The sequence below is a fragment of the Sorex fumeus genome, unplaced genomic scaffold (genome assembly GCF_029834395.1).
Source record: "Sorex fumeus unplaced genomic scaffold, SorFum_2.1 ptg000141l, whole genome shotgun sequence".
NCBI lineage: Eukaryota > Metazoa > Chordata > Mammalia > Eulipotyphla > Soricidae > Sorex > Sorex fumeus.
In genome coordinates, this window is record NW_026606198.1 from 1376691 (window position 1) to 1500228 (window position 123538).

At 46.7% G+C, this 123538-nt stretch overlaps 1 protein-coding gene and 1 pseudogene across 1 annotated transcript; both read right to left on the reverse strand.

Moving 5' to 3' along the window:
* Positions 1-58879: 58879 nt before the first annotated feature.
* Positions 58880-105686, reverse strand: LOC130015913 (leucine-rich repeat-containing protein 37B-like). The gene is made up of 10 exons (XM_056106654.1): positions 104752-105686; positions 102270-102341; positions 97520-97591; positions 80777-80848; positions 79776-79850; positions 74847-74962; positions 64865-66615; positions 63333-63440; positions 60944-60987; positions 58880-59373 (listed from the first exon to the last, which is right to left on the reverse strand). Exons 1-10 carry the CDS (start codon positions 105684-105686, stop codon positions 59034-59036), a joined length of 3585 nt encoding a protein of 1194 aa, XP_055962629.1. The 3' UTR covers positions 58880-59033.
* Positions 105687-106330: 644 nt separating this feature from the next.
* LOC130015914 (RAD52 motif-containing protein 1-like) lies at positions 106331-118675 on the reverse strand (annotated as a pseudogene).
* Between the last annotated feature and the right edge of the window lie 4863 nt (positions 118676-123538).

Sequence of the window (123538 nt, forward strand, 5' to 3'; positions counted from 1 at the left end):
GGGATCACTCTTGGCAGGGCGCGAGGCATCATATGTTGTGTGGGGGATTGAACCCGGGTCAGTTGGACACAAGGCAAGTGCAAGCGGCATTACTACTCATTATACTGTTGCTGCAGTCCTGTAACCTCAGTTTTTTCATGCCACTTCACACTCTGAGCTCACTCGTGCATGTGTCTTAAAGGGTCCACCTCTGATCTTTGGCGTGGGGGCCTCTGGCAAGCCCAGCATTGTCTGTTCAAGAGATCCTGAGCATTTGGGCCCTACATGTACAATGTGAGCTGTGGATGGCCAGACCTGGCCCCTTCCCTGCCATGACTATCTCTCCTGTTGCCAGTAACTCACTCACTGGCTGGGTTTGATCCCCAGCACCACACAAATCCAGAGAGGGATGGGGCAGGTGCCTCAGTTGGCGAGAAAGGGAAGTGAAGACACACATCATCAGAGGAGCCTCCGGAGAGCTCCTCCCACTACACACAGCTGCAGGAGAAAACCAGTCCTGGCACCTCAGGACTTCCTGGCATCTCTGAGGAGTCCAGTCTCAAGGAGGGCGATCCTGGAGGCACCTTAAGGAGGCTCAAAGGAATGAGACTCAAAGAAGCGGCACAGAGATGATGGGTTCTCCTTGGGGTCCATATCCACAGCTGTGAAATAACCAAATCTCTGCTGTCCGGTCAAGAGAATGTGGAGGGAATGTGCACCTACCACGCATGGGACAAGTGTGTGTGCTGCTCTGATGTCACAGTTCCTTGGGTCCAGGAGTGTCTCAAATGTTCAAAATTCAGTGATCGGGCACCCGCAGAAAGAAGAAACAAATTCGATGGCTCCTGTACCCACCCTGGCAGTAGCCTCCCCAGGACTCCTTATCCACTCCCCTAACTACAAGACTCATCGCCAAGTGCTCCCGAGTGGGTGGTTGTTGGGGCTGAGCAGGAAACAGTTCTAGCTGGGGGAGCACAGGGTGACAGGCCTTAACATGTGCCAGGAAAACTCACACAGCATTCTGCGACCACACGGTGGCACTCTCCACTTTCCCAGGCCAGCACCAGGAAGGAAGGGCTGGTTCCCGCCCCTGCAGTGGAGGGAGTGAGTGAGGCACCAGCACTCACCTTCAGGGACTTGGCTGATGCCTACCAGGCGGGTGGCCAGCCCAGGGAATCCAACCCCAGTGCCAGACACACAAACCCCAGGACCGCCCAGGGGAAGAGAAGGTGAGGAGAAACCCTGGCCACGCAGCAGGGGCGGCCCCTCACGCTAACTCACCACTGAAGCCCCCCCCGGAGGGGGGCAGTTCAGACACCCCCCTTAAGTGCCATGTCCCCCAAGCTACTGACCACCGATCGCCTAAAGTGCCGGGGTACGCGGCCGCGTCTACATTTGGCTGCTGGGGGCGGCGAGGGCGCTTGGCAGGGGACCACACGGGGAGCCTCCCATCCTCTCATTCCATCCATTCCTCCTGGACCACATCCCCAACTCTGGGAGGGATTCTAGTCATGCATTTCCTGCCAACAGCCTTAATTGGTTACGTGATCGATGAACTCTCGCGTTAATTTGAAAGCCCATCACTGCTCTTATGCATGTATGTATTTAACATACGAAAAAAGAAGAATTTTACAGCAACTGCCAAGAGGCTCTTCAGAAAATAAAATGTCCAGGTGGTATGAAGCGGGAGGTGTTCACTGTAGGGCCTCTAACACCACGGCTGCCTGTGATGACTCCTTTTGTTACTCATCCGTTTGAACTGAAATCTCCAGGGATGACGGGATCTCCTGGGATCTGAAGGACTGCTGTGCATCAGGGGACTGTGGAGCCCTGACGGACTGTCGTGCTGCGACGGGCTGTGAAGACCTGATGGAGTGTGGTGACTCTGCGTTCTGTGGTTCTAGGGAGCCATGTGGAGGCTCGCTGGTCTCTCGTGCCAGGGGGACAATTGGTGGTGGGGAGCGCTGTGGTGCCTGTGTCCCCTGTGCTCCCTGGGTCTTGGGAGTCTTGGCTGTCTTGGTCTCCTTGGCTGCTTTCTCCTCCGGAGTCCGTGCTGCTGTCTTCACGACTTTCCTGAGCTCCCTGGAACAAGAAGAATACAGTCAGCTCTTGAAAGGGACGTGCCCCGTCTGCATCACTTCCTGACTTCAGGAAGGTATTGGAGCTGTTCCCCTGGTTTACCCTGCGTCTTTATTGAAAATCTCATCCTCATCAGAGGAATCCTTGTCATGGAGCTTTTGTGCCATGTTTTTCTTACGTGTGGCCTTGAGTGGCTGATACATGTCTCTCAGCCACAGGGGCCGTCTTCGCCAGAAAAAGCCCTTCTGGAAAAGGCAAGGGGAGCGCGTAAGCCTGCACCCCGGCCCACTCTTGTCCTGCCTAAGTGCCGCCTCCCCCCAGTGGTTACCTGACTCTCGTGTTCCACTGAACTTCTATGCAGCAATAATCCAAAGAAGGTCCTTGGAGGAAAACACGGACGCACATGATTCGTAACCCACCCCATTTCCCATCCTTCCTAGGATAAAGGTCTCTGGTCTTGTTTGGAAACTATCTTGGTCTGGAGCCATGATGAGTCAAACCACTAGGACCTGACCCCTTGACAAAGTTTCCATGCATGCCTGTGGCGATTTTTAGAAATTTGTCGGGTCCATTCAAAGGGACCCCATAGTCTCTTGAGAGGCCTTTATAGGTAGCCTGGCTTGGAAAACAGGCAGGATATTTAGTTCTGGTTACCACCGTTGCCCCAGCAAATGCCCTGTGCAATGAACAAACTACCCACCACACCGAAAGCATTAGAGTCTGTCCAGAAGCTTTTCCACTGGTCGCCTCTGGATTTAGTCCCTCAGGCACCCTTTACCGGAAGTTGGGGCTGGGGGGATGATTCTATCGTCCTAGCTGCTTCATCCCAGATGCTGAACCAGAGTAAATGCCTGTGTGCAATTAGCCAAATCCTTTAGCTCACTAGTTTTCATGCTGCAGACAATCGCCCGTGAGCAAAGAAGCCACAGGTATCAGCATCAAAGGCAGGAACCGCACCGAGGCACGGAGATGAGTTTTGAGAATGAAGAGAGGAGAGAGCAGTCTTGCACTTTACGGGCAGTGTTATCATGTGTACAGAGCCCGTGGGTGCTGAGTGGAGGCAAGAAACGCAGCTCCCAAGTCAATGGAGAGGTCCCAAGGGACAGGGACCATGCTCTTTCCCAATCACCAGTAGTGTGTTCCTAAGGGCAAGGTAGTTTCCATTCTCCCTCTATTCCTTTTAATAAGAGACAGAGACAGAGGTTGGGGGATGTGGCTCAGTGGTAAAGTATTTGGTTTGCATGTGTGAGGCCCTGGGTTCAATTCCTGGCACCACACTGAGCACTGAGGCTGGAGTGGTCCTGAGCTACTGGACAGAGAGTTAAAAGGGCCTTTTGGACATGAGGCTCCAACTCTGGCCTCTGGCTCCGTATGTCCTCCCTGAGCACAGGTGGACTGGCATAGGTAACAGCCACCCTACAGGAGGGACTGAGCAACCCGGCCTTGCAGAGCCCTAAGACACTAACACTGAACTCAGGAGGCCCAGGTCACGGGCCAAGAAGCACACAGAAGGGCTCCAGGGTCCCCAAGAATCAGGGGGAGGACACTCCAGTGCAAGTGAAAGATTGTCAGACTAATATTTACCTGGACCTTCCATCTTTACACTGTCTTGCTCTATAAGAATAAATCTGTTTTGGAAAAAAAATATGATCATGATTATATTTATATTTTTCTCGGCTGAGAAGCCCTCGAGGCAGAGAAAGAGAAAGTGCTCGAAGAGGGCTGGGTGGTGCAGGAGGAGCTCCAGAGGGTGGGCGCCGAGAAGGATGTGCTGCAGGTCACCAAGGTGGGGCTGCAGGCCCTGGTGCAGGAGCTGCAGATGAGCAAGAGCAGCCTGGTGGCCGAGTGGAAGAAGGGCCTGGAGGAGAGGGGCCAGCTGGAGGAGCATGTCAAGAAGCTCGTTCTGGAGAACATATCCCTGGCCAAGGACAAGGACAACATCGTCCAGAAGCTGCAGTGCTCCTACGAGGAGCTGGCTCGGGATCAGAAGTCGCTGGTGCAAGAGATCGAGGAGCTCACGGCCCAGAAGAATTCGGCCCTGGAGAAGCAGTCGGGCCTCAACAGCCTGTGCGTGGCCCTGAAGCTGGAGCGTGACGGCCTGGCCCAGAGCAACAAGGAGCTGCAGCTGGAGAAGTACCTGCTGCTCCAGGAGCAGGAGAAGCTGGGCGCCAGCCTGGAGGCGGAGCTGCAGGTGAAGGAGCTGCTGGGCGCCAAAGCCAGTGCCTGCGCATGCAGCTGGACGAGGCCTCCAAGGCCGTGCACGAGGCCGAGCTGGAGGCGCTGCAGACGCAGGCGGCCAACGCCCACCTGGCCCGGCTGCTGGAGCAGATCAAGACCAGCAGGGAGATCTCCGACTCAGAGTACGTGCAACTCCTGCAAGAGAAGGAGATGCTGAGCCCGGCGAGCGGCGGCTGGCAGCCGAGAAGAAGGAGCTCCTCGGCGAGAAGGACCTCCTGGCCCAGAAGTCCGGCCGCTGCTCCGAGGAGGCAGCCGCGTGGAGTCGGCCCTGCGCGAGCAGCTGAACAGCCTGGGCTCCGAGAAGGAGCTGCTGTGCCAGAAGGCCACGAAGCTCCAGGGGCAGCTGGACTGGCTGCTGAATGACCAGGCGCTGCAGGAGGCCCGGACGGGGCCGCAGCCTGGAGGAGACACACGCCAGCGTGCTGCAGGCCAAGGAGGCGCTCGACGCTGAGCGGCAGGAGGAGTGCCGGCGGCTGGCGGAGGACGGGCTCGCGGCACAGCAGGCCCTGGCGCAGGAGCAGGAGGCTCGCGCCCAGGAGACCCAGGCGGCCGCCCACGAGGCCAGCCAGCTGCGAGGCCGCCTGGGGCTGCTGGAGCAGGAGGCCAGGAGCTGCGGTCGAGCGAGCAGGGGCTGCAGCCTGAGCGCCTGGGCTTGCTGCAGGAGAAGGCGCGGTCAGACCAGAAGGTGGCCGAGATCCTGCGGGAGGAGGAGCTGCTGAGCGCAGACGCCTCCCGGCTGGCCGCCACTTCGAGGCCCTCAAGGGCGACTTTGCGGCCCTGTCCAAGTCCAAGCTGGAGCTGCAGGGCCTGCACAGCTGCCTCGCCGAGATCCTGGCCGACCTGCAGCGCAAGCACGAGGCGGCCCTGTCCGAGCGGGCCCAGCCCGGGCAAGAGAATGAGAGCCTGCTGGCCGAGAAGAGGGAGCTGCAGCAAGAGAGGGCCGAGCTCCTGCAAGAGAAGGAGCAGCTGGCCGGCAGGTACTTCCTCCTCCAGAAGGAGGTCAGTCGGCTGGCCCAGACCAGCAGCCACGTCTCCACCAACCTCCTGGAGGCCCAGAAGGAGAACCGCGTGCTGAGGAAGGACAAGAGCAAGCTCGCCTTTGAGATCAGAGAGCTCGAGACGCTGCAGCCATTCATGGTAAAGTGGAGCAGGCCCGACCCCCGTTGGCCCGGGCCACCCCCTTTTAGCGGTTAAGAGGATTGCTCTTTGTCGGCACAAGGAGAGGTGCACCCCCACGGAACCCGTCGCACGTGTGTCACGAGCTGTTTGCTGCGGGCGCAAGGACAGCTCGTCACCACGTGCCTGGTGACCTCTAGGACAAGGCATAAGCTGTGAATAAAACCGAAAAAGCACAGTATGTTCATTTCCGGGGGGAGTTCTCATGCGCTGTGGCTCTTGAAGACGTAAGGGAAGGCATGAGAGAGGCACTAAGTTGTAAAATGGTGTCTTCCAGGGGGACTTTGAGCGGTTGCCCTGAGTCTGCTCACTTGGGACTCGGGGTGCCCTGCGACACCTGCAGGGTGCCCGGTGCAGGGCAGCCTGGACTCGGGGTGCCTGGTGCAGGGCAGGTGTTCTCTCTTCCCACCTCACTCACGGTTTACCTTTCTCCCACTCCCACACCTGTGCTCACGGCTCACATCTCTCCCTCCTCCCACCCCCAACGCTTTCCACCCAGGCCTGCTTATCTGTCCGCTCATGTCATTTTTATTCTGTGTGAGGAATGCAGGTTCTTGGGAGCACTGGGCTGTGTCGGGGCGTCAGTCTTGCTGCTGAGCGGCTCAGACGCCCGTCCCCGAGGGCTGAGCGGCGGCCAGCGGGGGCCGGAGCCGCTGTGGCAGGTGTGGGTGGTGTGTGGAGCATTCCGCGCTGTGCTGTGCCACTGCGACCAACCCCTCCCTGGCCCCCGGCGTGGCTCAACGAGGTTTCTCTCTCCAGGCTGTGCAGACTGCGGAAGATGCCAGGCAGTTCATGGAGCAAATGACCAAGGAGAAGACCGAGACCCTGGCCTCCCTGGAGGACACCAGGAACACCAATGCGAAGTCGCAGAGTGAGGTGGGTGATGGTGGTGACCAGGGCTGTGTAGGCCCGGCCTCAGCCCTGAGAGAAACCATATCCTGGGCCAGAGCGGTAGCACAGCGGGGAGGGCGTTTGAGTTAGACGCGGCACACCCAGGTTCAAGCCCCGGCATCACATATGGTCCCCTGAGCACCGCCAGGAGTAATTGGTCCCTGGTTCTCGCTTGGCACAGGAGGGGAAGTGTTGGGTAACATTGCTTTGTCCTTCTACAAGAAGCTTAGGTTTTATCTGGTTACACCCATCACAGTGCTCCAGAGGCACTTCCACTTCCATTGTGTTTACATGTAAACATGTAAACAGTCTTCCCTATGCTCTCCTTCCCACCCAGTTAATCAGCTTTCCCCTTAATCAGACTTTGTTAATTTGTAAGATCAGTTTCCCAGAAATCTATGATTTTCTATGTATGAGTGAAATATTGCCTTTCTCCTCTCCTTATGCCTTATGAACAGTTTACCTTAAAGTAATATCCTTTTTGTATAGATACAGAAAGACCGTTAACATTATGCTTTGTAACTTAGGATTTGATTTGCCTTGAATATTATTCACTTCTGGGCATCTGCTTTCTCGACTTAAGCCTCAGTTGCCCTTAGTTCCTAACACCCCCAAAGCAGGGTCCTGACAAGGGACTGAATGGACCCAGGGCAAGCGGTGAGCAACCCTGGCAGCAAAATGGGCCAGGCCAAAGTGTCACGATTCTTAACTATAAGTTAAGAGTTTGATCATAGACAAATGCTGTCATGATCCAAAGGTAACGACAAGACTAGGATCCTGCTAGGGGTGGGAAAGACTATCTGGCCTGAGCACCGTAGTCTGAGATCGAGATGGCCCTAGGAGAGCAATTCTATAAGTTTAAGATATTTCTTACTATATCCATACAAAATGATTTATATTATATTCTTATATGCTTGTCAGACAAGGAGAGGAGAGGCACGCCCATGGGGTTATGCTCTAGGGTGGGTCCTCCTGCTGAGGAAGGATCTGTCCTAGGAGCGGTCTTCCCTGAGGCCAAGATTTTTACCCCTGTTGATCTCCACCCCTATTGATTGTGACCGCACCTATGTGTAACTGTTTCCCCAATTCCTCATGGAGAGAGGATTTAACTAGACTGTAAGAGTGGGCTGGTGGTGGAGAGAGATGAGAACCCAGACTCCAGAGAAGGAGGATGAAGGGGAATGGAGAAGGAGAATGAAGTAGCTGGGGGAGGAAGAATGGGGAGCAGAGAGACAGAAGGAGAAGGGGGCAGAGACAGAAAGAGAGACGAGGAGAAACAGAGAGAGACGGGAGCAGAGAGAGAGAGGAGAGAGGGAGCAGAGACAGATGAGGAGAGAATCAGAATAAATCAGAATAATAAATACCAACCAGCCTGGCCCTCGTTCCTTCCTTCGTCTGACTATCGCCATCGACCTCTCCGGGGTGGGAGAAGGGCGAGACAACCGAACGCGGGCGGCGGGAGAGATAGAGCCACCGCCGCTGTGATTGCCGTGCGCCCCACTTTGTGTGAGTTTACACAGGGAAATGTACCCCTGCATGACTCCTGCATGACCCCTGGGGAGGTACTGCGCGGAGTGAGCACACAGGATACGGGGGACCTGGGGCAGCCTGGTGAGATCACTGAACAGCTGACCACTCCCAGACTGCTCGGAGGAGCAGGGAGCCTGGCAGGGACTGGACGCCCCACTTAGCTCGCCCAGAGCCTGGGCCAGGACAGGAAGAGAAGCCACATGTGTTGACATATGCAGCGTCTCAAGGCTCTTTGATGACCGTGAGGAGAGCCAGTGCCCTCTGACCTCACAGCCCCACTTTCCCAGGCTCGAGTGACTGCTGACGGCCTGGGCTGCTCCTCCCTCGCCAGGAGTGATCCCTGAGCACAGAGCCAGGGCTTAGTCCCCACCCACCAAACAAACCAAACTGACTACCCACAAAGATTATAGATAAGCATGTATACATACACAGACATGTACATATGTATATATGCGTGTATGCTTCAAAAGAGTCGGGGAATATCTACCATTTAAGATATCCGAGAATGGGGCCGGAGCTATAGCACAGCAGGTAGGGTGTTTGCCTTGTACACGGCCAACCCAGGTTCCATCCCCGGCATCCCATATGCTCCCTGAAGCACCGGCAGGAGTAATTCCTGAGTGTAGAGCCAGGAGTCACTCCTGAGCAAGGCCAGGTTGTGACCCAAAAAGCACCCCCGAAATTAATTGATTAAATAAAATAACAGAAGCCCAAAAGAAGGAAGCTGAGGAAGAAGGGGCTGTGCTCAAGGCGCGTGTGAGAACCAGGGGCCGGGCACACGCTGCCGGAACCCCACCCCCACATGCTCCCAGCACAAGAGGTGATGCTTAAGGAGTGAAAGGCCCATGGACAAGGACACATCCCTTCAGTCAAGGGGTCATGTCCTTGCCAGCGCCCAAGAAGCCAGGCCCCTCCACTGCCCTTACTCTTGCTGCTCTCCCAGAACCTGGGCTTCAGGCTCCCCTAAAATTGGCAAATCTTCACTTTGCCAGAGTCTAACACCACTTTGGAGGGCCTCCTTCCCATCAGGAAGGTTCAGTCGCGAACGGAAAGGCCCACCGGCATGTGGCTGTCCCGGTCTCATTGCACAAGCTCTAGGCGCAGAGCTGGGGGAGTCTGGTCCTCCAGGTCGCCTTCCTGCTTCGTGCTCCTGTCCAGGGAGACAGCTGGGTGGGGTCCTCTGGGGTTTGCACACTTGGCTGCAGACCCCAGGGCCCGCACCTACCACCACCAGGTTAGGATCTGGCCTGTGGCAGGAGTCAGCCTTGGGGCCTCCTTGATGTCTGTCCTTCCCAAACCCCCTTCCATACCACCCGGGCCTGCAGCACTTTATAGTTTGAGTCCTCTCCGAGGAAGGGGACCAGCTGGGTCCCAGTGCCCTGAGGAGTTCCTGCACACCCTCCCTTCCTGCACTTCTGTACTAAACAGCCGGTGGCCCTGGAGGGCACATGTGGGCTGAAGTGAACTTTGCATGTGGGCTGTGGAGGTGGACCTGCATGGGCTTGTTGGGAACTGAACATTTCCATGTTTTGTTTAGTTTTGTTTTTTTCAGCTGGAGGAAGAGAGATCTGTGTTTCTTGCCTCCAGTGTGGGAGGGCCTGGGCGCTCTCAGAGACTAGGCATCAGAACTTGCCCTGAGGGAGAAAAAGAATCAGTCTGTTTTTCTGGTTTTCTTTCTACTTTCTTTGGGGGCCACACCTGGTGATACTCCGGGCTTCCTCCTGGCTCTGCACTCAGGAATCACACCTGGCTGCTCTCCGGTGGCCCCTATGGGATGCCAGGGATCAATCCTTTGTTGGCTGCATGCGAGGCAAGCACCTTTCCCCCTGCTATCACTCAGACACAAACTGCCAGTTTTTAAGTGAAACATGAATGTTTGTGCCTACAGTCATGCTTGCTTTTGTAAAGGGGGATTTTTTTTCCGCCATCGATTTTAAAGAAGCGAGTCTGTCTTTGTAGGAGAGGGAAGGCCCCTCTTGACTCCCTGCTCTGAGAGGAACCGAGGGGGCCCAGCATCTCCTCCTGGGGTCTTCTCTGGGGCACCCGGGAGATTGCGCTCAGGAAGGGAAAGGGGAGCTCTGGCTGCCTCAAACCCTGGGGCGGGGACTGGAAGCGGGGCCCAGCCTCCTCTGTGGCGAGCTCAGATGGCTCCCGCAGATGGCTCACCGTCTCACGCTCTCCTTTAACACAGATTGATTTCCTGAATTCCGTGATTGTGGACCTCCAAAGAATCAGGACCTCAAGATGAAAGTGGAGATGATGTCCGAGGCGGCTCTCGACGGGAACGCGGACGACCTCAACAATTATGACAACAAGAATTTTGACCCGGCCACCCCATTCTCTGCACTGTGCAGAAATCTCCAGCAGTTGATGGATGAGATAAGAATCTACTTGTGAAACACCTAAAATAACCAATTTACTGTTTTTACCAGTTTTACTTTTTTTCACTGTGCTTTTAGATGAATGTATGATGAGAAATTCAACATTAATAATTTTGGATTTTCTTATCACAAAAAAATTAAATGAAGGACCTCAACCATCAGAAGTTTATCATCCAGTTTGAATCGATTTTTCTTCACTTAAATGTTTTCTAGTTCTTTAAAAAGTGATAAATAATGTACCACTCAGGCTACATGTATAATAAGAACTTCTATAATTGTATATATGCTTTTGATGTATTTTCCTCTGGAGATTATGAACTGTCTGACAAGTGAAAGATCTGTATCAATTGAAATTTTTAGTAATAACCATTATTGAAATTGTTTCACAAACTATGTAAAGCAATATTAAAATCTGAGCAAACAAGTGTTCTATATCTACTTTAATAAAATTATTTCTTTTTTGCCAGTGATAACTGATCATTCTCAGGTTTATTTAGAAAAGATTTTTGGCTAGCAGTCAAGAACTATAGAGTCAAATAAGTAAAGCACTTTCTGCAATGGAATTCTGATACACCAATTTCTTTTTGTTTCTTTATGTTTGTGCCACACCTGGTGATGTCTTAGGGCCTCTTCATGGCTCTGCACTCAGGAATCACTCCTGACAGTGCTTGGGCAGACTATATGGAATGTCAGGGATTGAAGCCAGATTGGCCACCTGCAAAGCAAATGCCCTACCAGCTGCACTATTGCTCTGGGCCTGTATACCATTTTCTTTCTTTTTTTTCTTAATTTATTTTTTATTTTTAGTGAAACACCATGAGGTACAGTTGTAGATTTACAATTTTTTGTGCTTGGGTTTCGACTATACAATGATCAAATACCCATCCCTCCACCAGTGCCCATTTTCCACCACCATGGATAATATTCCTCCCAGCCCCATCCCACCCATCTCACCCTGCCTCTGTGGCAGGGCAATCCCCTGTGTTCTCTCTCTCCTTTTGGGTGTTGTGGTCTGCAAAAGAGGCATTGAGTGGCAAACATGTTCAGTCCATAGTCTACTTTCAAAATGCATTTCCCCTCCTGGGAGGATCCTCCAAACACCCTTTATTTGGTGCTCCCTTCTCTAACTGAGCTGCCCTTTCCCCTAGAATGCCTGGGTGGCCTCTAAGCTATGGAGTAATCCTCCTGGTGCTGATCTCAGCTATTCTTGGGTATTAATCTCATATTTTGTTACTTTATATCCCCCAGATGAATGCAATCTTTCTATGTCTATCCCTCTCTTTCTGACTCATTTCGCTTAGCATGATACTTTCCATATTGTACCACTTGTATGTAAATTTCATGACTTCATCTTTTCTAACAGCTACATAGTACTCCATTGTGTAGATGTACCAAAGTTTCTTTAACCAGTCATCTGTTCTTGGGCACTCAGGTTTCTTCCAGTTTCTGGCTATTGTAAAGAGTGCTGCAATGAACAAACAAGTGCAGATGTCACTTCGACTGTACATTTTTGCCTCTCTGGGATATATTCCCAGGAGTGGTATTGCTGGGTCAAATGGGAGCTCAATTTCTAATTTTTCGAGAATCGTCCATACTGTTTTCCAGAAAGGCTGAACCAGTCGACATTCCCACCAACAGTGAAACAGTGTCCCTTTCTCGCCACATCCGTGGCAGCATCGGTTGCTTTTGTTCTTTTGGATGCGGGCCAGTCTCTGAGGTGTGAGATGGTTGTATACCATTTTCTTAAAAGCGTTTATCTTGGGCTAAAGAGATAGTACAGTGAGTAGGGTACTCGCATGTGGCTGATCTGGGTTTAATCTCAGGAATCCCATCCAGCCATCTGTGCTCGGGGCGGGGCAGGGGGAGAGAAACTCAACCCTCCCCTCTCCAAGGGGCCCAGGTGAGGAGAGCCTGCGCAGGAGCAGGAGACTCTGCTGAGACAAGAGCTGGATAATCAAGAGCAGGCCAGGGCCACCCTGCCAGCGAGAAGGGCTCCCTCCCGTGGCAGCTATAGAGAACTGCAAGTCAGACACCAGCTGGACAATTAAGAGCAGGCCAGCGCCACCCCCGCCAGCGAGAAGGCCGCCCTCCCGTGGCAGTTCGGCAGAACTGCAGCTCACACAAGAGCTGGATAACCAAGGTCTGGCCAGATCACCCCCGCCGGCGAGAAGCGCGCCCTCCTGTGGCATCGTGGGAGAACTGCAGCTCAGACACAGGCTAGAGAATCAACATCAGGCCAGGGCCACCCTGCCAGCGAGAACCGCGCCCTCCCGTGGCAGCTTTGGAAAACTGCAACTCAGACACCAGCTGGAAAATTAAGAGCAGGCCAGGGTCAACCCCGCCAGCGAGAAGGGCGCCCTCCCGTGGCAGTTCGGCAGAACTGCAGCTCAGACAAGAGCTGGATAACCAAGGTCTGGCCAGATCACCCCCGCCGGCGAGAAGCGCGCCCTCCCGTGGCAGCTTTGGAGAACTGCAAGTCAGACACCAGCTGGAAAATTAAGAGCAGGCCAGGGCCAACCCCGCCAGCGAGAAGGGCGCCCCCCCGTGGCAGTTCGGCAGAACTGCAGCTCAGACAAGAGCTGGATAACCAAGGTCTGGCCAGATCACCCCCGCCGGCGAGAAGCGCGCCCTCCCGTGGCAGCTTTGGAGAACTGCAAGTCAGACACCAGCTGGAAAATTAAGAGCAGGCCAGGGCCACCCCCGCCAGCGAGAAGGCCGCCCTCCCGTGGCAGTTCGGCAGAACTGCAGCTCACACAAGAGCTGGATAACCAAGGTCTGGCCAGATCACCCCCGCCGGCGAGAAGCGCGCCCTCCTGTGGCATCGTGGGAGAACTGCAGCTCAGACACAGGCTAGAGAATCAACGTCAGGCCAGGGCCACCCTGCCAGCGAGAAGCGCGCCCTCCCGTGGCAGCTTTGGAGAACTGCAAGTCAGACACCAGCTGGAAAATTAAGAGCAGGCCAGGGCCACCCCCGCCAGCGAGAAGGCCGCCCTCCCGTGGCAGTTCGGCAGAACTGCAGCTCAGACAAGAGCTGGATAACCAAGGTCTGGCCAGATCACCCCCGCCGGCGAGAAGTGCGCCCTCCTGTGGCATCGTGGGAGAACTGCAGCTCAGACACAGGCTAGAGAATCAACGTCAGGCCAGGGCCACCCTGCCAGCGAGAAGCGCGCCCTCCCGTGGCAGCTTTGGAGAACTGCAAGTCAGACACCAGCTGGAAAATTAAGAGCAGGCCAGGGCCAACCCCGCCAGCGAGAAGGGCGCCCCCCCGTGGCAGTTCGGCAGAACTGCAGCTCAGACAAGAGCTGGATAACCAAGATCTGGCCAGATCACCCCCGCCGGCGAGAAGCGCGCCCTCCTGTGGCATCGTGGGAGAACTGCAGCTCAGACACAGGCTAGAGAATCAACGTCAGGCCAGGGCCACCCTGCCAGCGAGAAGCGCGCCCTCCCGTGGCAGCTTTGGAGAACTGCAAGTCAGACACCAGCTGGAAAATTAAGAGCAGGCCAGGGCCAACCCCGCCAGCGAGAAGGGCGCCCCCCCGTGGCAGTTCGGCAGAACTGCAGCTCACACAAGAGCTGGATAACCAAGGTCTGGCCAGATCACCCCCGCCGGCGAGAAGCGCGCCCTCCTGTGGCAGCTTGGGAGAACTGCAGCTTAGTCAAAGGCTGGAGAGTCAAAATCTGGCCAGCCACCCCTGCCTTTGCCCCCACATGACCCTGTCTGCCTTGTTTCATTCAGCCCCCCGTGATCTCTTTCTCACTCCCTCATATTTCTCTAAATTTCTTTCAATAAAAACATTTTACCGAAGAATTTTATTGAAAATCTTTCTTCGATAAAAAGACATCAGAATCCTTGCATTAGATTGCCGACATTGCCAGTATCATGCCATGTTTACCATACGGCCACCAAATTGCATCAAATTTGCTACAATGTCGCCAAGCCCACCAAATTCGTGCCACAGCAAACCAACACGGGAGCACCCCCAAAAAAACAGTAGTGCAAACGTTACCAAATTCACCATAACAACACCAGAGTCACCATGTTTGTGCCACAGTGTACCAAATTCACCAGATCTGTGTCACAGCCGACCAAAATCGGAAATATAAAACAGCAGTGCCAAACCTCACCAAATTTTCCCACAGTGTGCGAAATTCACCAGATTTGTGCCACATTCAACCAAAACAGAAATAGCAAAATAGCGGTACCAAACATCACCAAAGCTTCCATAACATCACCAAACTTGCCAGATTTGTGCCACAGCCAATCAAAAAAGAAATAGCAAAAAATAGTGATGCCAAAATTCACTGAATGTACCAGATCACCAAATTAACCAGAATTGTGCCACAGCCAACCAAATCAAATACAAAAAACAGCAGAGACATACTTCACAAATTTGCCATAGCATTGCCAAATTCACCAAATTTGTGCCACAGTCAACCAAAACGGAAATACCCCATAATAGTCACGCCAAAAGTCACCAAACTTGCCAGATCGTCGCCAAATTCACCATATTGTCACCAAGATTCATCAAACTTGTGCATGACTTCATATCATGCCCAACATCCTGATTACCACCACCACCAAAATGACCATGACCAGCCTCAGACCATGACCACCATATCACCAGCATGATCTGATCGGCAGAGCGTCCCGCCAGCTCTGTCCGCATCACCATGTCACCATCATCACCACAACTACATTCCCAACAATGCTGCCATTTTCACCACCAAAGCATCATCACCACAGCACCATGCAACAGCAATTCCTACCACCATCACCACCGCCACAATCGTTGGCATTGCCATTACTGCCTTAATAACTGTGCTCAGCCTATCCCAGTGCTCCCCATGCGTGTGACTGATGTGCTGGGGGGTGCCTCCCTCCATGACGAGTGCCGCTGTGCCGAGACGGGTGCCTGTGTGTCTGGGATGTCCCTGCCCCCTGCCAGGCGTGGACACTCTGAGCTGAAGGGTGCAGGCGAAGGTCCTGAGTAGGGACCAGTCTGGCAATAATGCTTGGAAATGGTTGGAAATCACTTTGGACAGGAACTGGGTGTTGAAAGTAGGTAAAGATATATGCATAATAACCTTTCAATGTCTGTACTGTAAACCAAAAGTCGCGTGTCAGAGAGAGGGGGAGAGAGAAAAGAGGGAGAGAGGGGTCGAGAGAGAGCACTGCAGAAAGGAGGAGGGAGTGAGAGGTGCCTTGCCTGCCTGGGGGAGTAGGGAGACTGGGAACATTGGTGGTGAGCAATGTACACTGGTGAAGGGACAGGTGTTGGAACATGATATGACTGAAATCCAATCATGATCAACTCTGTGTATTTCACTAGGATTGAAAAAATTCACAAAGAAAATAACATTTCTAAAAAGACAAAACAAATTTAAGTCGATCTTGAAATTTTGAGCGAGCAGCAGTGCAGTGGGCTGGTGAGCGGTGCTAGCAGAGCCTCATCTGGCAGCTGTGGTGAGAGTCAGCTCCCTCGCTCCAGAAGCTTCCGAAGCTTGGCGCCCTCTCCCTGGCCCAAACTGAGCCTTACTCATCAGTGTTCTTTGGGGGGCTGCAGGGGCTGAAGCATATGAAGCATATCCCTCCTGCAAGGCAAATACCTTAATCCCTGGGCTATTGTAAGGCCAGAGATAGGAATGTAAGGGCCGCCCGGGCTAATAGTCATGAAAGAGTTAAGTGGTAGGAAAGAGTTCACCAGAAAATTGGAAAAGCCGCGAAAGTTGGAGCTGCAAAAGCTGGCTCAAAAGAGTCATCATGTAGCTCCCACCTACACCCTGCTATGACCGTGTGGTTGGGCCTGATATGGGGACACGTGCTCAGATGTTCCGAAGAAGTTCATCTTGTGCAAGAGTCGTGCTGTTCTTGGTAAAGCTGCAGATTGCTGTACTGTCAGATTCCTTTTTTACTCTTGGTTATAAAAACCCACTGTACTTTGGCTCGGGGCTCGCTGCCTCTGTCCTGTTTTCGGGACATGTAGTGAGCCCCAGCATGCTTGGACAATAAACCCTGTGCGTGTTGCATGAGAACGTCTCTTGGAGTCTCCTTCACGCGCAGCGAGCATCTCAACCCTAACATTTGGAGGTCCCACCGAGATCTGCTCTGCTGCCCCAGTCGTCTCCAACGGGCTCTTCTCGGGGTAAGTAAGGTGCCCAAAAACTGGGGATCGCAAACGCATAAGGTCAGCTCCTGACTGGCATTGTGACTGTCCGTGCGAGGCGTGAGCCTTCTGGGACTGGGGCTGACAGACGTGTCCGGGTGCCAGATGTCACGCCCCCGGGGGACACCCTGGTAGTGTAGTAAAGGAACTTGGGAAGCCTGGATGTCTCCTAGGAGGCGGGTTCTGCGACTTTGTTGCCAGCAAAGTCAGGGAGGCTGCTAATGGTTTAGTTAAACATGAGTTTCTAGAGTTATAAAATGGGTTCATCTCAGATGTCAGCTTGCTGTAATAGTTTCTGAGAATGGAGAATTTCATGGAAAATGTGGGAAATTTTACTAAATATATTGTGAGTCAGGCTGTCCAGTGCATGAAAGTACATGCTACTATTTTGATAACTTTATTTCATGCAAAGCCTTGTCACCAGCCCTGATCTCCAGAGAGCTTTGTACACGAGTGTGAAATCCTTAATGTTGCATGATAATCGATGAGTGTTTTAATCTTTTTCCTGGAAATCAGAATTTTAAGACGTCTTCTGGTTAACTTCCAATGTGAAGTGATCTTTTGCCCAGTGAATATACCTTGTAAGAGCTTTAATTGTGAGCATTTTTAAGACTTTTTGAATAGCTATAGAACTGATCTAATGCTTTTGAAATAGCACTGCAGAGTACAGTTTTGTTATGTTAAGTGAGATTCTTGGTAGCTGTGTCCCAACTTGGGAGATGATGTTGTACTAAGATCAGTAAAATAAGAGTTCATACTTGTGGGATGACAGGAATATAGATGTATGTCTTAAGTCTGAAAGATAATGGATGGCGTTATCGTCAGTGGGAAAAAGGAAAGGGATCCTGTTAAAGTGAAGATGGTTTTTTACAGGACAGAATGAATGTTAAGGAATGTGCAGAAGGTTAGAGGTTGTGTTTGAAGAAAAGGAACTGATCAAACTGTATTGTTATAAGAAACTTTAAATTACACCTGCAGAATTGTTCTAGTGCTTTTTTGGTAAGCGCTATGGAAAAGATATTGGACAGATTGTCCAGACTCCTGGTACAGTGCTCTTAGAAAATGGAAGTCAAGGTTTAACCATGATGTTAAATTGTATCCTTTATCGCTACAGATTTAAGCTTCTTTTGACTAGGACCCACAGCAAATGGGTGTATTGCACCTCACCGTGAGTAAGGTGAAATGCTTACTCTTGTCTTCTTTTATGCCTTCAGTATGTTTTTTAATGCTCCATGGCACTATGTTGGTTTGTATAAATCTAGGTAAGTCTTTCCTCTCTGTAATAGGGTCTACCCCTCATGCAGATAGGAAAAACCAGCTATGGGACCCCAAAGCCCTCTTCCAGGGAAACAGTCAGGGGATCTGTCTAAATGACAGGAGCAGGGACTTAACAGGTACTGTTGCAAGTACCCTACAAACCTCAGGGCAACCCTAGAGGCACGTCGGCTCAAGGAAAGACTGGAAATCATCATTGCCATGGAGGAGTCTAGGTGAACTCAGTCTGGGCCTGCTCTCCGCGTCAAGGAAATAACGTGGAAACCAGGATTTCTCCCAGCCCTGAAGAAGGCCCGATGTCCTCTAGCACTTGTGGCTTGCACGGTAGAAGTCAGAACTGAGAAGAGACCACAGGAATTTGCCGTAAGGACTGGTCAGCAGGAGCAGCTGCCGGGGTCTGTTTGGCCGTGTCCGTGTAGGCGTCGCAACACATCCCCTGTCATGGACAGCCTGACGGGGGATTGTGCAATGTTCCAGGCTTGTGTCAGGAACACGTCAAGAAAGCTGCCCTCTCCTCCTGCCTCAGAGCTCATGGCTCAGGCAAGTTGGATAGTCCTGACCAAAGAATGGGGCTCTGGGACTGGAGCGACATTCCAGCATGGAGAGCATTTGCCTTGCACACCGGCAACTTGGGTTCAATCCTCGGCATCACATATGGTCCCCCTGAGCACTTCAGGAGTAATTCCTGAGTGCAGAATCAGGAGGAACCCCTGAGATCTCCCCGTATAACCCCTCCCCAAAATCAGAATCTGCTCATCCTCCTTAAACCCCTTCACTTTGAATAAACATTCAAAATCAGGTTTTCTAAGTGTGTGTTAGATTTAGAGCAGGAACTCTTAAGGAACTCTTAAAATAATCTTATGGTGGCATCAGTTACCAAATAAGTTTGTTTTGCTTTGCTTTGGGGACGCAGTGCTCTGCAGTCATTCCTGCCTCCAGAGACCAGGCAGTGGTGGGGACCAGCCCAGCTCTCCTGTCTGTGAAGTGTAGACCCCAGGCCAGCCCCCAAACACATGCCATAGGAAAGTCAAGATTCCTGACCCACGGGGTCGTATCAGAGATTTCCTTTCCACTAAAACCCTCTTATTTCCACCTAAAGAGGATCCTATTTCCTAGCGAGGTGTTACTCATGCAATAACTTAACTGCACAGAAGTCCACCCTTTCTGGTGTACGTCCAGCCCTTGGGTGTTGATGGGCAGAGTGAAGGGGGATCCCTGTGGAAATTTCCTTCTAGTCAGCCTTGGCTAGCCCTGGATGACGCCATACCCCATTCAGGCCATCGCCTTTCTTTCTTTGCTATGTCCCAGGAAAATAAGATCCTCCTGGAGACTGTTCTGCTCCAGGAGGCCGTGGAGAACTACAACCTGCAGCCCCACGAGCAGTTTCTCACCTGGTTCGAGGACCTGGAGCTGATCACAGAGGAGGAAAGGTGGGAGGGACAGGCCTGATCGGGGGAGGGTCCAGGCTCCAGTTCTGGGATAGTCTGCGTCGTGTCCATGGACGTGATTTGCTGCCTGGACCCTTCTGGTCTCCTGAGCCTGGCAGAGACCGTGTTAGTGTGGCTTTGGTCGCCAAGCACTGCCTCTCTGTCCCCAGCCGCGTCCTGTCCTTCGAGCGGGAGCCCCCGACTCAGCCATCCAACCTACGGCACCGCCGGGAACGAGCTTCAGACGAAGCCAACGTCTACAGTGGACTTGACATCCCCTTCACTTCTTTTTGTTCTTAAAGAGCCTCAACCCTGATATTTCCTATTAACACTAACTTAGTTTAGAATTAAAACAATTGATAGAAAGAATGTGTCCTATTGCAATTTCTTAGTGTCACAATTTTTCTCCCTGGCCTTCCTCACACACTCGGCACCCACACCAGCAGCAGCTGTTTATGGTCCTGCGGCCTGGGGTGTGGAGATTCTTATCCAGTCCTTCTGGATTCGTTTGGGGTTGAACCATAGCACAGTGGATAGGGCGTTTGCCTTGCATGTGGCCGACCCAGGTTCGATATGTGTGTCCCTCTTGCAAAGCCCAGCAAGCTACCGAGAGTATCTCGCCCGCACTGCAGAGCCTGGCAAGCTCCCCCTGGCGTATTCAATATGCCCAAACCAGTAAGAACAAGTTTTCAAAGGAGACATTACTGGCACGTGCTGGAGCAAATCGAAGAACAATGGGAGGACAATGCTACAGTGCTCTCCATAATAAACTCCTTGCTTTTCTGAAACTTTCTTTCGACACAGGAATCTTAGGTGGACCCCACTGTCGGGAAAGGCTCTGCTTCTTCTGTGTGTGTCCCCTGCACACCAGGGCTTGTCTCATTGTTGGGGAAGCTCTTGCACTTTTTGGGAATATCTGCGGGATACCTTCTGGTAGATCCTCGAGCAGGGAAGATGCAATCTCTGCAGCCTCGTCCTCTCGTGGAGTTTTTTAGCAGGAAATATCTGGCTTCCCTGGCCAGGAGTGATGAAAAACACATACAAAAAAAAAAACATAAAAAGTAAAGAAATAAAATTGTTTTGTGCCACACCCAGCACTATTCAAGGCTTATCCCACTGTTCTGACGAGTCACTCCTGGCAGAGCATGGGGCATGAAAGGTGTCGGGGCCAAACAGTGGTCAGTCTGTCGCGTGCATGTGATGTGTCGGAGTGAAACTGTGGTCAGTCATATGCAAGACAAGAGCCTTGACTCTGGTCCTGGCTCTCAAATCCCAGAAGCCCAATTTTAAGCAACATTGTGTGGAGTGAATTGTTCCAAGGCAGCTGGTTTCATGCTCTGAAGAGAACTAATTGTTAGGGATTGTTCGGACCCGAAGCCCTTCTAGCAAATTGAGGAGAGAGGCCTGTGTGCTCTAGGGAGTGTGTGTGTGTATGTGTGTGTGTGTGTGAGTGAGTGTGGGTCTAGGAGGTGCTCTAGGGAATGTGTGTGTGTGTGTGAAGGAGGTGCTCTACGGAGTGTGTGTGTGTGTGTGTGTGAAGTATGTGCTATAAGGAGTGTGCGTATGTGTGAAAGAAGTGCTCTAGGTGGTATATGTGTGTGTGAGAGAAGGTGCTCTGAGGAGTGTGTATTATGAAGGAGGTGCTCAAGGGAGTGTGTGCATGTGAATATGTGTATAGGGGGTTCTCTAGGGAGGAGTGTGTGTAGGAAGTGTGTGTATGTAGAAGGTTCTCTAACGAGTGTGTTAAGGTGCTCTAAGTAGCGTGTGTGTGTGAGTGTGTAGAAGGTGCTCTAGGGAGTGAGTGTGTGTAGGAGGTACTCTAGGAAGTGTGTGTGTGTGTGTGTGTGTGTGTGTAGGAGATTCTCTAAAGAGTGTGTGTGAAGGTGCTCTAAGGTGCATTTGTGCGTGTGTGAAGGAGATGAAGGAGTGTGTGTGAGGTGTTCTATGAAGAGTGTGTGTGTCTGTGTGAAGGAGGTGCTCTAAGGTGTGTGTGTGTGTGTCTGTGTGTGTGAAGATGCTCTAGGGAGATGCGTGTATGTGAAGGTGGTGTTATAAGGAGTGTGTGTGAGAGAGTGTGTGTAGGAGGTACTCTAAGGAGTGTGTGTGTGTGTAGGAGGTGCTCAAGGAGCGTGTGTCTGTGTGTGAAGGAGGTGCTCTGAGGAGTGTGTGTGTGTCGGTGTGTGAAGGAGGTGCTCTGAGGAGTGTGTGTGTCTGTGTGTGAAGGAGATGCTCTAGGGTGTGTGTGTGTAAAGGAGGTGCTGTAAGGAGTGTGTGTGTCTGTGTGTGAAGGAGGCACTCTAAGGAGTGTGTATGTGAAGGAGGGCCTCTAGGTAGTGTATATGTGTGTGTCGAGGTGCTCTGAGGAGTGTGCGTGTGTCTGTGTGCGAAGGGGATGCTCTAGGGACTGTGTGTGTGCATGTGTGAAGGAGGTGCTCTACGAAGTGTGTGTGTGTGTGTGTGTGCGAAGGAGGTGCTCTAGGAGTGTGTGTGTGAGGTGTTCTATGGAGTGTGTATGTCTGTGTGAAGGAGGTGCTTTAAGGAGTGTGTGTCTGTGTGTGAAGAAATTACTCTAGGAAATGTGAGTGCAAGTTTTGGTGGTGTTATAAGGAGTGTGTGTGTGTGAGTGAGAGTTGGAGGTACTCCAAGAAGTGTGTAGGAGGTGCTCTAAGGAGTGTGCATATGTGTGTGAAGAGATTCTCTAAGGAGTGTATGTGTGTGAAGGAGATGCTCTAGGGAGTGTGTTTGTGTGTTTGTGTGAAGGAGGTACTCTAAGGAGTGTGTGTCTGTGTGTGAAGGAGATGCTCTAGGGAGTGTGTGTTTGTGTGAAAGAGGTGCTCTAGTGAGTGTGTCTATGTGTGAAGGAGGCACTCTAAGGAGTGTGTGTGTGTGAAGGAGGTACTCTAGGTATTGTATGTGTGTGTGTATGTGAGGAAGTGTCTGGGGAGAGTGTGTATGAAGGAGGTGCTCTAGGGAGTGTGTGTGTAGGAGGTGCTGTAGGGAGTTTTTTGTGTGTGTGAGTGTGTGTAGGAGTTTCTGTAAGGAGTGTGTGTGTCTTTGTGTGTAGGAGGTGCTCTAACAAGTGTGTGTGAGTGTATGTGTATGTAGGAGGTGCTCTAGGGAATTTGTGTGTGTGAGAGTATGTCAGTGGTGCTCTAGGGAGTGTGTGTGAGTGTGTCTGTGTGGGTAGGAGGTGCTCTATGGAGTGAGTGTGTGTATAGCAAGTGCTCTAGGGAGTGTGTGTGTGTATAGGAGGTGCTCTAAAGAGTGTGTGTGAAGGAGCATGTGTGTGTCTGTTTGTGAAGGAGATTCTCTAGGGATTGTGTGTGTGTGCGTGTGTGAAGGAGGTGCTCTAGGGAGTGTGTGTACATGTATGAAGGATGTGCTCTAAGGAGTGTATGTGTGTGAAGGAGATTCTCTAGGGAATGTGTGTGAAGGTGTGTGTGTGTGTGTGTGTGAAGGAGATGCTCAAGGAAGTGTGTGTGTGTGTGAGTGCGTGTGTGAAGGAGGTGCTCTAAGGAATGTGTGTGTGTGAAGGAGGCACTCTAAGGAGTGTGTGTGTGCATGTGTGTGTGTGTGTGTGTGTGTGTGAAAGAGGTGCTCTAGGTATCGTATGTGTGTGTATGTGAGGAAGTGCTCTGGGGAAAGTGTGTGTATGAAGGAGGTGCTCTAAGGAGTGTGTGTAGGAGGTGTTGTAGGGAGTTTTTTGTGTGTGTGAGTGTGTGTAGGAGTTTCTGTAAGGAGTGTGTGTCTCTTTGTGTGTAGGAGGTGCTCTAACAAGTGTGTGTGAGTGTATGTGTATGTGTATGTAGGAGGTGCTCTAGGGAATTTGTGTGTGAGAGAGTGTGTGTCAGTGGTGCTCTAGGGAGTGTGTGTGAGTGTGTCTGTGTGGGTAGGAGGTGCTCTATGGAGTGAGTGTGTGTATAGCAAGTGCTCTAGGGGGTGTGTGTGTGTAGGAGGTGCTCTAAAGAGTGTGTGTGAAGGAGCATGTGTGTGTCTGCTTGTGAAGGAGATTCTCTAGGGATTGTGTGTGTGTGCGTGTGTGAAGGACGTGCTCTAAGGAGTGTATGTGTGTGAAGGAGATTCTCTAGGGAATGTGTGTGAAGGTGTGTGTGTGTGTGTGTGTGTGTGTGTGAAGGAGATGCTCAAGGGAGTGTGTGGTGTGAGTGCGCGTGTGAAGGAGGTGCTCTAGGGAATGTGTGTGTATGTGTCTGTGTGAAGGAGGTACTCTTAGGAGTGTGGGGGCAGGGCAGAGAGGGGGCTCAGGGAGAGAGCTTGTGTCAGGGAATGGACTATCACTTCCAGGCTCTCCTCTCTTCCCCGTCACTCTTCAGGGCTTCACCAGGACTGTGGGAATAATGGCCACGGCTGCTCCCAACCTGGTCTCAGACCTCAGGCCCAAGGACGCTGCTGGTTGAAGCTGGGATCCATCTCTGAGGGCTCCTTGAAGACCACGGAGGGAGAGACCATCCCTGAGGGTGCAGCCCCTGGAATTCAGCATCCGGGCTGCCCGTCTTTTCCGTGGGAACCCCAAGGTCTTTGTGCATCTGGGTCACACGCCTGTCACCCAGCTCCTTCGGAGAGACCTAATTGAGTTCACCTCTCTCTCCTTCCTCCCAGAACGCCCAGTTCCTGTCTCAGCCCTCTGACCAGCCGGTGTCCTGGCCACCAGGATCCGTGGTGGTCATCTTTGTTTCCTCTTCCAAATATCCTTATTTCAGACCATCTAAAACGGTCCTACTGGCTATTTCCAAAAATGACATACACTTAAAAAGTGGAGTGGAGATATAGGAGATAGATAGGAGAAATAATTCCATCCTATATGGGGCATAACAGACTATGAGTGTTGATACATTAGTCGTTTTATTCTCTTAAATAAATGAAAATCAGGTGGGCATGTTCATTTTTATTTTAACTTTTTTGGTTTGTAGGCCACACCCTGCAATCCGCAGGGCTTTCTCTGGGCTCTGTGCTCAGAAATCACTCCTTGCAGTGCATGGGGGACCCTATGTGGTGCCAGGTATCGAACTGAGGTTGGTCAAGTGCAAGGCAAGTGCCTTAAACATTGGACTATCTCTGCATCCCACTCATCCATTTTAAGAGCTAAGGATAGGAACAAATAATTCATTTCTTAATAAATAACAAAAAATTCATATGAGCATGTGTGCAAAATGGCCCAGAACCCAAGATATTTGAAATGTAGTGAGACCTCAGGCCCTACCCCTTCTTCAGAGATGAAAATCTATGTTTATCATATTCCATGCTGGGAAAGTCTGGGAGGAAAAGGGAATTTTCATGACTAGTTGAAAGGACATGATGAATAGCCTTTATCTGGAGGGCAGCGTGATGGTGAATGAAAAGGCAGAAAATGGAAAAGGTGAAAGGCCTGGCAGGCTCCCCTGGGGCCCTTTCTCATGCATTGGCTGATTGCTTCCAGGGGAGGAGGTCAATGAGGAGGAATTCGCAAAGGTGAGCACCTGGGAATCCAGGGAAACAGAGGAGTGGACCCGACTTCCTGTCCCATGGTGCCCTGTCAGATCCTCCGTGTCTCTGTCCCTCCAGCCTGACACTCCTAGTAGTAGGAGAATGAAACAATGGAAGACACACGTGTGGGTGGGTGGCAGCATCCCTCAAGGAGAACTTCCTGGTGGAGGGGGTTATCTGACCTCAGGAAAGTGGAGATGCTGATGGGCAGAGTGAAGGGGGATCCCTGTGGAAATTTCCTTCTAGTCTGCCTTTGGGCAGCCCTGGACAGCGCCGCATCCCACTCAGGCCTTTCCCTTCCTTCCTTCGCCATGTCCCAGGAAAAGAAGATCCTGCAGGAGAGTGCTTTGCTCCAGGAGGCCGCGGAGAACTACCGCCTGCAGCCCCAGGAGCAGTTTCTCACCTGGTTCAAGGCCCTGGAGCTGGTCACAGAGGAGAAGAGGTGGGAGGGAGAGGCCTGATCTGAGGAGGGCCCTGGCTCCACTTCCTGGGACAGCCTGGAATGTCATGCACTCTTTTGTCAGGATGACTTGGGTTCTAGGCTGGAGGACCTTCACACTGACCACCACAGGGCAGGCCATGCCTGAGATTCTGGTAAAATTAAGGTGGGAAACGTACACGCAGAGCCCACTATGGCTGTGTTTCAGCTTCAGGAGCGAGGGCATCTCTGCAACTCAGCTGCGGTAAAGTGAGGAGAGTTCGATTCCACCCTTGAGTGCATTCTGTGACTGTGTTATGGGTGTTGGTGTCATTGATGTTACAAAAATTGACCCAGGGGTCCTGCCATCAAGGAGCAAATGAAAGGTCAGATACATTCCTGAATCCAGCACAGAAGAAGGCCACCTGCGCTCCCAGAAACCAAATGAGGGCAAGCAGGGGGTCTGTTACCCTTGGTTCGGGGGGGAGAAAAAGGGTCCTGGGCTCTCAGGAGCTGGGTCTCTAAGGGTGACCTAGGAGTAGGCAGCATTCGGGAGCCACTTGTCTAGGAGAGGGGCTTTGAGTGCAGGCCTGAGGTGAGAAAGGGCTTCAGGGTGGCGGTGGGGAGCCGGGAGGAGAGAGGAGGGGCAGGGAGGCCGGGCAGTGTGCAGAGATGGCGCCTGCTGCAGAGGGACATGCCCCAGCCTCTGCATGGACGAGCTCCCACGCGTGTGCTTGTGAATCCTGCACACACGGACCAAACCTCGGGTCAGGGTGAGCATCAGACGGGGCTTGTGGCCTCAGCCTCAGTCACGGCAATTCTCTGCCCCAAGCTCCCCAGAGGACCAGGCCTCAGTTTCTTCTGTTTGTACTTCTGGACTCTGCCTTTGTTTCCCATGTGACTTACAAGCCATGGCACTAGATACATTATCCCTCATCTCAGGCCTCCCTGAGAGAGCTAGACACCCGCAGACAAACAGAAATGGAATCCTAAAAAAATAGGGGAAAAACCAACCAAACAAACCAGCAAGCTTTGGGATGGGGATGCAAAAGGAGATTAGAGGTTTTCCAGAAAAACCTGCCCCAGCCCCGTGACTCTTGGTCATATCCCAGTCACAGCCACTCAGTGAAAACTGAGATGTGTCTGCCCTTATGGGGTCCCTGGGATCAGTTTGGAAGCTGCTTCTCTAGTGCCAACATGATGCCTTGGGAGATGTACCATTTGATGATGGAGTGAATGGCAGATATAATTGCTTCCCAGGATGGCAGAGTCTGAATCGTCATGAATTTCAAAGCCCTCCTGGCCTTGATGGACCTGAGGTTCGAGTATTAGGGACTGTGCTGCTGTCTTCTCAGAAGCCAACTCTGCTTACTGGGACCTTCTTCTCTTTCTCCTGTGACTCAGCCTGTGTCTCAGATGCACGTTACTTGCCCATCTGTCTTACCTGAACCATCCCTGTGAGCAGATGGGGAGCATAAGTCCCGGGGTCTAGCCTCACGGCCACTGGACAGGGCAGAGAACGGGGCCCCTGAGAGTCACAGTAAGTGATTTAGGACACAAACCAGTGAGAAAATAGAGATCTAATACATGCTTTCCTTAGAGCTACTTCTGAGATAACAGTTCCAGTGAGCTTGGTGAGGGCCCTGTTGGCTTATTTGAATCTTAAATGACCAATACAACAGGGAAGGCTAAGAGTCCAATAATGAAAAGGGGGTGGGCTTAGAGATAGCACACTGACCTTGCACAAAGTCCAACCATATTTAATTCTCGGCACCTCATATGAGCACCATCAAGGAGTTATCCCTGAGCAAGTGTGGGTGTCACCCAAAGCGCGCGTGCGCACACACACACACACACACACACACACACACATACACACACACACACACATCCCGAAGAATCCTCTGGCTACTTCAGTTCCCAGGTGACAGAAACCAACAGACATCAGACTCTGATGACCAGGCACTCTCAATCTCAAGAAGGAGACCATGAAGGTCGCTGGAAGAGATGTTCAGAGAAGGTGGTTTCCTGTTGGGTTCTCCTGTTCAGAGGCTCTGGGCTGAGGAGACCCCTGAGGCTGGAATCTCATCCTGCTGCTATGTCTGGTTGTGTGAGTGTAGGGACACTTGTGTCTCTGAATCTCGAAGGGGCCCTTCTGTCCTCACCGCCTCCTGTCCCCACCGATAGAATGGATACACGGGGCTATGTTGAGGGGCCAGATGAAATTGGAAGCTCACACATCATTTCTCTGAATTCAGGGCCCCCATTACAGGGTCACTGAATCACAGAGAGCTGGGGAGGGTTCAGAGAGTCCAGGAACCAGAGTAGGCTGGGAGGGGGCAGCCCCTGTCTGACCCAAACTTCCCTGCCTGCCTCTCCCTCGACCAGCCCCTGTCCAACCCTCCGGAGAGCACCTTCTGGCTCTAGAGCACAGCTGCTGGCAGCTGCCCCCAATGCCCCCAGCCCAGGGAGTCAGGTCGGGAGATCGGCATGAGCAGTAAAGCCCCAACTTCCAGGTCTGTCGCTCTCATGACCTAGAGCCCAGAGCAGAAGGGTCTTGGAGCATTGGGGGCGGGGCGCCAGCAGCTGCAGAGGTGGGAGGCGCATGGAGGCGGGAGGGAGAAGAACAGTCCAGCGCTGACTGTTTCCAGGGAACCCCTGGGGTCCTGCCCGCACTTGCTGGCTGAGTGCCGCAGGTGGGATCCTGGCCGTGACAGCTCTGTCCCTCGTCCAACCACACACTGGCCTCTGGGTCGAGCTTCACGCCAGCCAGCACCATGCTATGTCAGGAGCACTGGGCAGAGCAGCCGCTTCCTTGTGAAGGCAGGGAGGTGGGAGGCCTGCGGGGAGAGGCTGAAAGGGAGGGGTCCGGGCACTGGGGTCTCACGGAGTTTCTGGGGGACTCTCCTGTCTTCTCAGCACGTGCAAGGCAGATAAGTGGGGAGGGTCACAAGAGGGGAGGCAGTGCCATCAGGCCCCGGAGAGGCATTGGGAGGGTGCTTTCAGGGAGTGGGGGCGGCCTGGCTGCTGTTCCCTAGATTTGAGGTGGGAAGATCAATGGGAGGGGAGATTGTGGGTTCAGGATGGTCTGCGAGGACGATGAGCTCCAGAGACCACCAGGAAGGCCGGGAGGACGGGAGTGGTGCAGGCACACTGAGGGGGGTCCTGTCTGGTCCGACTCTCTCACAGGAAGTGAGCAGGCTGGAACAGAGCTGGCCTCGGGGTGCGTGTGAAGAGGGAGCCCCATGGGAACCCTGAGAGTAGCCCCTGGGCAGGATGCAGCTGTGTTGGGGGGAGGGTGAGCGTGAGAGGCACTGAGCGGGTTCTGCTCCTCCTGGAATCCTGGGGAGTCAGGGGCCTGGGGGGTAGGGTTCCTGGAGTGCCCTGGGGTCCCTGACAGTCAGTCACCATCCTTATATGCCCCACAGACCAAAGGGCTGGTCCCATCTGAGCCCTGATCCTCACAGAGCGAGAGACTACACTCGGAAATGGAGGATTCGTGGCCTCTGACCTGGGGACTGGGCAGCTGAGCAAGGGGAGGCCGGGCGCCTGGAGCCTCACACTCAAGCCTGCATCTCAGTGAGAGGTCATCGCCAATCTGAAAGGATTCATGCGATGCCCCCAAGTCCTGTGGTTCATGCACACCTGAGAGAGAAGCAACAGAGAGTGCCCAGGTCCCAGGAAACAGCAGAGTCCCCGATGCAGAAATGCTCTGGAGGACCCCTCAGGCTCTCTCTCACTCAGAGCCCTGGAGGCAGAGGGTCTCCAGGATCCACCTCAGAGACACATGCAATGACACCCCAGTCCACAGGGCGATGGGCTTGAGTCTCTTACACCCCATGACCCTATACCTGGAGCTCAGATCCTGGCCCAGCGTCCCCCTGCTCTCTGTGTGGCGCCCCCTGTGGCTGCGGGCGGTAGTGCAGTCAGGCAGGGCTGGGCAGTGGAGCTGTGAGGCCCAGGGACCCTTTCTCAAGCACTCAGTTGTTTGCTTCCATGGAAAGGAGATAAAGCAGGAGAAGGAGGCAAAGGGGAGCAGCTATGACTCTCTGCCAGGGAGGGAGTAGAAGGTGCCCTGACCAGTGAGAATGGACAGAGGATTGGGATTGCTCCATGGGACATGGAGCAGGAGGTACATGAAGAACGTTCTGGTGGAGCGGCTGCTGGACCGTGTCAGAACGGGGGAGGCTGCGTGAGCCTGATGGAAGAAGGGTCCTCTGTATGCAAACTCCTAGCCCCTTCCCTAATCTTGCACCCCCAGAGTGCTGACACCTGTCCCCGCAGGGCCTTTCTGCAGCCCTTCTGAATGTGACCAGGGAAATGTACTTCTTCTTCTTCTTCTTTTTTAATTTTATTGGATCACCGTGAGATAGTTACAAGCTTTCATGTTTGTGTTCCAATCACACGATGATCAAACACCCATCCATCCACCAGTGCACAGTGCACCAGAGCACCACCAATATCCCTGGTATAGCCCCCCCCTTTTTCCACCCTCCCCCTGCCTGGCAGACATGATTCTCCATAATCTCTCTCTATTTTGGGGCATTATGGTTTTCAATACAGACCCTGAGAGGTTATCATGCCTGGTCCTTTATCTGCTTTCTGCATACATCTCCCATCCCTAACGATTTCTCCAGCCCTCTTTTTCTTAGTGATCCCTTCTCTATTTCAGCTGCCTTCTCCCCTTTGCTCATGAGGCCGGCTTCCAGTTCTGGAGCAATCTATCTGTCCCATGTATCTACTATCCTTAGGTGTCAGCCTCTTGTTTGTTGTTTTATATTCCACAAATAAGTGCAGTCCTTCTCTGTCTGTCTCTTTCTTTCTGACTCATTTCACTTAGCATGATACTCTCCATGTCTATCCATTTATAAATAAAGTTCATGCCTTCATCTCTCCTAACAGCTGCATAGTATTCCATTGTGTAGATGTATCGAAGTTTCTTTAACCAGTCATCTGTTCTAGGGCACTCTGGTTGTTTCCAGATATTGGCTATGGTGAACAATGCTGTGATGAATGTATAGATACAGATGTCATTTCGACTGTGCTTTTTTGCATCCTAGGGATATATTCCCATAAGTGATATTGCCGGGTCATATGGAAGCTGAATTTCTAGTTTTTGAAGGACTGTCCATATTGTTTTCCAGAAAGGCGGGACTAGTGGGCATTCCCACCAACAGTGAAGAGCGTCCCTTAACCCCCACATCCACACCAGCACTGGTTGCTTTTGTTTTTTGCAATGTGTGCCAGTGCCTCTGGTGTGAGATGATATCTCATTGTTGTCTTGATTTGCATCTCCCTGATGGCTAGCAATGTGAGCATTTTTTCACGAGCCCTTTGGCCATTTGGAGGAAATTTCTGTTCATTACTTCTCCCCATTCTTTGATGGGGTTGGAGGTTTTTTTCTTGTACAATTCTACTAGTGTCTTGTATATTCTGGATACTAATCCCTTATCAGATGGCAATACTGCCCAAAGCACTATACAAATTCAATGTGGTCCCTATCAGGATACCCATGACATTTTTCAAAGAAATAGACAAAACACTTCTGAAATGCATATGGAACAATAAACCCCCACGAACAGCTAAAGCAATCCTTGGGGAAAAGTAGATGGGTGGCATCACCCTCCCCAACTTCAAAATGTACTACAAAGCAGTAGTAATTAAGACAGCATGGTACTGACTAGAAACATATTTGCAGACCAATGGAACAGAGCTGAATATTCTGTCACAGACCCCCAAATATATGACCACTTAATCTTTGACAAAGGAGCAAGAAATGTGAAGTGGAACAAGGAAAGCCTGTTTAACAAGTGGTGTTGGGAACACTGAATAGCTACCTGCAGAAAAATCAACTCTGACCTCTGTGTAATGCCTGGCACAAAAGTCAGATCAAAGCGGATTAAAGGAAATGTACTTCTGAGTTGGATCAAATTGCCTCCAGGGCCACAGAGAGTCACACCCCAGAGGAAGAGCAATGTGTAGCCTGCTTTGCAGACCTGGAGGGTCTTTCTGTGGGCCAAGGTGAGGAACTTGGAGTGAACTAGGCCAGGCCATGGGTCCTGTTCTTGAAAGAGGTAGTGACATGTCATGGTGCCTGGACAGCTAAGATTTCTCAACCTGACAATTCCCGCACACCTGGGCTATCTGCCAGGCTGACCCCGGGACATCATTAGTGTCGCTGCTGGGCCCCAACCACTGCCCCTCTGCCCCACAGCTATGTCCTGCTCTGCCATAGAACCCAGGGTCCAGGCAGTCAGTTCAACTGTCACTAACAGAAAGACCCCTCATGAGAATCCAGTGTCCACACTGACAGTGTCACCTCCTCTGCTGTTTGTCCACTACTCCTCGCCCTGGTTCTTCCATGATGTCGGGGCTTTACCCTAGTTATACATACAGATACACATGTAAAATATAAACCATGAAGCACCTTTACAATATAATATTTGCACTTGGCCTGTTCCCCCGGTGGCCTTGTGGCCACCATCCTCCAGAGGCCACTGGACAGTCAGGATTGGGCCTGCAGTGACGAACATGCAGGGCCTCACTAGATGGGGTGGAGCCGGTCCTGTCCTCCCCAACCCAACGAGACCCCAAGTCATCACCCATGAAGGCCTCTCTGGCTCCTGATCAAGCTGCTTAACGGCCATGATCCCAGAGACTCAGGAACAAATCTCGGAACCCAGCAGGTTTTAGCAGAAATACCTCCAGATTTAAGTGTTAAAATTTCGGAATTTCAAAATTCCGTGGCCACGACTGCAGCCACGCAACATCATATGTTATTCATAACCAGCAATAGAACACAAATTGTCTACTGTTGCCTTTTCAGCAGATCTGAGTGTTGGGGTAAAGTATCAAATAATAATGGTGGGTCTGGTGTCGAAATATTGAATATGATCAAAGTAGAGAGAGAGTAATGTGAAAATCATCTGTCCCACAGGTAGGGGGAGGGTGTGAGATGGGATTACACTGGGGCTGTTGGGGTGGAGAATGGGCACTGGTGAAGGTATGGATGTTTCATTGTATGACCAAGATTTAGACCCGAAAGCTTTGTAACTGCTCTCACGGTGATTCAATAAATAAAATTATAAAAAATGAAAAAAAGAAAGGTGGAGTTCATGCACAATTCAATCAGCTAATTAGTGGCTGCATAAATAGCAGTACTCCTGCATAAAAAAATAAAGAGTAAGATCAAAATGAATTAAAGACCACAACATCAGACCGGAATCCATAAGGTACATTGAATACAAAGTTGGCAAAACTCTCCATGACATTGAAGCTAATGGTATCTTCAAAGATGTCACACCACTGGCCAAGCAAGTGAAAACAGAGATAGACAAATGGGACTATATTAAACTAAGAAGCTTCTGCATCTCAAAAGGACAGTGACTAAAATACAAAGACAGTCTACAGAATGGTAAAGGATATTCTCCCAACACACATCTGACAAGGCATCGATATCAAGGATATACAAAGTACTGGTTGAACTCCACAAGAAGAAAACTTCCAACCCCAATGGGGCGGTGAAATTAACAGAAACTTTCTCAAAGAAGAAATCTGAATGGCAAAAAAAGGCACATGAGAAAATGCTCGACAGCACTAACCATCAGGGAGATGCAGATCAAAACCACAATGAGATATCATCTTACACCTCAGAGATTGGCCCACATCCAAAAGAACAAAAGCAACTGATGCTGGCGCGGATGTGACGAGAAAGGGACACTCCTTCATTGCTGGTGGGAATGCGAACTGGTTCAGCCCTTTTGGAAAACAGTATGAACGATTCTCAAAAAAATTAGAAATTGAGCTCCCATTTGACTCAGCAATACCACTCCTAGGAATATATCCCAGAGAGGCAAAAAAAGTATAGTCGAAGTGACGTCTACACTTGTGTGTTCATGCAGGACTGTTTACAATAGCCAGAATCTTGAAAAAAACTGAGTGCCTGAGAACAGATGACTGGTTAAAGAAACTTTGGTACATCTACACAATGGAGTACTATGTAACTGTTAGAAAAGATGAAGTCATAAAATTTATATACAAGTGGTACTACATGGAAAGTATCATGCTAAGCAAAATGAGTTAGAAAGAGAGGGACAGACATAGAAAGAATGCATTCATCTGGGGAACATAAAGTAACAAAATAGGAGACTAACACCCAAGAATAGCCAAGATAAGTACCAGTAGGTTTACTCCATGACTTGGAGGCCAGCCGCACACACTAGGGAAAAAGACAGCTCAGATAGAGAAGGGAGCACCAAATAAAGGGTGTTGGGAGGATCCTCCCAGGATGGGAGATGGATGCAGAGAGTAGACTATAAACCGAACATTATTGCCACTCAACGCCTATTTTGCAAACCATATCACCCAAAAGGAGAGAGAGAACAAAAGGGAATGTCACGCCACAGAGGCAGGGTGGGATGGAGGGGTGGGGGTGGGAGGGATACTGGGGTCAGTGGTGGTGAAGAATGGGCACTGGTGGAGGAATGGGTATTCGATCATTGTATAATTGAAACCCCCTCCCGTTGTTCGTCGATTTGCTCGAGCGGGCCCAGTAATGTCTCCATCATGAGACTTGTTGTTACTGTGTCTGGCATATCGAGTACGTCACGGGGAGCTTGCCAGGCTCTGCCGTGCGGGCGAGATACTCTCGGTAGCTTCCCGGGCTCTCTGAGAGGGGCGGAGGAATCGAACTCGGGTTGGCCATATTGGCTGCGTGCAAGGCAAACGCCCTACCGCTGTGCTATCGCTCCAGCCCAAGCACAAAAATTTGGAAGTCTACAACTGTACCTCATGGTGTTCCACTAATAAAAATTAAAAATAAAACAACAGATTGGTTTTAGATACAGGTACACATACCTAGATAGATACACCAAACTATATGTAAATAGTATAGAATCATTTACACACATTTAAATAGATATGCATACATATTTATGTATTTATAAGCACATATATAATCACTGTATCACTGTATCCCTCACTGTGATCCCATCGTTGACGATTTACTCAAGTGAGCATCAGTAATGTCTTCATTCGTCCCTGCCCTGAGATTTTAGCAGCCTCTCCTTACTGATCTTTCCCAACGCTGCCGCATTGGAGGCTCTTTCAGGGTCAGGAGAATGAGACCCATTATTGTTACTGTTTTTGGCATATCAAATATGCCACGGGTAGCTTGCCAGGCTTTGCAGTGAGGGCGGGATACTCTTGGTAGCTTGCTGGGCTCTCCGATATATATATATATATATATATAAACATATATAATATGCATATATATATATGGATAGCACAGCGGTAGGGCATTTGCCTAGCACATGGCCAACCCAGGTTTGATTCCTCCGTCTCTCTCAAAGAGTCTGGCAAGCTACCGAGAGTGTCTTGCTCTCATGGTAGAGCCTGGCAAGGTACCTGTGACATATTCAATATGCCAAACTCAGTAACAATAAGTATCACAATGGGGACGTTACTGGGCCCACCCAAGCAAATCGATGAACAGTGGGAAGACAGTGCTACAGTGCTCTCTCTATATATATATATAATATAATATATATATATATATTTCCCTCTATGATTTGAGATCTCAGTTCAATCTCCAGCAACACATGATCCCCCAAGAATTGCCAGCTGAAGCTCAGGAAATGCCTGAGCATTAAATAATGTCTGAATTCATGTACTTTTTACATAAGATGTCATTTTATGTCATAATCGTCTGAAGGTGAATATATAGGAGGCAGGAAATATAGGGGTAAATGCTTTGTATGTGCAGGATCCTAGCTCCACCCTAGCATCATATGGCCTTCTCAGTTCCAACCACTAGTAAGCCATGAGGTCTCCAGGCATCTCCAGGTGTGGCCCAAATGGTCTCCAGAATTGCAGGGCCCCCAAATTAAACTATATTCCCAGCTTGGATTAGGTGTGTCTCTGAACCTCTGAACACTGCTTAAGAGGCCACTCAAATATTATCATTTAAAGAAATATTTAAAAACTAGTTTTGTAGTAAGGTTCTCCCTGAAATATTGGTATATTCCTCATGTACTTGTTTTAATAATATGTGCACATTTTGCAGGGAAGAGAAGGGTTTGGCCTTCCAAGCAGTGCTCAAGGGTCTCAACGGCCACTGACAGTGATATTCTGCCGATGGGGTTTGATGGCTCAATTCTAAGGTCTGCAGATGTGGTATTGCTTTAAACTGGCTGGTGGTTCCCAGGGATCACTGGAGTACTCCTGGTGACACTTCAGAGGGCAGGAGGGGCATGTGGTGCTGTGGATTGAACCAAGGTCTGTGCACATGTCCCTGACCCCTATGCTATCTCCTTGGCCCTACATTTTAGGTTTGTTGAAAGCAAAGCATACAAAGGCCAGAGACAGCACAGTGAGTGAAGTGCTCGTCTTGCATGGAGCTGACTCAGGTTAAAATCCTGGCAAACCATATGGTCCTTAGTCTCTACTAGGAGTGGCCTTTAAGCACAGAGCCGGGAGTAAGTCCTGAACACTGCCAGTTGTGACTCGAAAACAAAAATAAATAAACAATAATTAAATAAAACGAATAAAAACAACACATACATATTAATTTAAAACTGCAAAATTCCACTTTGTTTTCTAAATGGATTTTTCTCTTATTCCACCACAGTTAAAAATCCAGGAATTTATTTATAGAAAAGGAATAGCACTGTAGCACTGTCCTCCCGCTGTTCATCAATTTGCTCGAGCAGGCCCACTAACGTCTCCCTTGTGAGACTTGTTACTGTGTTTGGCATATTGAATACGTCATGGGTAGCTTGCCAGGCTTTGTCATGTGGGTGAGATACTCTCGGTAGCTTGCTGGGCTCTTGAAGAGGGGTGGAGGAATCAAACCCAGCTTGGCCGGGGCAGCTGCATGCAAGGCAAACGCCCTACCGCTGCTGTGCTATGGCTCCAGCCCACAGAAAAGGAATAGGATTTAGTAAATAGAGTTCAAGTGTCTATCGGTGAAATACAGGACCAAGGAACTTTCAAGATATCTATAGCATCAAACACCCGGTTCAGAGAATGACATTCAAACAAAAGGGAAGCTTGTTTCAAGCCAGTCTCATTGGTGCTGTGCCAAGGCAGCCTCTGAGACACAGCTCTAGTGTGTCTAGGTGACACTCATCAAGGGATGGAAAGGGGTTGAGGGAGGAGAAGTACAAGGTGGGGGGTTAGTCCATGGACTTTTGGTTATTCAAATGAGGCTCAGAGTCCAGATGGGAAGCCGCCCCAGGGTGCTGGCAATATCTGGAGCCCTGACTTTAGGGTCACCTTAGGACCTTAGGACACAGCAGGAAAGCACCAGAGCAGGGCATCATGGGGAGGGTCTCTAAGAGGGACACTTTGGTGGTCACTTAGTCATAGGCACTTTTATTTATTTATTTTAGTAGAGAAACACCATGAGGTACAGTTGTAGACTTACAAATTTTTGTGCTTGGATTTCAATTATACAATGATCGAATACCCATCCCTCCACCAGTGCCAATTCTCCACCATCACTAATCCCAGTATCCCTCCCACCCCCCATCCCTCCCATCCCACCCTGCCTCTGTGGCAGGGAATTCCCCTCTGTTGTCTCTCTCCTTTTGGGTGTTGTGGTTTGCAAAAGAGACATCGAGTGGCAATTGTGTTTGGTCTGTAGTCTACTTTCAGCATGGTTCTCCCATCCTGGGAGGATCCTCCCAACACCCTTTATTTGGTGCTCCCTTCTCTATCTGAGCTATAGTCGAAGTGATATCTGCATTTCTTTGTTCATTGCAGCACTCTTTACAATAGCCAGAATTTGGAAAAAACCTGAGTGCCCAAGAACACATGACTGGTTAAAGAAACTTTGGTACATTTACACAATGGAGTACTATGTAGCTGTTAGAAAAGATGAAGTCATGAAATTTACATACAAGTGGTACTACATGGAAAGTATCATGCTAAGGAAAATGAGTCAGAAAGAGAGGGATAGACATAGAAAGATTGCATTCATCTGGGGAACATAAAGTAACAAAATAGGAGACCAACACCCAAGAGTGGCTGAGATTAGTAGCAGGAGGTTTGATCCATGGCTTGGAGGTCAGTCACACATGCTAGGGGAAAAGGAGCTCAGATAGAGTCAGGAGCACTTTTAAAGGAAACTAGTTCAGCTGTTGGGATAGTGGGCAGGACATCTCAAGCAAAACCCAATAAAAACATAGGAACCATAGGTCACTGGAATATACCTCTAGGCCACTGATATTCCTAAGTACACACAAGCACACACACACACACACACACACACATACACACACATTTTCCATTCCAAATCCTCTAGCTTTGTTGTTGTTGTTGTTTTATCTCTATAGAATGGTACAATATCCAATAAAAATAACCACTAGTAAAATGGAAGTTTTGTAAGAAGAGGGTTTTCTACCACACTTCTTGTTTTAGAATGCAGCAGGTAAATTGGCAGGAGCTCAATAAAAAATTGTTGAATATATCAATAAATTACTGAAAGAGTAAGGGCAGACAAGAAGGCAGGTTATAATGCAGGAAAAAAGAAAATGGGAAAGGATATGAAGACAGAAAGGGAGATGGAAGAAGGAAAAAGGGAAGGAGAAGAAGACAGGAGAGAGTGAGACATTGCATTGACAGCATGTTGCAGTATACTGACACAAACACTGACACGGCAGTATATTGACACCAGTGGCATTTTGTGGTACCATATAAGTGTCACATTTTTTTTCTGTGTGTGCCATCCTCTCTGAGCAGTCAGAACAGTCACCTTGTGGTTCATTGGCCAAGAATCCACCTAACCCAGATGCTCTTTTACTTCCCTGAAACCGGACACTGACAGGAATTGAGGCTGACTAATCACTCTCTCACTTCAAGGGCCATAATTCCCAGCCCATGGCAAAAAGGGTCCTCTTCCCTTTTTCACTCCTCCTCCTCTCCAACTCCCTTTCCTTCCCCAAAGTCTCTCTCCATGTTCTAAAAGAATGACACCCAAGTATAGCTGGGCCTTGCCTGAGACTCTGTCAATGAAGAGCAGATAGATTATTGAGTAAGAAAAGTTGTATGGGCTTTCTCCTTACTACGCCCCAGGAGAGTCCTGGGTCTGGGAGGTACAGAAATTGTTCCTTGCTGGGGCACCTGAAGGATGATATTCCAACCCTGCTTCTTTGATCCATGCTTGTCAAAGAGATCTATTTTTTTTTCAGTTTATTTTTTTTTATTAGTGAACCACCGTGAGGTGCAGTTACAGGCTTACAAACTTTCGTGCTTGCGCTTCAGTCATACAATGATCGAGTTTGGGAACCGAAAGTTGAAACCTCTCCAAACTCTGTTCCTTCCTGGGCTGGAACCCCATAAGGAAATGTGAAGATTCCTGGCTTTGGAACTGAGAATCTGGTTTCTCAAGACAGCCTGATCCTGGTCTTTCCTAGATAAAACAACAACAACAACAACCAGCTTCAGTTTTCTCTCTTTCTGATTCAGTTCATGATCCAGTTCCCTTGGTTGTTCCTTTACTACACATCCCCTTCTCTCCTTCCTCTATGTCTCTGTCTCTGTCTCTGTCTCTGTCTCTGTCTCTCACTCTCTCTCACACACACATGAAACAGTATAACCTTCTAACTTTTCTATTTGTTTTTTCTTTATTATTGTTTTTTGAAAGCAACCAACAAGATAGTTTTGTTGTTTGGGTTTTTTTCTCTTTTCATTTTCACATTGAGAATTTTTTGTTTTTGTTGATTTGGGGCCACACCCAGTGGTGCTCAGAGCTTACTCCTGGCTCTGTCCTCAAGGATGACTTCTGGCAGGATGAGGGGGCCATATGAGGCGCCAGGAATCAAACGTAGTTCTGCCTCATGCAAGGCAAGGGCCCTACCCTGAGGTACTGTCTCTGGCCCCAGCGTTCAAACTTTTAAAAAATTTTATTCTAGTCCTGGTTATGTATTCATAATACTATTGACATTTGTGGTCTTGATGTTTATAGTATCTCACCTCATCACCACCAAAGAACCCAAGATTCCCCACCAATCACCCTGTGTCATTTCAATTCAACTCACCTTTCCCCTAACTTTCTCCCCATGCCTTTCACTTTGATTTCTCCTTTCTATACCTAATGCTGAAGGTTTGCTATCAGTTGATAAATGTCTATCCCTTTGTTTTGTTTCTCAATAAGCCATTGATGAGTGAGATCATCAGGTGTCTGTGCTTCTCCACATGGCTTATTTTGCTCAGCTTGATTCCTTCCAGTTCCATCCAAGTTGCAGCAAATTGAGATTTACTCCAGAGATGCAGTGCTGAATAATTATAGACAAATTAAGTTATTTCATACACATATCAACAAAATAAATAAAAGTCACATAATCACATTACTAGATGCAAAAAAAAAGATTTTTAACAGAATTCAGTGCACCCCTTAATGATAAAAAAAAAACTCCGTAAAATAAGAATAGAAGGATTCTTCCTCAAAGTAATAATGGTCACTTGCAACTCATACCCAATATCATACTCAACAGCAAAAATCTGAAATCCTTCCCTCTGAGATTGGGCACTATTATTTATTCAATAAGTCTTGGAAGTCCTTGTCACAGCAATTAGACCAAAAAAATGAGAAAAAAAAGAAATAGAAATAATGCTAATCAGAAAAGATGAAGCCAAACTAACACTGCAGGTGACATGACAATATGCATAAGACCCTAAAGATTCCACTAAAAAATTCCCTCCTAGAAACAACAAATCATTACAACAATCAATACACAAAAATCTGTTGTGTTTCTTTGTGCAATTAATGAACTAGAAGAGAAGATATCAAAAAGATGGCAACTTACATTTCGCCGAATTTCCTAATTTTAACATCTTTTTAACAGAGTCTATGATCAATTCATTTTGTCCTTATGGTGAGGGGTGGGGGTGGGAGTGTTCTTTCCAGTGGTGCTGGGACCCAGAGGTGAATACTGATGACAAAATTTAGTTCTGATGATTTGGTGTTGCTTGGACCTGGTCATTCTAGAAGCTACCAGAATACTTGGAGGTATTTGGGAAGCAGGAGTTGCCAGGGATTTAACTCAGGGCTTCGTACATGTAAGACATGCACTCCATTCCTTTGAACTATCTCCCCAATTCCTTGAGAGTTTTTTATAAGAGCTGTTTAAACACCTTTATCAGGTAATTCCAACATCAATAGGACATTAGTTTTTAGTGATTATCTTGAAATTTTCCCTTTTCTAAAATTTTACTTTCTTAGTTGTTTACAGTAATTGATGATATACAATATTTCAACGCCAATCCCACCACCATTACACTTTCCCACCACCATTATTTTGAATTTTCCAACCACCACCTAAGCCCGCTCCAAAGGCTGATTCTAAATAATTTATTTTGTATTGCTTGTTATGAATAACTGACTAAAAATGATTCAAAAAGTTTTCCTTAGACATGTTACTAGATTTTGAGCCTTGTGTGCAAAGCTGTCATGATATATTTATATATGTATATTCATATATATGTTATATATATGTCATGACAAATATGCATCTGTCACTATAGCACTGTCCTCCCGTTGTCCTTTGATTTGTTCGAGCGGGCACCAGTAATGTCTCCAATGTGAGACTTGTTGTTACTGTTTTTGACATATCAAATACACCACGGAGAGCTTGCCAGGCTCTGCCGTAAGGGCAGGATACTTTCGGTAGTAAGGGCAGGATACTCTCGGTACTCTCAGAGAGATGGAGGAGTTGAACCCGGGTTGGTCGTGTGCAAGGCAAATGCCCTACCTGCTGTGCTATCGCTCCAGCCCATATATGCATCCATACACATATAATATATATATATATATACACACACGCGTATATACATATTTGATCAAGATTGGTTGTCTTCTACCTTAAACCCCATCAAATGTGTTGTACTATTCTTGGTATATCAGTGGCATTCGGCCACACACTGCTGGAATTCTAAAATTTTATGTAGAGTGCTAGCACAGCGGGTAGGGCATTTGCCTTGCAGCTAACCTGGCCGACCCAAGTTTGATTCCTCCACCCCTCTTGGAGAGCCCGGCAAGCTACCGAGAGTATCTTGCCCGCAAGGCAAAGCCTGGCAAGCTACCCGTGACACATTTGATATGCCAAACACAGTAAGGACAAGTCTCACCATGTTACTGGGCCCACTCGAACAAATCGATGAACAATGGGAGGCCAGTGCTACAGTGCTAGACTAATTGGCTGGTGATTTGGGCGTCTGGAGGCATCTCTGCAGCATGTTGCTTTCTTCTGAGATTCACTTGTGAGTCTGTGAATCATGGCCTTTAATGCGCTTAAATGGCACCCAGAGGCAGTTCTTGGGCATGACTGCCAGGAAACAGGAAGCAGAGGGGGGCTGGGAGGAGGGGCCCATTCCCACACTGGAGCCTGGAGATTTCAGTCACAAGTTCCACATACCTGGGTTTTTTAGCGATTCAATCTAATGCTTGGGGTGCTCTGGTCGGCTATGAAAGTCGGCTGTGAGCATGGCGGTGATTGGGTTCTGGCGATTTGTGGCTGACAAGGTTCTTTTGGGGCAAGTGGAGGGACACACCTGACAGGTATCTTGAAATGATAATGGGACTTCTTACATTAAGTAATTTTGGTTTGTATCATGAACATTTTGGGCATTATAGTATAAGATTCTGGATCTAATTTAAATCCTACAGGAAATAATTTATATTTTTATTTTAATAAACAATCAACTTGATTGTGTCTATTTCAGAAGTTCCAAAACAGCATCTACCAACCTAGTTTTAAAAACTTTTGCTATATCCTCATATTTGTGCAATAATGAGTACTAAAACCAGTGGTCAGCATGAGTAACTGATTCTCTGTCAAATTCTCATTTTGTTTGTTTGCTAATTAAGATAAGATCAGTGGGTGTTTGTCTTTGTAAAATCTGGGGTCCATAAATAATTTTTCTTTGGAGTCCCCAAGCAATTCTCCGGGTGCCCAGAGATACTCAACTAGCCAGGATAATTAGGTGAAAGCTAAGCCCTGTGATACAGTGATGCTCAGGGTCAGTGGTGCTGGGAGCCACGAGTCACACCTGCCAGTACTCAGGAGTCCATATGGTGCCAGAGGTCAAACTTGGGTCCTTACACATGTAAGGCATGCACCCCTAACTCCTGAGCTATCTTCCAAGCTCCAAAAATTAATTTACAGGGTCACTCTCCTAGCACCCTCTTTCTCTCACTTTTTAGTCTCATTGAGGCGGGGGAGGGGGGAATAATTTCTGATTCCCTGGCATTTACATCTAAGGTCTTACTAGAAATTGAGGCTCTAATTAGGCAAGCCTGTCATGTGCTGAAGATAAAGCTCCTGTTGACACACAATCAAGAGGTGTGAGGATAGAGAGAAACTGAAACAATGGTGACTGGGCCCACCCTTGTGAAATCAAAGCTCTGCTAAAGGAAAAGGGCCACCCGTCTGAGCTATAAGGTGCAGGAAAAGCAGGTGGGGGGGGGTGTGAGTTACTACTTGTCTTGCAGAAGACTGATGCAGGTTCAATCTATGGCACTACATATGGTCCCTGAGCACTCCCAGGAGTGCTCCCTGAGCACAGACCCAGAAGTAAGCCTAGAGCATTACTTCAGATGTGCCCCCTGAACTAAAGGTAACAAAAGTGGGGAACTTTACATATTCTCAGGCAAATGCTTAGGCAAATGGCCAAACAGTTAAACTAAAAGCCCTAAACTAACTAGACCGCTCTGTAAACAACCAGGAATCCTTGCATTCTCTGTATTTTTTTTCTCTTGATAAGTAATGACTTGGGAGTTTCTTTCTCTTCTGCTTTTCAAAAAGCTTGTCTGTTCCCAACTCTAAGTCTGAGTATCTTTATTACTCAGTATTTTCATTCTTGAAAATACTGACCCTGGAAACGGATCAACACACAGAGACTCACTTTCATTGTTTTTGCATCAATAGTAAAACAAAATATTTTATGTAAAGAAATGTATTTAGAGAAATGTGTGCATAGAGAGGAAGGGAGGGAAGGAGAAAGAGTGTGTGTGTGTGTGGAGAGAGAGAGAGAGAGAGAGAGAGAGAGAGAGAGAGAGAGAGAGAGAGAGAGAGAGAGAGTGGGCTTCCCAGGTGGGAAAGGCCTACCTTTAAGAGATCATACATTTCTCTAACTTGTCTTAGCCTAGAGTTCTCTGTGTACATTAAGTTCATTTGGGTGTTGTCATAGGGAAAAAAACCTTGCACTCTTGATGATCCTTTAAAAGTCCTTTCGGGAGGGTGGGGGGCAGAAGCTGGGCATACCTGGCAGTGCTCAAGGCTTGCTCCTGGCTCTATGCCCAGGGACCACTCCGGCATGGCTCAGGGAACTGGACAGTATGGGGTGTCAGGTTCTGAACCTGCAAGTCAAGTGCCCTAGCTACCCTCTGTGATGTCTCTCAGGTCCTCCTTTCTCCTATTCTTAAACGATTCTTTAGATTCTGCTGTAGCTTCTTTTCCCCAGGGCACTCAAATTTCTCTGGGTGGTGCTTCATTTTTGCATTTTCTCCTTCTCCAAAGAGTTCAGTATTTGCATTTCAAACGGATGTGAACTACATGCCCTTGGTCTACTTCAGCCTAGGCAGTTTCTTCTGATTTATAATTTTCTTAGGATTTTCTTATGAAAGTCTTATGATTTTCTGAAAAACTCATTACCAGGACCCAACTATCTATCTGCCTGAAACAATTCTGTCAATAGTCTTTTTATTTACTAAACAAATACATTAACTAGAAGAAACATTTAAAAATACGAATAAAAGAATAAAATAAGAATGAAAACAAGAGACCCATGTCCAGTGCTGAGGCAGGCAAGTGGAAGAGAAAGGCCCAAGCCAGGGCAGCTTGTAAAAAGGCTCTAGAACCAACTTTGCAAAAGTAAGTGGAAAGAAAGCACTCTAGGGGCTGGAGAGATAGCACAGCGTGTAGGACGTTTGCCTTGCACACGGCCAACCCGGGCTCGACTCCCAGCATCCTATATCCTATCCCCCGAGCACTGCCAGGAGTAATTCCTGAGTGCAGAGCCAGGAGTGCATCGCGGGGTGTGAACCAAAAAGCCAAAAAAAAAAAAAGCACTCTATTCTGGAGTTACCCACATCCATACATAATATTTTTTAACTCCATAGGATCTCTTCTTCTTTCTCTCTCTCTCATATTTTGTGAATTAAGCTATTTCACTTCATTGTCTGTCTTCTCTGAAAATTCTTTGCTGTGCCGTAAAGACAAGGGCCCCAACCTGGCTGGAGATTAGGTCCGACTGCTTTTACCTGCCTTGATGTCCCTGATGTACACATCTTCCACCAACACTCTGTGTTTTCCTGATCTAACAGTCAACACAGGAAGATGATAAACTCTTTCAAAGATTATCTTTGAAAGACTAAATCTTTGAAATCAGCCTTCACTGTGTTTCCGTAGTTCTCTAGAATTTTAGAACTACTGAAGATGAATCATCATTGTTTTCTTGAGACTCCACGTGCTCAGGAGAAACAGTTGATGAGTCACAAGTCTACACGGGATATCTGCCTGTTGATCTCTGACTCCAGTCATTCCAAAGATGGGCTCTAAAATGGGGATTATGACTAATCTTTTCTAGAATGAAAAGATGGAAAATAGTTGTCAGGAAAACATCAAAATAATGTGTGAAGGATTTGGCTTAGCCAACGAGTTCAGAAATTGATTTGCATTTCATAAGTACAACTCCATCTACTATCTCTGAAGTATTTTCATCATTTTGAATAGTACACAATTTGTTTGCTTTATTTTTTTTTCAATTCTTCACTGTATCACTATCATCCCGTTGCTCATTGATTTACTGGAGCGGGCGCCAGTAACGTCTCATTTGTCCCAGCCCTGAGAATTTAGCAGCCTCTCCGTACTCGTCCTTGCCAACGCTGCTGTATTGAAGGCTCCTTCAGGGTCAGGGTTTATGAGACCCGTTATTGTTAGTTTTTAGCAGATCGAATGTGGCAAGGGGAGGTTGCCAGGCTCTGCCATGGGGCCAGGATACTCTCGGTAGCTTGCTGGGGTCTCAGGGGGATAAGGCCAAGCATTGCTGTCTCATCACTGCCAACGTCTCTGAAGCCCACGGGGAGCCCAGAGAGGCGAAGTCACTTTGCAACACCACACTGCACAGAGCCTGGCTCAGCCTGGATGCGGTGCAGCCCCGAGACGCCTTCTGAGCCCTGTGGGCAAACCTGGTGAGTCCTTTCCGGCCTGTGGACACCAAGGTGTGACCTCCCCACAGGGGCCCACTCCCACAGCCCCTGAGCACGGAGGCGGGGGATTCTCATTTCATCACTAAACTATCCCGGACTCCTGCCCAGAGAACTGCAGAGGGCTGTCAGGCTGCGGGAAGAGGGAGGGGGTGGTCTGTGGGACCTCTGGGGGCCCTCCTAGGAGAGCCACACGCCCTCCTGGTATTCCTCCCGTCCAAGCTCCAGGCTGACCCAGGCTCCAGCTCACGCTGGCCCTGAGAGTCTGCAGAGCGCCAAGGGCCAGCGGGGGAACCAGAGCACCCCCAGAGGCCCACACTGCCCACCCAGGGGCCAGCGTCCGGCTGCGGCCACCCGCCTGACCCGACCCTGGCCCCCCGGAGCGCACTGTCAGCGGAGCTGGGGGTGACTCTCCCCGCTGCCCGCGCAGACCCGAGCCCTTGCCTGTTCTCCGTGCAAAGAGTGGGGGAAATTCTGCTTCTTTCCCTGGGAGGGAAAGAATCTCCGTACCCGGGGGAGACTTGGTGCCAGAGGTGGAGGCTCCTTGGAGAGTGAGTCGCTCCCTGCCCCCAGTCACACTCACTCCAGCCAAGGCCCTGAGACTCAAGGACGAAGCTCGCGGTCCCCCAGCAGGCCTGGACTCTGGGTCCCCACGCTGCCCAGGCGCCCTCGCCCTGCCCCTGCCCATGCAGGCCAGTCCTTCCTGCCGTCCACCAGCTGGGCAGCGGCCCCCTCCGGCTGTACACAAGCGTGGGCAGGTTCTGGGATGGGGATGCCCTCAGGCGGGCTGTCGGGCTTGGGGGCCCTCGGGGGAAGCCCAGAGCGGGGGCGGGTGGTGGTTTCCATGACTCCCTTTGGAGAGCTCAGGCCTGGACCCTCTGCCGTCCCCAGAGGCCCCGCCCCCGCCCGCCCCCATCCGCCCCCGCCCCCGCCCGCCCCCGCCCCCGCCCGCCCCCGCCCCCACCCCCACCCCCGCCCCCGCCCGCCCCTGCCCCCGCCCCCGCCCGCCAGTCTCAGCTCAGGCCATGGAAAGAAGCAGAATTTCTAGTTCTTACCCAGCAAAAACCCGATCAATTACAGTCTCTTTTTGACGAAGGCATGTCTTATTGCTTTATTTACTTGATTTTTAGATTTTTATTTGCTTTTCTTTTCGGGGTTCATATAAGACCGTGCTCGGGGTTTGCTCCGATCTCTGCATCGGGGGTCCCTTCTGGCAAGCTCCAGGGACCTTCCGGGGTACGAGGAATCAAAGCCAGGTGAACCACGTGCAAGCCAAGCGCCTCACCTGCCGTATTATGACTCTGGCCCTGCTTCTTTGAAATTTTTCATTGAGGTGGTGATGGTTTACAAGAAAGTACTCGTGCTGAGGGTAAATTGTTATGCCTCTTCAACATGTATATTATTAACTAGTGCACATGGTCTCAAGTACCTGCTATCCACAATAACCCCTTTTGCCACCTTCCGCTGGACCCCCTGCGTTAGTCGCCTAAGTGCTGCTGCGAATCCAAGGGTTTGTTTTTCCTTGGCTTTAATTATTCCCGCCCTTTGCCACCCAAATATCCCTCATGTGAGTGAGATCATCTGGTATTTGTTTTTCTCCTCTGACTCCTTTTTTGCATAGACTCCATCCATGTTGTCACAAAAGGCAATTATTTTATCCGTTCTTAGAGTTTATACCAGTGCATGTTTCTACCACCTCTTCTTTGACTACACTTCTCTCATTATTTCTGTATTTTCTCAAACATGTTTAAATAGTGTTACAAGAAACATAGTAAAGATCTTTTTTAATGAGTGATTTTTTAACATACCTCTTTTACATACCTAGAAATGAAATTGCTGGATCTGGATCACTTGGTAGATACGCTCTGAATATTTTGAGACATCATGCCACTGTTTTTCATGGAGTATGAACCAATTATACAGTGTACAAGAGTTCCTTGTTCAGGGAACAAGGAATTATTTCAGTTGTGCTTTGGGACAGGGCTTGGGGCTTGGGATGGAAACATCCCAAATATGGTGTTGGGAAGGTGTAATGGTAGTGGACTGGTGTTTGAATATTAAATGTAATCAAAAATTGTGAACTACCTTATAAAATTAAAATGTAAAAAGAAGAGTTCCGTGTTCTTTACATTCCCACCAGAACTTATTATTTATGGATTTGTTGATAAAGATAATTTTTATACATGTCAGGTGATATCTCATTGTCATTTTTGTATGCCCTGACAATAAATAAAAGATAATTTTTCCGTATACCTGTTTGTCAAATGTATCGCTACCTTGAAGTATTTAACTTTCAGTCTTTTGTGGCACTGCTTTCTTATTTTTGAATTTCATAAATTATGTATATGCTACTAAGAACTTGTCAGATAGAGAACAAAGATTTTCTCCCACTCAGTAGAATGTCTTTTCATTTTAATAGGGTTCTTTTTTCCCAGTGATTCTCAGGGCCATGCAGTACCAGGTATTGAATCTGAAATTTTAATCATAGTTTGTTTTATCTTGTTTTTTTCTGTATAGGATTTCAGTTTGATGTTATCCCATTTGTTGAATTTTCCTTTAGTTTAGTTTGATGTTTGAACTTAATCTCAAAAGTCATTGTTGAAATCAATATTTTGTTGAAATCTGTATTTTAATTTTTTAGATATTAGAATCAAAGATATTTGGTTCTAATATGCAAGTCTCTTTCTCTCTTTCTTTTCTTTTTTGTTTTGGGTCACACCCTGCTGTGTTCGGGACTTACTGCCGGCTCTATGCTGAAGGATCACTCCTGGTGGGGCTTGAGGACTACAGATTCCGTGATCCATTTCTGCCACCCTTCACTCTTTCTCTTCACTCAATTCCATAGTCTTTTTTGAGTCTGGGAATTTGTTTTCTTAATTTTTTCCAATTTATTAGCTTGATTACTTATAGTCCACATAAGAGTGAATCTATCCAATAATTGCCTCTCGCTTCCTTATTTCACGTAGCACAATCACCTCGGCTACCCTCATTTTGCCCCAAGTGACATGGTTTTATCTTTTTAGATGACATGGTGGGCTGGAGCAATAGCACAGCGGGTAGGGTGTTTGCCTTGCATGCAACCAACATGGCCGACCCAAGTTCGATTCCTCTGCCCCTCTTGGAGAGCCCGACAAGCTACTGAGAGACTCTCCCCTGCGGCAAAGCCTGGCAAGCTACCCATGAGGTATTCGATATGCCAAACACAGTAACAACAAAGTCTCACGATGGAGACATTACTGGGCCCGCTCGAGAAAATCGATGAACAACGGGAGAACAATGACAGTGACAGATGGCATGGTAGTATTTCATTGAATATATATACCATGGTTTCTTCTTTTCCTTTAGATTTTGGGGAGGGGATTGGGCGCGCCTGGCAATACTCAGGGTTTACTCCTGGCTCTGTTCTCAGCAATCACTCCTGGTGGGGTTTGGGGATAATATGGGGTGCTGGGGACTAAACCTGGGTCAGCCACATGCCAGGAAGTCGTCCTGCCTGCTGTACTGTGTTATTGTGGGCCCTACCATGATCTCTGTATCTTCTCATTGTTCAGTTAAATTTATTCCATGTTTAGGTTGTTATGAATATTGTTGCTATGAACATTGGGGTGCAAATATAACTTTGAATTAGTGTGTTTTTGTTCTTTGGATAAATGCCTGTAAGTGGTGCTGCTGAATTATACCGAAAGAGGAAGTCTAACTTCCCCTCACAGTTGCTGCAAACAGTTCCATTTTAGCTGTCCCCATTCTACATTTTAAACATTCCTGCACACTCTTTCTTTCCCCCCACTTTATTAAACACTGTGGTTTACAAAGTTCATGATGATTTGGTACAGGCAGGCCCTATTCCAACATCAATGCCACCACCACACCTTCCCTCCAGCATTGTCTCCATTTCCCAACCACCCCTCAAACCTGGCCCTGTAGCAGGCCCACAATAATTTATTTTATATTACTTGTTACCCCAAAGAGCTAACGGGATGACTGAAAAAATCTTTCCGTAGAAGAAAATTTGTGAAAACTGTTGCATTTCACCATGGGGACATTAACTCCTTGCCTGAGGGTTTACCGAGCTGTTATTGTAACTTAAGCCTTCTATGTTAAGGTTTTTGTTAGTGAAGACTGGTTGGCTTCTACATAGTATCCCATCCAATCTGATGTGCTGCCACTGGGGTATCAGTATTGCAGACTTTGGAAATGTCCAGAAAATCCAGAATATTTAACTGGGCAGTCTGGCTGGAAGCCTGGTTGCAGTCTGGGGTGTAGGGGCAACTGCCGAGGCTTTGTCAGGGCAAGAGCTGGCCCACCTCCCTCTGAGATCACCCTGGAGGGAACAGGTATCCGAGAGATGATTTGAGGCTAGTTGATCTCTTTTAAGTCTCTGGAACAAGGCCAGTAGATGAGCTTACAAGGCAGAGGGGTGGGACCTGGGCCGTTCCTGCAAATTCTTGGTCTCTCAAGGCAGACAGAGCATTTGCCTTGTGTGCTACTGACCCAGATGATCCCTGGCTTCCCATATGGTGGAATTCCCCCAGCCTACTGGAGTCGTCCCTCAGTGCAGAGCCAGGAGTCCCTGAGCATCACTGACTCAAAGCAAACAACAACAAAAATGATGGGACTTTTTCTGAGACTGAGAAAGCTTACCATTTTCTAAGACTGAAATCTGCCCCTGACCTTGAGCTCACAGGGTACTGATAAAGGGCAATATGCCTGGACAGATAGCAGGAATCCCTCCTGGCAAGCTTGGGTAATCATATGGGATGCTGGAGATGGAACCCAGGTTAGCCAAGCCCAAGGCAAGCAACCTACTGTACTACTGCTCCAGCCTTCAACCCATACATTCTGAAAAATGAATTTGCATGGCATCTCTATAGAACTGCACCAATTTACAATTGTTTCCTGAATTTCCTTTGTCTTCACATCCTTGCCAATACTTGACTTATGTCTCTTTGCTGCAGGTCATTCTTCCTGGTGAAGCGATAACTCATGTGGTTTTAATTTACAATTTTCTAATAAGTGTTACAGAGAGCATTTTTTAAAAAGTGCCTGTGATTCACCTGTATATTTTCTTTGGAATTTATAAAAACTTTATTGCAGTTTCATTTATTTATAATCCCCCCACCCCCCACTGACTAATGAAGTTGAAGCTCAAAAATTGCCTCTGGTGTCAAGAATCTGGAATATATCACTTATGGTTTCTGACATTACATTTTAGGATTTGGGGTCTAATATTTGGCTGTTAGGAGTCCCTATCATTTTCCGTACATAATTGTCTTAGAAAGCCTTTCTCGAATCTTTTACTCTGACCCTAGATCCCTATTTATTTGAACCGTTTTCCCTGACAATTCACTGATTTAAGTGTCCTTTCATCACATTTTGTTTGGGGGTTACTATAAGGGTGATATCAAACTTACTGTACTGAAAGTGTCATTCTTTATGACCAAATACAGATTTTGTGTTCTTTTATTATTTCTTTTTTTCTTTTTTTCAGTTGTGTTCTTGCTGGGGTTTGCACTCCTCTTGTGGTGCTTACCACACCTGGCTGTGGCCTAGCCAGAGGCGGCTTGCAGTGCTGGGGATCAGACATCAGAGCTGCAAGGACCACATTCAGCACATGTGGGATATTGAAGACTATAATTCATAACCATGTGGTTGCAAGGTAGAAATGTGAAGACACTCTGCTACTCCACCAGGCCCCTTTTATCCCTTTGGTTATTTCTTTCCATGTGGAAAACTGATTACTATTCCATCTGGTGCCGCCAAGCCTGCCAGGAGTGATCCCTGAGTGCAGAGTCAGAAGAAAGCCTTGAGCACTGCGAAACAAAAAAGAAAAACAATTCAAATACAAATAGAAGTAGAGCAGTATTAATTATTGATTTGTTTTATGTGCCTATCACTATTACCAGTAACCCTTTGGTAATGCTGCAGGGCCACCGCGGTCACCCACCGCACAGACCGGTGGCCGAGGCCCACGCTCCCCGCACACCCCCACCCTTGCACGGGGGGCCACGTCCCCAGCATTGTGCACTCTGTAATACCACCAGGAACGTTTCACAAAAAATTGAGAGACTTGTTGTTACTGTTTTTGGCATATCGAATACGTCACGGGTAGCTTGCCAGGCTTTGCCGTGAGTTGGAGATAGTCATGGTAGCTTGCCGGGCTCTCCCAGAGGGGTGGAGGAATCGAACCCGGGTTGTCTGCGTGCAAGGCAAACACCCTACCCGCTGTGGTATTGCTCCAGCCCAAAATGGATATAAGTATATTTATGTATTTTGGGGTTTGAGGTCACACCTGGCAATGCCCAGGCTTCATCCTGGCTCTGCACTCAAGAACCACTCCTGGTGGGTCTTAGGAGACCTTATGGGATGCCAGGGATCCAACCAGTGCTAGCAAGTGCAAGCCAAGAGCCTTCCCCCACTTTACTATCACTCTGGCCAAAAACATTTTCAATACCAGCTGTAATATGACCGTGAGATGGCCAGAGTTTAGCTGCAGCTTACTGTCTGCAAAGCAAATAAGGTCCAAGAGACCTTGATCTCACTCCTAGGGTTTGGAGTAGGGGCGGAAGCAGGTGTTGGGTCTGCAGAGGAGCAGCAGGGTCTGTGGTCACACAGAAGGGTGTTCTCATGTCTGGTGAAGGCGCAGGCGAGGACAAAAGGACAGGGAGTGAGGAGCCAGCTCAGGGAGCCAATCAGAGAAGCCTTAGAATTATCATGTCAAAGGTTTGGAAAACATAATCCTCACTCATATATTCAGAGGCATGGGGAGGGATGGGGGTGTGCATGGGAAAACAGCGGAGCGGGAGACCCCTAGGTTCTACCCCCATCGCCTCCACACCCAATTCTGCTCCACCAAAACCGAACCACAGAAGAATGGAAATGGGCCAGACAAAAGAATGGGACTAAACTGAGGCCTAAGCGAGACAGAATTCAGGAGCTGGAGACCGTGGAGACCAAGGAGCAGCCAAAGGGAGGAAAGTTTTCAGTGGGAACTGGGAACGAGGGTGGGCATTGGGAACGGCTGGCAGAAGACAGAGCGATGACGCAGGCCGCGAGTCCCTCCAGCCAGCAGGACTGTCAAGTGCACATGTGAACCCCCTCAAAGCCCAGAAGAGGCTGGGAACTGGGCCCTGACCCTTCCAGCTAGTCTCGTTGCAACCAGCCTGGGCATTTCTATAGCAGACAGCCCTGGGGGAGAAGCTGCGTGCTGCCCGGATACTAGGGGACACTCTGCAAGGCAGGGGAAGCTGGTGGGTGGGGTGGGTAGCTGCCAGTGTAAGGTGACCCGGCTGAGCAATGCTTCCCACGGCCCCGACCCCCCGCCAAGTTCCGACCCGTCCTCAGCAGAGAGGACTGGAAGAGAGTCTGCAGGTCGCAGTCCGTCCGGTTGGGCTGCGTGGGGCGTGAGCTCCGAATAAAATGTGACCACGACTTCGAACCCCAACTGGGCAGTGCAGCCTTGGGGAAGACTCACACCGCAATCAGAAGGCAAAGCAGAAGGCTGAGGACAGAGAATGGTGCGGGGCACCGCGGTCACCCACCGCACAGACCCGCGGCCAAGGCCCACGCTCCCCGCACACCCCCACCCTCGGGTGGGGGCCACGTCCCCAGCGTTGTGCACTCTGCAAGCCGGGCTGCAGCAGCGTCGCAAGGGTCCCGGGGTCCAGCACGAGATACTGTCGCGGCTGCTGACAGCCACGGGGTCTTTGGCGCGGGCCCACAGCGGGAAGTCTGGGCTCGAGGGGCGCCTTTCCCGGAACACCCGCCCTGCCCTCCGGACCTGCTCACAGGCAACTCTGTGCAGCCGGGCGCGGGTCAGGGCTCAGCTCCCGCACCTGCAGGGTTTTGAAAGGTACCGCCCAGCCATCCTCGGCCTCACTGCGCCTGCGCACTCCAGGCTCCCGCAGCACTGCGCCTGTGCAGAACGCGCCCGGGCTTTTCCAAGGGGGCTCGCCCGAGGGGTGGGGCTGCTGGGCGCGGGGCTACTGTGTCCCGCCCATAGTGGATGAGGCTTGGTGCTAAGTCCCCACCTTAGACCCTGCTGGGTCCCAGCAGCACAAGTCTCTCTTGAAGAGTCCAGAGTGCTAGTTTTGTTTCTTTCTTTTTCTCAAAGAGTTTTTCACAGTATTTAATTACACTCAATATTTCAACACCAATTCCACCACCATGACCCCTTTCCACCACCTTTATTTTGAGTTTTCCCACCACTACCCGAAATTTCCCCAAAATATGCATTCATTTGGGGAACATAAAGTAACAAAATAGGAGACTAACACCCAAGAAGAGCCGAGATAAGTACCAGGAGGTTTACTCCATGGCTTGGAGGCCAGCTGCACATGCTAGGGGAAATGGCAGCTCAGATAGAGAAGGGAGCACCAAAGAAAGGGTGTTGAGAAGATCCTCCCAGGATGGGACATGCATGCTGAAAGTAGACTATAGACTGAACACGTTTGCCACTCAATGCCTCTTTTGCAAACCACAACACCCAAAAGGAGAGAGAGAACAAAAGGGAATGCCCTGCCACAGAGGCAGGGTGGGATGCGAGGAGATGGGGGGTGGGAGGTATAGTGGCATCAGTGGTGGTGGAAAATCGGCACGGGTGGAGGGATGGGTACTCGATCACTGTATAACTGAAACCCAAGCACAAATATTTCTAAGTCTACAACTATACCTCATGGTGTTTCACTAATAAAAATTTTTTAAAAAATGTATTTTGTATTGCTTGCTATAAATAACTAAGAATGATCCAAAAAGGTTTCCATAAAGGAAAGTGTATGAAAATTGTTGTATCTCATCTCGGAGCCATTGGTCGCCGGGATTAGATACAGAGAGCTAATTTAAGGACACTGGGCAAGGACCTGGAGAAAGCAGCGGGTTCTTGTTCATCAGGGAACTTTGGGTAGCAGACAGAGAGGACCACCTAGTGAAACTGGAAAATGAGGAGCGCTGACCTTGTGGAAGAGGCAGATCATAAAAATTTTTGTCAGTGCTAGGCCCGCCTGAACGGGTATTTGATCATTGTATAATTGAAACCCAAGCACAAAATTTGTAAGTCTACTTGGTGTCTCACTAATTAAAAAATTAAAAAAAAAACAATTTCCTTCCTCCCCACCGCAATCCCGACCCCACAGGATACTGGACTATTATGAAGGTGAGTTTGTGGGGCCAGGATGATGTCAGAGCTGAGATCAGGGCAGAAACTGGGGAATCGAGTTGATTCAAGTAGTGGCTCCAACATGGGAGCTCGTGGTGCCCGAGAGGCTGTTCTTAGCTTCCCTGTAGCTATTTGGTGGAGCAACGGCCTGGGAGGCAAGCAGGTCCTACCCATCTGTAATGTTAGTGTCAGGGGCTAGAGCAACAGTACAGTGGGCAGAGCGTTTGCCTTGTATGTGGCCGACCCGGGTTAGATTCCCAGCACCCCATAGGGTCCCCCAAGCACCATCAGGAGTAATTCCTGAGTGCAGAGCCAGGAATAACCCCTGTGACTCAAAAGGGGGAAAAAGTGTTAGTGTCAGATGGAATTGTGTTCTTTTGGGGCCACACCCGGTGATGCTCAAACTGACTCGTGGCTTTATGCTCAGGCATCACTGAACCCCTGGAAGGGGCTGGGGGACCATTTATGCATATGGGAATGGAACTCAGGTCAGCAGAGTCAGGACAGCACCAAATCACATCTGTGATATTTTGCCTGGTCCTTGAAAAAAGAATAATATATTCAGGGGTCAGAGTGATAGGACAACAGGTACAGTATTTGCTTTGCATGCAGATGACCAGGTTCAATCCCTAGCATCCCGTATGGTCCACTGAGGACCACCAGGAGTAATTCCTGAGTGCAGAGGTAGGAGAAACCCCTGGGCATTACCAGGTTCCCCCCCACACACAAACCCCCCAAAAAATAAAGGATAATATAACCAATGTTCTTCTTTTCTAAGAAAAAAATTGGTTCCATTAATCAAGTGTGACCTTTCTACAACGCTAATAATTTTTTTATGAAAAGGAAGATATTTTTATTTATCCCCTTCAGTCTTAAAATTGTTTTAAAAGTGGAAAATCTTTGATCATGGTCTTAATTGTATTGTTTTTTTTTATCTGTTCTGGAAATCTACAAGTCTAGAAGCTACCACATCATCATTTCTCATTTTATGACTGTTGTAGTTAAAACTCGAAGTAGGAACATGATGGATTCAAGGCGCACCCCAGTTTTATCAGGACTGATGGGTGTTACGTGCAGGACATGCTTCCATCTGTCCCTTTTCTGAAAATTGCCCTGGATTGTCCTTAAACAGGTTTTATTCCATATCGGCATCCCAAAGACCTCTCCCTGAAACAAAAGACATAGATTCTATCCAGGACTTTTGAAAGATGATCTGAACTCTAGTCCATTCTTCCAAGCAGCCTGAAATCACTGGCATTCTGACACGCTTCCTCTGCCCACCCCTATTTTCTATGCCTCCGTACCAGATCATTAAGCTGCACCCGAGCTTTCTCTCTCCACAAAACACAACTGGCTGTGGATAAGTTACTGGAGGCTGATATTGTTTCAGGCCAATAATTACAGCGTCCATTGCCTCTCCTATTCCCTGTGAAACTGTTCGCACGGTTTCCACTTCACGATGAACATGTTGCGGACAACAGGTTTTATCTTCCTTCTAGTACCCTGAGTGCTCCGCTTGCAGTAGGCACTCAAATTCGATCAGGAAAATGTGATCACTTTCTTCGTACAAGGGCCACTTTAATAAGCCCCCAAATATAGAAACATCATCGGGGCCCCCTTGGTTTTACGAATGACAGTCAGGAGCTAGGGGCCTGGAATTGCATGGGAACGAGGAGGCAGCCCTTGGAAACCCTTTAGTCCTGAGGCTCTGGTTCCATTTGGTTTCTGAAGGGAAAGGGAAGAAAGTGACACAGAATGAAAGCAAAGGACAAAGTGGAGAATCCCCAAGTGAGGAGAGAGACAAGTTCTGGAAAACTCCACAGTAGGTCGGCTTCCCTCCCCCCGCCCCACCCCCGCCTCATTCCAGGTGACAGCCTGTGAAGCAGGGAAAGAGTGGTCGGCCCTCACAGTGCAGCTTCCACCTCACCCTGAGGAGACAAGACACTGGTTCTGGCTTCATCCACCCTGACCCAGTGCTCTCTGAGCCCCTGGGGCCACTCCCTGGGTCTCCTTTGTGGCTCTCTGCTCTGGCCTCCTGTGGCCCTTCCCATGCTCCCTTTCAACTGCCCTCATCTGTGGCCTTTGCTCTTGCCCCATTAGGCTGCTTCCACATTTGCAAACAGTTTTCTCCCATGACAGGAATGGGCCAAGAGTTATTCAATAAAAATGTTGCCCCCCCCCCCTTGCCCTACAGACTCTAGGGTTTTTGGGTTCCATCTGGCTGGTTCTGCACTTAGGAATTACTCCTGCTGGGCTCAGGGGACCACAAAGGATGCCAGGAAGGGGGAGGGGCGGAAGAAGATCAAAACCCGAGTCAGCTGCATGCCAAGCAAGCTCCTGACCCACTGTGGCTCCTCCTCCTCCCGGCCTTCTGTATCTTTTTGAGGAACTCTGCACCCTTTCACATCCCCGGCAACTGTGCACAGGGGCCGTTTCTCCAGACCTGCTTGGACTCCTGTGGCTCCAGCTGACCCTCTGCCCCGAGGCCCACCACCGACCAGTGGGAAACACTACATCACTAGGCCACCGTGATGGTGATGGGTGCGTCTGTACTGAGCTTGTACAGAAATTTTCTTTTCTTCCCCTGCGACATCTGGATATGCTCAGAAGTTACTCAAAGATATGGGGTGCTGAGGATCAAACCTGGTTGGGTGCTGCAAGGCAACACCGACCCGCTATGCTACAGCTCTGGCCAAACTTTGTATGCCTTGGGCCGTGTTTTTACTTTCCTGATGGCACCGCAGGAACTGACAACGTTTTGAGGATGACCACCTGAACTAGCCTGGTTTTGGTCTCTATGCTACTGTCCTCAGCAACTGCGAAACTGACTCTGTTCTTTACGAACTTTCAAAGCTGAATTTATCGTGGATCTGGGCCAGTCAGTGGAGTTCAGGGCTTACTCCTGGCTCTGAGCTCAGGGATCACTCTTGGCAGGACGCGAGGCATCATATGTTGTGTTGGGGATTGAACCCGGGTCAGTTGGACACAAGGCAAGTGCAAGCGGCGTTACTACTCATTATACTATTGCTGCAGTCCTGTCACCTCAGTTTTTTCATGCCACTTCACACTCTGAGCTCACTCGTGCATGTGTCTTAAGGGGTCCAGCTCTGATCTTTGGCGTGGGGGCCTCTGGTGAGAACAGCATTGTTTGTTCAAGAGATACTGAGCATTTGGGCCCTACATGTACAATGTGAGCTGTGGATGGCCAGGCCCAGCCCCTTCCCTGCCATGACTGTCTCTCCTGTCACCAGTGACTCACTCGCTGGCTGGGTTTGATCCCCAGCACCACACAAATCCAGAGAGGGATGGGGCAGGTGCCTCAGTTGGCGAGAAAGGGAAGTGAAGACACACATCATCAGAGGAGCCTCCGGAGAGCTCCTCCCATTACACACAGCTGCAGAAGGAGAAAACCAGTCCTGGCACCTCAGGACTTCCTGGCATCTCTGAGGAGTCCAGTCTCAAGGAGGGGGATCCTGGAGGCACCTTAAGGAGGCTCAAAGGAATGAGACTCAAAGAAGCGGCACAGAGATGATGGGTTCTCCTTGGGGTCCGTATCCACAGCTGTGAAATAACCAAATCTCTGCTGTCCGGTCAAGAGAATGTGGAGGGAATGTGCACCTACCACGCATGGGACAAGTGTGTGTGCTGCTCTGATGTCACAGTTCCTTGGGTCCAGGAGTGTCTCAAATGTTCAAAATTCAGTGATCGGGCACCCGCAGAAAGAAGAAACAAATTCGATGGCTCCTGTGCCCACCCTGGCAGTAACCTCCCCAGGACCCACTTACCCACTCCCTTAACTACAAGACTCATCGCCAAGTGCTCCCGAGTGGATGGTTGTTGGGGCTGACCAGCAAACAGTCCTAGCGGGGGAGCACAGGGTGACAGGCCTTAACATGTGCCAGGACAACTCACACAGCGTTCTGCGACCACATGGTGGCACTCTCCACTTTCCCGGGCCAGCACCAGGAAGGAAGGCCTGGTTCCCGCCCCTGCAGTGGAGGGAGTGACTGAGGAACCAGCACTCACCTTCAGGGACTTGGCTGATGCCTACCAGGCAGGTGGCCAGCCCAGGGAATCCAACGCCAGTGCCAGACACACAAACCCCAGCACTGCCCAGGGGAAGAGAAGGTGAGGAGAAACCCTGGCCACGCAGCAGGGGTGGCCCCTCATGCTAGCTCACCACTGAAGCCTCCCGGGGGGGGCAGTCCAGACACCCCCCTTAAGTGCCATGTCCCCCAAGCTACTGACCACCGAGCGCCCAAAGTGCCGGGCTACGCACCCGCGTCTACATTTGGCTGCTGGGGGTGGTGAGGGCGCTTGGCAGGGGACCACACGGGGAGCCTCCCATCCTCCCATCCCATCCATTCCTCGCGGACCTCATCCCCACCTCTGGGAGGGATTCTAGTCATGCATTTCCTGCCAACAGCCTTAATTGGTTACATGATCGATGAACTCTCGTGTTAATTTGAAAGCCCATCACTGCTCTTATGCATGTATGTATTTAACATACGAAAAAGAAGAATTTTACAGCAACTGCCAAGAGGCTCTTCAGACAATAAAATGTCCAGGTGGTATGAAGCAGGAGGTGTTCACTGTAGGGCCTCTAACACCACAGCTGCCTGTGAAGACTCCTTTTGTTACTCATCCGTTTGATCTGAAATCTCCGGGGATGACAGGATCTCCTGGGATCTGAAGATCTGCTGCACATGAGGGGTCTGCAGAGTCTTGACGGACTGTCGTGCTGCGACGGGCTGTGAAGACCCGATGGAGTGTGGTGACTCTGCGTTCTGTGGTTCTAGGGAGCCATGTGGAGGCTCGCTGGTCTGTCGTGCCAGGGGGACAATTGGTGGTGGGGAGCGCTGTGGTGCCTGTGTCCCCTGTGCTCCCTGGGTCTTGGGAGTCTTGGCTGTCTTGGTCTCCTTGGCTGCTTTCTCCTCCGGAGTCCGTGCTGCTGTCTTCAAGACTTTCCTGAGCTCCCTGGAACAAGAAGAATACAGTCAGCTCTTGAAAGGGACGTGCCCCGTCTGCATCACTTCCTGACTTCAGGAAGGTATTGGAGCTTTTCCCATGGTTTACCCTGCGTCTTTACTGAAAATCTCATCCTCATCAGAGGAATCCTTGTCATGGAGCTTTTGTGCCATGTTTTTCTTACGTGTGGCCTTGAGTGGCTGACACATGTCTCTCAGTCACTGGGGCCGTCTTCGCCAGAAAAAGCCCTTCTGGAAAAGGCAAGGGGAGCTCGTAAGCCTGCACCACGGCCCACTCTTGTCCTGCCTAAGTGCCGCCTCCCCCCAGTGGTTACCTGACTCTCATGTTCCACTGAACTTCTATGCAGCAATAATCCAAAGAAGGTCCTTGGAGGAAAACACGGACGCACATGATTCGTAACCCACCCCATTTCCCATCCTTCCTAGGATGGAGGTCTCTGGTCTTGTTTGGAAACTACCTTGGTCTGGAGCCATGACGAGTCAAACCACTAGGACCTGACCCCTTGACAAAGTTTCCATGCATGCCTGTGGCGATTTTTAGAAATTTGTCGGGTCCATTCAAAGGGACCCCGTAGACTCTTGAAAGACCTTTATAGGTAGCCTGGCTTGGAAAACAGGCAGGATATTTAGTTCTGGTTACCACCGTTGCCCCAGCAAATGCCCTGTGCAATGAACAAACTACCCACCACACCAAAAGCATTAGAGTCTGTCCAGAAGCTTTTCCACTGGTCGCCTCTGGATTTAGTCCCTCAGGCACCCTTTACCGGAAGTTGGGGCTGGGGGAGATGATTCTATCGTCCTAGCTGCTTCATCCCAGATGCTGAACCAGAGTAAATGCCTGTGTGCAATTAGCCAAATCCTTTAGCCCACTAGTTTTCATGCTGCAGACAATCGCCCATGAGCAAAGAAGCCACAGGTATCAGCATCAAAGGCAGGAACCACACCGAGGCACGGAGATGAGTTTTGAGAGTGAAGAGAGGAGAGAGCAGTCTTGCACTTTACGGGCAGTGTTATTAAGTGTACAGAGCCCGTGGGTGCTGAGTGGAGGCAAGAAACGCAGCTCCCAATTCAACGGAGAGGTCCCAAGGGACAGGGACCATGCTCTTTCCCAATCACCAGCAGTGTGTTCCCAAGGGCAAGGTAGTTTCCATTTTCCCTCTATTCCTTTTAATAAGAGACCGAGATAGAGGTTGGGGGATGTGGCTCAGTGGTAAAGTATTTGGCTTGCATGTGTGAGGCCCTGGGTTCAATTCCTGCACCACACTGAGCACTGAGGCTGGAGTAGTCTCGAGCTAGTTAAAAGGGCCTTTTGGACATGAGGCTCCAACTTTGGCTTCTGGCTCCGCATGTCCTCCCTGAGCACAGGTGGGCTGGCATAGGTAACAGCCACCCCACAGGAGGGACTGAGCAGCCCGGCCTTGCAGAGCCCTAAGACACTAATACTGAACTCAGGAGGCCCAGGTCACGGGCCAAGAAGCACACAGAAGGGCTCCAGAGTCCCCAAGAACCAGGGGGAGGACACTCCAGTGCAAGTGAAAGATTGTCAGACTAATATTTACCTGGATCTTCCATCTTTACACTGTCTTGCTCTACAAGAATAAATCTGTTTGGAAAAAAAAATATGATCATGATTATCTCGGTGACTGATCTCTCTAAAACCTTATTAATTCCATTGACTTTGCTGTATCTACCCACTGATATCACTTTTTGAGAACAGGAATTCTCTCCTGTTTAATAGTCCCTGGACTCTCCTACAGCACATGACTGAAGGGGCACGTTAGGAATACAGCTTAGTGACTGTTTCAGAGAAATTCAGCACATTAATCCAAATAAAAAACTATGAGGTAGGTAATTAAAAGTATCTGCCAAAACCCAAACACAGAAACATCCTTTTTCACAACGTTTTCTAAACAATGTCAAGAACCAGTCTGATGCCTTTCCCATCACCACTCTGCATCCCCAGTGAGGAGACCTCATCAATGCAGCAAGCAGAGTCGAGTCTTACAGGAGACAAAACTTGGTTGCATTTGCAATGATTCTTCCCCAAATAAACCCAAAACAATAAAGGTCCTATGAGATATGTTATTCCTCGGGCTATAGATATCATACAGTGGGTGGGGCACTTGCATTGACCGTGGCTGACGCAGATTCGATCCCAGGACTCCAGATGGTTCCCTGAGCCCCACCTGGAGTGATGCCTGAGAGCAGAGCCAGGAATAAGCCCTGAGCACAGATGGCTGTTGCCCCAAATAAATAACTAAATCAATATGTCAACTCTTTGAGCGACTTAGACTGAAATTTCAATACCTGAAACATTTCTGTGCTTTTGTCCTTAAGGAGATAAAACAGAACAGTGCAATAAGGAGCACGGGCTGCTTTGCAGGTGACCCCCATGTTTGAAAGCGGGATGATAGGGCTGGGGAGGTAGCTCAGTGGGAGAACGCCTGCCTTGCATGCAGGAGACGTGGGGTCGGTACCCAGCACGACAAGAAGAGCAAAATTGGAGGGATCCTAATGCCGTCCTTAGAGGATTGCGAGGATTAAACCAGACAAAATATAGGAAACTCCTTGTACTGTGGTTGTCATAAATCAGAGCTGTGTTTGCTGATGACATCACAAAGGAGCGGCTTAAACATATCAAAGACTCAGAGAGCTCTTCCTCAGCACCATGGCTTCTAATTTATTCTAATTCTTTGTTGGTGGTTGTGGTGCTACCAGGGATTGAACCCAGGGCCTCACACCTGCAAGACAAGTGCAACACCACTAACCTATATCCCGAACCCCTTCCATCCCATGTTGCTGTTGTTCATTTTTTGAGGCTCTTCCTGCCAGCTGGTGCTTCCGGGGCCTACTTCTGGGGTGGTGCTCAGGGACCATGGAGCACTATGGCTAGAACCTGGGGTTCCCATGTGCAAAGTGAATTGAAGTTTGAGTCTTTGGACTTATCTCCCTGGCCCTTAAATCACTTTTTTTAATGTTCCTGCTGGGAAAAGTCAGTGGTGTGTCATTGAACAGAAGACAGATATAGGCAAGCTCCTGGAGTAACTACCGCACGCTGCCAGGCTTGAGAGTAGCCCAGCTCGGGCTCAGGCTGCAATGCGGGTGTGTTTGGTTTGGGAGCCACCCAGTAATAGGCAGGAACAACTTGATTTGCTGTTTAGGGGTAGCTCCTGGTGGCTCGGGGGGGGGGGGGGGACGGGGGAGGTCATGCATTGCCGAGGATGGAACCCAGGTCTCCCTCACGCAAAGCGTGAAAAGTAGCCCTCAGAGTTCTCTCCCCAGTCTTAGCTGCAGTGTTTTAACTTCATCCAGGGAGATGGTGCTTAAACCTAATGAGAGCTACTGCACTGGATCAGGTCCTAGGAGGGTGGAGATTCTACACTTTTGATCCTTCCAGTCAACAAGGAAAGTAATCAGTAGAAGAATGTCAGTACCACTGACATCCTTTTGATTTAAAAAGGGGGGGTGGGGAAAGTCGATATGGTGACCAGAAAGAGAGCTGAATGGTCAGAGTGCATGCTTTGCATGCAGAAGGGCCAGGCTGGATCCCTAGTTCTGCAAGGTCCCCTGAGCACCACCAGAAGTGACACCCTCTCTCCCCTCCACACTGAGCTGGGGGCAGGCCCTGAACATCCCAGGATGTAGTCCCCAAACAGCGCACAGGAAGACGACTTTTTGTTTCATCTCTAGCCTTCTTAACTTTTCAAAATTTTCGAAAAGCTTGTTATTTGGGTTCATTTCCACAGGGAACTCTTGGGAGTCAGTTCCCTTCAACAAACCCTGGGATTATCTTTGCAATATGAGAAGCAACCACACCTCATTACTCAAGACTGAAGAGGAAAATCAAGCATCAGTAGGAGGAAAAGGGGCTTTTATTTTCCATTTGTAGCCCCTGAATCTATTATAAAGACAGATGAAATCCTGGAAGTCTGAATGAACTGTTCTTACCTCAATGAGACATAAAATTAAAACCAATAATATCACGACGACAGCCACATTTATTGCAACGACTGCTTTTTGATTGTGGTACACAACATATCCTGGAACTTTTATGAGCTGAAAAATAAAAATTATTTTCATGCATTACTTTTGTGGGGGCCACATTCAGTGATGATGAGGGGTTACTCTGGCTCTGCACTCGGAAATCACTCCTGGCGGACCAAAATGGACGCTGGGCATAGAATTCGGGTTGGTGGCATGCAAAGTAAGTGCTTTACCCACTGTACTATCGCTTCAATACCCAGGAACAATTAGACAGAAAGATGGGAAGGATTCTTAAGCCCGTTCTAAAGAATGGTTATCCTTCTACTAGTCTAAAACCCCATCCTCTGAAAGGAGTGGACTATAGGTTTTTATTTTGTATGTGGTTTTATTTTGGGGTGGTTTGTTTTTCAGCCCATATCCAGGGTCCTCAGAGCTACTTCTCGCTCAGTACTCATGGGGACTCTTTTTGAACTATCTCCTTGGCCCCAATATGTTCTTTTTTTCTTTTTTTTTCAAATGTAGGAGTACTGCTATTTATTCAGTCACTGATTAGCTGATTAAATTGGGCATGAACTAGGCCCCAATATGTTCTTAAAGAGCACACCAGATCTATTATGCCATCTTGTCTGTAGCCTTTCCTTCTACAATTTATTTATCTGGTGTGTTAGGTCCTCTTCTTACCTCTCCTAGGAACAGTGCTACCTTTCTACAAACGAGCACAGGGACAATCATTCTTGTAGTCAAAGTTGTGTGGCCACAAAAAAGAGAGCGAGCCAGCAGGAGAGGGAGAGTCAAGACACCCTGGTCTTCTTGCTTGTGTTCTTTCATGGCATGGCCTGAGAGCCCGGAAGCCCCTGAGCCTGGTCACTGTGAGATTCAGTTACAAAGCTTTCCTGATCGTGATCCAGGTTCAGTCAGACAATGCTCCAACACCCATCCCTCCACCAGTGTACATTACCCACCAACAAAATCCCCGCATTCCTCCTGCCACCTCCTCCCCGCCCCCAGCCTACCTCTGCCTTTATGGCAGGAACTTTTCTTCTCTCTCTCTCTCTCTCTCTCTCTCTTCCTCCCTTTCTCTTCCCACCCCCCCTCTTTCCCCCTTTCTTCCCTCCCCCCCCTCTCTTACTCTCTCCGCTCACTCCATGCCCCCCTTTTGGGCATTATGTTTTGCAGTGCAGATACTGAGGTCATCATGTTTGATCCTGTACCCACTTCAGCACACATCTCCCACCCAGAGCTATCCCTTCCAACTATCATTGTTACAGTGATCCCTTCTCTATCCCAGCTGCCTTCTCTGCCAGCCCTTGAGGCAGGCTTCCAACCGTGGACCATTCATTCTGGCCATTGTTTCTAACTGTCCTTGGGTGTTAATCTCATAGTAAGTTTTAATTATTTTTACGTCCCATAAATGAGTGCAATCATTCTATGTCTGTCCTTCTGACTTATTTCACTCTGCATGAGACTCCGTTAAAAAAACAAAAGTCTGTCCTCACCTCACTTGCCTCCGCCTGTTTCTGCTCACCCTGGCCTTCGGTATTCTCATTGATGTAGTTCTCAGCCTCCCACTGGTCCGTATCCCATTTTTCACTGGACACCTTTACGTCCTGCCGCTCACTAAGAAGCTTCATCAGGAGCCCGGTTTTGTGGACCACCTTGGCACACTCCAGTTGCACCCGGGGATCGGAGCAGTCCATTTTCAGAGTCCGAATTACTTGGGCAATGAACTTCCTCACATTACTGTTGGGAATAAGGGGCCGCAACTTCTGGATGAGCTGCATCTCAAGTTCGTCTCTGGGGTCGGGTTTCTGTGGGGGAGAGTCGATGTCGGTGGCCACCTTGTGATATTCCCACTGCATCTCGTTGGGCTGTCTGACAGCAGGCATGAGGCTGTCCTCCGTCCCCTCTTCCTCCTCAGGGGCAGTGCTTTGGATACCGGCAGTTTTCTCTGGCGGCACGATGCTTCTGGCATCCCCCCCGTTTGGAGCACGCGTGCTCTCCGCGGTCTTCTTTTCCTGGCTGGAGCGCAATGAAAGGAATGGCTCCGTGACAGGTTTGTCCTGGTGTCTCCAGGACAGAGACCCCCCCCTCGGCGGGGAGTTGACGAGGCTCTTCACTGCACCGAAAGGAGGCCTCCTGGCCAGCACCGGCCTCTGCGGTGCTGCTTCTTTTGTCGCTGTGTTCACTCTGGCCTGGGGTATTCTGCGGCCCAGCTGAGAGTAAAGTTTACGAAACAGGTAGTTCTTCCCGGTGAGTGGCCCGGGGCTAGGAACCTTCATGTTCCGAACTCGAGCGCCCGCATCCTCTAAGACGCGTAGAGTTCTTTTCAGGTCTTTGGATGGGATTTCGTCCTCCGGTGGCACTTGGAAAGCAGCGGCGGCAGACAGGCTGCCCATGGAGTGCTGTTCCAGGGGCACGGAGGCCGGCGCCCTGTGCTCCTGGATGAAGGATGACTCCTCGTTGAAGGAGCTTTCCACCAATTTCCTGGGCCTCCCTGCCAAGATAAAGTCTTTCGGTCTTTCCGGGGCCAGCTGCCCCTGCCGTCTTTCTTGGGCAATATTCCCCGCCGCGGACCAAGCCTTCCCTCGCCTCTGGCTGAGGGGAGTGCCCTCTTCTTTGAAGTGCCTCTTCTGCTGGCCCTGGGGATCCCTGAACATGCTGCTCCCTTGCAGTGGTTGCGTCTCCCACTCCTGAACATTTCCTAAGTGTTTTTTCTTTGGTGGCCCGACAGTTTCCAATATCTTCGGGAAAAGTTGGCGTTTAAATTTGGGCCCGAAAAGACTGGAACGGACCTGTGTGGCAGTTTTCTCCTTCTTTCTAACTTTGTGGATTTTTTCTTGAATTTCTGTGTTGATCAGACTTTGGAGAACATGGATTTTTTTCACCTTATTGTAGATTTCACTGTTGGATTCGGGCTGTATAGAAATCCAAGCCGTGCTGGTTTTCGAAGGAGCCAGAGGATTTCCTCCATCTTGCACATCTTTAAAAAGAAACTTAATGAAGGATAACAATGTTGATTCTGCATCTATGTCCCCAACCTGTAACAAAGACATTATGGATTCTAGTCTAGTAAGCATATCACGCTGATGACTGTTGTCTAGGTGCTCGTGCTGGAAAAGGGACAGGCTGTTTCTCTCGGATGAGGCCTTCTCTGGTTCAATCGTCAGCTCGGTGCTGGTACTCTTCTTTCGGGCCAGTAAAGCCTTCATGAACTCCCCATCCATATTACTGATGTATTCTTCTTCATCTGTCAAAAAGGAAGAGCATGCTTTTGATCATGAAAGATAACTGGGGATAATTTTGGGAGCATCTACAGACATAAGTTCCAGCTAAGTAAACTAGTAATCAGTGAACAAGTGCCGTATGGTGTGTGTGTGTGGGGGGGGGGGGCACAGGAAACCCTAAATTTACATCTGTGACTGGCAAAAACAGAAGGAGAAACAAAGTGATCATCGCTATTTATTCAGAATAAATAGGGCATGGAGTTCAGTACATGTATTTAGGATTATTCAACTGGGGGGCAGAGTGACAGTAGAGCAGATAAAGTCCTCGTCTTGTAGGCAGCCAACCTGGGTCTTATCCCCAGCACCCCATACGCTCCCTCAAGCCTTACCAGTTCTGACCCCAGAACACAAAGTTAGGAGTAAACTTTGAGCACTTCTGAGGATGCTGCCAAACAAGCAAACACACAAACGATAATCATACGATTATTCCACTGGTCCCCAAGGACCAAGTACCCAGTCTTCAGGACAAATATTTGCTGCTCAGTTAGATTCTTTACAGATCAACTATGATTTCTTTTCTTTTTTTTTAATTTTTATTAGTGAAACACCATGAGGTACCATTTTAGATTTACAAATTTTTGTGCTTGGGTTTCAGTTATACAATGATTGAGTACCCATCCCTCAACCAGTGCCCATTCTCCACCACCAATGATCCCAGTATACCTCCCAACTCCCCTCCCCTCCTCCCATCCCACCCGCCTCTGTGGCAGGGCATTCCCTTTGGTTCTCTCTCTCTCTTTTGGGGTGCTGTGGTTTGCAAAAGAGGAACTGAGTGGCAATCATGTTCGGTCTATAGTCCACTTTCAGCATGCATCTCCCATCCTGGGAGGATCCTCCCAACACTCTTGATTTGCTGCTCCCTTCTCTATCTGGGCTGCCTTTTCCCCTAGCATATGTGGCTGGCCTCCAAGCCATGGAGCAAACCTCCTGGTACTTATCTCAACTATTCTTGGGTGACGGTCTCCCATTTTGTTACTTTATATTTCACAGATGAATGCAATCTTTCTATGTCCCGCTCTTTCTGACTGATTTAACTTAGCATGATATTTTCGATGTAGTACCACTTATATGTAAATTTCATCACTTCATCTTTTCTAACAGCTGCATAGTACTCCATTGTGTAGATGTACCAAAGTTTCTTTAACCAGTCATCTGTTCTCGGGCACTCGGGTTTTTTCTAGATTTTGGCTACTGTGGGCTGGAGCAATAGCATAGTGGGTAGGGTGTTTGCCTTGCACGCGGCCCACCAGACTGACCTGGGTTCAATTCCTCTGACCCTCTTGGAGAGCCTGGCAAGCTACTGAGAATATCTCGGCTGCAGAGCAAAGCCTGGCAAGCTACCTGTGACGTATTCATATGCCAAACACAGTAACAACAAGTCTTACAACTGAGACGTTACTGGGCCTGCTCAAGCAAACTGATGAACAATGGGAGGACAGCGTTACAGTGCTACAGTGCTTGGCTACTGTGAACAGTGCAGCAATGAACATAGAAGTGCAGATGTCATTTGGACTGTAATTTTTTGCCTCTCCGGGATATATTCCCAGGAGTGGTATTCCTGGTGAAATATTGGTATGTTTCTATTGATATGATCATATGGTTTTTATTTTTACTTTTGTTGATATAATGGATTATGTTGATTGACGTCCAAATGCTAAACCATCCTTGCATCCCCGGGATGTATGCCACTTGGTCGTGGTGTATGATCTTTTTGATGAGTTGTTGGATTCTATTTGTGAATATTTTCTTGAGGATCTTCACATCCATGTTCATCAGAGATATTAGCCTGTAATTTTCTTTGTTAGTGGTGTCCTTGTTTGCTTTTGGTATTGGGGAGGATAAGTGCCTCATAGAAGCTGTTTGTGAGAGTTCCTGTTTTTTTTTTCAATTTCATGGAAAAGCTTGCGGAGAACTGGCAAAAGGTCTTCTTTAAATATTGGGAAGAATTCGCTAGTGAATCCATCTGGGCCTGCGCTTTTGTTTTTGGGAAGACTTGATTTCGGTTTGATTTCCTTGATATGAATGGGTCTTTTCAGGCAATCCAAGTCTTCTTGGTTCAGTCTTGGGAGATTATAGGAATCCAGGAACATATCCATTTCTCTAGGTTATCTTGTTTCATGACATACAGACTCTCAAAGCAGCCTCTGACAATCTTTTGAATTACATTGGTTTCTGTTGCAATGTCCCCTTTTTCATTTCTGATTCGGTTTATTGGGGCTCTCTCTCTTTCATTGTGAGTCTTGCTAGTGGCTTATCAATCTTGTTTATTTTCTCAAAGAACCAGCTCTTGGTTTCACTAACCTTTTGGATTGTTTTTTGGGTTTCCATGTCTGATTTCTGCTCTAAGTTTTATTATTTCTTTCCTTCAGCGGGGCTTGAGTTCCTTTTTTTGGTTATTTTCTAAGATCGTGAGCTGTGAGGTCAGGTTATCTAAGAGGCCCTTCCTTCCTTAGGAATGCTTGCAAAGCTATACATTTTTCCTCTTAACACAGCTTTAGCTGCATTCCATAGGTTCTGATAGCTCGTGTCTTCATTCACATTTGTTTCCAGGTATCTTTTGATTTCGTCTTTGACTTCCTTCCTGACCCACTCGTTGTTCAACTTTGAGTTGTTTAATTTCCAGGTGTTTGATTTGTCTCTCCGTGTCTGCGTATGCTTCGTTCCTATCTTCAACACATCGTGGTCTGAAAAGATTGTTGATACTATTTCTATCTTGCGGATTCTATTGAGGTCGGTTTTGTGACCTTACATGTGGCCTTTCTATTTTGGACAATGTTATGTGTGCACTGGAAAAGAATGTGTATTCTTTCTTTTTGGGGTGTAAAGCCCTGTATAGGTCTATTAGCCCTCTCTCTACTATTTCTTCCTTCAAAGTCAATGTCTAGCATGCTGAGTTTTGTTCTTGTTGATCTATCCAGAGATGATAAGGCAATGTTGAAGTCTCTGACTACTATTGTGTTGCTAGCAATGTCCTCCTTGAAATCTGTTAGCAGTTGTTTTAAGCATTTAGCTGATCCCTCATTAGGTGTGTATGCATTTAAGAGTGTGATTTCTTCCTGTTACACATATCCCTTGATAAACAGAAAATGACCTTTGCTGTTCCTTCTAGTCTTTTTCAACCTGAAATTTATGTTGTCAGATATTAGTGTGGCTACCCCAGATTTTTTGAGGGAGGTGTTTGCTTGCAAGATTGTTTTCCATCCTTTAACTTTGAGTCTGTGTTTGCTCTGACCATTCAGATGACTTTCTTCTACGCAGCAGAATGTTGGGTTCAGTTTCCGCATTCAGTTTGCCACTGTGTCTCTTGATTGGTGCATTTAGACCATTGACATTGAGAGAGATTATTGTTAGAGGGTTTTGTGCCATCTTTCTGTAGGGACTTGTTGTGCTTGTAGGGTGTTTTCTTGTCTTATAGAAGCCCTCTTAGTGGTTCTTTCAAGTTTGGCTTTGTCTATGAAGTTCCTGAGCTGTTGTTTATCCATGAAATAGTGTATGATTCTTTCTGAGTTAGAATGAGAGTTTAGCTGAATAGAGTACTCTTGGTGAGGCGTTCATTTCATTGAGTTTTTTCACTATATCCCCCCATTGCTTTTGGGGTTGGAGGGTTTCCTCTGATAGGTCTGCTGTAAATGTACGGGGTGCTCCTTTGTATGTGACTTCCTTCTTCAGCCTTGCTGCTTGCAGGATCGTGTCTCTATCCATATCATCCATCATTCTGACTCTGATGTGTCTTGGAGTCTTTTTATTAGGGTCTCTTTTACTTGGCACCCTTTGGGCTCCTTGGATCCGGATGCCTGCATTCTCCAGCTCTGGGAACTTTTCGGCAATGATATGTTTAACTGTGGCTTTTCCATTGGGGTTGCCTCCCTGTCCTTTTGGTACTCTGATGATTCTTACTTGCTCCTCTTGGATTCATCCCCTAGGACTCTGATTCACCCCAGGGCTATTTTGAGGTCTTTCCCCATGGTCTGTTGTTGTCTGTAAGCTTTCTGGTGCTCATCTTCAAGCTTACTGATTCTGTCCTCGGCTGTAGCCATTCTACTGGTGAGGGCACTCAATGAGTTTTTTATTTCATCTATCAAATCCTTTATTCATGACATTTGTTTGCAGCTTTTCTATTTCTGCTCTCATTTCTTCCGGTATTTTGTTGGCTGCCTGTTCACTGTTTCATTCAAGTCCTCTTTTAATTTCCTGGATGTCTGTTCCACTGTTTCTTTGAGTTCATTGAACATCTTCAACATTTTGATTCTGAATTCCTTATTGGAGAGACTGTTTTTGTGAGTAGACCCTGTTGGGGGCCTCTGGACCTTTTTCTTCATCTTCCCCTCTTGGCGTGGTGGGGATCTGTGCTGTTTTTTCATGTTGTGGTGGTAGTATGAAGGTGGGAACCACAGTTCACTATGAGTTTTCCCTCTTGGTTAATTTGGGGATTCTGGGTGAGCTCGGTCTAGTGGTCGCCTTTTTCCCCTTCAGGAGTTGTGGCTTCCTCTCATGTTCTCCTCTGTGGCCTCTAGTGGAGCTTCGGGGGATGTAGTCCTCTACATTGGACTTGTACATGTCTATGGGTATTATGGTGCAACTGGGATGAGCTAGTGGATTATTGGCCTAATGTATTAGAGATGGCCGAGACATTCTCCCCCGAGTTACGTGATGGAGGTCAAGATATGAGTCCAAATTGCTAGGAAAGGGGAAAATAACTGCTGCCCTCAGAGTAGGCCATTCCCCCTATCCACGCCCCCTAGCTCAAAGGCCAGGCTCCCTGGCTCAGAGGCCACACCACCAGGACCAGGCTGCATGCTGGTTCCCTGGTTCGCTGGTTCAGCTGGGACCAGGGGAGCCAGAAACAGTAGCTGGGGGTTGGAAGGTGCTGTTTCTCTTTAACTCTTTGGTGTGCTAATCTTGTTACTGTCATAGGTTACTGTCACAGACAACGAAGAAATTCCTCCAGAAATCAGATCCTCTTCTGAATGCACCCATCCTCCACCTACCAACTAATCACGATCACGATCACGACCATCCTGTTGTTCATCGATTGCCTTGAGCAGGCTCCAGTAACGTCTCCTTCATCCTAGCCCTGAGATTTTTTAAAAGTGCCATATTAAAGGCTCTTTCAGGGTTAGAAGAATGAGCCCCATCATTGTTACTGGTATTGGGCATATTGGGTACACCACGGGGAGTTTGCCAGACTCTGCCCTGTGGGCAGGTTACATCTGGTAGCCTACCATTTTGTCCAAAGTTAGAATGAGATAATAAGGTGTTGCGCAGCCGCAAATGTGGCTGCGCACTTCTGGGATCTAGGTTTTATAGTCTCTGGGTCTTGGCTGCTGATGGGATTACATGGCGCCAGGGGGCCAGTTGGTGGGTGTGACCCCTGCCTACTGGAATATGGAGGATCTGGGTGGAGGATGCTCAGCCCCAATTGAGCAGGCTTGGAGATCTCAGCCCCGGGACCCGTATGCCTTTGTTCCTCTGCTGGTACCTTCATGCGTGCAGAGAGCGGTCTCAGCATGGTGGTGGCTGGTTCTGGAGGTCTTTGGCTGCCAGAGCCCTGGTCGGGACGGGGAGGGAAACTCAACCCACTCCCCTCTAGGGGCCCTGGCGAGGACAGCCAGGCGCGGGGGCAGGAGACTCTGCGCTGTTCTCTTCCGGGATCTGGGTTTTATAGTCTCTGGGTCTTGGCCGCTGATGGGATTACACGGCGCCAGGGGGCCAGTTGGTGGGTGTGACTTCTGCCTACTGGAATATGGAGGATATGGGTGGAGGATGCTCAGCCCCTATCCGAGCAGACTTGGAGATCTCAGCCCCGGGACCCGCATGCCTTTGTTCCTCTGCCCGGTACCTTCATGCGTGCCAACTAATACTTTTACCAACTAATACTTTTGTTTATTAGCCCTCAGTTTCATATTGCTGAATCTGGACAGATGTCTAAGTATAGGTTAATGGATTTGCCAGAGTATATGTCAATGTGCAATGTTGAGAAAATCTATAAAATAATTTGTTTTGTTTTGTTTGGGGGCCACACTTGGTGATGCTCAGGGGTTACTCCTGGTTCACTGCTCAAAAAATCACTCCTGTTGGTGCTTGGGAAACTGTATAGTATGTCGGCAATGGAATTCAGGTCATTTGTGTGCAAGGCAAGTCCCCTACCCACTATACTATCTCCCTACCCGCTGTCCTATCTCTCTGGCCCCTGAAATAACATTGGAGATCCCAAAATTGGGGAAAACAACTCTTATTAGATGTGTATTTGCCTTCACTTACTTCCTAATACTTCCAGCTCTACCTAGGGAACCATACAAAGTTTCTGACTTCTTGAAGGTCAAGTGTAAAATTGTGCAGTTGGGTTTCTTTTGGTGTGGGGGGCGGTGGGGCCAAACCCAGCAATGCTCAGGGGTTACTCCGGTCTCTGTGCTCAGGGATCACTCCTGGTAGTAATTTGGGATCATCTGAGATGCTAGGGATCCAACCCACGTCTGCCATATGCAAGGCAAGTGCTAGACTATCTTTTCAACCAAACATTACTGAGAATTAAAAGTTCTTTTGGTGGTGGTGAAATTTAGAGGGGGAGTTAAGGGATGTGAGGAAGAAGCATGGACTTGCAGGGAGTCCCAGACTGGGAACACAAGATCTAGGCATTAGGCACATTTAACACTTTTTGTTTTTCTATTATTCACTTAAAAATGCTATTAGTATTTTTATTCTGAATTTAGATTATTTGGTTTAGTTATTCTTTGTGGCTGGAGCAATAGCACAGCGTGTAGGACGTTTGCCTTGCATGCAGCCAACATGGCCGACCTGAGTTGGATCCCTCCGCCTCTCTCGAAGAGCCCAGCAAGCTACCAAGAGTATTTCGCCCACACAGCAAAGCCTGGCAAGCTACCCATGACATATTCGATATGTCAAACACAGTAACAAGTTTCACAATGTTACTGGGCCCACTCGAGCAAATTGATGAACAGCGGCAGGACAGTGATCAGTGATCAGTTATTCTTTAAATAACATTATTAAAGTTGAAGTAACATGATTACAAAATACGAATGCTATTGGTTTCCATGTACAAAGTGAACTTTACCTGGACCACCGCCGAAGTGCTGAGACACCACAGTTCGTACATCCCCTCTAATCTGACTCTTTCCCCGCCCCCCCCCAACAAATCCCCAGGTTTGATGTTCATGTTATGAAAGGTGATTCGTAAATCTTGTTATGCCCATCTCTGAGAAGAGAGTAATAGACATGTTAAAAGTTGATTTTAAAAATAACATCTTTGTGTAAGAAGCAATGTAATCTGATGTGCCGAACTGCTGATAGCGAAGCAGATTCATAATATCCCGGCATGAAAATACGTTTTATGGGTGGTGTATGTGTGTGTGTGTGTGTTGTGTGTGTGTGCGTTGTGTGTGCGCATGTGCTCATGCATTCGCCATACAGCAGTGCCCAAGGAATACTCCCAGCAGTTCTTCGAAAATTATTTTATGGGGGGATTGAACCCACACCTCCCACATGAAAAGCATGTGTTGCAACCTATTGATCTATTTTCCTGGGCCCCTAAAAGGACATTGCGGAAGTTATCAAGTAAACTTACTATGTGGAAATATATAAGGGCACCTGAGTGCTTTGTGGATTTGAAGGGTTAAAATTCAAAGTAGGTTTGGAGGTGGGGATGCTCTAAGAATCCATCGTTAGAAGGACTGAGTGGCAGCCTATGCTTAGAAAACCAGAATTTCTCAGGCTCTAAGCAAAACGTTCATAAGATAGTATGACTTGTACTTGCCTATAAAATTATAAAAACACATGCAATAAGGTAGCTACACCAGTCCTATAAAGAAAAGGGCAACTGATATTTCTTGTGTATAAAATCTGTTTGCAAACTGCATTGTGTGGCTGAGCTCTCATCTGGAGGACCAACACCTTGCCCAGAGTGTGGCACTCAGTTGTGACCATGAATGATAGCTCCCTTTCCCACTTCCATCCCTTTCTTCCATTCCTCTTAAACCTTCAGGTCATTCATATACTGCGAAGGTAATGATGTGGCTGAGATTCTGACTTTTGCCAAGGGAAATAGCTCATGGAAATATAGGGAGTTGAACTCTGAATAAAAATAATGCACTCCATAATCAGCTTCAAATGTACCATCAGTGATTAAAATAAAAATGAAACATAAATTAAAAACCTATCAGCAGGCAATCCAACTCACCACAGTGTGTGCTGATAAGACATTCACTGTCACAACGTAGTTTGACTGTCTTGTAGACAACGTCAATATTATTTTTAAATTGGCAGAGGCAGCAGGTTAGATGGTTAGGTAAGATCCTATGAATGGAAACACAGAGAATTAAGTGCAGAGTCAAGAGGTTACTTTAAATAGGTAGAAGAGGCAGTCAAGGCCACTGAGCAGCTATTGAAAAAGTTCCTGAGAAACATGGATGAGGTGTTGCTCAAACTCTGAGGTGGTGGGAACCCAACTGGGAGGTGATGCATGCAAAGCGTGTACTATTGCTCCAGCCCTCAGAAAACTGAGTTTTGTTTTTTGGTCATATCTGGTGGTGCTCAGGGGTTGCTCTGGGCTCTTGGCTCAGGGATCATTCCTAGCAGGCTCGGGAAACCATAGGCAGTGCGAGAGGCTGAATGTGGGTTAGTCACATGCAAATCAAATACCTAACTCACTATCCTATCTCTTCAGCTCCCAGATAACAATAAAAAAACATCAGTTACAACCTGGGGTGTTATTTCTCTATGGAGTGATCAGTCGGGGGCACAGAGATAAGCAACATTCATGGAATGAGGTAGCGTGGAGGGCCAAGAGTTCTCTCAGACAAATGGCATTAATCAAACCCAGCAACCTTCTTTTATTGTAATACAGTACACTAGGGGATGCATCACCAAATCCATGTGGACAAAAGGCTATTGATCTTGCTCTGTCGATGATTAACCTCCCATCCCCATATTTCAATCATCTACATTTCCGTCTAGACAGGATGTCCCCTCTAACTTTGCCTAAACAAAGCATAGCGTAATCAATCAGTGTCAAGGAGTAGCTGCATCATGACATGCTGACCCCTGCCCAGTTCAATCAGAGTTCCAAGCTGCTTCCAGCATGACACTGAAAGCAAGGCAGTGTCTGTAGGAACTTCCTCATGACTCTGGTCGGGCTCCAACGTCTCCCCCTTTTTGTTTTGCAGCCAGCTTAGCCTTCATGACGACATGTGCAGCGTGTTGTTATTGGGCTATTCTGTTTTGTTTTCTGAATTTTTGGCAGGCTATGTAAAAAAGAAACAACAGAACAATAAGTACAGACATACTAATAAAGCCCATCACAAGGACTAGAATATACTTCTTAGGATTTAGTTGAGTGATCCCATCCAACAATCCACCCCCAATGGTATCAGGTCCCCAGACTTGCAAGTGGGCCTGAAATACACAGTGAATGTTAGTTTGCAACTCTATAATTTTGTCGGTCATATTTTTGATGGTTTAACAAATACTTTTTAACCTTTTCCCATGGAGATTCAGACTCATAATAAGGTACAGGAGTTATACAAATGCAGAAGTATTCCAATCACATTTTAGAGTGTGTTGTCTTCTTAAACTCGGTAGCTGGTCACCGAGTAGGGTAACAGTTCGTGTAACATCGGACAATTCCTCTTGTAATCCTGCATCAACTTGTCACTGGGTTGTCCACAGTTTCTGAGAGTCCTGATGCCCTTTCTTTCTTTCTTTCTTTCTTTCTTTCTTTCTTTCTTTCTTCTTCTTTTTGCTTTTTGGGTCACACCTGGAGATGCACAGGGGTTACTCCTGGCTCTGCACTCAGAAATTACTCCTGGCAGTGTTCAGGGGAACATATGGGATGCTGGGAATCGAACCAGGGTCAGCCACATGCAAGGAAAATGCCCTACCTGCTGTGCTATCGCTCCAGCCCCCTCGTGCCATTTCTTAACAAACTCAGCAGTCTGAGATCCTTGCCTCAATGCAATATGAGCCGTTGCTGCTGTAGCAGTGATGGCAACGAGTCCCATGATAATGGCAATTACGAGTCCTACAAACCTCTTTGTGTGTGGCGCCAGGGGAGTGACCAGCCGGCGAAGAATGTTGGTAGCTGGACTGTCTTCCCACAAACGGTTAAGCCACACAGGCATCTAGACCCCCATGGAAGCTCTAAGAAGATAGATGCTTTCTTCTGCTGTGAGACTCATAGTGTTATTAATACAAGTGAACATAGAGCAGTCACTGCAAGATATTACCTCTGCTACTTTATCCCAGCTAATTCTCCCTTTCAGCATGGCATATGGCAGTGGAACACAAGCCTGTATATAGCGGGTAAGATTTCTATCAAAATGTAAAGTACGTTTTGTTCCGACATTGTTATGTTGGATAAAACTGTCCGGGCTGTCATGTATCCAAAGGAATTCCCTATTTTCCATAGATGATTTTGTTTCTTATGCCCAGGAAGGAAGGGTGTAGGAGGCGGAAAGCTACCTCCGCACCCCATTATGCCAATATTCACTGTATCACTGTCATCCCCTTGTTCATCGGTTTAATCAAGTGGGCACCAGTAACGTCTCCATTCGTCCCAGCCCTGAGATTTTAGCAGCCTCTCCTTACTCATCTTTCCCAACATATTGGAGGCTCTTTCTGGGTCAGGGGAATGAGACCCTTTATTGCTACACTTTTGGCATATCGAATATGTCATGGCTTGCTTGCCAGGCTCTGATGTACAGGTGGACTCTTGGTAGCTTGCTGTGCTCTCCAAGAGGTATCTATCTTATCTATCTATCTATCTATCTATCTATCTAGATAGGTAAGTTGTTGCTTTCTGTCTGAACCCCATCAAATCTGGTGTGGCAATTATGGAGAATGGGTAGGAAGTGTCTTGTGATATGTCGCAGCCGTGCGGTCCAGGAATATGTTCACTCATGTGAGGCTCGGCCCAAGCAAGTAGGGAGCGGCCTGGAGCGTGGCTGCGGTTGGGTTGTGGAGGTCAGTTGCTGGGGCTGGGTCCCTTGGGGCGGGGAGGGCTCTCACTCGTCCCCCTCTGGGGCATCCTGCATGAAAAAAGCCTGGTGCAGAGTCTGGTGTCATGGATATGGGGTCCTCATTTTATGCTCCCTTCTGGAGGGTGGCCGATGAGAAGATTATCTGGCACAAGCAGGGTGTGGCTTATCGGTGTGACCCGTGGGTCACCGGAGACTGGAGGAAGCGGGCAGAGGATCTCTGCTCCTGGCTACCGTTTAAGCCCGGAGTCCAAGGTCATAAAGTTCTGCATTACCTGGGTTCCGTAGGACTTCACTCATCCGTGAGGCTCAGCCCGAGCATATGGAAAGTGGCCTGAGCATGGCAGCAGTTGGGTAGTGGAGGTCACTGCTGGGGCTGGGTCCTTTGGGGTGCCCCAAGTGAAAACAGCCTGGCACGGAGTCCAGTGGCATGGTTATGGGGGCCTCATTTTATGCTCCCTTCTGGAGGAACAGCTATGAGGTCTGGAGGGTAGCCTATGACGAGGTTATCTGGCGCTGGCAGGGTGTGGCTTATGGCTTATGCTAATATTAGAGTTAATTATAATTTGGGACACTTCGGAGCCTTGTATTGCTCCCCAATTCAGAATATTCTTTAGCTCCTTTTGCCCAGGCTGAGCCTACTGGACTCCAATCAATAGTTTTTCCATAAGAGGAATCAATCTAGATTCTAGCTTTTTCTCCTTTACATCGTTTCCAATATATCCAGTTTTCTAATTCAATAACTTTAGGGAGTTCACATAGGAGGCAGAGATGGTAGAGTATCATAACTTTCACTTCCAGTATCCAGAAATCCATTTGCTGCGAGCAATAACAATGGCTTTTTTTTTTTTTTAAGCAATGGCTTTTTATCAGATTCAGTAGAATTGTGATATTCAGCCATTCAGTACTGCGTGTGTGTTTTAAGCAATGACTCCCGTTGCTAGTGCAGATAGGCATCCCTTCCACCCTGATAACATATTCAGGAAAATTTGTGCCTTCTTCTTTGGGTTTGATTAGGTCTCTACCATCAGCCTGGCACCAAGTCTGGTGGCACGGCTATGGGGTCCTCATGTTATGTTCCCTTCTGGGAGAAGTAGCCCTGTGATCTGGATGCTGGCTGATGACGAGATTATCTAGCGCTGGCAGGAGGTGGCTTCTGGGAGTGACCCCTGTGTCACTGAAGACTGGGGGAAACAGGCAGAGGATCTCTGCTCCTGGGTCCTGTTGAGCCCAGAATCCAAGCTCACAAAGTTCCACATTACCTGAGTTCCTTGGGACTTCACTCATGCGTGAGACTCAGCCCGAGTGAGAGGGGAGTGGCCAGAAGCATGGTGGTGGTTGGGTTGTGGAGGTCGACTGCCGGGCTGGGTCCCACAGGAGTAGGGGGCGGAATGAGAGAGACAGGCCCATCCCCTATCCCTGGAGGCCTGGAGTTTGCTGTCACTGAAACTGCATACCTGCACTTCTCATTGGGTTCTGGATGTTGGTGGCCCCTGGGATTTTTAGGGGGCAGGTGGGACTCTGGAGGTCATGCCCACAAACTGCCTCTGGCTGCTACTTAAGCTCCTTAATGGTCATGATCCAGAGATACACAAAAGAATTTCTGAACTGAGCAGCTCTCTGCCTTCTCCCCATCCTAATTATCTAAAACTTTAGAATTCCAGGAACACACAGCCACTTTTGTGGCCGAATGGCATTGTACTATTCATAACAAGCAATACAAAAGAGAGTATGAGGGAAATTGTCTGCCATAGAGGCAGGGGGAGGGGTGGGACGGGGGCGGGTATACTGGGGACATTGGTGGTGGAAGATGTGCACTGGTGGAGGGTTGGGTGTCCTATCATTGTATGACTGAAACTCAAACAGGGAAGCTTTGTAACTGTATCTCACGGATTCAATGATTTAAAAAAATAATAAATAAAATTACCATTCTGAAAATAAAGTAATGTGGAGTTCATGCCAAATTCAATTAGCTGAATCAATGGCTGAATAAATACCAGTACCCCTACAAAAAGAGGGAGAGAGACTGAGAGAGAGAAGAGAGAGAGAGAGAGAGAGAGAGAGAGAGAGAGAGAGAAAGAAATAAACAAGCCTTAAAAAAATTAAGTGAAATAAATGTCAGAAAATCAACTTACAGCTTTTCTAATTTAAGATTCATCATGAGGATGTTTTGAACTGCTGCAAGTGACACTTGTGTTGCTCCCATGTCTCTGAGGGAGAAAGCACAAGCATGATGTGAATCCAAATACAGAAGCTCTAGAGTTAAATAGATGAGATAAATGAAGTGATAACTTTGATTCTGGCTTTGCTGTAAATCCAGGTCAACTGTTTGCTGTAGACTATAATTCCAGAGAGCTCTTGCTGATAAAAGCCTTTTCTATCATCAAATTAATGACACTTTGGAGAATAAAAAAATTTCCTTCCTTCCTTCCTTCCTCCCTCCCTCCTTCCTTCCTTCTCCCTCCCTCCCTCCCTCCTTCCTTTTTCCCTCCCTCTCTCCTCTCCTTCCCTCCCTCCTTCCCTCCCTCCCTCCTTCCTTCCTTCCTTCCTTCCTTCCTTCCTTCCTTCCTTCCTTCCTTCCTTCCTTGTCCGACTTCTAAATTGCATCTACTCCTTTCAATGATTCTTTTTCATGTGAGCTGCGGGTGGCCTTGGATTTTGGCCACATCTGATGGTACATGGGGGATATGTTGGGCACTGTACTTGTGGGTTACTCTGAGTAGAGTTCTGGGGAACACATAAGGGGTCAGAGGTTGAATCCAGGCCTCCAAGCAAGCAGTGCATGGGCTCCAACCACTCACCTATCTGGTCCTCTTTTCTTTACTTTCTTTTTTCAATAATGTGTCCATTATTACTTGTTACTTTCTGAATAAATAATACTTCTACACGCATCTGTATGTTTCTTATCTATATGTACTCAACATAGCTCTTTTCCTCTGTTGGCTGTTGCCCATGTCATTCTTTCTTAATCTTTTCCTTTGAGAATAACTGTCATTTCAATAATCCAGTGTTAAAATTAAAATTATAACTTTTAAATTCAATGCAAAACACTCTATCTTTGACAAAAGTGGAGAAAAATAAAAACAGCAAATCATAGCAGAAACCATATAAGCTACAAACTTATTACAATACTTACAGATATTTTAATGCTGGCAATTTAAAAAGATAAAAATCTTCAATAGTTGTTAGGGGATTATGGCTGAGAATTCTAAAAAAAGAATTAAAATTATATGCATAATCAGTATGTAGCATTAAAATTTATATTTAATTTATTGGCATGAAAAGGTAAAGGTAAAGGTAAAGGCCCTCCCGTTGATCGTCGATTTGCTCGAGCGGGCCCAGTAACGTCTCCATTGGAGACTTTGTTGTTACTGTGTCTGGCATATCGAATACTCTCGGTAGCTTGCCGGGCTCTCCGAGAGGGGCAGAGGAATCGAACTCGGGTCGGCCATGTTGGTCGCTTGTAAGGTGAACGCCCTACCCACTGTGCTATCGCTCCAGCCATTGGCATGAAATTTGAAGGTGAAAAAACATTATTTTCTGTGATTATTTATAATCACGCTTAGAATCCATAAAGCATTCTTTTTTTTTTCTTTTTGGGTCACACCTGGCGATGCACAGGGGTTACTCGTGGCTCATGCGCTTAGGAATTACCCCTGCTGGTGTTCGGGGGGAACATATGGAATGCTGGGAATTTAACCCGTGTCAGCCGCGTGCAAGGCAAACACCCTACCCGCTGTGGTATTGCTCCAGCCCCAAGCATTCTCCCTTTGAGAAACACCCAAGTCTCTAGATGACAAAGTGAAGGGGAACCGGGGGGGGGGGGGGAGAAAATAAATGTAGAGCAAAGAAAAAATATGCTGACAAATTTTTCCAAGTTGAAAACTCTAGGAATAGGGACCAAATAGAACAGCAAGTGGGGCACTTGCCTTGCATGCAGCCCACTTGTGTTTCATTCCTGGAACCTTACACAGGCCCTGGAACACACCAGGAGTGATCCCTGAACACAGCGTCAGGAGTAAGCGCTGGGCACCACTGGGCATGTCTCCCCATCAACCCCAAAGAAGAAATAAAAACCTAGGAGTGATGATGTCTGCAGAAGTCCTTGCTCTGCAGCAAATATTATTTCTAATGGATGCCTCTACAATTCAAAATGTTTCTTACACCCTGAGAAATTCAAACTACTTCATGACAACACACCCAGCTAAAGATTAAAATAGGGTCAATCCTTGGTTTTGGACAAAGAAGACATGGTCAATGGAAGAGGAGCTGTTAGAAGCTGTCTTCTTACCAGTCATTCCCACAGAGATCTTTGTGCCCAGACCTTTGTCACGCTGTATGTGATCACGGACTCACCTGTCAGTCTCCTGGACTTTCAGCTTCTTGAATGCCAGGGTCACCTGACTGTCACTGGTCTGACAATATCGGGTATTTACTAGATACTTCAGAAATAACATTATGGATATATTGGTCAAATGAACCAGTTCCTGCCCTCCCTCCCTCAGTTCCTCTCTCTTTTCTTTCTTTCTTTGGTTTGTGGGTCACACCCAGGAATGCTCAGGGATTACTCCTGGTGGTGCTTTGGGGACCATATGGAATGCCAGGCATCGAACCTTGGTCAGCCGCCTGCAAAGCACGCACCTTTCCTGCTATATTATCACTCCAGTACCAGAAGCAGTTCATTTTTGACAAAAGATTTTGTTCCAAGATGCTAGAATGAATTTTCTTCTTTTAAAAACATGCAAACTCTTTAAAACAAGCAAAGAAATACACAGGAGGGAAAAAAAAACGGAAAGAAATTTTCAGTAAACTCTATTCAAGAAACATTGGCATACCCTTGCAGGATAGATAGATAGATAGATACATAGATAGATAGATATAGATACAGATATATATATATATATATATATATATATATATATATATGCCACGCTCCAGGCTGCTTTCCAGATGCTCAGGCCAAGCCTCACGCATGAGTGTAGCCCCACAGAACCAGGTGAGGTGGGACTTTGTGACCTTGGACTCCAGACTCAATGGGGCCCGGAAACAGAGATCCTCTGCCTGCTTCCCCCAATCTCTGGAGACCCAGGGATCATGCCCATAATACCCACCCTGCAGGTGCCAGATAAATACCTCATCTGCTGACCTCCACTACGCAGCTGCCCCCATGCTGCAGGCCGCTTTCTGGACAGTGTGGCCACAAAGCGGCATGCAACACAGCATAAGACACTTAATACCCATTTTCCAAAATTACTGCACCACATTTGATGGGGTTCAAATATGGTGTGAACTATGGGAATGCCTGTAATGGTGATTAGAGGCCTCCCTAAAAGCCTCCATCCCTCTCAGAGAGCCTGGCAAGCTACAGAGAGTATCCCGCCCACACGGCAGAGCCTGGCAAGCTCCTGCCGACCTCGCACATGAGTGTAGCCTCACAGAAGCAGGTGAGGTGGGACTTTGTGACCTTGGACTCCAGGCACGTACCCGTGGCATATTTGATATGCCAAAAACAGTAAAAACAATGGGCCTCATTGCCCTGACCTGAAAGAGCCCCCAATACGGCAGTGTTAATAAGGATAAACAAAGAGAGGCTGATAAAATCTCAGGGCCGAACTAGGCTGCCAAAACGAAGGACTAAAATGACTTTACTTTCAACGAACGTACGCTAGCATCCGAAGCACCCATCAAGGACCTGATGGTGCAATCGCAGATTAAGTATGACATCATTGGTCTGACCGAGATGAGAAGGCATCGATCACATCATGCCATTTACAACACTGGAGAAGAACTGTTCCTCGGAACATGTGACAATAGAGGCATCGGTGGTGTTGGTGTCCTGGTCAACATGAACTTGGCCATGAGCATTGATTCATATGAATGCCTAACAACCCAAATCAGACGATTATGCTTGAATAGATGTGGCTCACTGCTGGCAGTTTCCATCTTCATCGTCTATGCACCAGCATCCAACTACGATGAAGAAGGTATTGAGAAGTTCTACATGGAGCTGGGGAAGTTCTATAAAGAAGACCACACCTCCTACAAGATCATTGTAGGTTATTTTAATGCCAAGATAGGACTGAGAAGGTTGCCCAAAGAACTCCACATCGGGACCAATGGCCTAGAATGGAACGAACAGGGTGAGAGACGGTCTGAGTTCATCATGTTGACCAAGACCATACATGGTAACTCACAGTTCCAGAAGGCCAAATTCTAAACATTGGACATGGGAGTCTCCTGGTGGACAGTTCCACAGTGAAATTGACTACATCATTTTCAATGGACTGTTTTGCCTGACTGATGATGCTGTTGTCCCAAAATTCCAAAACGGATCGGACAACCATCTCCTTCATGCAAAATTCTACTTTATGGAGCAAGGAGGAGGGACTGCAAAGTTTAAGAAGAGAACTTCCAGAATGACCACCAAACGGGAGCTCTTTGGCACTATTGAGGCAACGTAGGAAGATGCCGTCGCTGACATCAACGAGGAATCCAATTGACTGGTTCAGCACCTCCATGACTGCTCAAGGAATGCCAAGAGTGGGAAAGTCACAAACAGATGCCTGTCTTAGGAAACTCTTGAGCTCATTTGCCAACGTGGTTTGCAGCAAGCCTCTGGCAATCACAAGCTAATGTCCGAGCTCGCAAAGCTGTGCAGAAAAGCGATAAAGGAAGACCTCAAAGAGAGAAGAGCAATAGTGTTGTCTGATGCGGCAGAAGCTGGGAAAAATATTCGCAACACCTGCCTGTCCTTCGCCAACTATAAGTAAGACCAAGATGACTGCCCTCCGATGTCCTGATTGATCTATCACATCTTCCAGAAGGGAAATGGAGAAGATTGTTCACAACTTCTACTTGGATCACTTCAACAGCCATGTCCAAGTGCCCACATACCAAATTCCACAGGATGGATATGTCGTTCCCAACGTCCTCCTTTCCGAAATCCGACACACCATTTCGTTGGTAAAGAAGTGTACAGAACCTGGCCCAGACAAGGTCAGACCCAAACACCTGAAGAATCTGACACCAGTACTGGTCAATACACTGGCTTGGCTCTTCACACTCTACCTATCTGGATGCAAGGTTCCTTCCCAATGGAAAACCAGCAGGACCATTCCGTTGTACAAGAAGGGAGACATCCACGACATTGGCAACTATCGCCTGATCTGCCTATTGTCCGCCATCTACAAGCTGTCATCCTGAATAGGATTGGCAGAACACTAGATGATGGACAACCATGCGTGCAAGCCGAGTTCCGAAAGAGATTCAGCATGATCGACCATATCCACACTACGCTCACTGAGATTTTGCAAGAGTTTAAGATGCCAAAGATGCCACTCTGCCTAACGTTCATCGATTTAAAAAAGGCCTTTTATTCTGTTGAGACTGACGTGGTCATCGAAGCCCTAGCCCAACAGGGCAGTCAAACTCAGTACATCAGGATCCTCTGTGGCTGTATTACGGATTCACCACTAGGATCTCACCATTCTACAAGAAAGTGATCATCGATGTTAAGAGAGGGGTTTGGCAGAGCGATACCATTTCACTGACACTCTTCAGTGCCACCGTCAAGAACGTCATGTGATGACTGGAATGGGAAGGAATGGGAGTAAAGATATACAGTCAGCAACTGCACCACCTCTGCTTCGCTGATGACATCGTTCTAATAACAGCAAACATTAACCAAGCATCACAACTGCTGGACGACTTTGACCGTGAGCATGAAAAGGTCAGACTGCAGCTGAACCTCACAAAGACAATGTTCATGAAAAATGGACTAGTTCCTGGCAGTTATGTATACCTAGGTCGAGAACATAACAAGACGAACAACCTGGCACCTGAGCTGCACAGGAGGAATAGAGCGGTGTGGAACACCTTCAAGAACGTTGAAGAAATAGCTAAGAGGACTAAGAACATCTGGCTCCATGGACATTTCTTCGACTCCACCGTTCTTCCTACACTAACATACACCTCAGAGACCTGGGACCTACGAAAACAGGATGAGAACGCTATTTGGGTCTCCCAAAGAGGAATCAAAAGAGCTATGCTTGGAGTATCACGCTTCACTCAAGTGAGAGAAGGAATCTGGAGATCCGACTTCCGTCAATGATCGAGAATCAGGGACACTGTCTCATTTGCCAAGGCGTCAAAAATCAGATGGGCAGGACACATAATGCGATTTGAAGATGACTGCTGGACCAGAGCCGCTACCGACTGGATTCCACGGGATGTCACGAGAATGCCTGGGAGGCTGGAGAGATAGCACAGCGGGTTGGGCATTTGCCTTGCACGCGGCTGACCTGGGTTTGATTCCCAGCATCCCATATGGTCCCCTGAGCACTGCCAGGAGTAACTACTCCTGAGTGCAGAGCCAGGAGTAACCCCTGTGCATTGCCAGGTGTGACCCAAAAAGCAAAAAAAAAAAAAAAACACAACGATTGGCCGCCCAATATGGGCATTCCTAAATAAACTAGAAATTGAGCTTCCATATGACCCCAAAATACCACTTCTGGAAATATATTCCAAGGGTACAATAAAGCACAGTAGAAATGACATCTGCACCTATATGTTCATTGCAGCATTGTTCACAATAGCCAGAATCTGGAAACAACCTATGTGCCCGAGAATAGATGACTGGTTAAAGAAACTTTGGTACACCTGCACAATGTAATACTATGCAGCTGTTAGGAAAGATGAAGTCATAAAATTTGCTTGTAAGTGGAAGGTCATGGAGAGTATCATGCTAAGTGAAATGAGTCAGAAAGAGAGGGACAGACATAGAATGGCTGCACTCATTTGTGGAATATAAAATGAGACTGACACCCAAGGGCAGTAGAGACAAGAGCCAGAAAGATTGCTTCAGAGTTGGTAGCCTATGTCATGAGCTGGGGGAAAAGGCAGCTGGAATAGAGAAGGGATCACTAAGTCAATGATGGTTGGAGGAATCGTTCGTGATAGGAGATGTGTACTGAAAGTACACAAAAAATCAAATGTGATGGTCTCTCAGTATCTATATTGTAAATCATAATGCCCCAAAGTAGAGAAAGAGTATGGGGAAAATTGTCTGCTATAGAGGCAGGGGAAGGGTTGGGATTGTGGAAGGGGGAGATACTGGGGACATTGATGGTAGAAAGTGTGCACTGGTGGAGGGATGGGTGTTCGATCATTGTATGACTGAAACTCAAAGATGAAAGCTTTGTAACTGTAGATCACGGTGATTCAATTCAAAAAACAACTCTCAATAACTTTGTAAATTGTGGTTCTTTAAATATTTTTTTAAAAAGAGATGTGCACACAGTGAACTTCATATTTGTCCCCCAACCACGCAGCTTACCTGAACAAATATGGATACTTAGTTTGGGATAGACCTCACTGTCCTCTTGCTAGGGACCACAGAATCTCTAGTGGCTTCCAGCCCAGGCCACTGTGGCTGAGCAGATGGCTCTCTGCATGTGCGCATGGGGTGGAGTTCAGTCTCAGGAAAAGCAAGACCCCAAAAGGCACATGAATCCACCTGAAATTCAGGCAACGAAGGTCTTTGCTGCTCTTTGATATAAAAGAGAAACGGTGCGCAAGAACCACGCTGAGAAGTGGCACCCCTGACAAGCACAGGTGTGAGCTCCGCTCCTAGGACGTTCTTACACACAAGTAGAAGAGCGACCCCTGGTGGTCATGTGTGCGAGTCTCCTGCCCCCCAAAAGGACAGAGGCCTTCAGCAAAGCACCTGGCCAGAGGCCAAGCGCCTGGCCCTGATGTGGGATTTGAATATGGGAGCATCACAGCCAGGGCTGTGTATGACCCTCAGACATTTTGCAACAATAAAGAGGAGGAAAGCTAAACATGTTGGCGGGGGTTGGGGGTTGTTGGGAGACTACAGGGTGTGGCTGGACCACATCTGGGTGGTCCTCGGGAATGGCCCCTGGCAGTGCTCTGGCAGCAGTACTAAGTTTAAACAGAAGATGTCTCCTTGCAAAGATGGGAGGAAAAGATGCACTTGGGAGACTAGAGTAGTTGCTGAATGTGATGAACTCCTCAACTTTCCCACCAGTCACCCCTAAACCTTTCCAAGGTCCTGAGCGGCCTTCATCTTTAAGGTAGAAGCTTCTGAACTAGGAGAAGCTGCTGCCAGGAGTTCAGAACATAACCCCAAATGATAACAATGCCTTCGAGTAAGCTCTTGTGTGGACACTTTATCTAAAGACAGGTCATTACACCTTGTGGCGGGGAGAGAGTGAGGGCTTCGCCCTGACCACAGCTCCGTCTGCCTTCACAGTGCAGCTCCCCACCTCACTGATCATCTCCACAGTGGGGTCACGTGGTCAGCGGGAACAAGTTTTGGGTTTCCTCTGTTCTATCTTAGTTATTATGTCTTGGCAAAATACTGAAGTTCCACAAACAAGCCAGAGTGTCCACATGCTCTGTCTGAGTACGGCAGCGCCTTTGCACTTTGTCAAGTCTTCAGTTGCTACCATCATGGAACTTGTATCGTTCGAACCGACGAAATGACTAAAAGAATTGTTTAAACGAGCCAGCAGTCTAGACCTGTGTAGGTGAACGAAGAAACACTTGAAAGTCAGAAGGAGAAAAAAAAGTTACTTGGGACCAGAGCAATCGTACAGCAGGTAGGACGTTTGCCTTGCACACAGCTGACCTGGGTTTGATCCCTGGTATCCCATATGGTCCCCCAGGCACCACCAGGAGTAATCGCGGAGAGGAGAGCCAGGAACAACCCCTGAGCATGGTGGTGTGGCCCATAAACATAAGCAAAAGGAAAAAAAAAAAACTGAACATTTAGGATTAGCAAACACTGTTGGATTTCCATAACATACTTCATTCCTGATTTCATCTGTAAGAGATATGATTAGGACCCTTTCAAAAACAATGGTCAATTCTCAAAAATTTAGAAATTTAGCTCCCATTTGACCCAGCAATACCACTCCCGGGAATATATCCCAGAGAGGCAAACAAGCATAGCCGTAGTGACATCTGCACTTGTTTGTTTATTGCAGCACTCTTTACAATAGCCAGAATCTGGAAAAAACCTGAGTGCCCGAGAACAGATGACTGGTTAAAGAAACTTTGGTACATCTACACAATGGAGTACTATGCAGCTGTTAGAAAAGATGAAGTCATGAAATTTACATACAAGTGGTACTACATGGAAAGTATCATGCTAAGTGAAAGGAGTCAGAAAGAGAGGGACAGACATAGAAAGACTGCATTCATCGGGGGAACATAAAGTAACAAACAAAATAGGAGACTAACACCCAAGAATAGCTGAGGTAAGTACCAGGAGGTTCACTCCAAGGCTTGGAGGCCAGCCACACATGCTAGGGGAAAAGGTAGCTCAGATAGAGAAGGGAGCACCAAATAAAGGATTTTGGAAGGATCCTCCCAGGATGGGAGATGCATGCTGAAAGTGGACTATAGACCAACATGATTGCCACTCAATGCCTCTTTTGCAAACCACAGCACCCAAAAGGAGAGAGAGAACAAAGGGGAATGCCCTGTCACAGAGGTAGGGTGGGATGGGGGACATAAGGGGTGGGAGGGATACTGGGATCCGTGGTGGTGGAAAATGGGCACTGGTGGAGGGATGGGTACTCGATCATTGTATACCTGAAACCCAAGCACAGAAATCTGTAAGTCTACAACTGTACCTCATGGTGTTTCACTAATAAAAGTTTTTTTAAAAAATGGCATCTTATAAATATTCTGGCAATTTATGGAAAATTTATTAATGTAGTTGCAAATTATTATGGCATACTGTAGGTGACCTGTTACTCATTCAACTGATAATGTGTTCACCTCTCAGTGTTTATTAATATTATAGATGCTTCATTCAAGAAACTCACTGAATGATAACTACCCGGAATCCACGAAGAATCAAGGCTTTGTGGGCCCTGAATTTTATATAGTTTACTAAAACCCTGCTTAACAAAATAAATGAAATGCAAAATTATGAATATAAAAATTGCTGGGATCTTCCCCGAGATCTTGCAAGTAAGGTTTGGAGTTCAGCTTCCTCATCAATTCACCTCAGCTGGGCCTGTTTTCTTTTGTGCTTAGGTTGATTACATCTGACGGGTCCTCAGCCCACTGAGCTCTCTCTCTGGCTCTCATCTCGAGCTCTTCCCAGGTATATTTAATGCAGGGAGTAAATCATGATCAACCCAGCTTCTAATCAACCCAGTCATTTGTCAGATAGGCCATAAAGTGACGTAACTGAAGGACTAGCATCCCTGGCCTTTGGAAAGAGATGTAACAGCTTTTTTTTCCTTGTTGTTTTTGGGCCACACATGGCAGGGTGCTCAGGCCTTACTCCTGGCTAAGCTCAGGAAGACCCTGTGGGGTGGTGAGGCTTAAACCCAGGTCATCCATGTGCAACGCAAGCCATGCATCCACGGTAATTGTGCTCCAGTCACAGAGTTTTGATCACACAGGCAAATTGTACCTGAAAGGAATGAGCTTGGTCATTTAGAAAAATTAGGACCCAAAGAAAGGAGCCTACCCCCCAAAACATTCGGGCCCCAACACATTCGGTGCTGGGGTGGGTAGTGCCATCACTGGTGTTTGGGGGTCACTTGGTGCAGTGCTGGTGAACCATGTCGTGCAGGGGCTTGACCCTCGGGCTCCAGCACTAAAGCGTGCACTATCTCCCCAGACTCCGTGACAATCTGTTGAGCTGACCGAATTGGTCGTAGGAGCTAGTTCTATTTAAATCACATGACAGGGATGATCATTTCTTTCCAGGTATCTCTGATTCTTTCATTACCTTTTTCTCTCATTTCAGAGTAAAATTTCAGTATCTCTGTATTTCTGTCCTCCCGTTGTTCATGGATTTGCTCGAGCGGGCCCAGTAACGTCTCCATTTTGAGACTTGTTGTTACTGTGTTTGGCATATTGAATACGTCACGGGTAGCTCACCAGGCTTTGCCGTGCGGGCGAGATACTCTCGGTAGCTTGCCGGGCTTTCCGAGAGGGGCGGAGGAATCGAACCTGGCTCGGCTGGGCTGGCTGTGCACAAGGCAAACGCCCTACCGCTGTGCTGCAATGCAAATCAATCATCACCTTCTCCATTTTCAATTTGTTGGGTTTTCTTCTCATTTTGGGGGGGGCACATTCTGAGGTGTGAATGGGGGTCACTCCTGGCAGTGCAAAGCGTGGACTCCAGCTCTTTGAGCTGTCTCCTCAACCTCATTCATCATGAGTCTTTCTTAGTATACCACCCACCGTTATCTCCAGTGTCATCCCGCTATCTTGTTACCCTGCCGTCTGGACTAGCAGTGGGGCTCTCATGCTTTCCCACCAGCATCTGTCTTCTTTCCTTCAGTGTTTAAGGTTCTTGGTGACAAACACCCTGCTTTCTTCTTCTGTATAGACAGGCCTGACGCTCAGAAGAAATGTCACTCTGTGAATGCTCTTGAATGTCTTAACTTTTATGAACTATGATGCGTTTCCCCGCCCCCAACCCCCACCGTCTCCTATAAAACTATACCGAAACTGAGGTTCTTATGATGCCTGGTATAATAAAATGCTTAGTAAAAATGCGGCATTAAAACAATGAGGTAACTATTATCTCTAAGCCTGCTCCTTACTAAACTGGTCTTCCGGGGAGTCAACTCAGGTCTATACCCATGAAGAATCACCGAGCTGCCTTCCTGCCCTACCTTCATCGAATCTGCAGGAAACTGTGTAAAACTGGATTTCTGAAACACAAGCAGGTGAAGACTCGTTTTCAAAGGAGGATCTTCCGCTTGAGTACAGAATTTCCTTTATGTCTCTGAACTTTGATCTGCTTGTGTCACATCAAATCAGAGAAATCAGAGAGAACTTTTCACCCAAAGGGTATAAAACCACAGACTTCTTACAGACGAGTAATCAGAAAAGTAAGTATAATGAAATTAGACAACAGCAACGTATTTTTGATGAATACTTTTCACTCAGTCTGACGTAACACAAACGCTTCTGGGGTCAGAGAGATAGTTTCAGAGATAGAGCACATGTCTGCCATGTATAAGGCCCAGAGTTTGATTCCACCGCACCACAGAACTCCAGGTGCCATACATGGCCTCCTTCTAGGTCAGCTGGCCAGTGTGATGCCAGTTTTGCCAGGAGTGATCCTGGTCCCTCCCCAGCACTGCCAGGTGTGAAGACTATTGAACGTCTTTACCATAGCTTTTTCCACCTTTTGCCCTAGCTCAAAGGTTTATACTGAGCACAGTGAATTCAATTTATATATATATCATTTTTTTCTTCAAAATAATGTTCGAGATTCTTAGGAGGGAAATATGCTAAGACAGACGTTCAGGAACTCTTCTGCTTCACCATGTAAAAGAAGCTACCAGCTATGAACGAATCCATAACTTTCCTTCCCTGCCAACTCCCAGTAAAAACTGCTATATCTAGTTCTTCCCAGCTCTTTGTTGCATACATTTAAGTGGTTAGGAACTTTGCACATGAACAGGAACCAAAGTTGGAATTAAACTGGGAATTTAAAGCCTCATTCACAGGTCAGCGCTGCACCAGTGGGAATCACAAGACAATGCTAACGGATGCCTTTCTGTTAGTGCTCATGCCAATCATCAGTAACAGGTAAAAGCAAAGCATGCCATGCGCCATGCAAATCTCTTGGCCTCTTCGTTCCTTAGTTTCCTCATTTGAAAAAAGGGACTGATCTCAAGACACACTTGTTAGAGTTCACACTGGCCTTATGCCACTTAGCTAATAATAACTGTACGATGAGGTTATGCAGTTTTATTATATATATATTTATCTGCTTTTTCACTTACATTTTGTGTAAAAACTGCATTTCATGCCAGGACTGAAACGTTCCAAAGCTCAGTTCGGTGATTAAATTGCAACTAAGATTCCTACCAAAGGAAAAAAAGAAAGAAAAAGATAAAAGCAGTGGCAGCAGCAGAAGAAAGAAGAAGAAGGAAGAAGGATGAAAGAAGAAGGAAGAAGAAGGACGAATTTTTTTTTTTTTTTGGTTTTTGGGTCACACCCAGCATAACTTCTAATTCACATAAACACATTTCATGTGCTAAACATCACTGTGGACGACCTAAGCTTAAGGTTTATTCTTTGATGTTTATGATGCTGTGGGGGCATTAGACGCAAAATAGCAAATTTTGTATTAAGTATTTTAACAAATACTTAAGTAATTAAGTTCTCTAGGACAGGGATTCATGACTTCAGCACTACTACCACATGGGGGCTGGATAATTGGGGGGGGGGGGCGCTGTCCAGTACATTGTAGATATTCTGCAGTGTATCTGGAGGCCTCTGCTTACTAGATACCAACAGCATCATTACAGATCTGGCAATCAAAACAATAAAAAAACTACCTGGAGACACTATCAAGGGTCATATGAGTACAAAATCATCCTGGTTGAGGGCCATTGTAATCGTTACTTACAGGCAAAAAAGGATTTGCTGTACAGTTTTAGTAGCCACTTTTAAATGTTCTAATAATATTAAATTGAATAACAGAGGCTGACAATTAAGTGTTACAAAAATTCCAAAAATAGGGGCTGGAGTGATAGTACAGCGGGTAGGGCGTTTGCCTTGCACGTGGCCAACTCGGGTTCGATTCTCAGCATCCCATATGGTCCCCTGAGCACCACCAGGAGTAATTCCTGAGTGCATGAGCCAGGAGTAACCCCTGTGCATCACCAGGTATTACCCAAAAAGCAAAAAAAAAAAAAAAATCCAAAAATAATGAAGCATATTTTGAACTTACACAGATTGCAAATACGGTACTGCTTCAAATGTCCGCCTTTCAATAAACTGTATTTTATTGCAGGATAAGTCTCTAGGGAAAGGAAAGGGAAAATATTGCTTCAATTAACTACCAAGTATCTAATTTTTGGAATAACTAGTAGAAGTCAAAATAAATATTGAATGAGTAGATCTGAATGTTCCAGAATCCCTAACCTGGCTTTCCTTTTTCTCAACCACACATCTTCATGAATAAAATGTACGACTACTTGGTTCTAATATTGGAGTTAAACTTTTCTCGGAGCAGAGAATTGATGAGGTGATTTTATGTTCTAGAAGGGGTTGAGTTTTTTATCTTCATGTAAAATTACTATATTTAATATAGTTATTTCAATATTCAAATGAACAGTCTCATGTTTATATACCTTCCTGTGTAGCTGTTTTCTAGGCTAACAGAAACTGGCCTAGAAAAAATTAGCCTTTTTCATATAATATGAAAATCCTTTTAGACAGAACTTTGAACTAATTTAGAATTAAACTTTTCTATCATCATAGAAATTCAATTTTTGGTTCTACATTTTCTGAATATTCCATGAATTTCACTGCTTTAATTGTACAGTGGTGGAACAAAGAAAATCAGAGTACTGAACTTTGATTTGACTACAAGTGACTGTTCTGTATCTTTGAATTCTACTTAAGTTCTTTCACATATGACCAAGATGGGTATACCTATCTCCTAGCTCATCCCTCTTCTTCTCTTGCCTCCCTCCCTTCTTGGTCTCCTTCCTTCCTTGGCAGTTCTCAGGGCTTACTCCTGACTGCACACAGATCACTCTGAGGGTGCTCAAGGGATCTTGCATGGTGCTACGGATCAAACCTGGGTCACCCATGTGCAGAAGCAAGGCCCAGTATTTCCTTTTCCAACACACAATGCACACCGTCATGTATTAACCTTCTCAAGTACCAGCCTCACTTGGGAACGGATTGAAGACGCCTATTCTCAAACCAACCTACTCCAAATCAACTGAAGCAGGAACTGTGGTGGGGGATTTCACAGGCCCACCCAGTGATCTGCTACAGGCCTGAGTGCCCCAGCGCAGGTGGGCACGAGGAAGCTCAGCATGCTAGCCCTGGCTTACAACACCTGGGTCTATGTCCCTCCTCTTTCTCTTGGTCTTCTGAGAGCACTGAGGTGTTTTTCCTGTGTTTTACCTCTCTCCTGCTCTCTTTTTACGAGATTCTGTCCAAGATGTCTGTCTGACAATCGCCCAACATTTCCTACACTGGAATTTTTATCACCAGAACTCTCCTCGTGATAACCTCCTCTGCTCTTAATACTACTGCTATAGAATCCATCTGTATTAGCCTCGTATTTCCCATATAAATGTTCGTTTAAGTCATAGATCATTCGAAAATATGTTGACATAGGGTGTTAGAATGTTGTATTGCAAATCACAATGAGAAAACTAAATATTTTTTAAAATTCTAGGCTAATGGCATTCAAGTTCTTTATTTTCTTTATAATTCAGGTTTATTTTTATTTTATTTTTTAAATAGTTTTTTTATTAAACCAGCTTTTAAAAGTTTTGTAGAAAGGCCAGAAATTTAAAAATAATAATATTCTAGATTTTGCAGAGCATATTTTAATTTTTCTTTTTTTTTTTACAGAAAAACACAAATGTAGATTTTACAAACACATAGTTTTCTTTTGCTCTTCAAGCTGTGCTCTCCCATGTATCTCACTTGCTAGTCTCTATGTTCCTTTGCTTTTTCACTTTCACGCTGGAAAAGCTGGTGCTCCCTCTCCAACATCACCCTCCTTTCTCTCCTCCCACATCTTCCTAAGCACCTTACATTCAATAAATCTATGCTGCTTCACTGTTGCACCTCTTTAAATTCTTTCCTGCAAGGGACAGGCGGTGAACCCACATTGCCTGTGATGAGGCTGGGACTGCTTTCCCGTTCCTGCTGGTGCAAGCTGGCAGGGTGAGGGGCCCTGGAAATGTACTTTGGGGGAAGAATAAAACTAAAGAAGAAATTCTCTAGCCCCAAAGTAGCCCAAGAGCTTGTCCATCACATCATTTGAAATACAAATCCTCACATCTTTCTAAGTAAGTTTTAATAAAAGCTACCTTGCTTCACACACAAAATTAAAAAACAAAATCAATAAAACCATGGGCTGAAGCAATAGTACAGCTGGTGGGGCCTTTGCCTTGCATGCATCCCAAGAGCTCGACAATCACATCATTTGACATACAAATTCTGAGCTCTTTGAAGAGAAACTGAGATATCACCAGGATGCAAAATTCCAAGGTCCCACCCAGAAAAGGCTGGTCCCCCTCAGAGAAGAAGTTACACAAGAATCCATGAGATAACAAAGAGAATATCAACAGTGTAAGGCATTCCTGTGAAAACACCCAGATGAAGTTTAAGTATGCAAAATTCCAGGAAAAAACAACCCTTTTGGAAGGATTGAATAAAAGCACCTGGCTTGCTCTTCATGCCCTAAATATCTCACTTGTTTCTTTCTGTTTCTTTGCTTGCTTTTTTCCACTCTGGAGAGCCTGTGTTCTCTCTCGAACACAGACTTCTTACTTTCTCTCCCTCACATCTTTCTAAATAAGTTTAAATAAAAACTACCTTGCTTCATACACAAAATTAAAAAATAAATAAAACATGGGCAGGAGAGATAGTGGGGCGTTGGCCTTGCACTGCACGCAGCTGACCCGGGTTTGATCCCCAGCATCTCATATGGTCCCCCCAGCATTGCCAGGAGTAATTCCTGAGTGCAGAGCCAGGAGTACCCCCTGAGTATCGCTGAGTGTGATCCAAAAAGCAATAAATAATAAATAAATATTAAAAAATAAAAACGAACATATTTGCATAGATTTTTGTTTTTATTTAGTAGTGCTCAGAGTCTACTTCAGGGATATTACTGGGAGTCAGGGACTGGGGAGCCCAGAACTGTGTCCTGCTGGAAATCCAACCCGGGCCTCCTGTTGCAAAGCATCACACTCATCATTTGTGCAATCTCCTCAGCTGACAAAAACAATTCTTAAATTAATGGGCCAGGTAAAACTGGACCATGCATTGGATTTGATCCATAAAGGAACTCTATATGAACACGGAGGAGATGGTATATTAGCACTTAGGTTTCTATGGGTGGAGCAGATATAAGTACTTTTCATCTATTAGTAAAGTTTGAAAAACACTTTTGTGAAGCAAGATAGTTTACATCGAAAGAAACTTTCTTAGAAAGATGTGGGGGGGTGGGAAAGAGAAAGAATGTGTTCATGAGATAACACGGCTTCTCAGAGCAGAAAAAGCAGACAGAGAGACATGAGGACAAGTAAGCAAATTACATGATCCAGGGAGAACATGGGCTTGAAGAGTAAGCCTAAAGTTTTTTTTTTCATATATGTCCATATATATATATGATGCAGGCAGGTAGATAGGGAAAGGCCCTTTGCAATGAAACAAAGTTTCATGGAAGAAGAATTCTAGGAATGACCCACCTTGTGGACACAGAAAACAAAGGCCTGATAAGACCAGACCCTCAGGATATAGGCCTCCCCATGGAATTCCTCTTTTTGGACCTCCCTGGTAACCTCCTTAGCAACGGACTTTTACCTGGAAAGAGGCCTCACGTGGGGACAGGCTGGAGAAACCCTATAAAGGCCACCTTGAACAAAGGAAGGGCGCACATATGCTGCCTGAGCCCATGTGCTGCTTGCGCCCACGTGGCCGAGCACATGTGGTGTCTGAGCACATGTGTGGCCCGCATCTCCCCTCTTCAGATGTGTACTTTCATTCTTTCGTGTCTAACTTTACTCTCTCTCTCGCTTTCTCTCTCTCTCTCTCCCCCTCCGCACCTAAAAATCCTACAAATAAAATCCATTAACTTCACTCACTGCTTGTCTACTCCTGAAATTCCTTTCTGCGAGACCCCGCTTCACATAAGTCATCCGTGGGGCCCACCGACATCATATATATATATGCAAATGTAATTTAGTGTCAGAAATGACATGAGAGGTTTTTAATGCCATACTTACAAAACTACAAAATTTTATTGCTGGAAAAAAGGATGAAGATTAACTTGCACACCCCCTTGTTTTAAAAACAGAGCTAAAAATTCATAAATAAATGATTAACTTACAAGTACTTGAGGTTTGGAAGGGCTTCAAATGAATCCTTACGTAATTCTGCCAAAGAATTGTCACTGAGTATTCTGAAAAATGGAAAAATTATTTCTGGTCTAAAATGCAAAATAACTATGACTATTTATTACATAGGACTATTTTTTTTCTTAAATTTTTATTAGTGAAACACCATGAGGTACAGCTGTAGACTTACAAATTTCTGTGCTTGGGTTTCAGTTATACAATGATTGAATACCCATCCCTCCACCAGTGCCCATTCTCCACCACAACCAGTCCCAGTATCCCTCCCACCCCCCATCCTCCCATCCCACCCTACCTCTGTGGCAGGGCATCCCTTTTCTTATCTCTCTCCTTTTGAGTGCTGTGGTTTGCAAAAGAGACATTGAGTGGCAATCTTGTTCGGTCTATAGTCTACTCTCATCATGCATTTCCCATCCTGAGAAGAACCACCCGACGCCCTTTATTTGGTGCTCCCTTCTCTAGCTGAGCTGCCTTTTCCCCTAGCGTGTGCAGCTGTGCACAGGACTATTCTTACACATAATAATGGTGCTATCTAAATATCCCAATTCTTATTTAACTTAGGGATAGTGGCCTCTGTTTAAACTCTTTATTTTGTCCTCACCTAGATGCATCATGAACACGAACACAGCTATTGACTCTTCTCACCAAGTAACCTATATAAAGCATATTCTCTAGGTCACAAAATCTGTCAGATCCAAATTCTGTGTGACACCAGAAACACAGGGCTGCCACTCCCTGCTCTCTTCCCAAACATTACTCTGAGTCCCCCATGAAGAATGAAATTAAGTCTGGAAAGGAAGCCCTAAGAAACTTAACACCATTAAATTGTTTTGTTCTGGGAAGGAAAACGTGCACAAAGTGCACATGACATTTGGGCCCAGAGCAATAGTACAGTGGGGAGGGTTTTTGCCTTGCACGTGGCTTACCTGGGTCGGACCCGGCACCCCATAGATCCCCCACGTCTGCCAGGAGTCAGCCCATAACCAGTAGCTGTGCACCCCCCCCCCCCAACAAAAAAGAGCAGGCCAATAAAGCGAAGGCCCCAAGACACGTTCCTGACAAGGAACCCAGCTTCCCAGAGGCCCCAAGCGTGCCCCTACCAATCACACCCTCCTCTGACACACACCCCTGACTTGAACGAACATTTCTTTGTTATTTGGGGGGTTTCTTCGGTGCTTTGTTTTGTTGTGGGGCCACACCCAGAAGTGCTCAGTGGTTACTCCTGGCTCTTCGCTCAGGGATCATTCCTGGTGGTGCTCAAGGGACCATATGGGGTGCTCAAACTCAGGTCAGCAGTCTGCAAAGCTTAAAGCCTTTCCAGAGGCAGAGAATTTGATACTGGTCCATGGAATTGGGTTGCCTTGGAAGGCAGGACCAGAGGGCAGGAAAGCTATCCAAGATTTTCAAACAAAGACTTGAAATTCGGCTTCTCTTCCCTCCTTTACCTTATAAGGATCAAATGTAAAAGGGAGTCTCCACACGGTTTGCCCCCAGCCCAGGCCCCAGAACTGGAAAGTTTGTATAGTCTGTTGAGGACTCCCATGTTGGAAACCGATAATTGCTGCCAATTATGGTTTAGATTCCCTGCTCCAATGTCCCCTTTTGTTTAGAAAAATTTCACCTTTCAGAACTAAGGATAACCCCTGCGCACCACTGTGTGGCACCAGAGCAAAATTATTTTTAAAAAAATTCTACTTTTTTTAATGTTTAGAAAAGTATGCAAGCGATTTCCATTTGTAGACTTTCTCTCTAGGTCTGAGGTCATAGCCTGGATGAAAATACAATTATTTCCAACGCACTGAAACAGCCTTTGGTTTTGGTTTTAGATCACGCCTGGCTGTGCTCATGGCTTATTCCTGGCTCTGTGCTCAGGGATCACTCCTGGCAGGGCTGGAGGGCCCTATGGGGTGGTGGGGATTGAATCCTGGTAGGCCATATGCAAAGCAAAAACCCTACCCACAGTACTACCGCTCTGGCCCTAAAACGGTCATTTCTCATATTAGGAATGTCAACTGACAATGACAGATTAGCAAATTGTTCATTTGGCCTCTAATACAAACCACAGATATTTTTCACATCGCGTTTGTTATAGACATCTCAATCTTTTGGTTCTTCATCACAAATTTGAAGTTAGTTGTTAGACATACAGGTGGCTATTAGGTATGTCAATATGTGTTATTTAATAGCACTGTCACTGTCCTCCCACTGTTCATCGATTTGCTCAAGCAGGACCAGTAACATTGTGAGATTTGTTACTGTGTTTGGCATACCGAATACATCACGGGTAGCTTGCAAGGTTTTGCCGTGTGGGCGAGATACTCACTGTAGCTTGCCAGGCTCTCTGAGAGGGGCGGAGGAATCAAACTCGGTTGACCAGGTTGGCCCCATGCAAGGCAAACGCCCTACCCATTGTACTAACCATAAAATTAAAATATGGATGGGATCCCTTTTATTGATTCATCAGGGCAGCCCCAAAATAAAGAATGCCCAGAGGTGGATGGGCATGGAGAAACAATACTTTCATGAACTGGCACAACTATTTTGAGGTCAATTAAATTTTTATAACTATATACTCTTCAGCCCAACAAATCCATCTCTAAATATCTAATTAACAGACCTATCTGCCCATATTCACAAGGCCCTGTGCTGCGGTAATACATGTGACCAAAAAAAATCAAAGCATCTTTCAATAGAATTATTATGAAACAGGATTTTAAATAGATGGGGTAAACCTCTATGCACCATAAAGGAAAGAAGTCTAAAGCAAAATAAAGTGAAAGTATCAAGTGGTAGCTGTTATATTTATAGAAAAAACAAATCAGAAGATTTACTTTCGCATTATGGATCATTTAAAAATTTTTAATGAAGAATGTAATCATGTACCTGTGAGTCGAGAGCATCAGCAGCCTGATGGCACCTTCAGACTTCCAGATACCCCAAAATTGCTGCTGTGCCTTTGGCCAGACCCCAAAAACTTGGGGCAAAGTTTACCAAGAAAGTAAACTGACAAAAGTTAGGTATGTTTCCCACATACCTACAAACCACCTCCGACTCAGCTATATAATTGGAGGCATGGCCTCTCTGGTTTCTGATTGAACTGCTTAATGGCCATGATCCCAGAGATTCAGAAGCAAATCTTGAAACCCAGCAGCTTTTGGCAGAAATGCGTCTGGTCCCTGCAGTAGGTTACCAGTGCTGGGCTAACCCAGGTGGGAATAGGTTTCGTGCCTTGGCCTGTTCCCCCTGTTGGCCCAGTGGCGACCATCGTTCAGAGGCCACTGGACAGTCAGGTTTGGGCCCGCAGTGACGAGACATGCAGGGCCTCACAGAATGGGGGTGGAGCCGGTCTGTCCTCCCCACCCCAACGAGACCCCAAGTCATCGCCCACGAACGGCCTCTCTGGCTCCTGATCAAGCTGCTTAACAGCCTTGATCCCAGAGACTCAGAAACAAATCTCAAAACTCAGTGGCTTTTGGCAGAAATGCGTCCAGACTCCGCAGTAGGTTACTGTCGCCGGGCCACGCCAGGGGGGAAAGGGTGTTGTCCCTCCGCCTGCGCCCCCTTGGCAGCTCAGTGGCCATCATCCTCCAGAGGCCATTAGACAGTCAGGTCTGGGCCTGCAGCGACAAAACTTGTTGGGCCTCACAGGATGGGGGTGGAGCGGGTCCTAGTCTCCCCGTCCCAATGAGACCCCAAGTCATCACCCAAGAACGGCCTCTCTGGCTCCTGATCAAGCTGCTCAACGGCCATGATCCCAGAGACCCAGGAGCAAATCTCAAAACCCGGTGGCTTTTGGCAGAAATCCCTCCAGATTTAAGTGTTAAAATTTTGAAATTGCAAAATCACATGACCCTACTACAGCCACGCAACATCATATGTTATTCATAACCAGCAATAGAACACAAATTGTCTACTGCTGCCTTTTCAACAGATCTGAGTGTTGGGGTAAAATCTCAAATAATAATGGTGGGTCTGGTGTTGAAATATTGAATGTGATCAAAGTAGAGAGAGAGTAATGTGGAAATCATCTGCCCCACAGGTAGGGGGAGGGTATGGGAGGGGGGTATACTGGGGTTTTTTGTGATGGAGAATGGGCACTGGTGAAGGTACAAGTGTGTTTCATTGTATGACAGAGACTTAGACCTGAAAGCTTTGTAACTGCTCTCATGGTGATTCAATAAATAAAATTATAAAAAATGAAAAAAAGTAAGATGGAGTTCTAATCAGTGGCTAAATAAATAGCAGTACTCCTACATAAAAAAGAAAGAAAGAAAGAAAGAAAGAAAGAAAGAAAGAAAGGAAGAAAGAAAGAAAGTAATCATGTTGGCTTGCTACTCAAGCCAAGGTTCTCCTGTGAACACATTTCCTGTTTGCTCATCTCTGTGTGCTCTCTCTAGAACTTCTCTTTTTCTCCTCTCACATCTTTCTAAAATAAGTTCAATAAAAACCATCTACATCACCAAAATATATACCTATATGTATATGTGCGTGTGTGTATACAATTAACTCTACCAGTTATGGAATGGAAAACAAAAAGACTTTTAACGTAAGAGCTTGGTAAACCAAAATTTTTTAAAGAAGTAAACTATTATAACTAAGAGAGGTTGTTTTGGGACATGAGGGCGAAATAGCTTCTATGTGGTGTTGATCTTAAAATTGTATACTACGGAGGATTTTATGGTGCAATTATTTTTTAATATTCATATTTGGAGAGAATATACTCACAGTTTCTCAACCCATGGGTATGCCTTCCATGTATTTCCATCAATGGAAGAAATAGAGTTTCCTTGGAAATCTCTGTGAAGAAACACAGTTCACAGATTTGAACAGGTAGGAAAAGAATGAACAGAATAAGTAAAAGAATCATGGAAACACAGAATACTCCAGCTTATCTCCATAGCTATGAGTTTCCCATTATGCCCAACTAAAGACATGATGTGGGGTGACTGGTCAAACAATGAAATATCTCACAATCTGAACTTCCTAATTCCTGGAGTAGATAAATACTGCCAGCTAATTAGCCTGTAAGCCATTTTTCTAAACTCACACCTATTGTAACTCCTACTGCAAATCAATGGAGAAAATTATAATTTCATAATTATCATATAAAGAAAAATGAACAAAATTATCAGCAAATAAATATTTTAAAGCATTGCCAGGGAACACCAAAGGTTTAAGTCAATGCTCTCTGTTGAAATTTCAAGATAGTAGAAATTTCTAGATAGAGACTACGGAAATTAGAAAGTGAGGGGGGACTAGTGAGGAGAGATATATTCAACGTGCCTCAGGAAAAGAACAAATCACAAAGAACTACCTTCATTGGGGGTGGCGAGGAATGCACAGGAAAGAGAGTAGAAGGAAACCCAAGATGGTAACAGAAGTTACCACGCGGCAGTCAAATAGCTGGTAGAGTGGGAAAGTGGGATTTTTGCACCTTATCCTGTTTACTTTACTGACCTATTGTAACAAAGAGAATATGTTCATGAATTTACACATGTATAGACGCATGAAGTTGGTGGAGGGGGGGATGGTGCTCAGGACTTGCCCCTGGCTCCACGCTCAGGGTCAATAATTTTTCATTGAACTGCTGGCAGTGATGGAGGGGGACCCTATGAGGTGTCCGGGATTGAACCTGGGTTGGCCACATGCAAGGCAAGAGCCCTACCCACTGTCCTAGGACTCTGGCTCCCTGAGTTCAGTTTTAAACACTAACTCTGTGGATCACTTTGAATCTAGTTTTGTCAACTTCCCTCAGCAACATGTGTATATAAGCTGCAAATGTGTACATAATCCAAATATAAACCTAATCAGTTTACATACACAGTTTTCAGGGTGAAAATGTTGAAACAGAAACCTATCCCACCAACCTAGTGAACATTTCCACTCAAGACTTCTGGATGCTTTATGATGTCTAAGCCCCAAGTTGAGGGATATGTTTAAGGAGGCACAGATTCGTAACTGTTTCATATTACAAGCATATTACATATCTCCAAACACAAAAATCATACCAAACATGCACAGCTTTTTATATGCCCAGCACATAAATAATTTTTGATCCAAAAAAATCAACCTCTAATTCCCAGCTAAAGTTGCTCTGTGTCAGCTCTCTGCAGCTTTCCCCAACTGACAAGATTCTGTACATTTCTGTGCCTCTGTTGGTGCTTGGTGACACGCTGCCTTTCCTTTTTGTGTATTCCCTTTCTCCCCAATACCATCATGTTTAAGAGCCGATGACATATTGTTGTGGCTAGGTTGAGGGAAATGGGTGCTTTATATGGAAAGTCGATGTAAACAACTGTAATTCTGAAATGAGAGATTAATGAATACAGACAGCATTCATGTGTATGCTAGTTGCCTGATGTAAGTATATAGTTTCACGGGGAGGCCACACCCGGCAATACTCAGGTGTGACTCCAGGCTCTGCACTCAGGAATCACTGATAGTGGTGCTCAGGGGACCATATGGGATGCCGGGGATCAGAACTAGGTGGAACACGTGCAAGGCAAATGCCCTACCTACTGTACTATCACTCTGGCCCAAAGTATTTACATAGATTTCATAGTATTACTTTTGTTGCAATTGGAGCTGGTTAGATCTCACAGTCAAGCCTTCTCCACCACCTTGGCCTCATCTCTATAGGGATTCATGTTAAACTTGTTTCAAGGTACTAACTTCATAAGTATCAAAATCAACAAGTATCACAACAATATTAGGAGGTGATAACTTACCATTATCCCCACCTCAAGAAAAGGGAACTGAGTCACAGAGCTAAATAACTTGTCCAAGGTAACAAAGCTAACAAATGCAAACTCGGGCAATCTGGCTCCAGAATTCATGTCCATAAGCACAAGATTGTGGCACCAGCAATAAAAGATAAGGAGGACAAACTATTTTTTTTTAAAAAAAGGCTGTAGCACAAAGAAAACAAAGGTTAAGGAATTAAATGAGTGGATGATGGGATGAAGGATAGGCTGATGGTGAGATAAAAATAGAGAAGGAAAAAGGGTACGGACGTTTATAACCAAAAGACTAGAGAAGCAGCAGCAACAGATAAGGAGAATGAGGATATCTTTTGACTAACAAAAGATAAAAAATGGAAATCATTTAACGTGGGCAGGGGGATGAGGCAGACACAGGGAGACATTGAAGAAAAGGCTTGCTATGTCAATAGGCAGAATGCAGAGAACAGAGGAAAGGGGATTCTTACAGGACGGTGAAGGTGTTGGTGTTGGGCCCTGGCACAGGCACTCTATGGAGCCTCTTCTCTGGACTGAGACCGGAGCAGGAGAGGGTCTTATCTGTGCAGGTACAGAGCTCACATATGTTAAAGGTCATGGAGACATTCTGTTCCAGTTGCTCAGGGAAATCTACGTGTGCCTTTTCTGAAGCATGTCGTACAGCAGGAAGGGCAGAAGAGTGTGTCAGAGAAGAATGATATGTTGTCGATGTTTCTGGTTGTGGAGTTGCTTCATTTGGAGTCTGAGCTGAGACCTCCTGCTGCTCGGGAGAAGGCTGACGCTCATTACTGACCTCTGCAAACATGTCAATTGTCATGTCTGCAAGTGTTTCCCTCGCACTTGGAACATTGAAGGGTTGAGCCTCATTCTTACTTGGTGATGACACATATTCAGGATGGTCTGATGGTTTACCTACAAGCTCTCGAGGCCATGGCTCTCGAGGCCACGTTGACACCTCATGGACCAAAGATGATACGGGCTCAACTTTCTTCAAACTCTGACCTGACTCTAAAGGCTGAGCTTCCACCTCCTGAGGCACTGAAGATCCTCTCTCCTCGGAAGCCAATGTAGGCTGAACTAGGGTTTCTGGCAGGACTGAAGCAGTATCACCCTTTTCAGGGGTACTTGACAGCAAATCTGAGTCTGAAACTACCACAGGTTTTGATTCCTCGGGAGATCCTAGAAGTGCAGCTGGGCTCTGTTGTGTGCTTGCTGAAAGTTCAGCTTCCAGGGCCTTAAAGGGAAGCTGTTCTAGCTCTTCAAAGGTTTCTGGATGCTGAGGCTGGGGTGAAAAGGATCCAGTCTCGTGACGAATCTGTGGATGTTTCTCTGAATCTCCCACCAAAGGTTGACTCCCCTCAGGATAAAAGGTATCCATACTGGAATCGAAGTAATCCTCCTGCATTGGTTGTGGTCGACGACGAGGTCTCCTAGATTTCCTGCGAGTTGGAACAATTTCAGCAACATGGTGCCCGCCAATTTGATCCAAAAGGAAGGCGGGGAGTTTTGAAATCCGGGGCTGAAGGGTAGGGGGTGATTCAGCGGCAGGATCAGGGGAAGATGAAAGCCAGGGATTGGGGAGCCCTGGGGGGCTGGGGGCCAGGGGGACTGGGGGTAGGACTCTCCCCCGGAGAGGAGCGCCCTGCAGATGGGTGGAGAGGTAAAGAATTATAAATATGTTTAATCCCACATTCATGGCTAAGGAAGTGTAGTCTTCCTGAGCCTGAGGATTAAGGCAGCTGGGCACTGCTCCTGCATGCCCTTATCAACCACGCCCTTGACAACCACAGGCCCTTGACAACCGGGGGCCCCACCCCCTCAGCACCTTTATGAGCCTTTAAGCAACCTTTATTGGATCTAAAGCCAGCAAGACCCAGGCTTTCCTTCTTCCCCCAAGGCACCAAACACATCCAATCAGGTCCTCTACCCCACCCCCCTTGCCTCCCCTCCCACTCTTGCCACCCAACAGGACTGGGACTGGGCGGAGCCCCGAGGGTAGGGGAGGAACAGCTTGTCCCCAGACAGGGAACACTGGTGAATTCAACAGCACTAATCCAGCTGTGGTGGTCTTGGTGCTTCCTCCTCACTACTGAAATCCAAGAGACATTCTTCCTCCCCTTGGCCATCCTGCTTCCAAGAAAGGCAGTTGACCTGCAAAAGGAGCACTACTTCGGGTGGGTGGGGGTTCACAAATGTTGTCATTTCCTTTAAGCTCTTAGTCTCTCTGATTATTTATCACTCTCCTAGAGAGGGGATAGCACGGAATCAGGGACACAACATTTTCTGAAGCAGGGCTCTGGGGCCAGAAACAGTTGATTCTGGAAGACCGTTCTTAAACTGAATGAACAGCCATATGCGCTCCTTTACACCGGCCTGGGGAAATCCCCCTTTCTTGCATGGAACTCAACATAAATTCACGGAGAAAAAGGAGCAAGCTCCTTTCTAGAGGGCTGCCCTTCTAGCACTCGGAGGGAACACTTAAGATGTTCACGTCAGAAAGTGACAAGGCTCTCTTGCAATACTGTAACTAGTACCCATTTTACTTTCTTCACAGTCCTTCTTCTCATCCATATCAGTTCTTATTATCTCACACTTCCAGAATATAAATTCCATGAGAAGGGGCTTCTTCCCACTCTCTAGTTGAGTAGAGAGCCCCGAATGGAGTTGGTTCCAAGAGTAGCCTCATTTAGGGATGGATGTTCGTTTTCTGAATTCTTTGGCATTAGTACGAAATGTCTTCTCACCTTTCTTAGTAAGGTGGACATTGTTGTCTCTTTGGGGGCCACACCTGGAGGTGTTTGACGCTGTACCTGACAGTGCTCAGGAGGCCATGCAGTGGCAGGTATCAAACCCAGGTCTCCCTCATCACAGTCCATGCTCCAGCCTGATGAACTATGTCTCAGGCTCCTAAGCTAAGTCTTTTAAGACCCAATTGTAGGTGTTGGAAGTTTTCTTGGTGGGTTTGATTTAAACTATTTAAAAAATTTCTTTGCAGGACTAGATCAATAGTTCAAAAGATTGAGCGCATGCTTTGCACAAGAAAGGTTTGAATTTGATCCCTACCACCACCTGGTCCCTCGAGCACTTCCACAAGTGATTATAACAACGAGCCAGGCTGGGTAATTCCTGAGCGCCACCAAGTGTGAATCCCGCTACCTTACCCACAAATAAAATTTATTTTACAAAGGAAAAAAACAGATTTTCAACAAGAGGAACAGAATCACCTTTTCTCTTTTTATCTTCCCCTAACTCCCTAACTTTGGAAATAAATTTTCTGACTTTGAGCCATGTTAATTACATATATCCAACTCCAAATTTGTTCCCAATGATATTAAACACATTTTGCCACCCCCCAGCATCCCTAGAATACACACATAGTGTATTCATATGTTCTCCTGGAAATTAACAAGTTAATTCCTAATTTGGAATACTATGCAATTGTTGAACAGAAAGGTTCTTTCATAAAATATTTCATCACTGATCACTGATCACTGTCCTCCTGTTGTTCATCGATTTGCTCGAGCGGGCCCAGTAACGTCTCCATTGGAGACTTTTGTTGTTACTGTGTTTGGCATATTGAATACGTCATGGGTAGCTTGCCAGGCTCTGCCGTGCGGGCGAGATACTCTCGGTAGCTTGCCGGGCTCTCCGAGAGGGGCGGAGGAATCGAACTCGGGTTGCCATGTTGGCTGCATGCAAGGCAAACGCCTTACCGCTGTGCTATCGCTCCAGCCCAGGAACAGAATTTTAGGGACTAACAGGATAAGATCATTTGTTTGGATGGAAAAACTCAAAGCGAAAGGTCAGAAATGCCACTCAAATTGGGTTTTTGATGCTTATTATTTACTATAGGGGGAAGGTTCTGGTTATATACATCAGTGCTCAGGAATCACTGTTGGGAGCGCTAGGGGGTATATGTGTGGTGCCAGGAATCAAACCAGGATCGGTTGTATGCAAGGCAAGCACCTTAGCAGCACCTTCCGCCCTGTACTCTCTTTCTCCAACCTTGTTTTTGATGCTGAGTCAGATCCTTCCCAGGTGCTGAACCAGCAATGCCATTCCCCCAGTCCCAGGCTTAGGAAACCAGCTTATATCAAATTTTATACTTCCAAAGTAAGGGAACTACATCCATGGAGGTGGAAGGGCTCCTCCAGACAAACTACTAGAACTGAGGTTAGCACCTACAAAGTTTCATACCAATACATCTTCAGATCAAACCAACGAACTCAAACCTAAGCCATGGATTTTAGTGGCAGACCTAATGGTAAGCAGAAGTAAATAATGTGTGAACAAAACAACACAATTTCTGTTTAAACCACATTCCAATCAGAACTGTGGATCCACATATCAGCCTTCAAGTTGATTCATTCATTTAACTCGTTAGCACCATTCTGTAGTCGAGCAGGGATGTAGCTTGAAGAAAGCAAACAATTCATACTGCATTGCATCAAAATCCAGAAATGCAGAACAATGGAGAGAAAAGCTTACTTCTGAATGCTTCCCAAACACTATCTTCCTGCTACTTACCTTTTAACCTGTAAAATTCAGATAAGAGGTATTTAAGTGCAAAATATTGTCACTGAGATCCAAAACAGGAAAAGTTTATAATGTGGCCCATTTTTATAAACCTCATTTTAAAATTTTACATCTGATTTATAAAAGGGCCTGTCTTGGATTTATCACCCATAATAATTTGAAAACAGAGTTTATATTTCTTCTTCAGATATAGCAAGACATTGACTTTAAGGATCTTTTTTGAAGAAGGTCCAATTTATCAACTCAGAAATTACACAAAACATACTCAAATGAGCTTTTCTTTTTTAACAAGAAAAGGCACACTCCATTTCATTACAAGGATCATGGTAGGAAAAAACAAAATCAATGGGAACAGGAAACAAACCCAAGTTTTTATGGTTTGTGGAACTTAAAAGTATTATTCATGTTTTCATTCTGCTCCGCAAATCTTAAAAATAATCAATTTATCTCTTGGTTCTTAAGAACAAGGTAACCATCAAAAAAAGAGAAAAATCAGCAAACACTACATGCAAACACCAGCAGGGTGATGAGAAACCAATATATTCATGCCTTATAGAGAGCAAGATGAAAACAGGAGGCTTTGGAAATGGCAGAATAAATTTTACCGAGACCTGTTCAAGGAACACCAAAAAAACCAAACCTAACCAATCGGCTTAACAGAAAGATATTTCATATTTCATATAAATATTTCATACAAGATATATATGAGATGCTGAGCTCTAGATATGACATCATACTTGAAAAAAAATGTAACTTTTCAAATGCTGTAACATAATCGTACTTAAGGTCCCAAATCCCTAGATCCTGTTTAAGAGGAGTTCAAAAAGGTATTTCTCTGACAGAACTCAGAGGGCACTCAGAACTCTCCAAATTTCAAAGAAGGCTTTAGAACCAATGGCTAGGACTTCAGGGAAACTTCAGAAATTCTCTGAACTAAAGCTTGAGAGTTTCATATTTTTCTGGGGATGGTAGAATTGCCTACACATGCTAAACACTTCTAAAATCTGCTCATTATTTTGAATTGCTACCATTGTGTATATGTCATCCTTGAGTTTTTCTTTCATGTACTTGAACTAAATCATGAAGCTCTTCGGTTCTGGCATCAGTGAGCTCCTCAAAAGGCCGATATTCCACGGCTACGTTACCACTTTCTGAAATAAAGTTAACAAGGATCAATTCAAACTTATTGGCTAAAATGTTCTCTCTATGAAGGTAGTACACAGTGATAGTGGGTGTGTATTTCCTTTATACATCCAATAATTTTATTTCTAACGCATAAAATAAGAGCATTTTCCTTGTCAATGCAGACATTAAGTTTGGTTCCTTTTGCCTCTCTGTTTTGAGGCCATTCTCAAAGGTGCTCAGGGATTATACCCACTTAGTACTTGGAGTCATTCCTGGCAATGCTGTGCTGAGCTGGAACTGAAACCTGCTTCCTGCATGCCAAGAATGTGCTCAGCCTGTTGAGCTATCTCTCCAACCCACTGCTTCTTTCATTTCTTTTTATTTGGGGTTTGCAGATCCTACCCTCTGGTACTCAGGGACTGTTCCTGGCTCTGTGCTCCCTGATGGTACTAGAGGGGACCATATGCCATGCCAGGGATATGCAAGGCTCTGGTACCATCTTCAAAACCCCCACTGGTTCTCAAAAGTTATTATAGTTGATAGAAATTTTACCAGTTGACCACAGAAGTCACTTTTGCTAGAAAATTGCCCAGACTGCAAGGCTGAAGTCAACCCAGGAGCTACTCGTGTAATAAATAAGGTCTCTGACAACTGAAAATTCCTTTCTCTAAGACTGCAGGGCTATAAAGCAAGGAAAGCAATTCTGTTTGTGGACTCTCTACGGATTATTCACTTTCCTTTGGGCACAGCCGGAAATATCCATAGCACTAGAAAATTCCATAAGAGGAGAACATTTAAAAATCTTAAATAGTATGACCACTATTTGTTTTTGTTGGGGGCCACACCCAGCAGTGTTAAGTCTTCTCCTGACCGAAGTACTTGGGGGCTGCTCCTGGACGCTCATGTTGTGCCAGGAATCCAACCCTGGCCTTCCACATGCATAGCATGTGCACCAGGCTCTCAGCTTTCTTCCTGGCCCCAGCAGAATCATTGTGAAGGTGCACAACACATACTTGGTTGCTACATAGAATCACAACCACTCAATATGTCAGTGCTGAAAACCAACCCTGAACTCATTCCAGTTAAGTTTCCTCTTCAGTAGAAAACAGTACCAATAATTAGAATATTTCGTCCTTTACTGAATTCTAGGTAAGTCTTTACAAATATTTATTTTTATTACTCAGTATGTTTCTTCTTCTTTTTCAATGAATCACTGTGAGGTACAGTTACAGAGTTACAAACTTTTGTGCTTACATTTCAGTCATACAATTATTGAGTTCCCATCCCTCCACCAGTGCCCATTCTCCACCACCAATGTTCCCAGTATCCCTCCCACGACTCCCCCATCCCCCCCAACGCCTCATGGCAGGCCTATTCCCTTTAAATCTCCCTATTCCCTTTCAATCTCTCTCTTCCTTTGGATGTTGTGGCTTGCAATATAGGCATTAAGTGGCCATCATGTTCAGTCTGTTGTCTACCTGCAGCACACATCTCTCATCCCGAATGGGCCCTCCAAGCATCCTTTACTTGGTGGTCCCTTCTCTATCTGAGCTGCCTTTTCCCCCAGCATGCGAGGCCTGCTTTCGAGCTGTGGAGCAATCCTCCTGGTCCCGATCTCTACTATCCTTGGGTGTTAGTCTCCAATTCTGTTACTTTATATTCCACAAATGAGTGCAGTTCTAGGTAAGTGTTATTTACTTTTACAATATAAGGTAAGCAAAACTAAAAGTATATTTTTTCAGAAAATTGCAGCTTAATGAGGCAGGGAGGGCGTTTGCCTTGCACATGGCTGACCTGGGTTCGATTCCCAGCATCCCATATGGTCCCCTGAGCACCGCCAGGGATAATTCCTGAGTGCAGAGCCAGGACTAACCCCTGAGCATCACTGTGTATGGCCCAAGAAAGCAAAGAAAAAAGAAAAGAAAATTGCGGCTTAGAAATACCTTCACATATATGTTTAGAGACCTACAGCTGCATTTTAAAAAGTAGAGGGGCCAGAGTTCTATTACTATGGGTAGAACATTTGCCCTGCATGCATACAACGCAGGTTCAGTCCCTGGCACCCCATGTGGTTTCCCGAGTCCTGCTAGAAGTGGTACCTGAGCACATAGCTAGGAGTAAGCCCTAAGCGTCAGCAGGTGTGGCCCAAAAACCAAGAAAAGAAAAGAAAAAAATGGACAGAACTAGTACTTAAACAGAGGATTCTGAAGTTTAGAACCACTATTCTCTTCTGCTTTATTGACAAACAATTGAGAAAGAAGAATTGGATCAAATACTCTCTCTACAGTCTAAACTATTCTACGTTTATACATTGGGGGTAATATTTGCTGTAATTATTTTTCACAGATTTCACAAAGAACAAATTTGTGACTACTCTGTAAAGCATCTAGAAAATAGAGGAATAGGAAGTACTTATATTTCCATTATTTCTCAAAATCAATTTATTTGCTCTTCAAGTAAGAAAACTGCAGGACTTCAAGACAACCTACAAAAGTCTTACCTAAACCACAATGAGCAGTTTCTGAAATGCATCTGGCACAGTCTTTTGAATAGCAAACTTCTGAGTGGTCTTCCTTTTCGTAAGGAATGATAATGATCCTAAATCCAACCAAAACAAATGGATTTACTATGCCAACCTCTAGAATTGATTTTTATGACCTCTGAAAGGGGAACTGGGGCTGGAGCTCTAGTACAGCAGGTAGGGCGTTTGCCTTGCATGCAGCTGACCTGGGTTCGAACCCCCGCATCTCATGTGGACCTCCCAGCACTGCCAGAAGTAATTTCTGAGTGTAGAACAAGGAGTAACCCCTGAACATCGCTGGGAGTAACCGAGAAGATAAAAAGGTTATAAAAATAAAAACAAAAATAAAAAAATAAAAAAGAGAACTACATCACGATCTTAATGAGTAAGGGAAGGTACCACGCAAGGCTATGTCTCAAAGGTTCTCTGGTAGGTATATTCTGTCAGGGCTATTACCATACATTTTTGCTGTCTGATCTATTCTGGACATTCGTAAACAGGTAAACTCGAAGGGAATTAGTCAAGACCATGGCACAAATCTCATACTGATTATGTATTTCAAATGGGCAAATTGAAGCTAGACACCTATGGACTCCTCTACTATACACTAGGAACTTGACATACCTCACACCACTAATAATCCAAGAGTATCACTAAACATTTGATGGGATTTAAAGTAGAAGGCTACCAGTCATACAGGGACATATATTTTTACAGATGTGTGTATATATAGGAGTGTATATATACACACACAAACACACACACAAACAAACAAGGCTCAACCTTTAACAACATGTCAGTAACCTCTTATTGAAGGGCTTAATGGTCCCTGGGGGAAATAGAACAATCTTCACATACTTTCCTCTAAGGAAACTTTTTTGGAGTATTTTCAGTAGTTGATTCAGAACACAATACAAAATAAATTCTTTCGGTTCTGCTTTGGGGCAGGGGTTCAGGTTCGAGATGGAAACATACAAAATATGGTGGTAGGAAGGTGTACTGGTGGTGGGATTGGCGTTTGAATATTAAATGTAATCAAATATTTTGATTTTAGCACAGAGGTAGGGCGTTCGCCTTACAAGCGGCCAACATGGCCGACCCGAGTTCGATTCCTCCGCCCCTCTCGGAGAGCCCGGCAAGCTACCGAGAGTATTCGATATGCCAGACACAGTAACAACAAAGTCTCCAATGGAGACGTTACTGGGCCCGCTCGAGCAAATCAACGATCAATGGGAGGGCCTTTACCTTTTACCTTATAATAATAAGTTACTTTATAATAATCACTGTATCACTGTCATCCCATTGTTTATCAATTTACTCGAGTGGGTGCCAGTAACGTCTCTATTCCTTCCAGTGATGAGATTTTAGCAGCTTCTTCCAATGATTGGAGCACTTTCAGGATAAGGGGAATGAGACTTGTTGGTATTAGTGTTTTCAGAATATCGAATATGTCACAGGGAGTCCCCAACCTCTGCCCGTGTGGGTAGGATACTCTCAGTAGCTTGATGGGCTCTCCAAGAGGCAAATATTTATATATTTCTCTCTATGACTTGTTGCCTACTGTCTGAACTCCATCAAATATGGTGTGGCAATTATGGAAAATGGGTAGGAAGTGTCTTCTAATGTGAAAGCGCCCTGGCCTGGAGCGTGGCGGCAGTTGGGTAGTGGGACAGGAAGGACTCTCACCTGCCCCTCTCTGGAGTGCCTCGAGGAAAACAGCCTGGCATGGAGTCGATTACTTTGCAAAAATTATAGTGTTCTGGGCTTGAGCAATAGCACAGCGGATAGGGCATTTGCCTTGCAGGCGGCTGACCCAGGTTCGATTCCCAGCATCCCTTATGATCCCCTGAGCACCGCCAGGAGTAATTCCTGAGTGCAGAACCAGCAGTAACCCCTGTGCTTCACTGGGTGTGACCCAAAGAGCAAAAAAAAAAAAATATTATAGTGTTCAAAGCAGACCCGAGTCACCTGGATACCACAGCTAGGAATAACGGAATTGGATAACTGGTAATTCTAGAGCTAATATATCCCGATGGGCGCTGAGCCCATTCCCAGGGGATGAGTGCACTTCTCAGATTAAAAACCAATCTGGTCAGCCTCCCCTTGGTTCCGGCCATGGGGAAGTGCAGGCGGCTTTGGTGATGGTGACTAGATAACCTCGGGCAGATGGCACGCCCCTACCCCCCACGGGGTGTGACAACCCATTCAAACATCTGCCCTATCACCTATCAACTTCAGGAGCTTGAGGAAGATTTGGTAGTGGAAAGGATGAGCTGGTCTCTCCCTAAGATTCACCTACCAGAGTCTGTTCCAGTTCTTTCACTAACAGTGCTGCCTTTAATTTAATACCCTAAGCCTAAATGCCACAGATTCTGGGGGGAAAAACATTTTTATTTGGGTATTTCATTGTCAAAATGAAGATTTCGCTGGGATAACAGACAATTACACATGATCTGTATTTGAAAAATTACTTTGGAACAAAGAAGACTGTTACCCCCAAATAGGAGAAACACTATTCCCATCCCTATACCCCTAAGGTTCTTGGTAAGCAGACAGCTCTAAAATTGTGAAGGGTCCCCAGGTCCTTCCCCCCACCAAAAAGAAAAGGTTCTGTTGGTTACTACCTAAGATTTAAACAAGTATTATTAAAAGCATCGGCCCATGGCTTTAGCAGCTTACTTAGCAAGGAGAGGGCAGTTTGTGATGTATCTGAAAATATGATGAGAGAGAGAGAGAAAGAGAGAGAGAGAGACAGAGAGAGAGAGGGAGAGAGAGAATGAATTCTTACCCACACCCCCATTCCAGTCCCCACAGAGACCTTCCAGTTTATCCAAAGTCTCCTCGGCTCTGCCAACTCCAGGGCTCTTGCCAAAGGACGACAAAACCACCTCTAAAGCACAGAAGATCTTCACGCTTTGCTTCTGAAGTGGTACCACAATATCTTCATTTTCCCTTTCTTCAAGTTCAGAAAGATCCTGAAGCTGTTAAGAGTTCAGATTGAAGGTCCTTCTGAACATCTCAATGTAGATTTTAAAATGTTTAATTAGATGCCACTCAATGCCTCTTTCGCAAACCACAGCACCCAAAAGGAGAGAGTGAACTAAGGGAAATGCCCTGCCACAGAGGCAGGGTGGGATGGGGAGGATGGGGGGGGGGGGGGTGGGAGGGATAGGTATTCGATAATTGTATAACTGAAACCCAAGCACAAAAATTTGTAAATGTACAACTGTACCTCATGGTATTTCACTATAAAATTCTAAAAAACAAAAACATATTTCTGGAAAAAAAAGTTTAATTAGAAATCAAAACGAAACTCCAGCAATCCTTGCCAACCGTTGAAGTAACCTGTGACTTCAACATTAAACAAAACTTCCCAGCCATGAACATACAGAGCACACAAGACTTGTAGAATATGGACACCACCGTCAACTCACTGAGACCTTATTGATTCTGGGGTGTGACCGGTGATCAAACACTTTCACTTAGACGACTCTCATCTATCAGGTCTGTAGGTTCTCTGAGCCCGCTGGGGTAACACCCCACACAGCTGGGAGTCGTGCAATACTCAGGACAAAACCCAGGGCCTTGAACACGGTGGGCACAAGTTCCGCACTTGAACTCTCTCCCCGCTTCCTACCTTGACAATCCTTTTAGACCATCCATTGAAACCAAAATATTAGTTTGCCAGTTCCTGGCACTGGGAGCTGTTTAGGGCAAGTGTAGAATGTCGAACTGCTTTATGTCTGCTGAGACGAACCTAAAGACATAAGAGAGATACCCGAGATTAGGAACGACTTCCCACAGAGATCTAATTCAGCCCACCCAAGACTTCTCAGTACAAGTTTCATAAAGTGGCCGTGAAGAGCAAATCAAACAAACTTTGCTGGTTGCTGTAGTTTCAGAGCCATACTCAGCAGTAATCAGTTACTCCTAGCTCTGTGCTCCGAGATCACTCCAGGTGGTGGTTGGGGGAATCATGTGCGGCTGGGGATAGAACCAGGTTGGCAGCAAGCAAGGTCAGCCCATTAACTCCTGGCCTATTTCTTTGGTCCTTTAAACAGTTTAGGCATTAAGTTCATAGGAAGCACTAATACTTATTATTCTCAAGCCGTGGTACTTTTCTGCATTATTTCCAAAATCTCTGATTAATCTGAGCATGTCCCTGACTTCTGGTGGCAAGTGAAACTATAAGCTGTAAGATCTGCAAGATTGTAGATAAGCAAAAGAAGTAAATTGCTTCAGTGATTCTATCTAGAAGCTCTTGCCTGTAACTATAACCTGAAAGATAGGTAAGATAGACCTGCCACCAAAGCAAGACCTCATCTACAGCACTCCTCTCTCCAAATTATTAGCCTTGCTAGAAGAGACTATAGTTTCATTTATTTTTTGTTATACCATTTTATAAGCAACGATCACCTGCATTTCTCGAGAAATGGTCTCGTTCCTGACGTTCCATTCACGCTCAATGGGATGAACATCTCCGAATGCAACAGTTATGTGTACCTAGGTCGACAAGTCAACATGACGAATGACCTGGCACCTGACTTGCGCAGGAGAAAGAGAGTGGCTTGGAACGCCTTCAAGAATGTTGAAGAAATAGCTAAGAGGACAAAGAACCTCTGGCTCCGGGCACATCTCTTCGATTCCACTGTTCTTCCTGCATTATCATATGCCTCAGAGACCTGGGCCCTACACAAACATGATGAGAACGCTATTCGAGTCTCCCAAAGAGGAATCCAAAGAGCTATGCTTGAGTATCATGCTTCACTCAAATGAGAGAAAAGAATCCGAAATTTCCACCTTCTTCAACGGTCAAGAATCAGGGATGCTGTCTCATTTGCCAAGGCGTCGAAAATCAGATGGGTTGGACACGTAATGAAATTTGGAGATGACTGCTGGACTAGAGCCATTACGGACTGGATTCCACGGGACATCAAAAGATCATGTGTCCGTCCACTTATGAGATGATCAGACTTCTTTATCAAGACCCTGAATGATCGATTTGAGGCTCTTCGTGTTCCTAGAATGAGCAGATGCCATTGGGCTACAATAGCACGCGATAGGGATGAATGGAGACATTGCTGGCGCCCGCTCGAGCGAATCAATGAATAACGGGATATCAAGTGACCAAGTGATCAAGATCATCTGCATAAGAGATTCTTTATAAAATACAAAATACCTGTATTCTAACTTCACTAAATACATTACTGTGGACTTCTTATATCATTAGTTCTTAAATGACAATTTTAACTTTCAGCCAATATGTACTATATGAACTTATTAATAAAAATTCAAATGCAAGGGTGGAGAGATAGTCCAATGGGCAAGGCATTTTTGCATTGCATGTGGCCAATCTGGGTATGACCCCCAGTACCCCATGTGGTGCCCCCAAGCCTACTAGAAGTGATCCCTGAGTGCAGAGTCAGAAGAAAGCCTTGAGCATTGCAAAACATAAAAGAAAAACTATTCAAACACAAATAAAAGCAGAGCAATACTAATTATTGATTTGTTTCATGTGCCTATCACTATAACCAGTTTATAAGCACCTTGAGTGCTCAAAGAATCCATATGTACACTCCCGGGTACCACAATGTTCATCCCAGAAGACTGAGCATCACACACACTGAGTGCCCCAGGACCTTGAGGGTCACTGAGGCTGGTCCCAGGGAGGGGTATGGAGTCATTTATCATCTTACCAGGTTTACACCATGGTTTATCTTCAAAAGAATCCAAATCTACCTCCAAGAGTGGAACTCCATTAATACTTCTAGGTGCATCAAGCTCTACCCCTTTGATTTCTGTTCCTTTTTTAATAAATACAAAATAGAGAAAGAATGGCATGAGCAAGATACTGAGAGAAAAACAGAAAACACCATTTTACTAGTGATAGCTCTCAATATAACAAAGGCTTCAATGAGAACATTAAAGTCGGGCATACTATAAGAATAAGCATGTTATCAATAACAGTAAGTTTAAACTTTAGGGAAGAAACTCTAAGATAAAGTGTATGGATTAGGAACTTGTTAGCTCATTCAAATAAATTCCTGTACTTCCAGGTATTAAATCCCTTTTTATATGCTGTGAACTATAACAGGTCTTACAGGGTTGTACAAACAAGTTAAAATCAAAAGAGGAAAAGAAACCTCGTGACCCACAAATTCTACAAACACGTATTCTTTTACAAAGCCTTTCACAGAGAAAAGTTTCCCCATCCTTGAGACACAAGTTTAAACGACTCTCTTGAATTGAACTGAAGCACTCTTCAGATCACCTGTGACAGCTACTATAGTCTGTACGTTCTTCAGCTATAGTCATTACTTTCCTACTGATGCACTGGCAAATACAAATTTTACCTGTAGTTCCATGAACTCTTCCTCCTGTCTTGATATTAAGATTCACTGATGCTGTTCCGTAACTCCTAAGAACAACAAAAATTATCCTGATAATCTTGAACTAAACAAAAATAGCAATATATTCCATGTATACAAGTTATACATATATAGATTGACATTGACTAACATGTTTTAAAAAAGTGGGTGTGGGGGAGGGTTCCGAAGTGCTATTAGGGGACTAAGGGCCCCTTCCTGCCAGTCCTGTGGTCAGTAGTTCAATGCCTGGGTCTGAGAATGCAATGTTCTTCAAGCACTGCAGTACCAAGGATTATCTAGAGTACCCCAGTTGTGCTCAGAGACCTTCAGAGCCAATTCAGTAATGCTCGGGGGACCAGGTGGTGTTGGGGATCAAACTAAACTGGTTACAGGCAAATCAAGTGACTTACTTATCTCGCTGTACTATTTCTCTGGCCCCTAGGGGGGAAAAAAGTCTTAATTTTTTGTCACTTATTAAACAGTAGATTAAAAAAAAACAGATAATTCTGGGATCAAGAAAGATAGTGCAGAAGGCCTTCAAAAGTACTGCCAGATGTGGCCTTGGGAGCACCTGAGCACCACTGGAAAAATCAGACCACATACATTGGCCCTCAAATTAAACCACCTACCATTGGGCTGAGAATCACTCGCAGTGAGGCCTGGGCCACCTAAACAAAGGGAGGACTCTTCCACAAAAGAAACAATTACATCTTATATGTTTGGGTTAGGGCACATACATAATATGAGCATGACCTGGGCATCATCCCCAACACAATCTGACCCCTCGCACACTGCCAGATTATTATTCAGGGGTCCCAAGCACTGTCACTGCTGCTCAAACAGCCAAGAATCAACAGGAGGAAATCCCCAAGGGCAAGGGGGCCCTGGAGCAACACCTGGCAGGCCTATCCCTAAAAAAATTCATTCCAGGCCATTAGCACTGAACACCACTTAGGAAGCCACTCCACTCCCCAATTCCCCCGTGCCCCCCCAAAAAGGGGGTCTTAAAAGTTGAACTGTTTTTTTCTTCAAAAATCTACCTGCCAGTACATGTCCCACTGTTACACACTTCCCAAGAAACTAAGCTGGTCAAGGGAAAGTAGCACTGTAGCACCGTCCTCCCGTTGTTTATCGATTTGCTCGAGCGGGCACCAGTAACGTCTCACAACAAATTGGGAGAATTGTTGTTACTGTTTTTGGCATATTAAATACATCACAGGTAGCTTGCCAGACTTTACCCTGGGGGCGAGATACTCTCAGGCGGAGGAATCGAACCCAGGTCGCCATGTTGGCCACATGCAAGGCAAACGCCTTACCCACTGTGCTGTCACTCCAGCCCTAAAGGGTAAGTAATACATTTATATATGCACCTTGTCCTCATTTCTTTGCCTCCTACTTAATTCAGTAGTCAGCAATCCTGTAAGAAAGAAGTAATAAGAAATAGTCCTTGTTTTATAATCCAATGATCTCCTTTAGGCTCTCACTGCATTCAATATTGTTGGTAGATCGTCTTTCAAATACATGGACTACTTTTGTCCATAAAATAAATTCATAAAATGAAATCAAGCTAAACCAAAACCAGAATGTGGTTGTTGGTGTAAGTGGTTAATGACGGAGAGAAAACAATAGGGAACAGGTTTCTAGAATGCGAGTACCATTCCATATCCTGATCTGCGTTTAAGTTACATGAAAACGTAACTCTTGTAAAGATGAACTCAATTTCATTTAGAGTAGTAAAATATACCAGAAAACAGAGGGAAAAGCTAAAATTTGGAGCCAGAACCCCATTCACATTCAAGGTTTATCCAATATTACTTATGTAATTTTGGCCTAAGACCTGTATACATTTTCCTTAACAGTAATTTAGATAGCCACGAAGTGCTAGATCCCACATACCTGGGAGTCCAAAGGAATTTCAAGTAAGTATGTCAAAGTATTTCATTTTAACATGCTTCTCCCACATTAACCAGATCAGTTATATTTTCAATTAACTTCTCCACAAGCCGTGAAGCCATTGAGTTCTCCAAGTTACCCATAATTCTGTTTAGTACTCAAATGTATCTTCTTTATCCACCTATTTTAATTTAGATCAAAGAATATAACATGGATTCACAGTCAGCCTTCTAGAGAGGTCTGTGCTAATGGACCCCTCCCTCACTTTCCACTTACCTCTCCACCCTCTACAGCCCAACTCTGCAACTTCCATCCACAAAAACTGTCTCTCCACAGCTCTTTTTCATGGTCATTTTCACTCATCCCCTCCTGATAATTCTTTTTAAAAATTTTTGGATGTTTCACAATCATCAGTTTGCTCCTGGCCGGACTCCACTATCTGGACAAATCTCATCCAGAAATTAATTTTGAAAAGCTCCAGCATGCAGGTTTTGTGATTGAAATCTCCAGCTTTCATGAGGCCAGGGAGGGTTCCCTCCCTCCATGTATCCCTGTTCTTCTGGAAGCCCGGCAGGAACACCTCCAGCACCATGTGAGCTCTCTCACAGGCCATGATCCAGATTAAATTAGAATAACAAACTTAGAAATAAATCTTGAAAGAGATCAAGAATTTCTCTCGGATCCTGCACAAGGCTGAGTCATCCAGGAGCAACCCAGAGAGGGACGGGTGAACCCCCACGTCCACCCAAACAGCGTGCCAGCAGCCAAAAACCTCCACATTCCACAATCAGCTTTCTGAGATTGGGCACAGACTACCCTCTGTGCTTCTGGAATCCCAGCAGTCAGGCCTATGCCCCAAAGCCACCAGTTAAGAATTTCACTCCATCTGTTACTCCGTCAAAACTTTTGGACACCCTGGAGTGTGTGGATGCAATTCTGGCTACGCAACATCTCTAACTCTGTAACACTGTTAAGCCAGAAGTAGCACACCAGACTGGATGGTATGTAATATGAAAGGCAACCAATTTCAATTGACAAAATCTATATACAGAAGGCTTTACCTGTAATGTCTTAGTAATCTCTTACACAAGGGTTGAAAGGTTCCATGCTGAGATAGAAGAATCTTCACTACTGGGGCTGGAGCGATAGCACAGCAGGTAGGGTGTTTGCCTTGCACATGGACGACCCGGGTTAGATTCCCAGCATCCCATATGGTCCCCTGAGCACAGCCAGGAGTAATTCCTGAGTGGAAATCCAGCAGTAATCCCTGTGCATCACTGTATGTGACCCAAAAAGCAAAAAAAATAAAAAAATAAAAAAAAATTCACAATGTTTCTTCTAAGGAAACATCTTTTGATCATCCTTTTAGCAAATTATTTATAAGAAGCAATGTAAGATAAATGATAGTGGGTCTGCTATGGGGGCATGTTCAAGTGGTAGTTGGGAAAATTGGAAATAATGGTGGTGAGAAGGGGTAATGGTGGTGGGATTGGTGTTGGAATACTGAATGTCTGTAACTAATGACTAAAAATCATTTTTTTTTTTTTTTGCTCTTTGGGTCACACCCGGCGATGCACAGGGGTTACTCCTGGCTCTGCACTCAGGAGTTACTCCTGGTGGTGCTCAGCGGACCATATGGGATGCTGGGAATCGAACCTGGGTCGGCCGCATGCAAGGCAAACGCCCTACCCGCTGTGCTATCTCTCCAGCCCCTAAAAATCATTTTAAATTATTGGGGCTGGAGCGATAGCACAGCGGTAGGGCGTTTGCCTTGCACGCAGCCAACATGGCCGACCCGAGTTCGATTCCTCCGCCCCTCTCGGAGAGCCCGGCAAGCTACCGAGAGTATCTCGCCTGCACGGCAGAGCCTAGCAAGCTCCCCGTGTCATATTCAATATGCCAAACACAGTAACAACAAAGTCTCCAATGGAGACGTTACTGGGCCCGCTCGAGCAAATCGATGAACAACGGGAGGGCCTTACTTACTTTTTAAAAAATATACTATCAAGTTACACTATATGCAGAGATTCAAGATAGGAGATTTAGTCTTTTTTTAAGTGAATTTTCATAAAGTATCTTCTTTAACAGGGAAGCTGCTGGGTTACTCTGGATTCAGCATCCCACGCAGACAGCCATTCAAAGCTACAGAAAAATCTGGAATAAACTCTGAAATATATTTTTAAAATACATTTTAAAATATTTTAAAACTTCGGGGCCAGACAGATAGCACAGCAGGTTAGGCACTTGCCTTGCACACAGTTGATTAGGGTTTGATCCCTGACACCCCATATGGTCCCTAAAACCCAACAGGGGTGATCCTTGAGCACAGAGATAGGAGCAAGCCCTGAGCACAGCTGGGTGTGGCTCCAACCCTCACCCCTGCTAAATATGTATTTTTTAAAGGATCGATTCCAGAGTAACACCTGAATATCTCTGGGTGTGCTCCTACTCCCCCAAACTAAAGAAACAAGCGATAGAGAGTTTTAAAACAAAAGCCTTCTGATATTTAAAAATCAATTAAAAAACTGAATTAAAAATATTAAAATCCTAGAGCTAAGAAAATAGCTCAAATAAAAGTACATGCCTAACATGTCAGATCCTGTACCATGAATACCACTGAAAGGATCCCCAACACCACAAGATTTTGGCCTTATTTTAAAATATATACACATATAACATATATAAAAAACCAAAGCTCAAGATTGGGAGAATGCAAGCAGCAATTTAATAGTTTCTAAATCCAAAAGTTTGTAGCACTCATTTTACAAAAACACTTTCAGTTCTAGAATTACAAATTACTGATTCCATGCAACT

Excerpts from the sequence above, each read along its gene's own strand:
- LOC130015913 (XM_056106654.1), bottom strand. The coding sequence starts at position 105,686 with ATGCAGGAGGATTACTTCGATTCCAGTATGGATACCTTTTATCCTGAG. Across the intron at positions 79,851-80,776 it reads TTGCCAGCATTAAAATATCT|AGACATGGGAGCAACACAAG; the intron begins GTAAGTATTGTA and ends TTTCTCCCTCAG. Across the intron at positions 63,441-64,864 it reads AACAGGCGGAGGCAAGTGAG|CTCATAAAAGTTCCAGGATA; the intron begins GTGAGGACAGAC and ends TTTATTTTTCAG.